At 57.5% G+C, this 119,828-nt stretch overlaps 5 protein-coding genes across 14 annotated transcripts; 4 read left to right on the top strand and 1 right to left on the bottom strand.

Annotated features, from left to right (window-relative positions):
* The first annotated feature begins 37,838 nt into the window (after nucleotides 1-37,838).
* Nucleotides 37,839-66,122, top strand: SEMA6B (semaphorin 6B). The gene is given in 19 exon segments (XM_027587065.2): nucleotides 37,839-37,930; nucleotides 54,134-54,283; nucleotides 54,415-54,538; nucleotides 56,188-56,248; nucleotides 56,381-56,443; nucleotides 56,844-56,945; nucleotides 57,343-57,433; nucleotides 57,759-57,878; nucleotides 58,341-58,429; nucleotides 60,394-60,611; nucleotides 61,449-61,580; nucleotides 61,887-62,036; nucleotides 62,399-62,581; nucleotides 62,668-62,814; nucleotides 63,539-63,616; nucleotides 63,716-63,774; nucleotides 64,191-64,849; nucleotides 64,851-64,911; nucleotides 64,914-66,122. Coding segments are annotated over 18 exon segments (2,688 nt in total). The 5' UTR covers nucleotides 37,839-37,930; nucleotides 54,134-54,162; the 3' UTR covers nucleotides 65,144-66,122.
* A 3,837-nt stretch (nucleotides 66,123-69,959) lies between these two features.
* On the top strand, nucleotides 69,960-73,240 carry LRG1 (leucine rich alpha-2-glycoprotein 1). The gene is made up of 2 exons (XM_027584838.2): nucleotides 69,960-70,094; nucleotides 71,050-73,240. The coding sequence occupies exons 1-2, from the start codon at nucleotides 70,042-70,044 to the stop codon at nucleotides 72,059-72,061; spliced, it is 1,065 nt and encodes a 354-aa protein (XP_027440639.1). The 5' UTR covers nucleotides 69,960-70,041; the 3' UTR covers nucleotides 72,062-73,240.
* A 536-nt stretch (nucleotides 73,241-73,776) lies between these two features.
* PLIN5 (perilipin 5) lies at nucleotides 73,777-83,906 on the top strand. Of its 5 annotated transcripts, none has more exons than XM_027584375.2 (9): nucleotides 73,786-73,859; nucleotides 74,391-74,504; nucleotides 74,881-74,956; nucleotides 75,402-75,597; nucleotides 76,458-76,540; nucleotides 76,910-77,090; nucleotides 78,061-78,260; nucleotides 79,539-79,658; nucleotides 79,867-83,906. In XM_027584375.2, exons 3-9 carry the CDS (start codon nucleotides 74,897-74,899, stop codon nucleotides 80,395-80,397), a joined length of 1,371 nt encoding a protein of 456 aa, XP_027440176.2. In that variant the 5' UTR covers nucleotides 73,786-73,859; nucleotides 74,391-74,504; nucleotides 74,881-74,896; the 3' UTR covers nucleotides 80,398-83,906. The 5 variants fall into 5 exon arrangements, with proteins under 5 accessions (XP_035579436.1, XP_027440177.2, XP_027440176.2 ...); XM_027584377.2 differs by having other exon boundaries at nucleotides 73,806-73,859; nucleotides 75,473-75,597; XM_035723543.1 differs by lacking the exon at nucleotides 74,391-74,504 and having other exon boundaries at nucleotides 73,777-73,859; nucleotides 75,473-75,597.
* A 133-nt stretch (nucleotides 83,907-84,039) lies between these two features.
* PLIN4 (perilipin 4) lies at nucleotides 84,040-95,433 on the top strand. Of its 6 annotated transcripts, XM_035723536.1 has the most exons (9): nucleotides 84,040-84,131; nucleotides 84,247-84,314; nucleotides 84,834-84,969; nucleotides 85,837-85,910; nucleotides 87,649-89,077; nucleotides 89,672-90,946; nucleotides 91,060-91,247; nucleotides 93,038-93,124; nucleotides 93,200-95,433. In XM_035723536.1, exons 2-9 carry the CDS (start codon nucleotides 84,264-84,266, stop codon nucleotides 93,530-93,532), a joined length of 3,573 nt encoding a protein of 1,190 aa, XP_035579429.1. In that variant the 5' UTR covers nucleotides 84,040-84,131; nucleotides 84,247-84,263; the 3' UTR covers nucleotides 93,533-95,433. The 6 variants fall into 6 exon arrangements, with proteins under 6 accessions (XP_035579429.1, XP_035579423.1, XP_035579422.1 ...); XM_035723530.1 differs by having other exon boundaries at nucleotides 85,855-85,910; nucleotides 87,649-90,946; XM_035723529.1 differs by having other exon boundaries at nucleotides 85,852-85,910; nucleotides 87,649-90,946.
* A 46-nt stretch (nucleotides 95,434-95,479) lies between these two features.
* HDGFL2 (HDGF like 2) lies at nucleotides 95,480-116,106 on the bottom strand. The gene is given in 17 exon segments (XM_027584371.2): nucleotides 95,480-95,719; nucleotides 96,123-96,255; nucleotides 96,946-97,159; nucleotides 97,409-97,510; nucleotides 97,860-97,930; nucleotides 98,126-98,199; nucleotides 99,083-99,180; nucleotides 100,399-100,539; nucleotides 100,541-100,709; nucleotides 100,817-100,892; nucleotides 100,992-101,172; nucleotides 101,818-101,889; nucleotides 102,003-102,119; nucleotides 105,937-106,128; nucleotides 112,957-113,095; nucleotides 113,200-113,276; nucleotides 115,940-116,106. Coding segments are annotated over 17 exon segments (2,031 nt in total). The 5' UTR covers nucleotides 116,012-116,106; the 3' UTR covers nucleotides 95,480-95,616.
* Nucleotides 116,107-119,828: the final 3,722 nt, after the last annotated feature.

Genomic DNA, 119,828 nt, shown 5'->3' with positions numbered 1-119,828 from the left:
CTAGGGCCAAGGGAGGCCAGAGCAGACCAGACAAGCATTTGTGGAGTTCCTGCTGTATGCGCACGGGATGCACACAGCCCCAGCACAGGGTTCTGCTCCCGAGGCAAAAATAAATGAAATGTCTCTTTATCCCATTTCGGAGAGGGAAACTGAGGCCCAAAGATGGGGCAGTGACTTGGCTGAGGACACACAGACATAGGTGGCAGGGCCAGGATTCAAACCAAGGAGTGCTGGTCCCGTATCCTCTTGCCCTCAGCCAGGTCCTATCCTCCCCTAGTCCAGGGCTGCTCATCCTCTGCACGATTGGCAACCAGGTGCTGCATTCCTGCTGTGGGGGGCAACCTGGGCCCTGGGGGGTGTTGAGCAGCATCCCTGGCCCCCACCCACTGGATGCCAGCAGCTCCCCCCCTCCAGGTCCCAACAATTAAAAATGTCTCTAATCATTGCCAAGTGTCCCCTAGGGGGCAGAATCACCCCGTTGAGACCCACTGCTAGAGATCCATCTCTTCATGGCTCCGTCCCAAATTGTGAGGACCCCTTCTTTGGGTCAGGGTAGCTAATGGAGCAAACTGTTTTTAGCATCTCATCAAACCACAGCAAACTCTTTCTGTGGGCACAGGGTGGGCGTGGGTAGAGTGATCCAGGTGGATTCAAACCCAGCTTTTTCCTGATCTCCATGCACGTGTTCACCTCTCGGAGCCTCAGTTGTCTGAATCTGTGACATGGGAATAGGAAGGTCCCCAAAGAGGACAAATAAAAAGAGCCCACAGGGATGCGAAGAAATTAGACCGCTTGTACATTGTCGGTGGGATCTTAAAAAGCTGCAGCCACTGTGGAAAAGTTTGGTGGGTCCTCAGAGAAATTACCCCGTGCCCCGGCAATCCCCCTCCTAGGTATAAACCCGAAGAGGTTGAAAGCAGGGACTTGGACAGATATTTGCACAATGTCCATATCACTGTTACCCGCAGCAGCCAAAAGTGGGGAAGAACCAGAATGTCCATCAACAGATGAACAGATAAACAAAACGTGGCCCATCCAGACACTGGAATATTATTCAGCCATAAAAGGAAGGAAGTTTTGATTCATGCCACCTGGGTGAACCTTGAAAACATAAGCTTAAGATGCCAGTCATAAGAGGACAAGTATTGTCTGATTCCACTTTCTTGAGGGGAATCCATAGAGAAGAAAGTGAAAGAGAGGTGACCAGGGGCCCGGGGAGAGGAGAATGGTTAGTTAGTGCTTAATGCAGACAGAGTTGTATTGATGATGGAGAATTTCTGGAGATGGATGGTGAGGGTGGTTGCAACAATGTTAATGTGCTTAATGCCCCCTGAATTGTACACTTAAAAATGGTTATGATGGTAAATAAACATTGTTATATATTTACCATAATTTTAGAAAATGGATAATGTAATATACCAAAATCACTGAATTGTATGTTTTAAATGGGTGAATTTGTGGTGTATGAATTATACATGTTTTTTATAAAGCTGGGTTTATTTTATTTTATTTTTAATTTTCTTTTTTTTTTAAAGTAGGCTCCATGCCCAGCACAGAACCCAATGCGGGCAAACTCACGACCCTGAGATCGAGACCTGAGCTGAGACCAAGAGTCTGACGCTTAACCGACTGAGCCACCCACGTGCCCCTTGAAATTTTTAAAAAAGATTTTATTTTTTTAAAATGTTTTATTTATTTATTCATGAGAGTCAGAGAGAGAGAGAGAGAGAGAGAGGCAGAGGGAGAAACAGGCTCCCCACTGAGCAGGGAGCGGATGTGGGGCTCGATCCCAGGACCCTGGGATCATGACCTGAGCTGGAGGCAGATGCTTAACCATCTGAGCCACTCAGGCGCCCCTAAAAAAGATTTTATTTTTAAGTAATCTCTACACTCAAAGTGCGACTCAAACTCACAACCCCGAGATCAAGAGTTGCACACCCTACCCACTGAGCCAGCCAGGCACCCCTAGAGCTATTTTTTTTCAAGTGCCCAGCAGCACACCTGGTTATAACATTATTAGAGCTGGTTTTTATTGATCAGTTTTTTAAAAAAGATTTTTTTTATTCATTTGAGAGAGAGAGAGGAAGAGAGACAGAGAAGATGAGCAGGGGGAGGGGCAGAGGGAGGGACAGAGGGAGAGGGGAAGCAGACTGACTCCCCATTAAGCAGGGAGCCCCACTTGGGGCTCCACCTCAGGACCCCAAGATCATGACCTGAACCGAAGTCAGACGGCTTAACTGACTGAGCCACCCAGATGCCCCCATTGAGCACTTCTTATGTGCCAGTCACCACTGGCACTTTACCTAGATTAACTCACCAAAACCTCAAAGCAACCCTGCTATACAAGAGTCCCATTTCACAGATGATGAAATTGAGGCTCAGAGGAAGCAAGTGACCTGTCCCAGGTCGTGGCAGAAGTGGGATCAGAACCTGGGGCAGTCTCAATTGTCTGTAATGTGTACAGCTCCTCTGGGTGGCCCCAACATCCCTGAGGTCTCCCCAGCCGGGCAGGGGGCTGAACAGTAAAGAATAGACCAGGGGCTCTATCTGGGGTCAGGGACTCAACTCGGAATTGGGGCTCAGCCCGGGATAAAGGGCTACATCCAGGGCTGGGGGCTCAGCCGGTGTCGGAGCTCGGCCTGGAGCTCGCGGCTTCAGCGGGAGTGGGGGCTCAGCGGGGATGAGGGCTCCGTCCCGAGCCGGGTCTTGGTTGCGCGGATTCCGGCCGTGCCCGGCAGGGGGCGTGTTCTGCGCGCAGCCCGGGCCGCCGCGCCTTTTCTTTCCCGGGAATGGGTGGCCGGGGCGCCCCGCGAGACATCTGCATGCAAGGGCAGGGTACCCAGGTCCAAGTCACCCTAGACGCATCCCAGCATCACCTGCACCCCGAGATCAGGCCTCACACCCCGCTGGGCTGTGTGACCCAGAACAAGCGACCCACTTCTCTGCGCGTCTGTCTCGCGTCTGCGCAATGGGACCACGGTGGTGGGGTTCGGGGGTTGGAGTGAGGGGAGCCTGTGCTCCTAGAGCCTCCGGGAGGCCCTCCTCGCCCCCCCTGGCGGCTACCCACCAACTCCGGGCGCCTTGGGAGACCAGACACGGGCGGGGGGGGCAGAACGCCCCTCCCACGCTCCAAGCCCAGGCTAGCTCCCACGTGCCGCGATCCATCCGTGCCCCCAGCCCGTCGGCCTAGCGCCTCGCCCGGCCCGACCCCTCCCACGGGGGTGCGCAGGCCCAGGAGGGCACGGGGGGAGGGGGCGAACCTTGCGGGTGCCCACACCGCGGCCCAGGCCTGGAGGTCTCAGGGACCCTTCCCGACGGCACTGAGCGTGGGGGGCAGCCTTCATCCCAGGTCACGGGCTCAGCCTAGGGTCAGGGTCACGGGGCCCGCGAACCCGGCGGCAGAAGGAAGGTGGGGCGGGAAGGTGCTACGGCGATTTCAGTCCCCGGCCCGCGCCGCCCCCGCGGCAGCCGCGGAGCGGCGGAGCGCCTGGGCCGCCGCCGAGGCCCGATTTACAAGTGGCAGCCGCGCAGCCGCCGCGGGTGGGCGGCGCGCGGGTGCGGAGACCAACGCGAGTGCAGGCAGGTGCGCGCGGTCCCGAACGGGGTGGCCTGAGCCGCTGCTGCCTCTGCGGGTCGTGCGCCTCTGTCATTCCTGGCGGGAGGAAACTTCAGCCCTCGGAGCCTCGGGGGCTTCATCTGGAAGATGGGTGCAGGGGCAGCATCAGATTCAGAGTTTTGTAAAACTCGGAGGACACAGCGTGGCTGCTCAGCAGAGCCCCGGCGCACGTGCGTAGCCTGACCGCCTCCGCCAGAGGCCAGGCAGCAGCGACTCGACGCGGCTGTGATGGGGAACACACAGGCGGCTGTGGGAGCCCACACTTGTCACCTGACCCCGGTGGGGATCCGGGGAGGCTTCCAGGGGGAGGTGACAACTGAGCTGAGAAAGAGCAGGAGCTCGTCATGGGAAGAGGAGGGAAGGAGGGCCCTTTTTATTCTTGGCTTGCCGACTGTGGGCAAATCATAGGGCCTCTCTGAGCCTCTGTTTCCTCGTCTGTGAGTCACAGCCATGATATCCATCTTTTGGGGCAGTTGCAGAGATTGGCAGAGAGGATGCAGGGAAGTGCTTAACCCATTGTGTGTGCCCAGCATGAGGACAGCTATTATTGTTTGGGGGAGGTGTTTAGCTCAGGCCCAGAGCTCCCAGGCTAGGAGAGGGAGGCATAAGGACGTTGTGGAAAGGACGGATGTGTGGATGGAGGGAAGGCACTCTAGAAAGGGAGGTCTCCTGAGCAAGGGGACCAAGGTTGGGAAGCTCTGGGGGCCTACAGGGAACTGTGTGTCCTGATCAGACCACAGGGGCCCTCAGGACTATCAAAGGCTGGGAATAAAATTCTGGACTTCATCCTGAGGGCAGTGGGGAGCCACGGAGGGCGTTAGAGCCCGAGAGAGATTAGGGTATTGGGAATTCCTCCAGGAGCCAGCATGAGGTAGACAACAGTGGGCAAGACTGGAGCTGGTAGGCCAGGGAGGAGGAGTGTAGGGAAAGAGGGGGTACCCTGTGATGCCCTGCCCCAATTTTACCCCATAGGGTGGAGTAGGAGGTGTTGGGTGTTCTGAGAAGGGTGGACAGCAGGCAGAGCCAGGGTGTGGGGGACCTGCTGAGTAGCCTCTCCCTGGGAGAGATAGTGGGGATGGAGGCAGTTGTGGGGGCTCATTGGGAAGATATGGAAACCAGCTATTTGTGGAGATGGCCAGAGTTGAGGACAAGTTAAAGGCAAAGAAGGGTCAAGGTCAGAGTTGGGGACACAGTTGATGTTGAGCCAGATTTGGCTGTGACTCCCCCCCCCCCGGGCCCTGGGGATCCCACAGCCCTGTCTCTCCAGGCAGGTCCCCTCAGGCCATCTTCTTCCCTACAGGGCTGTGTCACCCCCCCCCCCCCCCCACAAAGGAGCTGCCCTCCCCCAGGGCCCAGACTGACCCAGCTTGGGGAGAGGCTAAGAAACTCCCAAGGTCCCAGCCCCTTGCTCAGATCAGTGCCTGCTCCAAAATCTTCAGCAGCTCTAACAGGCTCCCCCAGATCCACCCAGGGTGCCCTGTGCCTGACCTCCCCTCCCCGCCCCCGACAAAGTCTTCTCCTAGGTTCTCAAGGAAGCACTGCCACACCTTTATCACCTCCAGCCTCTCTGCTGGCAGAACCCACCTCGCACTCCTCAACTGAGTGGCAAGACAGCTCCGTGAAGGAGCGGGTTCTGCTCCTGAGTCACACACACCCAGCACCATTTCAGGCTCTCGCCGAGGGACTCCGTCTGTCTGTTAGTCTGTTCCTTCTCTCCATCAACTGGGGCTATTGACGTCCCTCCCACGCTGAATTGTGCAGAAGTGGGGGATTGGCTGGGTCAACCCAGGCAGACTGTTACCATACCCTATAGAAAGTCACCAGGTGTCCACGGGAACCCCGGCGGAGAAGTCGGGGCTCTGGCCTCTCCCACCCCGTGCACCCCCCAGTGCCTTCATGCATTCCACATAGGTTTCCTGAGCACATGCTTGGTCCCACCAGGGAGCAAAACGGACAAAATTCACCACTTTCAGGGAGCTGACTCTCCAGGGGGGCACGAAAGAGGACCGATGCAATCATTTACAAATTATAATGATGCAGTGACGGCTCAGGCCAATGCAGGGTCCCGTGCTGGACCCTGAAATGGAAAAAGGGGTGTTAGTGGGCAAACGGGAGAAATCCCAATGAGGTCTGGAGTTTTAGTTCAAGATCGTGCCTGGGGTTGGTTTCTTAATTTGGGCAGACGTACTGTGGTTGTGTAAGGTTCTAACATTAGGGGAAGCTGGGTGAAGAGCAGAGAGCTCTTTATGCTGCCTTTGCGACTTTTCTGTAAATCTAAAATTATGCCAAAAGAGAGAAAAAAAAGATGAAGAACGAGGAACTGTGAGAGCTTTTGGCAGGGAGAGCTGACGTGGGTGGGGATGAAGAGATAGGTGTTGAGGGAAGGTAACACTAAAGCTGAGATTCATCAGATATGTGAGCTTCGGCGAGGGGAGGTGAAGCAGGAGGAGAGTTCCGGGGTGGGGGGATGGGGAATGTGCAAAGGTCCTGTGGTGAGGCAGACCATGGTGTGTGCAAGGATCCAGTGGAAGGAAAGATGATGTGGCCAGAGCCCTTGGCATGGCAGGTGGGGGGTCTGCAGCCTCCTCATGCCTGGCATTCCTCTGGGGCCGAGAGACAGTGGCCTGGATGAAGGGGGCCAGAGAGGTGGGGGTGGGAGGCACCAGAGTGGGATAGAAAACTCGCTCTTGATGCTCAGGGAAAGGATGCTCTTCTCTCCCCATTGCTGTCCCTGGCAGTTTCCCTTTATCTAACCTTTTCAATGCCAGGTGCTCCTGAACGTCTCTGCTACGGTGCATGTACGAGGCTGGAGGGGCCTCTGTCTGTGTGAGCTGATCGGGTGGCTGGCGTGCGTGTACCCATCCATGTGTGCACTGTGCTTCCAAGCTGGCTCCCACGCATGGCTGTTGGGGGTGGGAGGGGGGGCTCAGCCCTTTGCCACGTGGGCATCCCCATGGGCTGCTTGAGTGTCCTTCCAACATGGTGGCTGGCCTTCCCCAGAATGGGCAATGAGCGGGAGAGAGCGCGAGAGAGCAAGGAGGAAGCCATGGGCCTGGACGTTTCCATCTCAGAAGTCACACGCTGTCACTTCTGCCATATTCTGTTTGTTAAAAGTGAGTCACTCCGTCCAGCCCACATGCCAGAGGAGGGGAATTAGACTTCACTTTTTGAAAGGAGGAGTGTCGCAGGATTTGTGGGCATATTTTAAAACCACCGCCACCTCCCAGATGAACTATTTGCAGCCAAAGCCTTGCCTGGAGGTCTGCTTCACACCGGGAGGAGAGCGGAGAGCTAGCCAGGAAGGGAAGGCGGCCAGGATGTGGTGTGTCGCGGGCAGGGCAGCTGCCGCCTAAGGCACCTGAGGCTCAGGCTTGCTGAGGACCTCGGGAAACAGTGTAGACTACGCCCCTGCATTGCTCCAGCCCAAGAGCAAGGGAGCTGGGGTGTTCCTCCAACTTTTGAGCAGATTGGCTGAGGGCTGCTCCCAGGAACGTGGGCTCCAGGCAGAGAGGATGCGCCCATGCAGAGCAGTGTAAGTGTTTGTGAAAGCCACGGAGATAGGGGCCCCCCGAGAACACCTGCTACCATACGTGACTCAGTGTGAGCCAAGGGGAGCCAGCCCTGCGACTTGATTTGGAATTACAGGAAAGGAGTCCGGAGGTGGGAAACACCAGCTCGGATCTGCCAAGGGCCAGTCCAACAGGCGGGTCCTCTCGACCCAGAAGGCAATGGGGGGACAGCAGCAGAGCTGAGTCATAGATGGAGAGTGAGTTCCGAGGCTCTTTGAGCAGGCTGTGCCCGAAGTCCCCAGACTTTCCAGCTTCTGGTACCTGTGGATCCCAAGGACATCTCCTCCAAGGCCCTTCACAGCAGGTATGCAGGGGTTATGTGTGAGGGCAGGGGCTATGAGTCAGGAAGGAAGTCCCATAGCTTCAACAGACCTCCAGAATAAAAACCTAAAAACAGCTCCCCATCCCTTTGAGGGCCCAGCTTTGTGCTGGGAGATCAGGGACCCAGTACAGCCTCATCCTCCAGAGCCGGGCCTCAAGTCTTGGGGGAACAGAGCTCTACACAGATGCTCCCAGCAAAGGGAGGTCCCAGGGCTCAGGGAGCAGAAGGGAGAAGGAGTTTACCTGTGAGGGTCCCAGGAAGCTACATGGAGGAGGGACATTGGGTTTTGATGGTTGAATAGGAGTTTGCCAGGAGAAAGTAGTTTGGCAACAAGAAGGAGAGTGTTTCAGAAACAGAGAATACCACAGGCAAAGGCTCAGAGGTATGAAAACAGCAATTAGCTCATAATGACTGGGTTGGTTGGAGCTGCTGGGCAAGCGAGAGATGGAATATGAGTCAGAGGATCCACAGGGACTATGAAAATCAGTCCCAATCCCAACCCAAAAGGCAGCCACAAAGGAGTTCCAGTGGATGGAGAGCCCTACTATGAATCCATAATCACTTATTCAGTCAGTAAGACTTCGCTAGTTGGGTTCAAATCCCTGCTCTGCTAGTTGCCTGTTGTGTTCCTCTAGACAAATGACTTGCACTCTCTGAGCCGCAACTTTGTCGTCTGGAAAATGAGCACCCACTGTGTGCTCGGCGCTGTGCTGGCGGGGGGTGCAGCTGAGGACAGTCCCTGTCCTCGGCCCGCTCACAGCCTAGAAATTGGGACGGCTGCTGTGAGCCAGGCTCTTCCGGAGGGCTTTCTTGTGTAATTTCCCAATGACCCCGGACAATTGCATTGGGCGCTCTCTCCTCCAGGGAGTGGTGCGTTCCAGAACCCCGTCACCCAGAGCTCCTCTCACATCTTCCCGCTCCCCTCCAGACCTTTGTCCAGGCTGAGCCTGCCGCCAGCGCCTCTTCCTTACCTCTTTGCCTTCCCTTCCCTTCCCTTCCCTTCCTGGAGAACCATTCACTCCCCAGGAGTCATCTGAGAAGGCAGTTGCTCCCTGATCCACCGCCCCCTCCCCAAGCTGAATCAGGGCCTCCTCTGGGGTTCTCAGAGCCCTGGGCGCCCTTCACCAAATCCATGATCAGCCTGTATTATAGCAACACCATGACACGTCCATCTCCCCCACTGGCCTGGGAGGCCCCAGGATTGGTTCTGCCTTGCTCACTGCTGCGTCCCTGGTGCTTACTAAATACTTGCTAAGCACCTTAAGGAGACTTGTTTCTCCACTTTGTGGCCGAGAAAATGGAGCCCAGAACAGACTTCTCCAGGGTCACAAAGCAAGCGAGAGTCTGAGCCAGAATTCAGACCCACGCCTGCCTGACTTCCTCTCCAGCTTAGCACTTGCCTTCACCCTTGGGGCACTCCTGCTGTCCTCTCTATCTTTCCCTCTCATAGCTTGGTCTGGCCAGCCTCTCTGGGGTCCCCACTATTTCCCTGAGATCCTCCCCCCAACAGCTGCCTGCAAAACCCCAAAGGGTCAAGGCAATCTGGGAGGGCTTCCTGCAGGAGGGAGCTCCTGGGCAGTGAGGTGTGCTGGATCATGCCTGACAGCCTGGGATATGTGACGTTCCCAATGTTTGCTCATCCTCACCTCTCCTGGAGGCACAGGGCACAGGTGGGAAATCTATGTCTATCGCCGTCCTCACACCACCCGTCTAAGTGACTTCATCGGGCCCTGAGCTGGGGGTGCAGCTGACCTCATCCTCCCGCCTTGGGAAGGGTGTGTGAGCAGAGCCCTGACACCATAAAATAATAACTCAGCAGCCCCACGCCCAGCCAGAATCTGGGGCAACAAGCTCCTTCTGCACATTATCTGAGTCCCGGCCATGGCCCCTGGAGGAAGGCGTTGTTAAGGTCCTTCTTTTATTAGATAAGAAAACTGAGCCCACAGAGAGGGAATTCCCTTGCCTGGGGACGCACAGCTAGCTAGTGAGAGACAGAGCTGGACTGGTCTCCCTTCAGTCACTGCCCTCCCCGGCAGTGCGCTCTCCCGGCGGCCACCAGAGGACGCCATGAGCACCTAAGTCAGGTCCCGCCCACCTCTGCCCAAGGCCCTCCAGAGCTCCCACCTCCCTAGGGGTAAAAGCCTAAGTCCTTCCCCATAGTCCCCAGGGCCCTGCACGACATGCTGCATCCCCTCCTTGTCCTTCCCTCTTCCTTCTCTCCCCCTCGCTCACTCTGTTCCAGCCACACGGGTCTCCTCACTGTTCCTCCATCATGGCCAGCAGGTTCTGCCCCAGGGCCTTTGCATGAGCTGTGCCGTTTGCCTGGGATGCTCTTTCCTGGAAATCATCATAGAGCATCGTCTCATTAGCTGAGGGTGAGGAGGCTGGGGGAGACTCCTGTTCACAGGTTAGGAAGGGGGTGAACAGGAGGGAATATTTTCTGCCCCCCACCTCTCCTCCACTCCTGGAGAAAGAGCTTCAGTCCACCAGCGGTGGGTGGTATTGGAAGTCCTTCCCTTTCCTGGGCGTCTGTTTTCCCATCTGTAAAATGGACAGGTCCCGTTTCCCAAACCTGTGCCAATGGTTTCTTCCATCTCACATTTTCCTATATCCATGATGGTTTAATTAATATTTTCCCTGAAACCCACTCACATTTGGAATATCAATACCTGTATTGGTATCTAAAAGTCTTTTCTTTTTTCTGAATCACAGAGGTGAAAAAAAATCAGCCTCCGCGTCATAGATGGGAGGTGACTGAAAATACGATTTACTCCGAATCTCACTGGTTATGGCAGGCTGTAGAAACACCGGTCCCAGGGCACGCGGCGGGGCTAGCGGGTGGAAGACGCCCCCCCCCCCAGACACAAATGAGACTTGAGAAAGATGGCAATGACATTTTTTAAAAAGATTTTATTTATTTATTTGACAGAGACAGAGACAGTGAGAGAGGGAGCACAAGCAGGGGGAGTGGGAGAGGGAGAAGCAGGCTTCCCGTGGAGCAGGGAGCCCGATGCGGGGCTCGATCCCAGGACCCTGGGACCATGACCTGAGCCGAAGGCAGTCGCTTAACGACTGAGCCACCCAGGCGCCCTGGAAATGACATTTAAGTGGAGTCTTTGCCGATGGACTTTGAGGTTATTTCATACCCTGCCGAGCACCCCACGGAGTCATGCTTTGTGTGGTGAGGGGCATGCGGCACTTTGGGCAAGGCTGGCGGCAAGATTCTAGGGCAGGGAGCCGAGACGTCACCCTCTCAGGCTGACCCTCCCTGCCAACCAACACCAGATACTCTGCCTCCCTGCTCGTGTTTCCTGTCTGTCTCTCTCACTAGGATTTGGGCTCCGCGAAGGCCAGAATGATGGTCTGCCTTGTTCCCTGCTGTGTCTCCAGCACCCCGAACAGCTTGGCATACAGGAGGTGCTCAATACATGTTTACATGTTTGCAGCACGAACGAATGTATCCACATCGCATCTTCTTGTAGTTGGCAGAATAATGATTCCCTCCCCCCCCAGCCCCAACTGATGTCCCCATCCTAATCCCCAGAACTTGTTCACATGTCACCTTGTGGTGGCAAAAAGGACTCTGCAGATGAGACTGAATTAAGAGTCCTGAGATGGGGAGGTGATCCTGGGTTAACTGGGGGGGCTTGCTGCCATCACCAGGCTGGGAACAAGAGGGAGGTGGGAGCGCCAGGGTCTGAGAAGCGACAACGGAAGCAAAGGACCCCACTGACACAGTTTGAGGAAGACTTGACCAGCCCTTGCTGGCTTTGAAGGTGGCGAAGAAGGTCATGGGCCAAGGAGTGCAGGAAGCTTCTAGAAGCTGGAAAGAGCAATGAAAGGGGTTCTCGTCTGGAGCCTCCAGAAGGAATGCCATCCTGCTGATGCCTTGATGTTAGCTTAGGGGAGCACAGGACGGAACCCGCGGGAAAGAGAAGTCTCAGGACCCTAGAGAGCCACATCCAAGGCTGATGCCCACTCAGCAGTATCTGCTAGATGCCCACTACGTACCAGCACTGTTCTGGGTGCCAGGGATGCAGCAGGGCAGGAAACAGACAAAATTGCCTGCCCTCATGGAGCCAACATTCCAGTTGGAGAAGACACACGATAAACAGTCTAATGAAGTGCATAATACAATGGCAGGTGATAAGTTCCCTGACCAAACAGGAAACAGGTTACCAGAAGGACGGAGTGTTCATGGAAGGCATCTCTGAGAAGGCGACATTCGAGCAGGGGCCTGAAGGAAGTGAAGAGGGAGCCACGTGAAGATCTGCAGGAAGAGCAGTCCAGGCAGAGCGACAGGATGTGCAAAGGTCCTGAGGCGCTAACTCTGGTGAGCAGTTGTTTGGGGGATGGATGGAGATGGTGGAGGGTGGGTTGGGGATAGGGGCTTACTGAGTGCACACAGGCAATGTCCCAGAGAATCCATCCTTAGTCATCGTCCTTAGAGAAATACTTTGCCAAGCACATAGAGGGATGTGTAAGAGCTGTTCTCAGTAGCACCGTTTGGAATATTAAAACCGGGAGTTAACCTAAAAGTCCGTCAAGAGGAGAACTTAGAAATAAAAAGGCGCATTCATATGATGGAACAGGGTAGAGTAGTCAACAATGAATTAATTTAGATCTATACAAATAATAGCTTCTGACATTCACTGAGCACCTACTATGGGCCAGGGGCCATTTTCGATGTGATAACATAGAACATCTCTTAGAAAGCCACTCAAAAACGTAGGGAGTATTAATGTCTGTGTTTTCTGCATGCGGCAGCTTGAAAACAGGTCCATGAATTCTTCACAGTTTCTTTGAGAGACAGAACCTGATTCCCCTCTCCTTGAGGGCGGGCTGGGGCTTGGTGGCTTGCTTTAATTCACAGAATAAGTCAGAAGTGACAGCGTGTGCCTCCGAAGGCTAGGGTGTGAAGGCACTGGGGCTCTCTTGCTCTTGGACCCTTCAACGGGGGGAGGGGAAGCCAGCCACCAGGTGGTGAGAAGACCCCTCCCACCCACAGCCATGTGGGCGGACCACTCTGGAAGCAGCTCCCCCCGCCCCCGAGGCTGCAAGGGATTTGCTGTTTTATTTTGTTTTTGTTTTTTTTTTAAGATTTTATGTTTAAGTCATCTCAACACCCACCGTGGGGCTCGAACTCACAACCTAGAGATCAAGAGTCACACGCTCTACCAGCAGAACCAGCCAGGCACCTCCAGGTTTATCTTTTTAAACTGTTGAGTTTTGGAGTATTTTGTTATTCAACAATAGATAACCCCTATATTAGATGAGGGAAATGAGGCACAGAGAGGTTAAGTCATTTTCCCAAGGTCACAGAGCTGCATGTGGTAGAGTTTCAGTTGGAACCCAGCCAGTCAAAAGTAAAATGTTGAGCCTGGGTGGTGCAGTCAGTTAAGCGTCTGACTCTTGATTTTTGGCTCAGGTCCTGATCGCAGGGTTGAGAGATGGAGCCCTACAATGGGCTCCATGCTCAGCGTGGAGTCCGCTTTGAGACCCTCTGCCCCTCCCCCCGCTCATGCGCTCTTTCTAAATAAATAAATAAATTCTTTAAAAAAATTTTTTTGAGGAGAAAAAAATGAAGTTGCAGAATTTTATACACCATATGAGTACATTAATGCATATTTTTAATGCACAAAATAAGCCTATTCACTGTTCACGGCTGTACGTGTGAGAATGGGCACACATGAGCATATGGGGCTGTGTGAAGGGAAGTGGGTCTCAAAGGAGACCTCCTCCTTAGTTCCAATGCTTCCCTAGTTTCTTACAAGATGAAAAGGACCTGCAGCAAATAGGACAAGTGTTAACCCTTCATTGTCAGTCCTGTCTATAAAATGCACAGGTGTTTGCTAAATTCATCTTTGCACCTTTTTTACTTTTTTCAAAAATTAAAAATAAATGATTATAATGAAGAGAGAAAGTCTTGGAGGATTTAAATAGGTGGGGCAGAAGTGGGAGGGTGTTTGAGGCGGAGGCCCGGCTTCGGCAAAGACCTTGGTGGCAGCAGTGAGCACAGCCCTGTGGGGCGTGAAGAAGCCTGGAAACTTCTACCCTGTGGTGGCACATTTGATCATGTACCCAGCCCCCCTCCAGATGCAGTAATTCAGAATCTCCCACGTTGTAGGGGGTGGGCAGGGTGGAAGGTGGTGGTAGGAGTTGAAAGCTCCCCAGCTGATTCTAATATGCACACAGGGCTGGGAATCATCGGATACACGGTCTAGTGCAGTAGCCTCTTAAAACATGTTTGCTGAGTGGTAAATGAATTATTTGGGGAGGGCGACCGAGAAGTTGAAAGGGATGGACAGGCAAAGTCCAATTCCCGTAATTGTACTTAATGACTTGATGTCATGCGCCTAAGAGAATTCCAGGAGATGGCAAATGTATAAAGAGAATGTACAATGATGGTATAGAAAGTGAGTGGGCAGCTTTCTGGGCTGAGGTGGTCAGGGAGGGCTTCCCAGAGAAGGTGACACTAGAGCTGAGACCGAAGTGTGAGCCAGCCCTAGCAATGTCTGGGGAGGTTGTGCCGGGCAGAGGGGACAGCAAAAGCAAACTCCCACAGAGGTGACAAACATACAAACAGGTGGTTCCAGAGCAGGGCGACCAGGGCTGTGACTGGGGACCCCAGAGAAGGAGGGGGTCAGGGTCAGGCCTCAGGGAGGATGGATCCAGCTGTGAATTTTCCTGGTGCTCCTCAGCCAGAAAGCACCCCTCACCCAGGATCCTGAGAGATGCAGCACCTGAATGGAGGCGTTTACTTTGTTCCAAGGGGAGCGAGAGTGAACATGATCACCCTACATCCATCCGATTTTAAATTTAGCCCAGCGCACATGGAACTCTGTTCGGGAAAAACAAGAAGTTATAAAAATACAATTCCATTCTCTTTCACGGGCAGTAGAGGGAGCGGGGCCGGGCGATCTGGGGGTAATTGGAGGGTGAGGCCGATGTTAAATTTGGAGTGCAATCACAGAGTCAGGGCTGCTGGGAGAGGGGGCTTCTGGGGTCCCAGACCCGGGCTCCCACCTGCTCCAGTCCTGCTCGCACCCTGACAGCTCAGTCCCCACACGGCCCTGACCAGAGTGGCCAATCCAAAATCCAGACTCATCCCATCCCATGCTGCCCCAGACCACCTGTGGCTCCCACCACCCTGTGACCCAAGCCCAAACTCCCCCTCTCTGAGCCCCAGACAACCGCCTCCCAGCCTGCCCCACCTGTAAACGTCTGCCTTTCCCCCTGTGCCTCTCTCCCACCCCTTCTAGAAACAGACCCCAAGGAAGAAATCCTGCCTGTTGTCTTGGTCGTCTCTGGCTGCAGAAGAAATGACCCCACACTGAGAGGCTTTAAGCAACACACCTTCCTACTCATGGTTTCTGTGGGTCCACAACCGAGGTGTGGCTTAGCTGAGTGTCCTGCTTCAGGGTCTCACAAGACCACGTTCCAGGAGCAACTGGGTTGCAGTCTCATCGGAAGGCGTGACCAGGGCAGGCTCGGCTTCAAGTCTGCCTGGTGCATGTTGGCAGCATTCATTTCTTTCTTTTCTTTCTTTCTTTCTTTCTTTCTTTCTTTCTTTCTTTCTTTCTTTCTTTCTTTCTTTCTTTCTTTCTTTCTTCTTTTTTTTAAGATTTTATTTATTTATTTGACAGAGAGAGACACAGTGAGAGAGGGAACACAAGCAGGGGGAGTGGGAGAGGGAGAAGCAGGCTTCCCACCGAGCAGGGAGCCGGATGCGGGGCTCGATCCCAGGACCCCGGGATCATGACCTGAGCCGAAGGCAGCCGCCCAACGACTGAGCCACCCAGGCACCCCATCCACTTGACCTTGTTAACCTTCCCTCTCCCCCACTGGAATATCAATTCCGTGAGGGCAGAGGCTTTTGTCCGTTTTGTTCACGCTGGTGTTTTCATCACCTAGCACACAGTAGGGGCTCAATAATGATGATGTAACAAATGAATTCACACACACATACACACACACACACACACACACACACACTTTGATTAATGTCAGCCCCTCCCAGCAGAATCCTGAACGCCTAACCCCACCCCACCCCAGATCTCGGGACATCAGTGGTCTTGACACCGTCTATCAGCTTCATCCTTGTTGCTAGGCAACCCAATGCTCTTGACTTCCCCAGCCCCCACAACCCACACTCCCTTCTGGGGTAGAACAGACCAGCTCGTTCCACCTGCCTCCAGCCAGCTCAGGCACCCCCAACCGCACTCCCTGGAAATATCCCCATCTACAGTCGTCCCCACGACTCCATTTTTCACATGTCCCAGCCACTTTCCCTACGCTGGCTTGTTTGTCACCCAGTGAGGTGGCACTCTTGCTGACCTCATACCCATGAGGAAGCTGAACTGGCGGGGGGCACACAGCAAGCAGGGGCACTGGGACTAGCACCTGAGGCTGCAGGGCGTTTCAGGCCAGTTGCTGTGTGACCTTGGGGAGGCTCCCTTCCCTCTCTGGTCCGTCCACCCCGACTCCCCCAGAAAAGGAGAAGGTGAGGCCACAGGAGACATTTCAGTTCCGCCTCCCAGCTCTAAGTTGAGTACCTGGGGAGGTGGGGAGCAGATGGAGGGCCCCGGAAACAGAAGGGGGGCCCCACCTCAATAGAGAAGGGGAATGTGGAGCTCAGAGATGGGCAGTGCTGGGGGAGTGTGCCCAGCACATCTGAGATCCCTGTTAACAAAGACCAAAATAGAATGTCAGGGGAGAGAGGAGAGAGGAGAGGCAAAGAGAGAAAAGGGGGTGCTGATGGAGGAAGGCCAAACAATCCCCACCCCACGACCCGTGATAGAAGGGTACGGGGGCCCACAATGGTGTGGGGGAGGGCAGAGGGGGGAAGGAGGGGGCAGGGAGGAAGAAGAGGAGGGAGGGTGGTGGGAGGCAGTGAATGAAGCAGGTGCTGTCTCATGGGAGGGACAGAGACAGAGGGGAGAGAGATGCAGACACAGAGAGACACACACAGGTTCAGAGATATGCACAGATAAGGGGTGCTGGAGAGAGATGCGCAGAGATCCGGGAGAGCCCTGGTCTGCCTTAGAGACTCAGTGACATGCACATTATATGTGTTTGATTTGCTGTTCTGTGTTCTTTCAGCAGTTTTTTTGGGGGGGGGGGCGTGCCTGGGCAGGTGCTTGAGCCCAGGAGGTTCCCCCATAAAACACTCTCTGACCCTGGAGGCCAGGCTGGGGCAGAAGGAAGCTGGAGCTGCTTGGGGAGGGCTGTCTAGAGGGAAATGGGTGAGGAGTCTCTGGTTTGGGTGGGAGGGTTAAGACTGCACCAGAAGAGGGACTCGGAGCAGAGGCACTAAAGTATGGATAGGTGACTAATCACTAGGAAGACAAGATTGGGAGAAGGGCATTCCAGACAGAGGGAACAGCCAGTGCAAAGGTCCTGGGGAAGCACCAGGCCTGGCATGTTGGAGGAACAGCAAGGAGGCCCATGTGGCTGGAGGAGAGTGAATGAGGGGAGAAGGAAGAGGGGAGGACAGGGAAGGGGCAAGGGCAGGTTCTGCAGGGACATAGGGGCCACGGGGGAGGGGGGGACGTGGGCTTTTACCTCCAGGAAAGTGGGAGCTCTGGAGGGCTGTGGTTAGTGGAGGAGTGGGTCTGACTTAGATTTTAAATCGATCATTCTGAGTTCTTTCACATAAGAAGAAAAACACACATCTCAGGCAAAAATGACAAAACATTAACTATATTCATTAACTGAGGTGGTCTTTATGTGACATCATTCTCTGGACTTGGTTAAAAAAAATTCTCCAAATATAAATCAAGTAATAAATGAGCAATGACACATTGAACCTGATTGGTCTCCAACTCCAGCTCCGGCTGGACCCACTGACTTTGGGACATCCAGGCCTCCCACTGGCCTGTACATCCGACACTTTCCTGGGCCTGGGGGACCCCACTGCTATGCCCTCACCTTGAGCCTCTCTGGCGGGGAGACTGGCTTCTTCCCTGAACTCGAGTACGAATGCCTCAGCTCTGAAGGCCTAATTGTGCATGAAATCCAATCGAATTATCAGGCCCCGATGAGCAATTCCTGAGATTATTTAGCTCAGTGAAGTAAATAATGACATTAGCATTCTCCTTCAGCTCCTGAAGACCCTCATTTCAGTCCTACACGCTAGTTGCCATCACAGTCTCTTGACTGGGTGGTGGGAACAAATAAGACGGTGGGAGGCTCAAAATCCAGATGTCAGCACAGGAGGGACTCGTAATGCTTTCCCACAGATGGAGAAACTGAGACCCAAAGCAGGACCTACCTGAATTCACACAGAGAGTTAGGGCCCCTGGAATCCGTCTCCACTTCTTCTGCCATCCCTGCAGGTAGTGATGACCCACGTAGGTACCCCACTCTCCTCTCCATCCCTGGGGGTGCCCTGGTGGAACTCAAGTGTGCCACGCAGAATCGAGGTAGGCGTGTGTGTGTGTGTGTGTGTGTGTGTGTGTGGTGTGCACAAATCTTAAGACCTTGTCTTGTTTGGTAGATACAAAGAGATATTGATCAACTTTTGCTATGATAAGCTAAGTATGCAGGTTGAAAGGTATAAGGGTGACTGTCCAGAGGACAGGAAGAGCATGAATAAGGACTGGAGGGAATACAAAAGGAAATAAAGAAAATCCAGCGAATTCAACAGAAGGTTGGAGAGGAGATAAAAAGGAAGCAACAGAAAAAATCACATTGAACAGAAAACACAGGAGAAGAAGGTGATGAAAATATACCCAAATATGTCCGTGAATGCAATAAACGTAAGTGGACTAAACTCACCACTTGAAAGACACAGACTCTCAGATTGGACACACAGAAACAACAACAAACAAAATCCATCTCATGTTTTTTTGAAGACACATACCTAAAACAGAATGCTACATCACTGACAAGTAAACTGTAGAGAAAAAGAAAAAGATGGATGGGAATCGATAGAATAATAGGGACTTAAAGACAAATCAACCAATTGTGTGTGTGGATCTTATTTGGATCCTGCTTTAAACTTAGGGGAAAAAACTGTCACATTTCTTACATAATTGGAAATTTTTAAACTGATGGGATATTTGATGATTTTATGGAAGTATTGTTAAATTGTTAGCCAAGTGTCCTTATCTTTTAGAGATAAAAACTGATCTGTGTATGGAGAAATTACATGGTATCTAGAATTTTCTCTTGTTTTTTTAAAGATTTTGTTTATTTATTTGACGGAGAGAGACACAGCGAGAGAGGGAACACAAGCAGGGGGAGTGGGAGAGGGAGAAGCAGGCTTCCCGCTGAGCAGAGAGCCCGATGCGGGGCTCAGTCCCAGGACCCTGGGATCACGACCCGAGCTGAAGGCAGACGCTTAATGACTGAGCCACCCAGCCACCCCTGGTATCTAGAATTTTCATCAAAACAATACCAAAAGAGGTGAAACAGCATCAGTCATGAATTGATAAAAGTTGACATTAATTATGGGTAGCTGGGGATTCTTATACTATTTTCTCTACTTTTACATATGTTTGAAATTTTCCATAATAAATTGTTAAAAAAACAATAAAAAGAATGATGCAGATAAGCTTAAAAGTCAAAGGATAGAAAAAAGATTTACCGGTCAAATACAAACCTCCCCAAAAGACCTGAGAATAATAAGTCAGAATCACCCTGCCTGGACCCTTACCGACATGTCTGCCATATTCCCTTCTTCAGTTCTTATAAAGACTCTTTTCTCTGGTTTTCACCCCAGGCCCTTTGTACACGCTGTACCCCTGGCTGGACCATGTTCTCTCTGCTCCCTACTCTTACTCAGCTTTCAGGTCCCAACTTCAGTGGCCCCTGCTCTGGGCAGCCTTCCCTGATCCCCAGACTGGGCCAGGTGTCTTGCCTGCATCCCCCAAATACCTGGGGGTCGCCCATCATGACCCCCATCATCCTAAGTTGATAATCCCTGGTGTTGAGTCCATCACTCCTATGGGACCGGGAGCCCCACGGAGACACGGCCCCCAGGCAGTCTTGGCCACTGCAGTGAACCCAGAATCCCCAGCACAGGGCCTGGCACATAGTAGGTACTCAGTTCCTGTTTTCTGGGAGAATGAACCTGTACCCCTCGACAATCCCTCCCTATCTTTAGACCTTGGATCCCCCCTCCACTGTAAAATGGGATGAAACCCTCCCTCACAGGCTCCAGGTGAGGTATTGGAGAGAAGCAGGGAAAATGTCCAGGTGGTTGCAAGCAGTAAGGGTATCATAAATGTGGCCTCCCCCTCTCAGCTCAGGCCTGGGTGGGACAGACATCTCCCATTTCAGGAGCTATGCTGTCCTGGTCTCTGGGATCTGGCTCTGGCTGAGTTGGGGGATGGGACCCTGATCCCCAGAGGGGCTCGTTCCTCCTACAGAGGCACCATGTCCACCAGCACCCCCCTCCCTATGCCACCAGATCCCCCATTAGGCCTGCTTTTACCCAGGGTTACACAGAGAAGAACCAGAGGTCAAACTCTCCCCACGCCTCGATCTCTTTGCCTTGGGCCCTTGCAACAATGAAGAATCGGACATTTTCTCCTTTTTCAGAGAAGATGTGGAAAGACCAAGGCCCTGTACACAGTGGGCGCTCCGTAATTGCTTGCCAAATGAATGGACACTTACTGAGTACAAACTGTGTGCCAAACAGTATTCTAGGCATAGAGGACCCTGCGAGATCCAAGATGGGCAGAGTTCCTGCCCTCCTGGGGTTGACATTTCACAGGAGGACACAGACAAAAATCAAACACACGTTCGTTGTCCCCTACCCGAAACCTCTACACGAGATCTTATCTGGAAGTAGGCTCCTTGCAGATGTAATTCAGTGTAATCCGTTGAAGAAGATCTCGAGACACGGAGTCATCCTGGACTTAGGGCGTGTCCCATGTCCCAGGAGTGGTGTCTTTGTCCGAGAGAAGGAAGGAAGATTCAGACACACGAAGGTTCAGCCTCGGGACGACAGGGGCGGACACTGGGGTGGCACAGCAACAAGCCAAGGACCCCCAAGTTTCGCCTCAAAGTTACGGCTTCAAACGACGCACAGTGAGTGTTTTCAAGTTCTGTGGCCGGAAGTCTGGCAGAGGTCTCTCCAGGCGAGGACCCAGGTATGGGCAGGGCTGATCTCCCTGGAGGCTCTAGGGAGGTACCCCGTGTGAGCCTTTTCCAGATTCTGAAGGCCAGCGTTCCTGGGCTGGTGCCCTCCCCCCGCTTCCTCTGCCTTCACAGCCGGCGACGGCCAATGGGCCTTTCTCGCACTCCTTCCATGCTGTTCCTTGGCTTCCCTTTCATAAGAACCCCTGTGATTACACGGGGCTCACACGGATAATCCAAGATAATCTCTTCATTTTGACGTCGACTGATTTGCAGCCTTAATTCCATCTGCAGCCTAGGCTCCTACTGCCACGGCAGGTGAGATATTCACAGGTCGCCGGGACTGGCACATGGACATCTCTGGGGGAGCATTATCTTGTCGTCCGCGGCTTGTTATGCAACTTTAGACAACCAGGACACATGGAATAATTCCTAACCATGCCACAATATTCTTTCTCCCTTCCCCCTTCAGGACTCACTTCTGTGCATCCCTCAGATCTCAGCTTATGGATCACCTCCTTCGGGAAGGCTGCCCTGATGTCTGATGTCCCCTCTGGTCCCTGCTGCTGCCCGTGCGTTCCTATTACAACCCCGTATGGGTTGCCTGGTGTCATGTCTGTCACTCCCACTGGATCCTGAGGCCCCCTGGAGGGCATGGCGGTGTGTCTTACCCCTGCTGTGCCCTTGCCCCAGCCCAGACCCTGCTGCCCCAGCCCAGACCCTGCTGCCCCGGCCCAGCCTGGCTCAGCCCAGGGGCTGCAGCCTGCAGCAGCTATTCCGGGCTCCTCATTAAAGGAAGCCTTTTACTTAGGCAGCGCTGCCAATTCTAATTGATTGCCTGCATCCCCGGGGGGGAACTCGAGTTCTCCGAGGTCGGCAGCTGGGCGGGGGTCCAGGCCACGGCAGGTGGGAGGGGGCCCCCTGCTCTAGGTGAGAAAAAAAGGCCTGAGGGCTGGACCTTGGGCCTACCTGCTCTTCCCTCTCCAGCCCCCAGCCCTGGGGCACCCACTGACCTGCAGACTCAGGGCCTTCGTCCCCAGCCTGTGTGAACCGCCGGTACGTTTGATCTTCATAAGCTTGCTTATACCAAGAGCACACAGAGATGCACATGGACACGTGAACACATGCAGACAGACCCACAACCCACAACATCCAGACAGAGAGGTAGTATAGCATGGGAATGAGGTGCCTCGGTGCCCCCACGAAGGCTTAGAAGTAAGTTAATATTTACGAAACACGGGGCACCTGGCTGGCTCCGTCGGAAGAACACGCGACTCTCGATCTCAGGGTGATGAGTTGGAGCCCCACATTGGGTGTAGAGATGACTTAAAAATAAAATCTTAAAAAAATATATATATTTACAAAATGCTTAACACAGAGCCTGGCGCATACTCAGTGTTCTATAATGCTTATTGTTTATGCATTTGGCAAATCCTGATTGAGCACCCACTGCACGCCAGGCCCAGCGGTTACCGCAGTGAACACGATGTGCACAAAGGTCTGTCCTAGCCAAGCTGACCCCTGGATTGGGGGTGGGGAGGGCAGAGTAAAGCGTAATAAAGAAGTCAATGTTGGAGCGTGCTGGGACCGCCCATGCACACATGACCTAGAGAGGTAGGCTCTCTGAGGGTCTGATTATTTCCATCTCCCAGATGGGGTAAATGAAGCTCTGAGACAAGAAAATAATGGGCTTGTTCAGGGCATGTAGCCCCAGGACCTTTGCCAGTCACCCTTCCCTCTCCCCTCCTTTTGTTCTGAGCTCAGGGTACCTCCCTCATTCCCTTGTAAGTCTCTGATTCCTTAAAACTCTCTTGGTCACAGTTGCAAGTGTATTTGGGAGATTCTTTCATTAATATCTGGCGCAGCCTCCAGAGAGTTCCCAGGGCCCCAGACAGGCCTGGCATATAGTAGGCACTCAACAAATGTGCATTGGCAGAAAGTACCAGCATTCAGACCCAACTCTGGGATGTAGCCCCTCCCAGACATAACCTGCAAACTGGCCACTGGGGGGAAGTCAGGCTGGGGGGCCTCCCAACTCCCCCCTTGATTTCATCTGGGGCCATCCCCGCTTGACCAGCTTCTAGAAGCTGGTTCCAGCTTTCATCCTCCCTGGAGAGCCTCATTACCGCTCCACTCCACCTGAGAGGCAAGAATCTACATCCTCCTGAGCTTTGCCACCAATGTATGAAAATAGAAACGATGCCTCCACATGGACACCCTTGGGTCTAGACCCTGGGCTCCGAGCCCCTGGCACCTGCTGTCACTTTTAGCCCTTCCTTTGTGGGCTGAAGGGAATGACAGACTTTGGAGCCGTTTGGGATTTGCCCAAAGCATCGGGAACTGGTAATAACCATCATTAGGATAATGATTTTAATTATTATCTAATAAAAGTATATTTAGCAGCATCCGTTTGGTGAACGTTTACACTGTTCAAGACCCTTTGCGTCTTTTTAAAACCCTTTCGTTGATCCCACATTTCTCTCCAGTGACCACTCCATTTTTCTGCTCTTTATCGCAAAATTCTGAGAGTTGTCTGCCTCCACTCACTGTTCCCACTTTCCCTTATCTGTTCCCCAGCGCCCCCCGAATCTGCTCCAATGGGGCTCTCGTGACCGCCACACCAGGAAGATGCACTCTGGGAAGGTGGCCCCTGGCAGGAGCACCCACTTTGGTGGCCGCCGGGGCAGGTGGAGGGGGCAGCGGGGTCCCTTCTCGGAGAAGGGAGAAGCTGCCGTCGCCTCACTGGCCTGGAGCCCACAACCCCCCAGCACCCAGGTGAGTCGTGGCCCAGGGTGGGGGGAATAGGGGTTTTGCTCCCCACTCTCTAGGGATTATTCAGACAAGTTCAGAGTTGGGGGGTCTTCCCACTTCAGGGGCTCTGGGTGACCTACATGGTCCAGGTGGAGGACGGGGGTGAGGGGGGTGCCTCAGCAGGCAGCCAGACCAGTCCCAGACACACCTATCCCAACCCCTGACACCAAGCCGGTGGGGGGGGACCCTGGGAAGCCCTGGGAATATGACACCCCCATACACACAGCCCCTCTGAGCCTCTTAAAGACCCAAACTAAGAGGGAAATAAAAGTAAAAGTAACATAAAGAATAAAAGTCACAGCTACCACCGGTATGTGTCCTACCTCCTTCAACGTCTCAGGAAGTACGTCCTGTTATAATCCCCATTTTATGGATGAGGAAACCAAGGCCCGGGGATGTGGCCCGGCCCAGTTGCGGGGCTGGTAAGCCTCAGCCTGAGTTTGAACCAGCCTGTGCTAAGCGTCTGATTTCCGGCGCGGGAGCCGTGGGATCCACAGAACAATCCAGCCGGTGGGTCCTGCTACCTGCCCATTGGACAGATGAGCAAAGAGGCTCAGGAGAGTAGTGGGGCCGCGCCGTGGGGAAATGCAGAGCTGGGGCTCCAGCCCTAGGCCCTGCCCCAGAACCTGATCTCCAAATGCTCCCGGCCGGTTTCCCCAGGGATGGTGTGGGCTTCGCTGCAGAATCCAACCGTGAGGTTGTGGGGACGCATGGAACCGGGTGTGCCCAGCACCCGCTGTGGGGTCTGAAGGGGAAGGAAGGATGATGGTAAAGGGGTTGGGGGGACAGCGCAGGGAGGTTTCTCGTGGCTCCCGCCCACTAACCTCTCTCCAACCCGGGGCAGCGAGATCTGCCTGTTGCCTAGACCCCTCCCCAGCTGTGGCCCCTCCCGGGGAGCAGCGCCGCCTCTGTGTCCCCCCTCGAAGGGCCAGCATCGCTCGGGGTTTGCCAGCGTTGCCCAGAGACCGGTGGGCAGCGGGGGGGCTCCAGCCCCCTGCACGCAGACCCCTGCCCGCCCAGCCCCCGCACCCGGAGCCAGGACAATGGGCAGAGCAGAGGAGAACCGGGGCGGGCGGGGCCGGGGGGCCTTGGGGGCCTGGGAACGGGGCGGCTCAGGGTTGGTGTGCAGGGAGGGGGTCTTGCGATCAGACGGGGGCTCGCGGCGGGGAAGACTTGGAGAAGGGGGCCCCGAGAGGGGCGGGGCCTCGGAGAGAACTGGGAGTTGGCCTAGCCCCCTGTCCCACGATGGCTCCAGAAAGCGAGGCCGCCCCCTCCCCCTGGCCGCGAGGCTCGTGCCGGGAACAGGTGTGGGGGGTTCTGAAGGCAGGAGTAAGGGACACAATCCCTTTCGGAAGTAAAGCGACATGGGCCCTCACCGCTATAAATACGGACACAGCTGACTGGGGAGGTGGGGGAGGGAGATCGGAGGGAACCTGGAGGACCTGAGAAGAGAGGGGGGGTAGGGTGCGGGACTGGGGACGACCCTGAGCCCTGGGGACGAGGTCAGGTTTCTGGATGGACACGCAACCCGGTGACACGATACACCTGACCCCGGAGTCCAGGGGCCCCAGGGTAAGACAGAATCTAGCCAGGCGGGCGCTCCATTTCTCAACCTTCCTGAGCCCCGCCCCTCGCTAAGCCCTCCCGGCTCCCAGAGCCCCCTCCCCTCCCTGAACCCCTCCCACTCTGAGCCTCCTCCCTCTTCTGAGCCTCTCCCCTCCCCGAGCCCCCTCCCCTCCCTGAACTTCCTCCCTCTTCTGAAACCCCCTTCTAGGGCCCCTCCCCTCCCTGAGCCCCCACTGCTCCCAGAGTTCCTCCCTTCCCTGAACCCACCCCCTCTGAGCCCCGTCCCATCCCTGAACCCCTCTCCCTCTTCTGAGATACCCCTTTCTGAGCCCCCTCCCCTCCCTGAGACCCTCCCCTCCGGGAACCCTCTCCCCCTTCAGAGCCCCATCTCCCTTCTGAGGCCCTTCCTACCTCTCAGCTCCTTCAGAGAGGGTGACCTGGGACAGCCCTTCCTGGACAGTTCGGGTGGGACCTCCCTGACCCTTCCTCATCTGCAGTAGCATCTACGCATTTTGTGACTGAAACAGCCAGAGCTCTTGAGGTTACCCCCCTTAGGGGACACCCCATGCCCCCCCATTACCCAGCAAACACCTACAGAGACCCCCTGTCTGGAGCACCCAGTCCAGGGCTATATCAGACACTGGCAGAAGGACTTCATCCATGCATGGCCCCTTCAAATCTCAGTGTAAACCTCTGGCACCTCATTTCCCATCAAGGGACTGATTTTGAAATGCGGGTCGGGTAGAAATTCTGACTTCATTCATTCATCTATTCATCTTATTATTCAACAAGTACCTATTGTGCGCAAGTCTGTGCTGGGGGCAAGGGATACAGCCCCAACCTGAGGGGGCTCACAGTCTAGTGGGGGAGATGGTTGGTGTGTTGTGGGGGGGGTCAAAAAGCTGTGATGGAGGGATTCAGGAGCTGGTGGATTGGGGAAGGTTTCTCACAGGAGGTGTCATCCGAACAGGGCTAAAGGCTAATTGGGAGGGGTCAAGGGAGGCAATGAGGACAGCAGGTGCAAAGGCCCTGAGGCAGGAGCAAGAGCTCCTGGGCTTGCAGTCCCAGCTTTGCCATTCTTTTTGCTGTGTGACCTAGACAGGCGACCATGGCTTTCCGAGCTTCGGTTTCCCAGTGCTTAAGGAGAGGGCTCAGCAGGGCACGTGGTACACAGCAGGTACTCCATAAATATTTGCCAAATGTTTATGAGAGAACTTGAGGTCTGGAGGATTGTGGAGAGAAGGCTCATGGCCCCTTGTCTGGGAGTGGCTTTGCTGGGGCAGCTTGTGACCTCTCTTTCTGGCCAAGGTGCCCCCTTCCCCTGGGCCCCTCCTCCCTGGCCCACCAGTCCTCACCAGCTGTCCCTCCATGTGTGTGTGGCCTGTCAAGAGCAGGGGCCTGTTCCGGGACATCTGATGCCTCGCTTCCCAGGGATTTCAGAGGAGTAGATGCACGGAAGTTCAGCTGCTGCATGGGCTTAACCCTGGAGCCTGGGCGCCGGGTCCTCAGAGGCCCGACGCCATCCCTCTTGACCCTGTGGGGAGCCCTGGCACTGCTCCCGACCTCAGCTGGAAAGACCCCACTTCAACTCCCAGCTCTGGCATTGCCTGGTTATGTGGCCTTGGGAAGTTAGTCCACCTCTCTGGTCCCTGCCACCATCAACAGTAATAACCACCTCCTCCATGCTTACTGTGTGCCTGGAGCCCCGTTTACAGCCTTTCTACGAATGAGCTCTGTCTTATGGCAAGATTCCGAGTTCTCAAGTACTGCTGACCCCATTTCACAGGTGTGAAAACAGAGCACGAGGTGAAATCATCATCTAGGAGTACCAACAATAGCACATATTTCGAGCTCACCGTGAGGCTTCTTGAGATGGATTAGCTGATTTTAATTCTCCCCCAAAACAAATGCGGTCATGGGAACCCTTAATAGAAGTCCCTTGTGGCAGATGTGGAGACCGAGGTCCAGAGACGCCAAGCCATTTGCCCGAAGTCACCAAGCTGTAAAGCTGGGACCCACTTCTCCTGGGCCTGGGGAGGGACACTTCACACCCTAGGGCCACCCCATGAATAGGGTTGTGATCACTGCTGCCGTCATGCTACCTGTTAAGATACGGAGATGAAGCGAGAACAGCAGGTGCTTTCCATGTCCCGCGGGGATGTTGTCTAAAATGGCCATCACAGATTATTTTCACTGCACTGTCCACTACGATATCACTAGCCACAGATGACTATGACGATTAAAATTTAAGCCAACTACAGTGAAATTACAAATCCAGGATCTTGCTCACATTAGCCACGAGGTAAGCGCTGGCGAGGCCCTGTGGCTGGTGGCTGCCCGGTGGGAAAGTGTGGATTTCGAACTCATCCCTCATCACGGAAAGTTCTGTGGGGCAGCTTTGCTTGATGCAAATGCACCTCTGCTTGACTTTGCTTTTTATTACCTGATTAGAGCCCAGGCCCTGGGAAGTTACAGTGAACTTGCAGAATGCAGAAGAGAACCCCCGGTTAGGATTTCATGGCATGTAGGACACTAACTAGCTCATATCTAAGCTAATCTTATCCTGATGATCTTTAAAAGGAAAAATCCTGATAAATATGCAGTTCCTTAAATGCTCTTAAAACCAGCTTGACCATTTAACTGGTTTCCCCGACAACGAGTTAATCAACCATTGACCTGTGTTTACTCTACGTTGGCATGAGTCACGATTTCAACTTTCTGAGAACGGTACACTGACGCCTCTCTTGCAAATAGGGAAACCGAGGCTGGCTGCTCCCTGCCTTCCTCCTCCCAAGCCCAGGGGCCCAGTCACTGCACATGCAGGCTTTCCACACCCAGGCACCCCCCCCCCACTCCCCGCCCAGCTCCAAGAAGCAGCTCCAAGAACCTGTCTTCCTTCCGCAGCAGTGAGGAACCAGGTCAGCCAACCGCTGGGACATCAAAGGGAATCTATAAATACAGCTGCAGGAGGAAAAATAGACACTTTTCTAGCCCCTCCTGAGCTTACCTGTCTCCCACTCCAGGATCTTTCCTGGCCGGGCTCCCACTCCAGTAGCTGGGCCAAAGCCCCCAACCCCAGGGACCCTACTGGAAAGCAGTGAAGAGAAGCAGCTAATGGTGCTTTGGTTTTTCCTAATCGGCTCAACCTCCCTCCCCTGCCAGGCAGCTGAGAAAGGAGGAGCGACACTGGACCCATCCCTGGAAGGTGCAGGTGAGATTCTCAGCCCAGAACTGAGGATGATGAGGTTGTCAGAATCTTCAGATCCTAGAACCCTGGAACCTTCTTTCTTTCTCTTAGGGCACATGTGGGACTTCTATGCTGTGCGGAGCCCTGGGAAGTTGGCAGGGCCAAGGCAGGCAGTTCAGATTTGACCAGGGCAGTCCGGAGGGCTTTCTGGTGGAGGTGATATGAGCTGAGCCCAAAGGAGGTTGGGAGAGATGGGGGGGGTGAGGAGCCAGGTTGGGGAAGGGACTCCAGGGAAGGGGTTGGGGGTCTCCTGGATTATTTCTTCTTTTGGTCTTTGCATCCAAAATACCTCTCAGATCCACCTATTTCTGTCCATTTCCATGGCCCCTTGCCCCTGGTCCAGGCCCCTGGGTTGCTCCCCTAGACTAGTAGTCATCTCCTCCCTGGACCCCCAGGGGCCATGCCTACCCTGAGTACATGTCCAGAAGGCAGCCAGAGGGACCTTTTTAAAAGTTAAATCAGGGGCGCCTGGGTGGCTCCGTCGTTAAGCGTCTGCCTTCGGCTCAGGTCGTGATCCCAGGGTCCTGGGATCGAACCTCACATGGGGCTCCCTGCTCAGCGGAAAGCCTGCTTCTTCCTCTCCCACTCCCCCTGCGTTCCTTCTCTCTCATTGGCTCTCTCTGTCAAATAAATAAATAAAATAAAATAAAAAGTTAAATCAAATCATCTCACTTGCTCACTATAAATTTTCTCATGGCTCTCTAGTGCCCTTGAAATAAAATCCAAACTTTTCCCCATGCCTGTCCACCCCATTTTCTCCCCACCCTCCCCTCCTCCCTCTCTCTCCTTCGCTCACCTGCTCCAGACACATGGATCTCCTCACTGTTCCTCCAGGCACAGTCTTACCCCAGGGCCTTTGCACATGCTGTTCATCTGCCCTTTCCCTGTTTTCCCCCCAATTGGATTTTACTGCTCCTTTCCATCTCAGCTCAAATGTTACCTCCTCCAAGAAGCCTTTCCTGATGCCCCCAGACAGCTACTGCTCCTCATTCTTTCCCCCCCCCGCCGGCCCTTACAATAATCTGAAATTATTTTAGGGTCATTCATGTGTTTTCTTATTTTGTGTCCATGGATGCCCCGAGAAGGCAGAGACCCTGGCTAGACCTCACTTCCATGGGCCTCAATTCCTCCATTTGTAAAACGGGGGTGGACTTAGGACAAGCTGTTCCCATGGGGAAACTGCCTACCTTGTTTGTCATTAAAGTTAGTATTTCTGGGATGCCTGGGTGGCTCAGTCAGTTAAGCATCTGCCTTTGGCTCAGGTCATGATCCCAGGGCCCTGGGATCGAGTCCCACATCGGGTTCCTTGCTCAGCGAGAAGTCTGCTTCTCCCTCTACCCCTCCCCCTGCTCCTGCTCTCTCTCGCCATCTCTCGCTCTCTCTCAAATAAATAAATAAATAAAATCTTAAAAAAAAATAAAGTTCATATTTCCCTTGCCCGTTTCTCTAGACTCCAGCAATCATTATGCTAATTGTGCAGGTTTTATGTAAATGACATGCACATTTATTCCCTGCCCCCCTCCCTGAAATCCCCACTGGCCTAGGGGAACTGGAAGCTGGGGAGCGGGCAGTGCCAGTGATGTGGGAGCGTGTGGTGGGGGTCTCCTGCCCCCCACCGCACGCTTGCATCACAGGAGTCATCTTCTTACCTCCACCTCCATCGCGGCCTGTTGGAATCTTCTGGAAGGGGAAAACTGAGGCCAGACAAGGGGAGCCACTGGCCCCAGGGCAATTCCAGGGTAGGGCTGGGATGAGAACCGGCCCATTGCTCTGTGGGACTCTGGAGGCAAAGAGGCTTCCCTGACGCTTGCCTGGACCTTGCCCACTACCTCATTGAGTGCCTACTTTGTGCCGGGTTCTGTGCTGGGAGGTGCTGAGACCAAGCCCAAGGGCCTTGACAAAGACAGCCGCCAGGTGCCCTGGGGCTCCCCGTCTGGGGTGGGTAGGATTCAAGCTGCGACATTTATGTTGGGAAAGAAGGAGAAGTTAGCAGAATGAGTCTGGGAGGAAGGGAGGCAGCAGGCAGGAGGAGGGAACTGCATGGGCAAAGGCCCTGAGGCAGGGGAAAAGTGGTCCCTGAGGGACAGAGTGCCCTGCACGACCTGCCCCCACTCCCTCCCTGCCCTTCCCTACTCCCTCTTTCCCCCTCACTGGCTCGAGCTCCTGCTGCTCCAGCCACTTGCCTCCTCCAACAGGTCAGGCATGGTCCTGCCCCAGGGCCTTTGCACTGACTATCCGCCCCCCACGTGGAACGCTCTTCCTCTATATACCTACACAAGTTTTCCCCTCACCTCCTTCGAGTCTCTGCTCGGATGTCACCTCCTCCATGAGGCTTTCCCTGACCACCTGTTTAAAATCCTTCCCACCCCACCCAGTGAGCACTCCACGTCTTCTTTCCTTGCTTAATTTTTCTCTTTAGCATCATCTGGCCCAGAACAGATTTCACTTGTTTATACAGCTTCACATCTGTCAACCCCATTGGAACATCAGCTGCACAAGGCCAGAGACTCGTCTGTTCTGTTCCTTGCTGCGCTCCCAATGACTAGAACAAGCTGGGCATCCAGTAGGTGCTCAATAAATACTTGTTAAATAAATGAATCCTGTCCTGCCCTGAGCCCCATGCTCTGCCAGGACAGGGCTTGGCTCTGTCTCGGTCCTCACTGTATCCCCAGCACCGCCCAGGAGAGCTCAGTACAGAGTAGGTGATCGGTAAAGTTAGATGAAGAAATAGATCCACGAGGGGCAAGCCCCATGGGCTCAGCTCTGCTTCTCAAAGACTGTGGAGGTCCTGTGGCCAGAGCAGAGGTGGCCCCGGGTGGGGTGGAAAGGTACGAGAAATACGGGCAAGGAGTGTGAGCTCAGCACCCACCCACGACACCTCCACACTTTGATGTCAGTGTCACCTGAGTTGAGAGCCCTGGTGGCAATGACTGAATTGCCACCAGCTGAGGTCATTCACACACATCCTCCAGTGTCACCGTCTGGTTTTTTTTTTTCTCCATAACAGTTTTGATTTTCCTTTTATTTTTATTGTGGTAAACTGTACATGATGTAATATTTATTGTTTTAACCATTTGTAAGGGTTCCATTCCATGGCATTAAGCACTAAGCACATTAATGTTGTCGCGCAGCCACCCCCACCATCTGTCTATTCCCAGAACTTCCCATGTCCCCAAACTGAGACTCTGTCCCCATGAAGCACAGACTTCCCATCCCCTGCCTCAGCGTTGGCTCCCACCCTCTCCTGTCTGTCTCTGTGGACGGGACTCCTCTGCGGACCTCCTGGGAGTGGGGTCCTACGGGATGTGTCCAGCTGTGTCCGGCTTATTTCATTCAGCATAACATCCTCCAGGTTCATCCATGTTGTAATGTGGGTCAGAATTTCCTGCAGAGAGCACACCCGTTTCACCACTGGCTTGCTTGCTTTGGGTGAAGGGCAGCTCACCACTCTATTACTGATTCGAAAATGGATTAACACGATGATTTTAGAGGAAAGAAAACAGGATTAGAAGAGTTGCCCTGTCCCCCAAAATGGTCAGAGGTCTCTGGGAGAAAGAAACACTGGCCAGGCACACAAGGATCTTCCCAAGCACAGGAAGAAGCAAGTGCAAAGGCCCTGAGGAAGGAGCTCTGTGTGTTCACTAGGCTGGGATGTAAAGGCCAGGGGAGGGCAGATTTTGAACAGGGATAATGTAACACTCCCCGCCCCCCACAAGTAACCATGTACTTCAGCCCTCTCTGTGCCTGTTTCCTATCCATATCCAAGGACAGACCCCAGGGAGCTCAAAGCTTCCTGGATCCCTCCTTCTGCACTTCCCACTTCTGGGAACCAAGGTGTCCCTTGCCTCATTTGCACATGAGGCCTTCGGGGAGGGGGTTCTGGGACAACCCGCGCTAGCCCAGGACACACCTGGGCCTTTGGGGGGAGGATTTCAGTGGTTCTGAGCTGAGGAAGTGCTTATAATTGCTCCAATTTCCTTGCACATCAGGCAGTGAATCCTGCTGCTTCTATCTAATGTTTCCTGGGCCCATGTAGGGCGCTTTTAGCTCCTGCCAGACCCAGTCAGCCCAGCCCCTGGTGCAACGGGCTGGAGAGGGGATGTCAGGCTGGGCAGCCCTCAGCCACTCCCCACTGACTGCCTGGCTGAAGGCCTACTGTGCGCGGGGGCCTTGCATACAACCTCTGTGGGGGAGGATTTGGACGAACTCTGAGACCAGGTGCCCTGGGTTCAAATCCCCATCCTGGCTGAAAACGTGCAAAGAGCCTACAGTGTACACCGTAAATGCTTAATAAATGCTCCTTGCGTTATTATTTCACTGGGCACCCCTCCCCAGCCTGAAGGGGTGACCTCCTATTGCCCTATTTTGCTACTGAGGGAACCGCACGACCCTGGGTTCCCTACTGAACCTTGGCTCCCCCCTCCATGTGACAAGGACAGACTCCAGAGAGCTCGTAGGTGCCCCCATTCGCTCATTCATCTGTTCAACACGCTTGCTGAGTGCCTACTGTGTGCCAGGCCCTGTCCTAGCCCCCAGGGGCCCAGTGGAGACCAAGGCAGACTCCTGCCCTTCCTTGGCACAGCTAACTGGCAGGGAATGGGGGTGGGGTCGGAAGAGAATAAAATAAGTGATAAAAAGAAATGCCAACAGTAAAAAGTACAGCAAAAGCAAACACAACAGAGAAAAGGGTGGTGGTTTTTTAATTATTACTTTTTATGGTTCCCCCTTCAGTGGGATTTCCATTTTATTTTATTGATTCATTTTCTAAGTAATGTCTACACCTAACATGGGGCTCGAAGTCACAATCTACAGATCAAGAGTCGCATGCTCTACCAGCTGAGCCAGCCAGGTCCCCCCAGAGTGGTGACTATTTAGATGGGGACATATTGGGGTGAACATTTAAGTTGAGACCTGAGTAGGTGAGGGACGAGGCGAGGGACAGAGCCATTCATATATCTAGGGGAAGAATATCTCCCTCCACCAGGCAGTAGGCACAGCCTGTGCAAAGGTCCTGAGGCAGGAAGGGCTTTTGGAGGAATAGGGAGGAGGGAGGAGGTTGGTGTGGGCGAAGGGCAGAAGGAGGTGGGGTCTGGGAGGGCACTTTTGGATGCAGGGAGCACGGACCAGGGTCATGGTCCAGGCTCCTGTATACACACCAAGACTGAACTACCATATGCGCCTTCCCCATGGCTGCCCTCTGCCCTCCAGCCCTCTATTCGTGCCCACATCTCTGAGATTTCTGGATAACAAGCATTTATGGAGTACCTACTGGGTGCCAGGCACTGTTCTAGGCAATGGGGATTCAGCAGGAAACAAAACAGTGCTGTGTGGGGAACAATGTACAATACTTGGCTGTGACAAATAAAATGAAGAAAACCAAAGCAGGGTAAGAGGACAGACAGGGATGACGCAGCTGTCACTGTGGAGGTGACATTTGCATGAGACCTGAAGGGTGGAGGGTAGGTCATGCTGGAATTCAGTGGGGACAACATTCCAGATGGAGAGAACAAGTGCAAAGGCCCAGAGGCAGGACAGGCTGGATATAAAACTACATATTCGAAGCACCCTCAAGCCCTTGACAGCTACACCCCCAACATTTCAGAGTGGAGCCACCTCCTCTTCCTCCAGGAAGACCCCCCCTGGGTCCTCAGTACTTCCAGATGAGAGTGGCACCCAATGGGGCTGAAGAAGCAAAGGAGGGAGGGTCTGTGCCGGGCTCAGAGGGGCCCAAACACAGGGCAGGGGGTGGCCATCAAGACCCCACCCGCTCAAGTGAATGACCCCAAGTCACTTGCCTTAAGAGCCTACCAAGCTAAGGGGTCCCTGAGCCCCTGGAAATTATTAAAAGCATGGGGTTCAAATTCCAGCTCCATTCCCTGGCTATGTGAGCCAGCAAGACATTTCTCTCCAGGCCTGTTTCCACACCTGAAAACGGTATAATAGTACCTGTGCTTTCGAATCCTGGAGCTGCATGCAGTAGTGGCGGGATAAACGGTTATAATTATTAATGCACGCCCGGCATGGGGCATTTTCTGGACCGCAGGCCCAGGGGTGCTGTGTAGTCTTTGGAAAGGGCCACACCCTCTCTGGGCACCAGGTCTCCCAAAACCTTCCAAGAGCTCCAGGAGGGTATTTGAACTTGGGGAAGGGTCCACAAGAGGAGCCCCACCCCAACCCGCCCTGCGAAGAGGCAGGGGTCAAAGGGCGAGGGGCAGGGTCATGCCCCCCAGGCGCGCGCCCATGCACACACACACACACACACACACACACACACACACACACACACCCCTACCCAACCACAATGGGGGCAGGGTCATGCCCCCCAGGCGCGCGCCCACACACACACACACACACACACACACACACACCCCTACCCAACCACAATGGGTTCTAGGCGGTTAGCTCTGCGGAGGGACCAGCTGGGCGGATTTAGCCGGCGCATCTGCCGCCTGAGCAGCTGCCGTTCTGGGGGGGCTGGAGGGGGATATGGGACTAGGGAAAAATCTGTCCGAGGAGAATCGCGTCTGCACTGTCCAGCTGCCGCCTCAGGCTGGAGGGACACCCCGAATCCGCCCGGACCCCGGGCCCCTCCCCTGCCGCGGCCACCCCCACGTGCCTCTGGGGGAGGGGGCGTCGGGGAGGCCCTGACGTCACACGCAGCCTCAGCCAATCGGAGCTGCCCTTTCCGAGCCCCCAGGGGATTCCCAGGCCCGAGCCGCTACTAGGGGCGCGACCCGGCAGCGACGACCCCCTAACCTGGGCTTAAAAGAGGGCCCGCACCTGGTTAGGTAAAACCAGGCTGGGGCCCGCCAGGGAGGGAACGGGACCCAGGCGACCTCTCTGAGACGCCGCCCGCCGGCCCGGCTCCCGCGCGGCCCAGAGAGGGGCAGAGAGCGGCCGGAGTCACACAGCAGGGCGCCGAGGCAGGGAGCGTTCAGAGGGTGCGCGCAGGCAGCCGGGCGGGGTTTCCCTACCCCGCAGGCGCCAGGCACCAGGCCAGGCGCAGCCTCAGCCCATCCCGCGGCCCCCAAGGCCGCCAGGGCCCCTCCGGATCTCCCCAGGCCCCCTCGGACCCGGGGCCGCAGCCCGGCCGCGCTGGGAAGAAGGTGTCGGCGGACGCGGGCGCCGGCAAAACCCGCACTGGATTCCGCCAGCGTCGGAGCAGGACGGGAGCGCAGAGCGGCTCAACCCGGTTGCTCTGGAGGGGAAACTGAGGCCTAGAGGGGCAAGCTTTGCTCAGACTAATACAATTAGGAGGGTGTTGCTGGCGCTGGTGACCTCGGGCGAGGCTCTTCCCCTCCCTGGGCCTCCCTAGCTCCCCCCGAGGGCAAACTGTGAACTTCCTGCCACCCCCTCCAGGTCAGGGCTCAGACAGTCAGGAGCCCAGGGCTGGGGGGAAGGGAGCAGCCCGACCTGACCTTGCCCTGGTCCAGGGCATGAAAGACCCATTCATGTCCTCCCAAGCCTGGGTGGCAGCTGAGCCGGCCTGCGGGGGTGGGGCCTCCCTCAGGGCCTTTGTCCCAAGCAGGCCCCTCTGCCTAGTATAACCTTCCCACCCCACCGCCCCGCACGCCATGTGCTTTGCCAGATCTATCTATGGTCCTTCTCTGGCCCCCAAATCACCTCTCCGTGGCCCTCACTCAGTCCCCGTCCCCCAGCAATCTCAGCCTGTACCTGGACCTTCCATTCTGCAGCCCTGGTTCTTCTATGACCCTGCTAGTGTGAAGGTAGTGAGTCAGTTCGTCTTTTTGACTGCTCAGACCAGGACCTGGCATCCAGTGGGTGTCCAATAAATGTTGAAGGAATAGATGGCGAAGGACTCCAGTCTGGCCAAGGCCATGGGCAAGGGAGGGCATGCCGGGGGGTGGGGGGTGGGCACAGCATGAGTACTGGTGTGGAGGTGGGAAGAGGGCTCAGAGCCTGGGCACCAAGCTGAGGGGCTGGACTTAGCGCCCCCCCCCCCCGCCCCGGGTCAGGCAGGCCTCCATCTTCCCAGGTGGGCAGGACACAGGGGTAGGGGCTGGTAGAGAGCAGGTGCCGGCTGATTTGCCTGGGACGGTGGCTCAGCCGGAAAGCCGGTCAGGGCAAAACCATTAGCAGGAAGGCCTGGCTGCCTGCGGAGGTTTGTGGTCTCGGCCGGCCCCTGGCTGATGCCTGGGGCCTGGAAGAACTGGATTGTCTCCACGGAAGCCAGGGAGGCTGAAGGTTGCCCAGGATCCAGTGTGTCCTGAGGAGTAGGGTTCAAAGTCTGAGCCCCACTTCATGCTCTGCGCATGGCCAGTGGGAAGCCACATGCCCTGTCTGAGCCCGCCAGACTGCTGGGAGCCATGGATGGGACAAAGTGGGTAAGGCCTACCTAAAAGGTGCTCAGGAAGTCAGCAGTAAGAGGGCTCATGCTTTCTTCCCATCCATCGGTGACCTCAGGCAAGCTCCTCGACCTCTCTGCGCCTCAGCGTCCCATCGAGGGCAGCCTTGGGGGGCTTCCATGAGGAATGAATGAGATGATTTATTGAGAAGACACCCAGCATGCAGTGTGTGTGCAAGAAGCATCACTAGATAAATACATAATAGTAAAACCTTTGTTGAGCACCTACTGTGTACTGGAGATGCTGGAGGGACCAGGACAGCCCACAACCCAGTAGGGAAGACATCTGCATACATGTCGCACTCATGTTGGGAGGTGCTTTGGACCCAGAATACTGCTGAGGCTCTGAGAGGTTCTTTTGCTCTCCTAAGGTCACAGAGGGTCAGGGGGCTTACAGGGAGGTCTCCCAAACCTGAAGACCGGTTTGTCTTGGAGTGCCAAAGGAAGGGGCCAGGAGGGCTCCCCACTGGCTCGGAGAGGCCCGCAGCCCTCTGGAAGCCCCCCTCTGGACCAGGCCCTATGGGCGCTGGACAAAGGACAGCACGAGCGTCGGGGTGATCTCTGCAGCCGGCTTGCCTAGGTTCAAATCTGACAGTTTCTAACTGAGTGACCTTGGACAAGACGCCTTCCTGTGCCTCAGTTTCCTCACGTGTCCATCGAGTGTTGTTAAACATAATGCTTGTGGATTGAATAAGTGACCTCATATATGAAAGGGGCCATGTAGACCAAGGGGTTCATGACGCCGCATCATCTCCATCATCCCCTTGGGTCCGCTTGGGGATGGATCCTGGGGATGCGAGCCTGGCCAGCGTGGATGAGACCAGGAAGTCGGGGCGGGGCCCAGTTAGGCCCCCCACGTAGACAAAAGCAGGGTGCCTCCTCTTGGGTCCCTCCTCCACCCCCACCTCCGCCTCCAGCGCCTCCTGCCGCCCACCCGGCTCCTCCCCCCGTTCCGCGCCGCCGTAGCTCCGGGCCGGGTTTTGCGTGACTCTGGCCCGGCTTTAAGCGGGGGGTGCCCGAGGGGGGGCGGAGGTGGCGGAGCCGCGAGTCGCAGCGGCGGCCGCGGCGGGCGGAGGAGATGCGGCCGCGGCGCGCCCCGGGTCCGGCCGCCGCGCAGCGCCCCCCCCGGAGCCGACGCCAGCGCGCCGGGGGCCGGGGCTGAGCCCCCTCCCCCAGCGAGGCGCCGCGGGCCGGGGGCGGGGAGAGCGCGCGCCCCCAGCCCCCTCCCCGCGCGGGATGCCCGGCTGAGGCGGCCGGGCCGGGACAGGTGCGCGCACGACCCCCCCCCCGCCCGCGCCCTCCCGCCCTCGCGCTCCCTCCCGCGCACTCGCGGCGCGGCGGCTCCGAGGTAAGCGCCCCGGGGCGTCTGCGAGAGGGGGCTGGGGGCGGCGCAGTCCCGGGGTGTCTGTCGGCACGCAGCTGGGGGGCTGAATCGTCGGCTGGGGCGGCCGGGTCAGGCGCTAGGATGGGGGCCGGAGGGCCCCGCCGCCGGGAGGGGGATGGATTTGGCCGGCGAGGGGGTTTGTGGAGCGCTATCGCGGGAGGATCTGTCAGCGACGCAACTGGGGAGGGGGCTGGATTTTAGGGGGGCCACTGTATGGAACGGTGTAGTGGGGGTCCAGTAGCATCGCTTTGAAGGGGCTGGATTTGGGCCTGGGGCGCTGAATGAAGCACCATAATGGGGGAGTCTAATGGCACCGCAGCCGGGGGGGCCTGGATTGTTGCCTGGGGGCCTGTATGTGGAGCTATAATGGGGGTTCTGTCGGCACCGCAGCGGGTGGAGACTTTGTCCGGGGGGGCCGTGGGAGGCACAATAACGGGGCTCGCGGCTGCGCCGCTGGGGAGCTGGATTTGGGCCCAGGTGGGGGGTTCGGGGTCGGCAGGGGCCTGCTGGCCGGGGGTGGGGGGGTGGTGCTGGGGGGCGGAGCCCTGAGAGCTAAGTCGAGGCGGACCCGGGACCGGTGCGGTGGTCCTGGCCCGGTGAGGCCCCTCCACCCCACTCGGCGGTCCAGCCGCCGCACCTTGGGCGCCCCTGAGCCCTCTCCTGCCGCACGCCCGGCCCAGAAAGAGTCCAGGGCCCGGGCCGCGGGGGAGGGGACGCGGTGGGGGGAGAGAGCCAGCCTGTCCGGATCCCCCCGTTGCAGTGGGGGCCTGGGGGGTTCGGGGCCCCCCAAGAGCTGACAAAGGGACAAAGAAAGCGTCTCTCTCCGAGCGCGCCGGGAGAGGTGGGGGGCGCCGAGTGTGGCCCCCCTCCTGCGGACGCTGATTGGTCCCCGGGGCGGGGGTCACGTGCCCCCCCTCTCCGCCTTGCTCTCCGCCTGCGGGCGCCCTCCGAGTTTAGGGCACCTCCCAGAGGGGGCGCTGCTGTAGGAACCACCCCCCACCCCTGCCCCGGCAGATGCTGGAGCTGGGAGTATTTGCAAGAGTCCTGGGGCTGGAGGCGATTCACAGACCCTCAGCCCCTATTTGGCCCTCCCTGGCCGAGGTCTTCGGCATCCTACCCTCCCTGCCCCTTCGCCCCCCACCCTCACCCCCACCCCGGAGGTTGTCATCTTTGACCCGCATACTGGAGGGGAACTGAGGCTTGGAGTTAGAAGAAGGGACCTTCAAGCTTTGGGGATCTGGGTTTGGGCTTAAGGAGGAAAGCGGGAGGGTGGCTAATGGCTGGGCCGACAGTAGAGACGCCACCCCCACCCCATTTACAAAATTGCATTTCTTCATGTTTCTCTGGGTTCCCTCAGCTCTCAAGGAGTCCTCTGGCTGGAGCATCCCCTCCTCCATGGGCTCCCCCCACCCAGCCTCTTTCCCAAATGCTAGTAGACGCTATTGGTTTCCTTTAGGGGTGAATTTTGGGGATGTATCTGGGCAATCGGTCTAAACTCTATTTAGAATGAGTACAGCATGTGGGGAGATGGCTGGGGCTCACCAGTGGGTCCAGGGCCCACCTGGGAGGGGGTCCTAAGCTCCCTGGGAAGTTGGCTGGGAGGTCACTGTGGCCCATAGGAGATCCCTTGATTACTGGGTAGGTGGTGGCCTGGCAAAAGCTTCATTCAAGTGGCATGTGAACTGGCCTGTTCCCAAGAGTAGATGGGGAAACTGAGGCCCAAGAAACTGGCAGAGTGGGCAAAGGGGGAAGCCAGACCTCTCCTCTGCTGGGGTTGCTAGACAGGGTTAAGGGGGAAAGGAGGTGCCACATCAGCTGAAACCCAGGAGCCCTCCCAAAGGTTACCCTGGACCCACCACCACCCTGTCCACTCTGGGCTGTGTGGAAATTTCGACCTGGAGCTTCCAGTGCCCCAGCCCTCTCCAAAAGAAAAAATTCGGTGTAGAGGAAAAAGCTGGGGCTAAGAGGGCCACAGCTGTGTGACCTCAGACAGGTGTCTAGCCCTCTCTGGGTTGCCATCTCCTCAGGAGGAGATCTTTGGGTTTAGGGCCTGAGTGGAGGGAGATTGGGCAAAGAGAGGTCCCGTAAGAATGCCCTGGATTTGTACCTCTCCACTCTCCCTCCAGTTCCTGCCTACCTTCTGCTGGGGTTGAGCACCCACGGCTCCTCCGGGTCCTGTCGCCTCCTCTGCTTTGAGGTGAGACAGTGTCTCTGAGCGGAGGTCTTGCTTACCCAGCAGGGGCGCCTCCGCCTCTAGGTTTTGTGTCCACCTTTGTCCACTGGGCAAGGAAGGTGCTGGAGACGGGCCATGGGAGGGTTTGTCATCTGCAGTGGCTGCCCAGAGCTTGAGACAGGAGTTGCTGAGGTTACATGGGGCTGGACCTGGAAGATAGAAATCAAACTGTCCTTGGAAAGGTGACCCTGACGTCAGCCCACAGGACAGGTGAGCTGGGTCCCTGGAGGCTGAAGGACATGCCGGTCGCCCCCGTCTCCTGGGAAGGTGGTATCCCTGGCTGACCCCGGGGTGGGGCCCGTCCTGCATGCCTGGCCCTTTGTCAGAAGACGCTGGGGTGCCCAGGGAGGCCTCAGCCAGGGTCAGGACAAATGGAATCAGGGAGGACTGCCTGGAAGAGGGGGTGCTGGCATTGGACTGGAGGGATGGGAAGGATGATCCCAGGAGAAGAGGAGGACAGGGATTCGAAGTAGAGGGAGTGAGCAGCAAGAATAGCCACGGCAGCGTGTGTTGGGGGAGCCCTGAGTGGCTGGACTATTTTAGAGGTGGGAGATAAAGAGCAGTTAGGCCTGAGAGTTGGATAGGGTCCAAGAATGCCAAGTTGAGCTTGGGCTTTATCCCAAGGGCAGTTAGGAGCCACAGAAGGTTTTAAAGCAGGGGAGGGAATGGGCAACGTTTTGGACCTTGAGCAGCTGAAAGGAAGGGTAGCTAAGAGGAGAAGAGCTCCTGGAAACCCAATGAGCTGCTTGGAGTGGTAGTGAGTTGCCTGTCCCGGGAGGCAGGCAAGGGAGGTTGATAGCCATCTTTCCAGAATCCTGGAAAAATAATTCTGATATTGGTCAAGGCCCAGGTGATCCTCCAAATTTCTTTTAAATTTCCGGGTACTGTGGGGCTTTTTGAACTATAATATTTAAGATACTGTGATTCTGAAACTCTAAGCCATTTAAGGGGCTGGGGATAGTCTGATTCTAGCAAGACCCAGGAGTGATGAGGGCTGACTGTGAATGTGGCCCTATTGAGCAGAAGTAGGGAAATTGAGGCTCCAGGCAGCCCCATTGAGCAGAAGTAGGGAAATTGAGGCTCCAGGCAGCCCCATTGAGCAGAAGTAGGGAAATTGAGGCTCCAAGCAGCCCCGGAGTCAGGCCCCAGCCATCTGCCCCACATCCTGTGGTTGAATTACCCAGGAGCAGCTGCAGACTGGCCCCCCTCCCCACCCTAGACACAGCGCAGGTTTGGCTCGCCAGAGCCAGGGTTCAATGTGTGTCCTGATCGGTCTGGCCCTGAGCCATGTACTCTCTCATTATCACGGTTGTCTGTCACCTGGCCTTTGGGGATGTCCACATAAAGTGATAGGCATTAGAATATGCCACAGAGGTGACTTAAGAGGCCGGAGACCCCTCTTCCATTCCTCTGGGCAGGGATCCGGTGCCCCACCAGCCCCCCTTCATGACCCTTCACTGGTGGCCACCCCAGGGCCTGCTGGGAGGAGGCCCAGGCTAGTGAGGACTACATTTCCCAGGATGCATGTTGGCCCTGGCTGGGCCTGCTTTCCAAGGGCGGACCTGGGGGAGAACTTCCCAACTGCAGGAGCCCAGAAGAGGATTATGGGTTCTAAGAGGGGCCCTGGGTGAGATCTGGTCCAGGGCAGCTGGGGAGATCAGTCACTCAACAAAAGCTCCTATTGGCCCCTGTGTGCCCTGCCCCATGCTGGGTGACACTGGGATCCCAGAGAAAAAGGCTTTAGCTCCGGTGTTTAGTTGGCCCCCAAGGGGCTTCCAGGCTGGAGAAGGGGAAACAGGCGGACCCTGGCCCTCTCTGCTACATGGAGTCAGAGTCCAGGTGCAAGGAGCAAATGGGGCTGGGGAAACTTGGTCTCTGCCCAGTGGATCAGGGAAGATGAACAAAGGAGGGGCATTGAAGCTGGGGGAATGATGGATGTGTAGGAGTTCACAGTGGGGTTGGCTACATATTTTGACAGTTTTAGAACTTTTCCCGGAGGCCAAGGGGTCAGAGCCCCTGGGCAGTTGAGACAGCCTCACTGAATTATTGCCCTTAGAGATTGCCCACTTGGATCAGACTTACGTGCGTTTGAGTCCATGTCTTTGCTCATTCACTCACACACTCATGCCCCCTCTTTGAGACTCAGTTTACCCATTTGTAAAGCATAGATGCTATTTTCTCTCCCTTAGGATTGAACATTTAAAGAAGAGGACACGTGCTAGGCAACATGCTAGGCATAGTCCTGTTGTTTTTCTTACTCCAGAAAAAGGAGTAACTTTGAGAAGCTGAAACTTTGTGGCCTCTGGCCCTGATCTCATTTGGAGCTGTGTGGTCCTTGCTCTCACTTCATGAGGTGACAGATGTTTAATAGGTGTCTATCTCCTAGGTGCTAGGTTCTGGGTACCCAGCAATGACCAAGGCAGACTGGGCCCTGCCTTTGTTGACCTCACATCCAGGTGGGGACATGGATACCAACTAGGGAAATAAAGTAAACCAAGTATAATAAGTTTTCCTGAAGACAATAATACTGGATCGTGTAGCTGAGGAGGGCGGGGCTGTTTTAGCTGATGGTGTCAAAGAGCGTGTCTCTGAGGAGGTGGCATCTGAGCTGAGACCTGGAAAATGGGATGGAGCCAGTCATGTGGAGATCTGGAGGAAGAGCATTCCAGGAAGAGGGTAGAGGCAGTGCAAAGGCCCTGGGGCAGGACCTTGCCAGGTGCCTTGTGTACATTGGAGCCCTACGTGGCTGGAGCAGAGTGAGTGAGGGGTAGAGAGGGAAGGAGGGGCAGGTCTTGCAGGGCCTTGGGGGCCTCAGAGGAAGACTTGGGCTTTTACCCAAGTGAGGCTTGAACCCCAGAGGGCAGTGGGCCAGGGTGGCAGCACCTGACCCAGGGCTTACAGCCCTCTAATGGCTGCTGGAGGGAGGACAGTCTGCGGGCAGCAAGGGCCAGAGCTGGGAGACTAGGGCCGAGGCCTCCGTGCTGGTCCAGGTGAGCAATGATGGGGTCCAGCCTAGCTGAGGCAGGAGAGGGGGAAAGAAGTTGGTGGATGGGGTAGATCTGGGACTTGCTTACAGAAGGATGTGGAGAGAAACAGGGCCCCTTTCTCTAAGGCGTAGGGAGTACTGTGGTTAAGAGTGTAGTGTCTAGACCATATGGCCTGGGTTGGAGTCCAGCTTGGCCATTTCCTAGCTGTGCAAACTTGGGCCTGTCACTCACCCACTCTGGGCCTGTTTCTTCAACCACAAAATGATAAGAAGAACCGTTCCCACCTACCCCACTACTACTTTCTATGAGGCCCACAAGCACAGAGCTTGGAAAACAATGGATGCCCCTGAGTGTTTGCTGCCATTCCCCTTTGAAGATCTGAGCCCCAGTCTCTGGGAGAAATGAGGCACAGATCATGGTGGCAAATTCCCTGAGGTCACCCGGAAAACAGGGGCCTCTGGCCCTCACTATTTTTTCTCCACTGATGCACAGTTCTCACGCCCCATCCCCCAGAGCCCACGTCACTCTGCCAGCATCTCTGCCATTCCTGAGCCCTGACTCACCAGAACTTGTGGTCCACTCTGACCCCAGGGCCGTCCCCCAGGACCTATCTCCCGCCTTTGTCTTCTTTAAGTTCATTTGCCAGGTCTTCTGTTCCCAGCAACACTTAGCACAGCCCTGCCTGCTTCCCGCCCAGCATCTCTTAGTGGTGTCCCCTTGCAGACCTGCCCTTCTGGTCTCCTCCCACTTGGGGATCCCTGTGGCCTCCCACACACGGCCTCTGGGGGAGGGGCAGAGTGACTGGAGGAATCTGGAGGGATCAACCTGGGGGAGAGGAGGGCTCCCAGAATCCCAAGAAAGGAGGACCGGTCTCGCCATCTTTTTGGACCCCAAGGGCAAGAATCAGATCTCTTTGTCCTCCCTAAAGTGGAGCCCCCTAGAGCCAAACCTTACTCCCCTCTGTTCCCCAAAACTGGGCCCCAAGAGCAGGGCCCAGCTCCCCTGCATTTCCTTCAACTTGGGGCTGAAGACGGGGTCTGTCTGCCCCCAGGCCTATCCAGAATTCCCCCCTTGGGAATCTGTGGGTGTCCGCCCCCCCCAGCCCCAGTCCCACTCTGGATTCCCCAGGAGCCCCCAGCCCCTTCGGGCGGCCCCCTCCAGGGCCCTCTAATTACCCACTGGGTATAAATGACACTTTAATTTTCTCAGAATGGTCGCTGCATCGTGGAGAAAGCAGCCCCCCTTCCCCGTTCCTAATTACAAGTTGCTGCTTCCGACTTGCCTCCTGGCAGCCCAATTTCCAAACAGTGATTAAAATTAATTACCCAGGAGCCCCCCTCCCTCCCCATCTGGGCCTGGGGCCCCGGGGGCCGGTCTGTGGCCCCCCTGCTTGAGGTCCTGTCTCTCCCACCTGTTCCCCACCCCGGCTCCATGAGTGGCCTGGGGACAGGAGAGCCTCTCTCTGGGTCTCCGCTTGCTTATCCGCAAATGTGCATTTTGGGCTGTGCAGCCTCGTAGACAGATGGCGCCTCGTGGGCACTTGGCAAGAGGCAGCACAACCCAGCAGCCTGGGTTCGGACTCCAGCCGCACGCTTCCGTGCTGTGTGACGTTGGCCAGGTGGCTCCACGTCTCTGGGCCTGTTTTTCCGTCCACGAAACAGAGATGATGGTGCTGGTCTCTGCCTCACTGGGTTGGGGTGGGCAGGAAATGAGTTCATACATGTGAATCGTTGCGCCCAGCACGGGGCTTCATGAAATCTTCGCTTAAATCCCTGCTCTGCTGGGCCGCTGTGGGCTGCACGCGGAAGGTGGCTCAGGAACTCTTGAGCACCCGTTGTCTTCAAAAGAGACGCTCAGCACGAACTGAGTGTTTGCCATCAGCCCAGCTCTGTGCCAGGCCCTTGACATGCATGACCCTGGTCACGGGTGACCCTCCTGGAGTGCTGGTGCACAGTAGGTGCTCAGGACGTCCGGAATAAACACATCCTCGCAGCTCTTTTGCAAGTAGGGGCTGTTCGCGGGACGCTCATCAGGCTGGTATGTGTGGAGCGCCTACTGTGTGCCGCGGAGCCGGCGTTGCGGGCCCCGATTTGCAGAAGAGGAAGCGGGAGGAGGCACTGCTGCCCCCCAGGCCAGCCAGGGACGAGTTAACCGGCATCCAGCAGCCTTTGGAGGACGAGGGGGCCTCTCTCTCCCCAGCCCCTCCATGGCCAGGCCCCAGGGACTCCCTCTGGCAGCGCTGCCAAGTTCCTAGACAGCCCCGAAGTCCGACTGGGCTGCCACAGGGGGCGACTTGAGGCAGCTGGAGGAGGCAGCTGTAAGCAGAGCTGGTAACTAGACCTGGAAGGCGCAGGGGCCCGGCTGCCGGGCTGGGTTACTCGATCCCCCCGGGGACACCGGGCCCCGGAGCTGGAATCCTGGGGCCATCAGGCTGACAGCAGCTCCTTCTATGGAACTGGAAACGGGCATCCCGCCCCCATCCCGGCCGTGGCACATGGAGAAACAGGGGCTCCGAGCCTGGCCCAGCGTCACAGAGTCCCCTGCTGTGGCCCAGAGGGACCCAGTGAGGGTGAGCTGCCGGCCCGAGGCCACCCAGCGAGGCCACTTCATGTCAAGTAAACACCTGCGTACCGGGCCCTGGTGTGGTGCCTGAAGTTATAGCGCAGAAAATTGAGGCGCAGTGTCCGGTCTGGAGAAGGGGGAGAATCCCAGGGGCCCTCTCTCGAGATAGGGCAGCCTCCCTCCACCCGCCGGGACCTTCCCAGTGCTCCTGGAACAGTTCCAGCCCCCAGGCCTTTGCCCTTGTGGAGCACCCTTCCCCACATCTTCGCTGCTGTTCCCTCCTCAATCCCGAGGCCGCAGACGGAATGTCACTCCCCCCAGGGGTCCCCTAACCCCGCACCTGAGCAGCCCCTTTGCCACCCCCTGCCATTCTTACCGTCATTTGGTAACATGCGTACCCCCCCATCTCCCCCGTGGGATGGGGGCCCCACAAGGGCAGGGCTTTGCCACTGTCTTGGTCACTGCCGTGTCCCCGTGCCTGGAACAGTGCCTAGCACACAGCGGGCACACAGTAATTGCTCATCTAAGGAGTGAATGGACAGCTCCTGGTGTAAGGTACAGGGAGCCAGAGCTGGACACAGAAGCTCCCAGGTTGGTGAGGTTGGGTGGAGGTGAGAGAGGAACGGTGGCTGGGGGAGCCCAGGGACACTGAAGCTCAGCCAGGGCAATCAAGGAAAGCTTCCTGGAGAAGGGGACATCCACATGTAGCTGATATAGATGGTGAGCAGGAGTTGGCTGGGGGGCTTCGAGGGGCAAAAGCAAGGTGACTATGTCTGGGTGATTGAGGGGGTTCCTGGGGAGAAGCTGGGCCTTGAGAAGGCTGAAGACGTCCCCCTGGCAGAGGGGACAGCCTGAGCAAAGACCTGAATGTGGGACTGGTGAATTCTGGGCATGCCTGGCAGGAGATGAGGGCAAGTGAAGGTTAAGGTCATTCCCAGGGTGGGAGGGATCCTTAAATGTCAGCACACAGAAATCGGCTCATTCTTCTGTGGGGTACTAGGGAGCCATTGCAGGCCTTTGAGCATGGTGTGGGCTGAGCTTGCCAAGAGTTGCTTGGGGGAAGAGGGATCAGAGAGGACGGTGGCATTGCCCTTCAAGCCCAAATTCTCAAAAGCCCCAGCGGGAAATGCTCAGGCTCCAGGAGGGACCAAATCTCCAGCCCCCAGGCTTTTAGCTTCTGGGAGCCTCTGGAAGCAAGAGGGATTTAAGATAGATCGAAAGTAGAACTTCCCTGCTAAAGCTGAGTGAATGGGGGAATCCTTCCTAGCTCTGGGCTTATTTCTGGAGCTGAGATGTCAGCAGCAGCGACCACTGGCCACGTGTGGCTGTTGAATCACGTGTGGCTGGCCCGAATCGAGATATGCTCTAAACGTAAAACACGTACCAGATTCCAAAGATTAAATGCGAAAAATGGCAAGTCGAAATGTCTCGTTGATCATTTTTACATTGATTACTGGTGGAAATAACAGTATTTTGGATCTATTGGGTTAAATAAAACACATTATTAAAATGAATTTCCCCTTTTGAATGTGGCTGCCTGGAAATTGAAAAGGACACGTGTGGGCGCAGTTTTCTGTTGGATGGCGCTGGTCTACATTATGTCCTCCCATCCGCAACATTGTAGGTTTGGACTTGTAGTCACCTGCTGCTTAGAGGCGGGGCAACCAAGGCCCACACAGCGGAGGTGGGGGGAACCATCGGAGGGCAGAGCCGGGATTTGAACCTGGGCCGCGTGATGCTGGAGACCAAGCTGCTAACCTGGAGCTCTTCAGCCAACAGTGTTGTCCACCCAGCCCGCATTCTGGGCCTCAGTTTCCTCAATCCACCAACAAGGTTAGACCCAGGGGTTGGCCAGCCTGGTGCCCACAGGGGATTGAGGTCCTCGGAAACTGTTTGATGGCCAGGGGGTGGCAGGCAGCAGCTTCATGGGGGGGATGGGTATATAAACTCCAACACATGGGCGTGTGCACACACGTGCAGACGGCCCGCCATGGCTGGGGCACACACGTGTGCTGTGGTTGCATCTATGGATATGTGTGAACACACAGAGGCTGTTACGTGCTGTGGACATCGGGGCCTGTGGACATGCGTGGGGGGACCCACACTCCTGTGGACATGGGCCAAGTGGAACCAGGGAGGAGGGCAGATCTGGAGTCCACGCCTGATGTGGACACTTAGTTCATTCACTTACAACAAGACATTATCGAGCACCAGTGGTGTGCCAGATGCTGTGGGGACACATCATTGACCAAGTCACACCCCAGACTGCCGTCACAGGGCTCCCCGTCCAGGGGGGCAGACAGGCTCTGAACAGGCTGATGTGTGGATGATTATTTTATTTGGGGGTACCCATGCACGAAGATTGTTGCGCATGCTGATCCCTGTGAGATCTTACTACGCGCAGGCTCCGGTTGGTGGGTCTGGGGTGGGGCTTGGGGCTCTGCATTTCTTTTTCTTTTTCTTTTTAAGATTTTATATATTCATTTGAGAGAGCACAAGCAGGGGGAGAGGCAGAGGGAGAGGGAGAAGCGGACCCCCTGCTGAGCTGGGAGCCTGCCTTGGGGCTCGACGTGGGGCTGGATCCCAGGACCTGGAGACCGTGACCTGAGCCAAGGCAGACAGACCCTCAACCACCGGAGCCACGCAGGTGCCCCACGGGGGCTCTGCATTTCTAAGGGCTCCAAGTGAGGCTGATGCTGCCGGTCTGAGGACCATATTCGGAGGAGAAAGGGTCTAAATTGGACACTTTGAGAGTGTGATACCGGGTAGGGAGGGGCATAGCGGTGCATGGAAAGGGTAGAGGCTCCTGGAGTATAGGGGGGTAGCGCTGGGAGGGCTGTCTCTGAAGATGTGGTATTGCAGCAGAGACCTGAAGTAAGGACAGATGTGGTTATCCTTCCCTGGGGCCCTGGGGCAGGACTGCACCTGCCTTGTTGGGGGGCGCCCGTGTGGCTGGAGCAGAGTGGGCGAGGGGGAGATGGGGAGGAAGTGAGGGCGGGGAGGGGGCTGGGGACAAGTGGTGCAGGGTCTTGAGGGCAGCAGGGAAGAGGCTTTCCCCCAGGGAGGTGGGAGCCCTGGAGGGCTGTGGGCAGAGAACGGACGACCTGACTCGATGGCTCACAGGCGCCCTCTGGTGGCCGCTGCGGGGAGGAGGGACGGTGGAGGGGATGAGGGCTGCAGCCTGGGACCAGGGTGGAGGGGACTGCGCGGGTCTGGGCGAGAGACAATGGGGGCTGACCAGGAACGGACTGGAAAGGAGTGAGAATTCTGGATAAACTTGAATGCAGAGCCCACATGACTTGCTGGCATTGGGCGTGAGGGTGAGGGAATGAGGCTGGGGGGGGCCGGGTGTTGGGGGGAGCTGGGGGGAGCTGGGGGAGGACTCCCAGGCGCGGCCTGAGCCGCCAGCTGAGGCCGGGGTGCCAGAGCAAGCTCCAGCTGGGGGCGGGGAGCACCAGCTGCCAGTCAGGAGGTCAGCTTGATCCATCCGTTCAGCACCGTTCCGGTGAAAACCCCAACAGGCTTTATGTTTTATCTGTCGTTTGGAACTTACCAGCTGATCCTAAAATTTATACTGAAGTCCCATGGCCAAGGGTAGCCCAGACACCTTGGCCTGAAGAAGTGCCAGGTGGGAGAAGTTTTCCAGAAGGAAACTGGAGCCTATGTCAAAGTTACAGTAACTGAGGTGCAGGGAAGACGGTCCGGTCCAGGGGCCACCTGAGGACCTGAGAGGTAAAGTACGGTGGCTTTAAGGGATTTCTACCTCTGCCTCAGTCTTCTCATCTGTACAGTGGGACCGTGTGCCAAGAGTTGGAGTGATGGTCGGGGTTCCAGCAGAGAGTCCCTGCCACAGCGTGAGGCCTCCTGGAGGGGGGCTGGTGCTCTGTGGCCTTATGACGGTTCCTCCTGTGTGTCCCCAGGGCTGCAGGCAGGAGGCAAACCCCTTCCACGGGCAGGCAAACACGTGGGTGAAAGGATGCCCCCCCACGCCGTGGGGTGCACAGGCTGGCCACGCAGCGCCCCCCATCTGGCCCTGGTGGTGGCTCCAGGTGGCCAGGTGCTCGGGCAGGGGGTGGGGCTTCATCCGGACGGGCGGGTGCCAGGTGGCTGCTGACAGAGGCGCTGCGAGTTTCACAGAGAGAAGCAGACGGTCTTGGGGGGGGAGGTGCTGAGGCTTCCAGTAACCCCAGGGCAGGGGCTAAACTGAGGCCAGGTGCAGTGAGTGGGCCCCATCGTGGCCTGGACTCCCCCCAAAAAGCATGTGGGGTTCAGTTCTGCATTAGAGTCAAAATAACTAATGTTGACTGAGCGGTATCAGCCTCAGCTCCATTTCGTCCATGACGTTGCCGCCCTGCGCCTCAGTTTCCCCATCTGTATAAGGGGCATGTTAACAACACCCACCTCTTGGGTGTGCTGTGTGGATTTTTACAACGCCTGGCACATAGTAAGTGCTTGGTGTTTGCCACCTTTATTATTTATTGAGCTTCCACTGTATGCATGGCCCTGTGCTGGGTGCTGGGGACACAGTGGTGGCCAAGACCCTGTCCTGCCCTCCCAGGAGGCTCACAGTCCAGTGGGGAAGACAGACAGGCAGGCAGTTAGAAGGTAGGGGGATCAGGGCACTAATGGGGGACACACTGGCACGTGGGAGCCTGGAGGAAGCCCATCTAGGCTGATCTGGGAAGGCTTCCTGGAGGAGGTGTCTGAGAAGAACAAGTTCACCAGGTTACTGGAAGCAGGAGGAAGGTGTGCCAGGCAGAGGGAACAGCATGTGCAGATGATGTCCAGAGGTGGAGATGGAATGGAGGGGAGGAGTTGGGACTTCATTTTGAGGACACTAGGGAGCCATAGAAGGGTTCAGAGCAGAAGTTCTCAGCTGGGGCTGGTTTTGCCCCCCAAGGAACACTGGATAAATGTCTGGGGAAATCTGTGGTTGTCACACTGGGGTTTCTCCTGGCATCAAGTTGGGGGGGGCAGGGATGCTGCTCAACACACCCACAGTCCCCAGGACAGCCCCCCAGAGAGAAGAGTCACCCTGAATGTCAACAGTGCCAAGGGGCAGAGACTCTGGTTTAGAGCAGGGGAAAAACAGGTGAGATTTGAGTTCTAGAAAGATTCCTTTGCTACCTTGAGGAGGATACTGAAGGGGCAGGATTGGAGGCCAGGAGACCAGGCAGGAGGAGGTGGGGGCTGGGCTACAGAGCACTTGGGGGACAGGGAGGGGACAGGGAAGTCAACACCCCATTCTTTGGCTAGGGGATGCCGGGGCTGTTCTTAAGTCGAGGAACTGGTAGGAGAAACAGGTTCGGGCAAAGAAAGCCCAGCGTGGGTCCCAGGGGCCCTTGGATGGATCTGTGGGGCTGGCGGCAGATGGACAGAGGGGGCAGATGAACCCCTTCCCAGCCTCCAGTTGCTGCATCACAAGGTTAGGAAAACCAGGAGAAAAAGTTAGCCATGAGGTCCCATCCTGACCTGGGGCCTCAGTCTGCCTGTCCATGCACTTGGGTATTAAGTTACTGCTATAGCCTGTCTGGGTTGAGGGTTGAGGGAATGGGCTGGGTGGTTATTGATCTTGTTACGGTCATTAGGATGCTCAATACCTAGGAGCAAAATCCTGGAGCCAGAGAGCCCTGGGTTAGACCCAACTGCCACATCCTCTCTGGTGGGACCATAGCCCCCAAATCAGACCCTCAGTGTTCACATCTGCAGGATGGGCTAACTGTTACATCACTCCCGCTAGAGCCAGTGGGGGGCTCTATGAAGTAATTCCCGGAAACCAGCCAGCCCCAACTTCTGGTACTTACTATGGCAACAGCAACAACAGGAATCATAATAATTAGCATTTACTGAGCACCTGTGCTATGCCAGGTGCTGCACTAATACCCGCCACAGGCCTATGAGATCAGTCCTGTTCTCATGCCCGTTTTACAGATGAGGAAACCGAGGCCCAGAGGCAGAACCTGTCCAGGATGACACAGCATGTAAATGGCCGAGCTGGGATTTGAACCCTTGCAGCCTGACTCTGGAGCCCTGCATGGCCAGTGAATGGAAGCTTTGTTTGGAAGGTTCTTACGTTAAATATTGTTCTGATAAAACATGGGCCAGAATGCACAGGGCATCACCTCACACCCATTCTGGGATGGCAAACCCAGGAAATAACACATGTTAGCAAGGATGTGGAGAAATGGGAACGCTCACGGGCTGCTGGTGGGAATGTGAGGCGGGGGGCAGCGCTATGGCAAACGGTCTGGCGGTTCCCCGAAGAGGTTAAACATAGAATTACCATGTGATCCTAGGTCTAGACCAAAAGAATTAAAAGCAGGGTCTCAAAGAGTTGTTTGCAACCCCAAGTTCATAGCAGCCTTATTCACAACAGCCAAGAGGTGGAGACAACCTCAGTGTCCGGCAGGTGAATGAATAAACACGGTGTGGTCCATCCATGCTTGGGAACACGCTCCAGCCTTAGAAAGGAAGGGACCCTGACACCTGCCACGACGCGGAGGGACCCCGAGGACACTGCGCTCAGTGAGAGGAGCCAGACCCAGAAGGGCACATCCCGCAGGAGGACCCCACTCCCAGGAGGTCCCCAGAGGAGTCCCGTCCACAGAGACAGAGAGGAGAGGGTGGGAGCCAGGGCTGGGGCAGGGGGTGGGGAGTCCATGCTTCGTGGGGACAGAGTCGCCATGTAGGGAGATGGAAAGTTCTGGAGATGGAGGGTGGGGGTGGCTGCACAACAGGGTGAGTGTGCTTCGTGCCGCTGAACTGTGCACTTAAAAATGGTTAAGATAGTAAATTTATGGTATATATATTTAACACAATATAAAAAGAAAAATGTTTATTAAAAAAAAAAAAAAAAACGGACAGAGCCCCTCAGAGGCCGGGATGACCCAGGCAGGTGTTGTGGGGGAGGAGGCTGGAGTGGGGGAGGGCAGTGGCCTGAGGGTGGAGTAGGCAGCCGCAGGCTGGAGGCCACACTGGGGGCCTTGACTGCTATGCAGTGGCTGGGACCTAGATAGGAGTCACTGGGAGCCATGGGAGGCTGCAGACCAAGGGAGGAGCCAGGGAAGGAAGCTCTTAAGGAAGCAGAGGCATGTCCCCTGAACACGTGGAATCCGGGCATCTGCTGAGTCACAAATACTGGAAGTCCAGGGTCATGGAGAGGAAGCTCTGCTGGTCCACGCAAGGCCTTCCTGTTTTTTGGCCCTGAGTCCTCAGAAGGCAGGCACTCCAGGGCCAAAGGTCCCGACCACCTTCACCTCCAGGGCTTCAGAATCTTGGAGCTCTGAGGCCAGGACAGGGCGTGGTGATGTCCCTGCTGCTCAGATGGGGAAACTGAGGCACAGGGCTTGCCTGTGGCTTCCCGGAAGGACGAGGCTGCAGGCTTCTTACTCGGGACCTCCAGACTGCACCCCTGCTGGTAGGGATGTGGAGGGCTGGGTTCCAGAGGGTGAGTTCTGCTCACACTTCCACCAACCGATCATCACCGGGAGGGAGTCTCCATGCTGCACAACCCGGCAGGTTCTCCAAATTACCTTGAACAGGAGCGGGAAGCAAGCTCCTTTGAGGGGTAGTGAGGTGCCTGTCACAGAGGTATTCCAGCAGAGGCCAGAAAGCCTGGACTTGGGAAGGAAGTCAGACTCACGGGGGCCCCTCTGAGGTCCCCGGCCAGCTGGAACATTCTACGATTCTAAAGTATGGCAACTCCCAGATTGTGGTTTATAAAATTCTGAGAGACTGAAAATTTTTTTTAAGACTTTCATTTTAAGATTGTGGTTTATTTTTTTAAAGATTTGATATATTTATTAATTTATTTGAGAGCGAGCGAGCAAGCGGTTGGGGGGGGGGAGGGAGAGGGACAAGCAGACTCCGCGCTGGGCCGGGAGGCCCACGAGGGGCTCAATCTCAGGACCCTGATATCACGACCTGAGCGGGAATCAAGAGTCAGTCGCTGAACTGACTGAACCACCCAGGCGCCCCAGGATTGTTGTGTTTTAATTGTAAGATTTCTTGAATATATGTTTTGAGATTGAATTATTTAAGTACGTGTTGTTAAGTGTTGTGTCTATCATTATCGTGATTATTTGTTTTTTTAATTATTTAATATGATTTCATTTCAAAGTCATTTAAATATTGTCATTATTAGTTTTTGGTTCAAAACCATTTCCGGAGCTCTCACTACGTTGTGGTTAGAAAGTCTTTCTGATAATTAAATAAGTGCTGGCGTTACTATTATTGCCGAGGTTTGTGTTATGTTTTATCATTACCCCATGGGGAGTGGTTTTTGGGTACTTGAAGGTCCAGGCCACTGCGGCTCGCGTGCGCCATCTCTCGGCGGAGGTCGGAACTGCAGGCCGCACAGCTCACCGCCAGGCCCCTCGCCCGCAGGTCTCACTTCTCGTCGCCCCGACCTCGCCATGCGGACCCCGCGAGCGCCCCCTCCTCGCCCGGCCCCACTGCTCCTACTGCTGCTGCTGGGGGGAGCCAACGGCCTCTTCCCCGAGGAGCCGCCGCCACTTAGCGTGGCCCCCAGGGACTGTGAGTGGGGGTCCCGGGGGGAGCAGGGGTCCGGAGGGAGGGTCTTGCTTCCCAACTGGGTCGGCTGCCCACTTCCTTCAGGGCTCACCAGACCAGGTTCACCCCAGCCCTGGATCACACCCCTCCCCCAGACCTGAACCACTACCCCGTGTTCGTGGGCAGCGGGCCAGGACGCCTGACCCCCACAGACGGTGCTGACGACCTTAACATCCAGCGAGTCCTGCGGGTCAACAGGACCCTGTTCATCGGGGACAGGTATGAGGGATTGTCGGGCAGAGTGCAGGGTGAGGTGTGGGGAGCTGGTGGTGGCATTTTGGGGACGTTTGCACGATGGACCACATTGTTTGGCTGGAGTACAAATTGGCATCTTTGGGGTGGGACTATATAAAGGGTGCTGACTGAACTCCACTTGTGGTTACAGTCTGGAGTCTGCTATGGTGTGTTTGTAGGTGGGGACAGTTCTTTGGTCAGAATTCCCTGGGTTTCTATAGAAGGTGCTGATGTGGGGCTCTAGGGCTTCTCGGAAAACGGACATTTGAGTTGAGACCTGAGTGATGAGGAACCAGCCATGGGGACATCTCGGGGGAGAGGGAGAAAATCTAGGCAGAGAGCACAATCTATGCAAAGGTCCTGGGGCAGGATCCGGCCTGGTGTGTTGGAAGAACATTGAGGAGGCCCGATTGGCTGGAGCAGAATGGGTGACTGGGAGACGGGGAGGAAGGGAAGGCAGGGAGGGGACCGGGCAGGTCGTGTGGGGTCTTGGGGACCACAGGGAGGACATGGGCTTTTACCCCAGTGAAGGGGGAGCCCTGGAAGGCTGTGGGCAGAGGAGGGGGTCCTGACTCAGGTGCTCATAGGTGCCCTCTGATTGCTGTGGGAAGGACGGACCGAGGGCTGGAGCCAGGGGAACCAAGGCGAAGGCAACTGCCCTGGTTCAGGGTGGACTAGGGTGGTGGCCGTGGAGTGCATGAGAAGTGGGTAAATTCTTGGTAGACATTAAAGGCAGAGCTGACAGTATTGGCTGATATGTGGGAGGTGAGGAGAAGTGGCAAGTTGAGGGTGCCTCCCAAGTTGTGGCCTTTGCCCCTGGAAGGACAGAGTGGCCTCAGCCAAGATGAATGACAAGGCAGGAGCAGGTGTGGGGACAGTCGGGTGCAGTGTGGTCGAGCTGAGTATGAGATGCCCGGGAGCCCCCCACAAAGAGACCTCCGGGATCCGCTGGACCCCCGAGTCTGGAGCTCAGGGGAGGGCCCGGCTGGAGACAGGACTGTGGGTGTCATCCTGCCATAGACAGGGGGGGAGAGTAGACAAGGCTGCCCGGGAAGGGAGCGGCTGGGGAGGGAAGAGGCCCAAGGACCCAGCCTGGGCATCGGGGGAGTGGTGAGAGACTGAGGGGCTGGAGAGGTGGGAGGGGAGCCCGGTCCCCGAGGAGTTCCCAGGAGAAGGAGGGGGGCCGGGCCAGTGAGACACTGCACGAGGGGGAGGAGGACAGGGAAGTCAAGCTTCACCTTGACCAAGGCAGTTTCTGCGGTGGGGGCGGGGGGGAAGAGCCTGGGGAGACTGAGAGGTGGTGGGAGGGGCACCTGATGGCACCTGATGAAGGGCACTGGATAGTTCATCATGTTGGGAGTAGGCCCCCAAGGCCGTGGGGCGTGTAAGCTTGAAGTGGCATGTCAAGGCGTATGGGGTGTGCTAGAACCTGTGGGTCACTTTAGGACCGGAGGAAGCGTGTGATGGCACTCACGAGCACGCGGGGGCATGTTCAGTGTTGCAGTTTCTAGTGGCTGAGGCACTGGCACACCCCTGCACGTTATGTGTGGGACACACTTCTGCCGCCAGGAGAATGGAAAGTGGAGGCGGGGGGTTGGAGGCTCCCATCCTCACTAGCTGCACCTCTCCCCTAGGGACAACCTGTACCGGGTGGAGCTGGAGCCCCCCACGACCACGGAGCTGCAGTACCAGCGGGTGAGGAGGGGGCCCAGGTGGGAGGGGTGGGGGCAGCACTTGAGGCTCCTGCCAGGGGGCCCTGACACGGGCTGGGGAGCAAGAATTGGGCGGCAGGGATCCCGCTCCCCTTACCGCTGACTCTGCTCTCAGAAACTGACCTGGCCCTCCAACCCCAGTGACATCAACGTGTGTCGGATGAAGGGCAAGCAGGAGGTGAGTGGGACCTGGGCACGCCTCCAGCCACGCCCCAACCCGGCCCAGTTCGGGGCAAATGTTCCTCTGTCTCCATCCGCGGCTAGAACCCTCCTTTTGCCATGGCTGCGCCCCGAGAGCCTGGCCACGGCCCCAAGTGGTCCTTAGGCATGGCCACGCCCCCAGCCTTGGTCTTGCCGGAACTCCATCCCTTCAGTGGCCGCCGATGCAAAGTATTTCTGCGCCTTGGCGGGTTCCTCAGTCACTTGGAAGATCCAGTCCCGTTTCAGCCCCTGATGTGGTCCCTGTCCTGGCCACGCCCACACCTCCGGCCCCGCCCCGCAGCCCCTCCAGCCCTCGATACTAGGCACACACCCGTGACCACGCCCACCATGACTTCTGTCTTCCCGCCCCACCCCAGGGCGAGTGTCGAAATTTTGTAAAGGTGCTGCTTCTTCGGGACGAATCCACGCTCTTCGTGTGCGGTTCCAATGCCTTCAACCCCGTGTGTGCCAACTACAGCGTGAGTCTCCGCCCTTCCAGGCCCTGAAGCCCCAGGTCCAACCTCCTGGTCTTGGCTCACCTGCCCTCTGCTGGCCGGGCACTTTCCCCAGATCACGTCACCTCCTACGGGAAGCCTTCCTGGATATGCCCTCCTCGGCCCCTCACCAGGAGCTCCAGAGGAGGCTTCCAAAGGAGATCCGGGAAGCCATAGCTCACTTAAGCTACAAGCCAGTTATAGGATTAACTAGAATTGACTCTTAGACCGGCTCGCAGAACAGTACACTAAGCTCTAGAGAGTTTAAGTGGCTGACCAAACCACACAGCATCCAAGGTGGAGGCAGGATTCCTCGGGGGGGGGGGGGTGGCTGCCAGGTGTGGCCAGGAACGCTGTCACTCAGGCCCCATCCCCCCTGCAGATGGACACACTGCAGCCCCTCGGGGACAACATTAGCGGCATGGCCCGTTGCCCGTACGACCCCAAACATGCCAACGTTGCTCTCTTCTCTGGTGAGTGCCCCCAGCTCTGACCATCTGCTGGGGCCCCAACCCTGACCCGTGTGGCATTTTCCACTCTTGGAGGCGGGTTATTATGAAGGTGGCTGTGAAACAGAGAATCTCAGGCACGGTCGGCACTCAGCCAAGGTCAGGGCTCAGCTGGAGGAGCTGGAGATCAGCCTGGGCTCAGGCTTAGGTGGGGTCAGGGCTCGGTCTAGGGACAGGAGCTTCCTTGGGCTCTGGGCTCAGTCTTGGAAGATCAGGTTTTGACCCACCCCGCCCCTGGCCTCTGTGATGTAACTTCTCACCCGTTTCCCCTCAAATCACGCCCATCCAGAAGGAATGCTCTTCACCGCCACAGTTACCGACTTCCTAGCCATCGATGCTGTCATCTACCGCAGCCTGGGGGACCGGCCCACTCTGCGAACCGTGAAACATGACTCCAAGTGGTTCAAAGGTGGGGCAGGCATTCATCAAATCCCCCCACCAGAATAAGAGTCCCAGAGGAGACAGAGAGGGACTCCCATCTCATCTTTGGAACCTACTGACCTCTTTGAAGACAAAGCTAGAGGAAAGACTTCAGTTGGATCTAAAGTAGAACTTGCTGGAAATGGGTGGTTTGGAAACCTGAAATGGAACAAGGGGGATATAGCGGGAACTTAGCTCTTCAACACATGAGGGAAGAAGGTGACAAAAATAGTAGTAGATGTTGCTGTTTGTGGAGGGTAGACACAGTGATTTTAGGATTCGGACACCCAACACCCCCCCAAAAATCTTTGAGTCTATTTTATTTTGCCTGGGTAATTGGCCAATGTCCCCCCTTCACTGTAAAAGCATTCACCTGAGTTGATGTGTTCACAGCCCCGGAAACTCCATTTCTCATGTTAGGGGCTGAGTTCTGACCCCTCCTCTCCTACAGAGCCCTACTTTGTCCATGCGGTGGAGTGGGGCAGCCACATCTACTTCTTCTTCCGGGAGATCGCGATGGAGTTTAACTACCTGGAGAAGGTAAGGTCCTCTCTCTCCTACCCCTGAGAGGCACTGGTGGTGGGGCATGGAGCTGAGAGGCTCTGATCGTGGGAAGTGGGGAGTAGAGGTGGATCCATGAATCTCCACCTGGGGCAAGAGGTTCCGTCCTCCACCTCTGATCCTCAAGACCCTCCACTCCAGCCAGGACCAGGCCTCTGAGGCTGGAAGACATTTATGGAGCGGCCTTGGTGCCCACAACCCTGGGTGAGGTTCATGGGTTTGAAGGCAGGTAACACCTCTGGGTTCCAGTCCTGGTGTTGTTGCTATTCACCTGTCCACCCGCCCATCTCTCAACCATTTATCCATCCTTCATCCGCTGTCCATCCATCTGCCTACTCACCCTCCTACTCAGCCACCTTCTCACTCACCCATCTATGTGTTCTTCAGCCCACCCATAATTCCATCAACTCATGTATCTATCTATCCATTTACCTATCTGCCAACCCATCCACTCAACCATCATCCATCTATCCATCCATCTGCTCATCTACCTTACCTCCCACTCATTTCCTTACTTACCCATTTATCCAGCTACCTGTGCATTCATTCATATACTTAACAATCTACTTATCTATCCTCTTCATTAGTTCATTCATCTCTTCATCTATCTGTCCACCCTTTGGTATATCCAATTGTCTACCCCCCCATAACTTATTTATCCATGCCAGTCAATGTTCTGTCTATCCATACATCTGCTCATCCATTTACCCATGGATCCGCTCATCCACCTACCCATGCATCCGCCCATCCATCTACCCATGCATCCGCCCATCCATCTACCCATGCATCCGCCCATCCATCTACGCATGCATCCGCCCATCCATCTACCCATGCATCCGCCCATCTACGCATGCATCCGCCCATCCATCTACGCATGCATCCGCCCATCCATCTACGCATGCATCCGCCCATCCATCTACCCATGCATCCGCCCATCCATCTACCCATGCATCCGCCCATCCATCTACCCATGCATCCGCCCATCCATCTACCCATGCATCCGCTCATCCATCTACGCATGCATCCGCCCATCCATCGACTCATGCATCCGCCCATCCATCTACCCATGCATCCGCCCATCCATCTACCCATGCATCCGCTCATCCATCTACGCGTGCATCCGCCCATCCATCTACGCGTGCATCCGCCCATCCATCTACGCATGCATCCGCCCATCCATCGACTCATGCATCAACTCATCCTTCGACTCATGGATCTACTCATCCATTGATATGTCCTTATGTTCTTCTTCATCTGCCCATCCATCTATTCCTCCTCCACGCAACCACCCATTTATCCACTTACCCATCCATCCATGCACCCACCCATCCATGCACCCACCCACCCATTTATCTCCCATCTGTCCATTCATCCATACGCACATCCTTCTTCCCATCCATCCATTCATCCATCCATCATCTCCTTCATTATTCTTCTAACTATCCATCATTATCTCCTTCAAATTTGTTCATCTATCCATCCGTCTATCCACTCATCCTGCCACCCCTCCACCTACTCATCTATCCTGTTCCTCACTCCACCAGGCAGCTGGACAGTGAGAATTCTTCCCCATTTACTACTAGTGTGACATTGGGCCAGTCACTTCTCTTTCTCTGGTCCTCAGTTTCCCCATCTGTACAATGGGGATATCGGTCCCCTCCGTTGTAGAGTTTGGGAGGAGTGTAGGAGATGGTGAGGACTACGTGCCTGGTACATAGTGAGCAATCCGTAAGCACGTGAGATTTGGCCTGGGATAGCCACCCCTGACATCCCCATGTGTCTGCTGCGGAATGGGGTGCAGAGGAGTATGGTGACTAACTGGGGTCGCACAGTGAGCCAGTGACAGACTCCTCCCTCCTGGCCTGGGTGATGGCCAGTGCAGCCTGTGGGCAGCCTTCCCGGACTCAGGGCTCAGGCCCCCATTTTATCTGCTGTTGCACCAGGTGGTGGTGGCCCGCGTGGCCCGGGTGTGCAAGAATGACCTGGGGGGTTCCCCTCGGGTGCTGGAGAAGCAGTGGACATCCTTCCTGAAGGCGCGGCTCAACTGCTCTGTGCCTGGGGACTCCCACTTCTACTTCAACGTGCTGCAGGCCGTCACGGGCGTGGTCAGCCTGGGGGGCCGGCCCGTGGTCCTGGCTGTTTTCTCCACCCCCAGCAACAGGTCAGAGGGCCCCGAGGGGAGCAAACTGGGGCACTGGGGGCAGAGGAGCAGGGAGCTCCCACATTCATCATATATTCCCTGGGTCCTGGGCTGGGTCAGATTGGACTCCCGAGTGGCATGAGCCCCAGACTGGGGTGGGACAAACACAGCTACTGACCCTCCATGGCCCTTTGGTCAGAAGGGGCCAGATGGGGGGTGTCCTCATCTTCTGCCTTTAGAAGAGGGGGTCAAAGAGGGCTTCCTGGAGGAGGGGACATTGGAATGAGCCACCAGTGGGTGTGAGATGGCAGAAGAGGGAAGAGCATTCCAAGTTGAAGGAATAGCATGTGCAAAGGCCCTGAGGCTGTAGTGAGTTCCCTATGTTTAAATAATAAGGAGGAGGCCCCCGTGGCTGGAGAGGAGGAGGCAAGGGGGAGAGTCGAGGATATGAGGGCAGAGAGGTGATGAGCCACTGGGAGGAGCCTGGACTGTATCCTGAGAGCTCTAGGGAGCCATGGCAGAGTGAGGAGCAGAAGAGAGACAAGGTCAGATGTGCATTTTTGGAAAGCCCCCTAGGGAATGGGTTGAAAGGGGGCAAGAGTGACATCTGGGAGACTGGACGTCCAGGCAAGTGACGATGGGTGGCCACGGAGGGACACAGGTGGCCATGGAGGAGCCAGCCTGTGGTCCAGTCTGAGCCCTGCTGAGGAAGCAGAGTGACTGGAGCGGATGGGTGGCATCTCTGGCCCAGGGGACGGAACATCTAACAGCTTCACCGGGACAAAGGCTCTCCAGCACGCTTGTCCAAGGCAGTGCCCTCCACCAGGCTCACCGCTGCCTCTCCCCTAACTCCCCCAGCATCCCCGGCTCGGCTGTCTGCGCCTTTGACATGACTCAGGTGGCCGCTGTGTTTGAAGGCCGCTTCCGTGAGCAGAAGTCCCCTGAGTCCATCTGGACACCCGTGCCGGAGGATCAGGTGCCACGGCCCCGGTGAGAGCCCCCTTGATCCCAAACCAGGTACCCAGGTGGGGTGTCCTGACCCTAGGACGAAGGGCTGGGACTTCTGGGTGGATTTTTTTTTTTAATTTTTTATTGTTATGTTAATCGCCATACATTACATCATTAGTTTTTAATGTAGTTTCCAGGTGGATTTTGTGGGGCTGAGTTCAGCTGTACCCATTACACAGATGCAGAAGACTGAGGCCCTTTGGGCAGGGCAGCAGGTCCCCTGGCAAATGAGAGCCCCTCTGTAGGGATGTGCGAGGCCACCCTGACCACCACTTCCTCCCCACCTAGACCCGGGTGCTGTGCAGCTCCTGGCATGCAGTACAACGCCTCCAGCGCCTTCCCCGATGAGATCCTCAACTTTGTCAAAACCCACCCCCTGATGGACGAAGCGGTGCCCTCTCTGGGCCACGCACCCTGGATCGTGCGGACTCTAATGCGGTCAGTCCCCATGCATGGCTGGGGTCCGGTGGGGCAGTGGGTGGTGACGAGAGCCCAGGCCAGGGTGGTGGGTGGGGAGGAAGAAGGGGGCCACCTGTGGGCATGAGGGCAAGGGGGAGAGCAGTCCTGCTGCAGCCAGGCCCTCCAGACAGCTGAGTATGCAGCGACCTAGGGCCGCGTGGTGGGGACGGGGTGGTGGCGGGGAGAGAGGTGAAGGGGGAGACAGGCCCAGCCTGGGGCCCACCTTGGAGGTCTGTCTCTCTGTGATGTGCACCCGCCTGGCATGGGTGGTGTCTCTACACATGCCCAGGGCACCGCAGGGGCTATGGGACCAGTCTAACCCCTGCCCACCCTGGCGCCAGGCACCAGCTGACGCGAGTGGCTGTGGACGTGGGCGCTGGCCCCTGGGGCAACCACACTGTTGTCTTCCTGGGCTCCGAGGTGGGCACCGTCCTCAAGTTCCTCATCTGGCCCAACGCCAGCACCTCGGGCACCACTGGGCCCAGTGTCTTCCTGGAGGAGTTTGAAACCTACCGACCAGACAGGTGGAGTGGGCAGAGGTCGGGAGGTGGGACCGGTGGGCGGGGAGATGGGGCTCGCCCTCGAGTCTTGCCAATCTGCTCACCTGCAGGTGTGGACGGTCGGGCAGTGGCGAGGCAGGGCGGCGGCTCTTGAGCCTGGAGCTGGACACAGCCTCAGGTGGCCTGCTGGCAGCCTTCCCCCGCTGTGTGGTCCGCGTGCCCGTGGCCCGCTGCCAGCAGTACTCAGGGTGCATGAAGTGAGTGCCCCCTGGTGCAGGCTGCGGAGGTGAGGGGGAGGCAAGGGGAAATGAGCATGGGAAGCCGGGAGAGCCGAGTTCAAGTCCAGGGCCCAACAGCGCCCTGACTCATTGAGCGATGAGTCAATGAGCCAGGCAGAGGACACAGCTCGTGCAAAGGCCCTGGGGCAGGAGTGGGCCTTTTATGTTGGAAGAACAGCAAGGAGGCCCGATTGGCTGGAGCAGAGTGAGCGAGCAGGAGAGAAGGAAGAGGGGAGGACAGCAAGGGGAGTGGGGCAGTTGTGCAGGGGCAGGGTCCTGTGGGCCAGGGGGAGGCTTGGGCTTTCAGGGGTGGGAGCCCTGGAGGGCTGTGGGCAGAGGGCTGTATGAGATCTGACTGACATCTTTAAGAGCGGCAGGAGCAAAAGCTGGGGACCAGGGAGACAGCTGTCTCTCTGCCTTTAAAATGGGTGGCAAGATCAGATGTAAAGTTCTGGTACGCCCCTAGGCTCAGCGTGAGCCCTCAACACGGAGAAATCCTTCCCTGAGCCCGCCATCATGGCAATAATGACGCCTGGGCTCCCACTTGGGCAAAAGTGAACTGTCCTGCGCCTTATCTAGAAAGTGGGGGAATAAGTAGCCCCTAGCGCAAAGATTTGTCACAAGGACTCCTGGAACTGGCAGTCAGAAGTACCTTGTAGGGGACTGTGGTTGATGGACCCGCTGGGTCACCTGTCTGCTCTAGGAACTGTATCGGCAGTCAGGACCCCTACTGCGGGTGGGCCCCTGATGGTTCCTGCATCTTCCTCAGCCCCGGCGCCAGGTACTGGGGGAGAGGGCCTAGGGGAGGGTGTCTCACCCACCTGACGACCAGGCAGGCTGTGGGAGAGGTTTCTGCTGACTGCCTTTCTTACCCCGGTAGAGGCACCTTTGAGCAGGACGTGTCCGGGGCCAGCACCTCAGGCTTAGGGGACTGTACAGGTAAGCGGAGTGCGGGCGGGCGGGCAGGGGGGCTGGGGACCACCAAGGTTCTCCTAGTGCCCTTTGTTGCCCAGGCCCAGATGGGGGGGCTGGGGGAGGGGGGTGGCCTGGGTCAGGGCATTGGAGGGGCAGGGGTCCCACTTCCAGGAGGGGTGGCAGGGGAGGGACAGAGAGAGGCCAAGAGACAGGCCACGAAGCCGACAGACAGACTTGGGAGAGGACACACAGACCCCAGCAGACAGACAGACGCCGAGAGACAGGCAGACAGAGGCTCTGAAAGGGGCACAGAGACACCACGGAGCAGACAGGCCGACTTTGGAGAGGACCGCTGGACAGCCAGAGGGGCCGAGGCGGCGGGAGGCGGGGACCGGGCCGTCCCCCGCGGCCTCTCTCACGCGGCCCGCGCTCCCGGCCAGGACTCCTGCGGGCCAGCCTGGCAGAGGAGCGCGCCGGGCTGGTGTCGGTGAACCTGCTGGTGACGTCGTCGGTGGCGGCCTTCGTGGTGGGCGCCGTGGTGTCCGGCTTCAGCGTGGGCTGGTACGTGGGCCTCCGCGAGCGGCGCGAGCTGGCGCGCCGCAAGGACAAGGAGGCCATCCTGGCCCACGGCGGCGGCGAGGCCGTGCTGAGCGTGAGCCGGCTGGGCGAGCGCCGGGCGGCCGGTCCCGGGGGCCGCGGCGGCGGCGGCGGCGGCGGCGGCGGCGGCGTGGTGGGCGGCGGCGGCGCCGGGGGCCCCCCCGAGGCCCTGCTGGCCCCCCTGATGCAGAACGGCTGGGCCAAGGCCACGCTGCTGCAGGGCGGCCCCCACGACCTGGACTCGGGGCTGCTGCCCACGCCCGAGCAGACGCCGCTGCCGCAGAAGCGCCTGCCCGCGCCGCACCCCCACGGCCTGGGCGCGCGCGCCTGGGAGCACGGCCACCCGCTGCTCTCGGCCTCCGCCTCCTCCTCCCTGCTGCTGCTGGCGCCGGCCCGCGCCCCCGAGCCGCCGCCCGCGCCCCCCGCCCCGGGCGAGCCGGCCCCCGACGCGCGCCTCTACGCCCGGCCCGGCCGCGCCTCGCACGGCGACTTCCCGCTCACCCCCGCACGCCAGCCCCGACCGCCGGCGCGTCGTGTCGGCGCCCACGGGCCCCTTGGACCCAGCCCCGCCGGCGACGGCTTCCCGCGGCCCTGGAGCCCGCCGCCCACGGGCAGCCTGCGGAGGCCCGGCCCGCACGGCCCGCCGGCCGCCGCCCTGCGCCGCACGCACACGTTCAACAGCGGCGAGGGCCGGCCGGGTGACCGCCACCGCGGCCGCCACGTGCGGCCCGGCACGGACTTGGCCCACCTCCTCTCCTACGGGGGCACGGACAGGACTGCGCCCCCCGTGCCCTAGGCCGGGGCCCGACGCCTCGGCGGTGCCAGCCACGGGAACCAGGAGCGAGAGAGCCGGCCCAGCTCCAGTGGGTGCTCAAGACCCCCTCCCCACCCGCGGTGGGGGGGGAGCCCCCCCCCCCGGCCACACGGAAGCACAACGAGCTCGGCGCCCCCCCCCGCCCCGCCCCGCCCGGGGCCGCGGGACACTGAGGCGGTTTGGGGGTGGGGGGGCGGGAGGAATGTGCTATGGATTTGAGGTTGACCTTCTGCGCGTGGATTTGGGTATGTTTTCCAATTGGCGTTTCTTTTGCAGATTTCTATCCAATTGCACAACTCCGTTCTCGGGGTGTCAGCCGCGGGGCTTGGAGGCGGCGGGACAGGGGAGGGGCCGCATCCGCAGACCCAACCTCCCCGCCCCCCCCTTTCCAGGCCCCTCCTCAACCCAGGCTCCTGGCGTGTGTGGGTGTGTGTGTGTGTGTGCATGCCGTGTTCGTGTGTGCAAGGGGCCAGGAAGGGGAGGGAGGTGTGTGTGTGTGTGCCCACGAGGGCTGCTGCCGGCGTGTGTGTGTCGCGGCAGGCCACGCGTGCAGTGTACCTGTCTGTGTGCAAGGCGGTGGCCCCAGCGGCCTGGGCGTTGGCTGAGCCGGCGCCGGGGCTTCCAGAAGGCCCGGGGGCCTCCAAGGTGCCGGCTAGGAGTTTGAGGGGGAGACGAGAAGGGGTTTCGGGCAGGGGGGCCGGGAGGGCCTGCCCAGAAGTCATATTGGCAGCAGCTGTCTAAAGGGCTTGGTGGTCTGGGGGGCGGGGAAGGCGGGCGGGCCCCACTGTAAATACGGCCCCAGGGTGGTCCGAGGGTCCCATGCCACCCGTCCCCTTGTGACCTCTCCCTTGACCTCCAGCTGACCATGCATGCCAGCTGAGTGGCCAGCTGAGTCCTGGACCCTCTCTGGAGTTTGCCTCCCCCAACCCCCTCCCCATCAATAAAACTGTTTACAACCACCGGCCCCCAAGGCTCTGGGTCTGCTCTGTCTCCTACCGGTGGGACTTGGACCACACTTGCCCGGGGCAGTTGGGAGTACTCCCCGCCCGCCCCCTGTGAGACTCATGGCGACAAGCAGAATTTGGGGGTACTAGGTGTGGAAATGGCGGGCGTCTTCATCTGGATGGGGCCAGTTTTCTGATTCATCCTTGAGCAAATATTTATTGTGCACCTGCTACATGCCAGGCAGTGTCGGGGACGAATCCCTGTCCTGATGGAGTTCACAGCCTAGTGGGGGAGACCGGCCCGCCACCCACAAATTAGGAGGGGCTTTGAAGTAGTGATACGCGCCGTCAAGAAAAGGCCAGATAATGTGCTAGGTCAGGGCTGACTGTGTAGGGTGGGGGAGGGGGTGGTCGAGGAGGGCCTGTAGGGGAGGTGACACTTGAGCTGAGAGGTGACCTGTGAGAAAGCAGCTGTGGGGAGGTGCGCAGGCAGAAGGAACAGCCACTGCAAGGCCCTCGGTGGGGACCGGCTTGGAGAAGGGGAAAGGTGGCCACAGCGGCGCCCAGCAACACGAGGAGGGCCGGGCAGGAGCAGGTGCAGGTGAGGAGGGGGAGGAGGACAGGGGCTTCAGGCAGGAACAGCCTCACAGGTGCGGACTGTAAAAGTTTTTGTTGTGGTAAGATCCACACAAATCCACATAAATTCGAACGCACCATTGGAACCGTTTTTTTTTTTTTTTTTAAGATTTTATTTATTTATTTGAGAGAGAGAGAGAGAGAGCACATGAGAGGGGGGAGGGTCAGAGGAGAAGCAGACTCCCCGCCGAGCAGGGAGCCCGATGCGGGACTCGATCCCGGGACTCCAGGATCGTGACCTGAGCCGAAGGCAGTCGCTCAACCGACTGAGCCACCCAGGCGCCCTGGAACCGTTTTTAAGCGCACAGGTCAATGGCATGAAGCACGCTCACGCTGTCGGGCGCCCACCCCCACCATCCATCCCCAGAAATTTGCATCTTTCCAAAGTAAAACTCTGTCCACATTAAACATTAACTCCCCATCCTACCCCCCTCCCAGCGTTATGGATTTTATTTTAAGTGGGACAGGGAACTTTCCGAGGATTTTAAGCAGAGGGCGGGATCTGATTTCACTTTAAGAGATCTCTTTAGCATTATGCCTCCTTCGCCGTTCACACTCCCTCCTTCCCGCCCATGTCCATGGGGCACCTGCTGTGTGCTGGGCTCTAGGGACTGAGCAGTGGACAAAACAGATCCAGCGCCCCCTTGTCCCGGGGGAGATTGTTAGTATAGTAAACAAAGAAACACAAAGCACTGTGCTGAACCTGTGTGTGTCCGTGCGCAGCATTGTGTAAGTTTCAGGTGCGCAACTCAGTGATTTGATGGGTGCAGATACGGCACTAGGATTACCACAACAAATCCATTACCTCCTGTAGTTCTCTGTGTAAGCGATGAGAACATTTAAGAGCTACTCTCTTAGCAGTTTTCAAGTATATAACATTACCGTGTATGGTAAGGGTAACTATAGTCACCATGTTGTACACTACACCTCCTGGATGTACTCATCTTAGAACTGCACATTTGTACCCTTAGACCAACATCTCCCCATTTCCTGCACCCCCTAGCCCCTGGCAGCCACCATCCTGCTCTGGGTTTTGGGTTTTTAAAATCCCATATATAAGTGAGAGTATACAGTGTCTTTCTCTGCCTGACTTACTTCACTTAGGTAATACCCTCAAGATTCAATAACATTGTTGCAAATGGCAGCATTTTCTTCTTTTTTTACCTTTGAATAATATTCCAGGGTGTGTGTATATCACATTCTTTCTTTCTAAGATTTTATTTATTTGAGAGAGAGAAAGAGTGAGAGAGTGAGCGAGCAAGAGAGAGAGCATGGGCAGGGTGAGGGGCAGAGGGAGAAGCAGGCTCCGTACTGAGCAGGGAGCCTGATGCGGGGCTTGATCTTGGGACTACAGTATCATGACCTGAGCCAAAGGCAGATGAAGGCAGATGCTTAACCTACTGAGCCACCCAGGCGCCCCTTTCTTTCTTTTTCTTTCTTCCTTCCTTCCTTCCTTCCTTCCTTCCTTCCTTTCTTTTCTTTCTTTCTTTCTTTCTTTCTTTCTTTCTTTCTTTCTTTCTTTCTTTCTTTCTTTCTTTCTTTCTTTCTTTCTTTCTTTCTTTCTTTCTTTCTTTCTTTCTTTCTTTCTCTTTCTTTCTTTCTTTCTTTCTTTCTTTCTTTCTTTCTTTCTTTCTTTCTTTCTTTCTTTCTTTCTTTCTTTCTTTCTATTGCATCTTTATCTATCCATCTGTCAATAACACTTAGGATGTTTCCATGTCTTGGCTATTGTGAATAATACTGCAAGGAACAAAGGAATACATGTGTCTTTTCTAGTTACTGTTTTGTTTTCTTTGGATAAATACCCAGAAGGGGGATTGCTGGATCATATATTCCCTATTTTTAATTTCTTGAGGGACCTCCATACTGTTTTCCACAGCGGCTGCACCAATTTACTTTCACACCAACAGTGAAGAAGGGTTCCTTTCTCTCCACATCCTCACCAACTTTGTTATTTCTTATCTTTTTGATTCTAGTTATTCTGACAAGTGTGAGGTAATATCTCATTGGGGTTTTGATTTGCATTTTCCTGATGATGAGTGATGTTGAGCACCTTTCATGTACCTCTTGGCCATCTAGATGTCTTCTTCGGAAAACTGTCTCTTCAGGTCCTTTGACTGTTTTGTAGGTGTCTGTTTTGTGTGTCTAACTCTATGGATCTGTTATTCTGTCAACATGTCCTGCTTTGTCTGTGTCTCTGTGTGGTTCCATGTATTTTCACCTGTCTCTGTGTTGTATCTACCTGTGTATTCACGAGGATATCCATCTGTCTTTCTTTATGCCTGTCATGGTCAGCCTGCATGTGTGTCTCTGAACCTATGTGTCCACAAGACAGTACTCATATTCATTCTCAAAGCTTGATAGAGACAAAACTCTTCAGAGATTGGGCCGGGGAGAAGAGGCCATGGCCAGGCGTGATGGAAGTCCTGGGTGCAGGTAAAGATAACACATCACACCTGAATTTTTAGAATGCAACAAAAATGAAAGCTCTGAGTAGCCAAACCTGTGAGATGCAGCCAAAGCAGTTCCTAAAGGGAAATTTGTAGCCTCCAAATGCATTTATTAGGGAATGAGAAAGATCCAAAACAAACAGCACATTAGCTTCAGATGAAGAAACAAAGAGCAGAAGGGGCCCTTGGAGACTGAGTTCAACTTCATGAATATGGAAACTGAGGCCAAGAAAAGTTAAGCCACTTGCCCAAGATCATAAAATAAAGCCATTCCTAGCAGAGCTGGGAGCCAGGGCCAAGTTTTGTTCCTCCCAGGCCATTGTTCAAAGACCATGGAGACTTTTGGCATCGCTTACTTTTGAAATCTAGGTTCTAGAAATTATTTCGTCTTTTAAAAAAGGCCAACAATACATCATGAATTCAAGACAAGTGCTTTTTGTTATCTTCATTGAGCTTCCTGGTTGCTCAAATTTATTGCAAAGAGTATCTCTTGGCTTAAAGAGCTGTCCCTATCCCCCAGGAATGGTGCCTTGCAAACCAGACCCTTGATCCCCGGATTGGGGGAAGCGGGGATTCGGCCCCAGAGATTCTTGGGTGCCCACCCCTCAAAAGCAGGAATCAGGGGAATAAAAAACTGGGTAGAAGCAGGCGGAGAAGGGGGCAGGCAACCCCCCTCCTGCCCTCCCCCTGCCAGGAAGCAATTTTGCAATTCTGACCACTCCCTTTCCCCTGCCTGGCTCAGGTCCAGCCATTAACGGGAACAGGATGTGGGTGAGGACTTCCCTAGGGTGGGTGGCCCTGACCCCAGTCCAGGCAGGTTATAAGGCTACATCACCAGGCCAAGGGAACACAGATGGAAAAGAGAGAGACCATCATGTCCTCTTGGAGCCCAGAGCGAAACCAGAGGTAAGTCCCCACCCCACCCATGGTAGGCAGAACTGGATACTAGACATTTCTGTTTGATGCATTGAAGTCAAAGGGCTAGATGTAGATCTGCAGGCTGGAATAGACCGACAGGCTGTAACTACAGACAGACATGCTCTCATACACACACTCACTATAGAAGTCCCAGGTGCTCCCCGACCCAGGCAGAGAGTTGGAGTCTCACCAACACCTCCCGACCAACACCCCATCAGAGGCCTGCTGGAGGGACCAGGAGGAGCAGAAGCCCCAGCCCTCCAAGGAGTATGGTGCCAAATGTATACCACCCCATCCCAAGGCCAAATGCCTGTCCGAGATCTGCACAAAGCAGGATGCAGTTTCCACGTTCAGAGTTCCTTTTGGAGCCCTGGATTGCACCCGAGCACTTTGGAGCGAGATGGAGCTGCGGCTCCATCAGAGAAAGAAATGTAACCTTGTTTGGACGGAAAGAGGAGGAGGCCAGAGGGGAAACCTTGGGGAAGTCAGAGAGAGCTTCATGGGAAAGGGAGCATTGGGGCTGGGGCTTTGCAGGATAAGTAGGAGTTCACTGGCCCTGCCTTCAAAATGTGTAGCCAGGGAGATAAGAAATGACCCAGAAAACAAGCTAGAACAGAAGAAACCAGAAAGAAATTAGCAAATTTGACTGTAAATAATTAACAGTCCATTGGGGCTGGGCTGGCCATGAAGAAGGGTCGCATTTATGGATCAGACTGAGAAACTCAGTTTTCAGAGAGTTAGACTGCTCTGTAACAGCAGCTACTTCGGGGAGCTGTGGGAAGGTGAGGGTGGAAGCCAGGAGAGGAGCCGGGGATGACTGCACGAGTCCGGGGGAGCCATGAGCTGGCATGGTCAAGGGTGCTGGAAACGGAGACAGGAAATAGTTGGCAGAGTCTGGGGACGCTTTCACCAAGCGAGGTGTGTTTTCTGTCATTGCCTGCAGCCCAGGAGGCCTGAGCTCCCATCTTTGTAGAACACTGTTCGTGCTACTGCTATCTGTGGCCTCAGCCCAGGATGTCACACCAAACCGTGACACCTGCTTGGTGTTCCAGTCGAGCAACGGCAGCTCCGTCTCCTGCCACCCACCTGCCAAACTCCCTCACCGCTTCCCAGCCGACACCGTCTACCTGGTGGTGGAGTTCTTCAACCTCACCCAGCTGCGGGCCGACACCCTCCAGGGCGCCTCTAACCTCCAGGAGCTGCACCTCTCCACCAACCAGCTGGAGAGCCTCTCGCCCAAGTTCCTGCTGCCGGTGCCTCTGCTGAAGGTGCTCGACCTAACCCGCAATGCCCTGACCCAGCTGCCCCCAGGCCTCTTCCGGGTCTCGGCCGCTCTCCACACCCTGGTGCTGAAGGAGAACCGGCTGGAAATTCTGGAGCCCTCGTGGCTGCAGGGGCTCAAAGCCCTGGGGCATCTGGACCTATCCGGGAACCACCTCCAGACACTGCCCCCTGGGCTGTTGGCCAACTTCACCTCCCTGCGCATCCTTGACCTCAGCAATAACCAGTTGAAGACTTTGCCCTCTGATCTTCTGAGGGGCCCCCTGCAGTTGGAAAGGCTGCATCTGGAGGGCAACAGATTGCGGGTGCTTGGAGAGGGGCTCTTGGCACCCCAGCCAGACCTGCGCTACCTTTTCCTGAACGACAACAGGCTGGCCACCGTGGCAGCTGGTGCCTTCCGAGGGCTGCAGCAGCTGGACATGCTCGATCTTTCCAACAATTTGCTCACCAGCGTGCCCAAGGGGCTCTGGACATCCTTGGGGCAGCCCACCCGGGACATGAAGGATGGCTTTGACATCTCTGGGAACCCCTGGATCTGTGATCAGAACCTGGATGACCTCTATGGGTGGCTCGTGGCCAACAAAGACAAGATGTTCTCCCAGAATGCCACACGCTGCGCTGGGCCCGAAGCCTCAAAGGGCCAGACGCTCCTGGAAGTAGCCGAGTCCCACTGAGGCCTGGGGCTAGGGTGGGGAGACAGGCCCGGCAGCACACAGCACGGTACTTAGCAAATAATTCACCTACGGCTTTCCAGAGCTGCCAGGATCCGCTTGGCCCAGGCTTCCCAAAATTCACGTTGGGCTCTCCAGCCTCCTTGTACCCTCTTCCAAGAATGCCTTTCCCTGGGGGCACTTGGCTGGCTCAGTCAGTAGTGCACGCAACTCTTAATCTCAGGGTCGTGAGTTCAAGCCCCACATTAGGCACGGAGCCTACTTAAAAAAAAAGAGAATGTCTTCCCCTGTTTTCCAGATCTCTTGGTCTCCAAGCTCCCTCAGCCTGCTCGGCCTCCCGCTGGCCCAGCCCTGGCTACACTAGGGTTGTCTCTATCTGGTTCTGCCTCCCCCACTTCGGGGGGCTCTCCGAATGCAGGGCCTGGGGCTGGGTTCCCTCATAGCCAGCATCATTCAGTTTGCGGTCGGACCCGAAGGGTTAATAAATAACTGTGGAATGGAATTGGAATACTAGAATAATTCACTGTGTTCTGAGCATCTCCCAGGTTGACTTCCTAGGCCTTCCCAGAGGAAGGAGAAGGAAAGAAGAGGCCTTGACCCAGGGCCTGGGGTGCAGGACATGAGCTTCCAAACGGATCGCAGTTGGGATCTGACGGCCTGCAGCTCCTCCTCCCCCTCCCCCTATCCAAGACTTCACTGGAAATAAAACACTGACCGTTGCCCGGAGTGTCATTTTACCGGTGGATTCCTGCCAGAGCTTGTGTCCTGGGGAAGGTTTAAATTAAACTGGATTGCTTCAGGTCTCCAAATAATTTGTCATGCTGGCCCGTGACAACCCAGGGGGATAGACACCCAGGGCAGGCCTGGGCAGGCTGGGTGGAGCTGAAGGCTTAGGAGCCTGTGTTCTTCCAACTCAGAACCTTGGGCCACCTGCTGACACAGTGCTGGGCATGCTGGGAGCCAGAGTCAGATTTGGGGGGACCGCTGGGTGTTTGGGGGAAGGCCCCCTGGAAGAATGGTCATGCCCACGGTGGTGGTCATTCCAGGCATGACGGTGAAAGCCAGGGAGGGGCCTGGAGTCTGGCAGAGCGGGGTTTGAATCGGATCCCTCAATTTGCTCATCTGTAAAATGGGAATGAGCCGGCCTGAATCCTGGCTGAGTTAAACTGCAGATTTTTTTTTTAAAGATTTTATTTATTCATTTGCGAGAGAGACAGAGAGAGAACAAGCAGGGGGAGAGGGAGAGGGAGAGGGAGAAGCAGACTCCCTGCTGAGCAAGGAGCCCGATGCGGGACTCGATCCCAGGACCCTGGGATCATGACCTGAGCCGAAGGCAGACAGACGCTTAACCATCTGAGCCACCCAGGCGCCCTAAACTGCAGATTTTTTTAAAATAACAAGAAAGACCTTGAGGACTTGCCCAAGGTCACTCCTCGCCGAGGCGGTGGGGGCTGTGATCGTCCTCCACTGTTTCTGCGGCAACAGCTGGGTGACAAGTGGCCAAAACTGGCCAACGTAAGTAGCTCAATCCTGGGGCATCCAGCGTCCTCGAGTTTCTATGACAACCGCGGAGCCCCCCCCCCCCCCCCACCGAGCCCCAGGGAAGCGCGCCGGGTGGGGAGGATAGGCTGGGGCCCCGCCCCCGGGACACTCCTCCGCACGGCCCCTCCCCATTGGTCAGTTCCCGAAGGCCCCGCCCCCCGAGCCCCTATAAGGCGGGCGGGGCCAGCGGTGGGCGGAGACTGAAGCCCGAGTCTGGGGTCCGCAGCGGCACTTGGGGGCCGTGGCTGCGCGCGCTCAGGTGAGTGCCACGCGGAGAGCGTCCAGGAGAGCCCCGCAGATTTGGGGGCTCCAGGTCAGGTGGGCGGGAGAGGATCCAGCGGCGTGAGAGGGGAGGGGGATGACGGGCCCAAGCAGGTGGCCGAGACCCTTGGCCCAGTTGGCTGAAGCTCAGGACCCAGTTGGGCGGGGACCGGGCTCTGAGGGCACAGGGTGGGGATAGGGGAAGAACCGCGAGCGGGAGTCTCAGGTAGAACTCTCCAGTCTGAGTCTGCTTAGATGAGTGGCCTTGGAAACACCCATGGACCTGCTGGCCGCCTCAGTTTCCCTGTCAGTCTGTGGGTTTATTGGGATTCCGCGGCTACCACCCCCACCCCTGCAGCGGGCTGCGTGTGCAGTTCTGTCGGGGAAGGGTGAGTTGGGGGGTCGGCAGGGGCAGCAGGGACCTCCTGTCCTTTGCAGAAGAGGAAACAGCTCAGAGAGGTGAAGGCACTTGCCCAAAGTCACACAGCAGGTAATGGCAGGATTTGAACCCAGGTCTTTCTCTCTCCAGAGCCCATGCTTTGAATCACTACAATGTCCCCACCTTGCCAGAGCTCTCTAGTGTGCACCTACTGTGTGCAGAGCTCTGTGCATGCATTGTCCATGTCCCTCGTGACACTGTGAGGTAGGTATTATCATTACCTTATTTTTCTTAAGATTTACTTATTTATTTGAGAGAGAGAGAGAGCGCACGTGTGCAAGTGGGGGAGGGGCAGAGGGAGAGGGAGAAAAATCTCAAGCAGACCCCCTCCTGAGCGCAGAGCGCAACACAGGCCTCACGCCCCTAAGATCATGACCTGAGCTGAAACCAGGAGTCAGATTCTCAACCGACTGAACCACCCAGGTGCCCCTATCATTACCCTATTTTGAGGAAACTGAGGCCCCAAGAGAGAACAATACTTGCCCAAGTCACAAAGCCCAGCGGGACAGAACCCAAGGCCTGGGCAGGCCCCAGGAAGGCTGGTGTGTAGAGGCCCCTCTCACTCTGTCCTGCCCCTCAGGGTGTTTGCAGCAGGCATGTCAGAAGATGAAGCTGCTCAGCCCCCCAGAACCAGCTTGTGGGAACAGAATCAGCAGGTGAGGGTCCACCCCTCCCATGGAGCAGGGGCACAGGCAAGGGTGGGGGGATATCCCTTCTGGGACAGTTTCAGACCGGGTACCCCTCTCTTTCCTATCCTCGCTGGACCATGGGTGGCTCATCTTCCCCATTTCCCAGAGGAGCACAGTGATGCCCGGGGCGGGGAGCGTCTCTCGCCCGCCCCCAACCTCTGGGTCTCTGCCCGGAGACTCTGCATCAGACCTTGCTCCCAGCACTTCACGCCCGTTGCCTCCGTGAATCTCCCAGCCCTAGAAACCCATTTTACAGATGGGGAGGCTGAAGCCCCAAGTTACGTGTGCAGTCCCCCCAACCCTCTCGCCCACCCCGTCATCCTGGCCCAGAGAGGGCAAGTGGATTGAGGTGTGGCTGAGCTCCCCACCCCCCACCCCCCAGAGGCCACTCTGATGCGGCCTCTTCCCGCAGAGCGTGGTGCAGCGCGTGGTGGCCCTGCCGCTGGTCAGGACCACGTGCACCGCTGTCCTCGATGCTTACAGTGCGGCTAAGGACAGGCACCCGCTGCTGGGCTCCGCCTGCCGCCTGGCTGAGCACTGCGTGTGTGGCCTGACCACCCGTGCCCTGGACCACGCCCAGCCGCTGCTCAGCCACCTGCAGCCCCAGCGTGAGTCCCCCCACACCCGGCCGACGACCCTGGGTCCTGTGGTTTGCCCTGCTGGCCCGCCCTCCGTGCTCTGGATGACATGCATGTGCCTCCGCATGACGTGCTCTGGAGTGGACCCGCTGAGCTGGGACCTCCTCAGTCTTACTTACCGTGTGTGCCGTTTGTCCGTCCACCCGTCTGTCCCCCATCCACCCGTCTCACCCTCCCCCAGTCCTGCCCGCGCCATCTCCTGTCTTCTGCCTGCCCGGCCCCCGCTCTCCATTCTACCTGCACCCCCTGTGGGTTGTCCCTCTGCGGCCGGACCTCCTGGACCTCCGCCGTTAGCTGTTACCGGGGCCCCCCTCTTTCCGTCCCCGTTCTGTGCATCCTCCCGTGTTGAGTGGCCTGACAGACCTCGGGGTCCTCGGGGTCCTCCGCCTCTCCACCTCCCTCCCCGTCTGCCTCTCTGTCGTTGCCCCTACATGTCCCAGGCCCCAAATGTCCCCGCATTCCTGGGGCCAGCTGAGGGGTCCAACCTGGCACAGGGATGGGGCTGGGGCGGAAAGACCCTTGGCTTCACGTCTGACTGAGGAAAGGGGTCACCTGAGGTTCCCAGCGCAGGGTCTCCCCACCTCCTCCTCAGCCAGTTTGGGTGACCTTGAGCCTGCTCGCTGGGGTGTCCGAGCCGGGCATGAGCGAGGAGTCGCCTTGGCTCTGGAGGCAGCCCGGTGGCGGGCTGAGGCAGGGAGGGCAGTGGAGGTGGGGTCCAGCCTGGTGCCCCACCCACACCCTCAGGGTCCCCAGCCCCTCGCAGGGTGGCCCAGGCCTCCCTCTACCTCTCCCGACCTCCCTTGCCTTCACTCCCTGTCTCTCCCCTCCAGTGGCCACAGTGAACAATCTCGCCTGCAGGGGCCTGGACAGGCTGGAGGAGAAGCTGCCTTTTCTCCAGCAACCTTCGGACACGGTACCCTGGGGACCCAGGGAGGGGTGGAGGTGGGAGGGAGCGGCACAACCTTCCGCGTGACCAGCCCGGACACCTGGGCTAGCCAGACTGGGGAGGGGGGAAGGGGGGGCTGAGTCAGGTTTCGGTCCAACTCAGAAAACACCAGCCGAATTAAAATAATCAGCGCCCGAGTTTATCGAGCGCTTAAGACGCGCCGGTTGGGGCCCATCATCCCCTCAACAGCCCTGTGGGGGAGAACGTTTCTTTTCCTCCATTTTATAGAGGGGAAATTGAGGCCCAGAGCCAGTAGGGGACCCCTTGGCACCCAGCCCCCAGGAGCCGGGGTGAGAGAAGGGAGCCAAAAATCTAGAAGGGGCCCCCTCCCACCAGGTGGTGACCTCGGCCAAGGATACGGTGGCCAGTGGTGTGACGGGCGTGGTGGGCCTGGCCGGGCAGAGCCACCGCTGGAGTGTGGACCTAAAGCGCTCCATGAGCCACGCTGTGGACGTCGTGCTGGGCAAGTCAGAGGAGCTGGTGGACCACTTCCTGCCCATGACCGAGGATGAGCTCGGTGAGGCTGGCACCCTCCCGCCCTGCCCTGCCCCTGAGTCCTTCTGCCCAGTCTGCACCCCCGGAGGTGACGGATCAGAGCAGTCCGGGACTTGGGCAGGGCCGCACAGCAGTTCACTAGGAAACACCGAGCTGGAGCCCAGGCCTGACGTCCCCGTCCACGTCCACGGCCCCCCGACCCACATCCTACTAGAAATCAGACCATACAGACCCTAAGAGTCTACGGGGCTTGGAGACTTGAGGGCGCCGGCCTCAAACTGGCCTAGGCAGCGCCTTTAGAATGTCTTACTTCATCGCATGCATTTAACCGTCACACTGTGCCCTCCAAATCCCGATTTGTGGCCTGTCCTCAAACACTAAACACTCGGGCTGAAGGGCATCTGCCCTCTCCCGGGGCGCCTGGCCGGCTCAGTCGGTGGAGCGTGTGACTCTTGATCTCGGGGCTGTGAGTTCGAGTCCCACGTTGGGAGGTAGAGAGGCCTTAAAAAATAAAATTCTTTAAAAAAACAAAACAAAAACAAAACACACCATTCTCCAACTTTCTACATCTTGTCTCTGACCCCGGAGGCCATCTGACTTCTTAACCCCTGCTTTAGGGCACTAGAAGAACTTGTCGAGGCACTGCCTCCTCCACAGAAAGGCTGCAAGGCATTTATGAAACACCTACTGTGTGCCGAGCACTTGTAGGATATTCTTCACAGACCGTTTGGTAGAGGGGTTAACTCCAGCCTGGGTTGGAATCCCGGGGCTGCCTCTTGCACACCATGGGACTTCATCCCCTTTGCCTCAGTGTTCCTCATCTGTAAATGGGGCTAATAGCAGTGCCTACGTCATAGGGTTTGGGGAAGGTTAAGTGAGTTGATATTGGTAAAGGAAAGCTGGGAGCCCGTGGGCTTGTCAACCCAGAAGGAGGGTGAGCAGATGTGGCAGGGGTGGCCACACTGACCCCCTCGCCCGTCCCATCCTCCCAGCGGCCCTGGCAGCCGAGGCTGAGGGCCCGGAAGTGGGCTCCGTGGAAGAGCAGAGGAGACATCAGGGCTACTTTGTGCGTCTGGGCTCCCTGTCAGCGCGGCTCCGCCACCTGGCGTATGAACACTCCCTGGGGAAACTGAGGCAGAAGAAACACCACGCCCAGGACACACTGGCCAAGCTGCAGGAGACGCTGGAGCTGGTGAGAACCTTCTGTCCACTCCCGCGCTGTGATGCAGGCCGGTAGGCACGGCCTGAGTGCCAACCGAGCACCTTGTCCCAAGCTGGTCCGAAGGGGGAGGCACAGCCGAGCTCAGCTGCCTGCAGCCATGCGTGTTCAGGGCTGGGGCCGAGTGGGGACACAGGGCTGGGCCAGCTCAGGGGGGTCAAGGCTCAGCGTGGGGAGATGGGAGGGGGCTTCGTCCCATGAAGGGAGGGGAGTAGGAGCTAGAATTTATAGGTAGTTAGGGTAGCTCAGGAGAGAAAGTGCCCCTTCCCTTGCTTTCCTGCCACCAACCCCAATCCTCCCTGTAGGGAGTAGGTTCTTGCCTCGTCCCTCACCGTCCATCCCTCCCTGCTCCACAGGAACACAGCAGCTCCCATTTAACTGAGCTTGGTGAGTTCAGACGCCCTTAACCTGCTCCTCCTCCATCTCAACCTCCATCCTTCCAGGGGCTCCGGTCAAAACCCAGGAGCAGCCCTCGACTCCCCTCTTCTCCTCCACTCCCACATCTCGCACATCAGCCGGTACCCCAGTTCTGCCCACAGCTCCCGCTTCTCTTCCCCCCACCCAGGTCCAGCCCCCATAACTGCACCTGGTCCATCCGGGACCCCACTCTGTCCTCCCCAGAGCAGCCACCAGAGGGCGCATATGAGCCCCTGAGTCTGTTGATGTCCCTGAGCACAATGTCCTCAAGGTCCATCCACGTGGTAACAGGTGCCAGAATAGCCCTTCCCTTTTAAGGCTGAATCATATTCCAGGGTACAGATGGACCACAGTTTGTTTCCATTTATCTTCTAATGCCTACCCTGTCCTGGGCACCGAAGGCACAGTGGCTCCCTTCAGGACACTCACAGTCCAGTAGGGGGATCAGGGTCAGGATGGAGAACATGCCAGGGGCTGTAGAATCTGCCCAGCCAGGAGGGGAGGAGGGAAGACTTCCTGGAGGAGGAGACATCTACATTGAAACTTAAACTGGAGTGAACGAGGCAGGGGCATGGGGTGAAGGGAAGTGTGTCCCTGGCAGAGACCAGCACGGCCAAAGTGAGTCTGAGCTTTAGGGGACCCACAGGTCGCAGGGTCTGGCCAAGAGCAGAGGAGAGAACGGGCAGGTGGGCCAGGCCGAATCAGCAGGCGGGGAAGGTTGCAGGAAGAAGATGTTCTCCAGATGCTTATCAAGACCAGATCTAGGCTAGGGTGCTGGCTCCCCCGAGCCTCCAAGTCCTCCAGCTCTGACCACCACTGTCCCCATCCCCTCAGATCAACCTCATGCAGGGCGGGGCGACACCCACGGCCCCGACCCGCCCTGGGAAGGTGCATGAGCTTTGGGAGGACTGGAGCCAGCACTCCCCAGAGAATGGCCGCCGGCGCCGCAGCCAGGTAGGGTGACGGGGAGAGGGTGAGCAGGGGGCGTGTGTGTGTGGGGGGGTGTTCTGGATCTGCCCAGGGTCGCCAGGGGCCGGGCTCCAGCTGTCTTAATCCAAGGGCTGAGCTCAGCTGTTTGGAGTGTGCATGGAGAAACTGAGGCAGGGCGCTGGTCCCGGGGGGCGCCCATCTGGGACGCTGAGGCCCCCCCGCTCCCCCACAGGCAGAGCTGGAGACGCTGGTGCTGTCCCGCACTCTGATGCGGGAGCTGCAGAGCACAGTGGACGCGCTGGAGACCAGCGTGCGGGGCCTGCCCCCGGGCGCCCAGGAGAAGGTGGCCGAGGTGCGGCGCAGTGTGGACGCCCTGCAGTCCGCCTTCGCCGACGCCCGCTGCTTCGGGGATGTGCCGGCCGCCGCCCTGGCCGAGGGCCAGGGCAGTGTGGCCCGGGCCCACGCCTGCGTGGACGAGCTGCTGGAGCTGGTGGTGCAGGCCGTGCCGCTCCCCTGGCTGGTGGGGCCCTTCGCGCCCATCCTCGTGGAGCGGCCTGCGCCCCCGCCGGACCTGGAGGATCTGGTGGACGAGGTCGTGGGGGGCCCTGACCCCCGCTGGGCTCACCTGGACTGGCCGGCCCAGCAGAGAGCCTGGGAGGCCCAGCACGGGGACGGGCCAGCCCTCCCAGAGGACATTCGCAAGGAGGAACCCACACCCCCGAGCCGCCCCAAGCACACCCTGATGCCAGAGCTGGACTTCTGACCAGATAGGGCCGGGGGGCGGCAAGCAGGAGGCCGCCTATATCCCGAGGTCCCTGCTGCCCCCTAGTGGCCATGCGTCTGCACTAACAGCCCGTGCTGCGGCCTTGGCCCAGGGGCAGGGTTGGGGTGGGGGGCTGAATCCAGAATCTCAGACCCTCCCCAATCCTTCCCTTGGACATATGGGGGCTGGAACCCAGTCCAGGTCCCACTAGCCTCAAGCTGGGTTCATCTATCTGTGGCCCCCATCCCTGCACCCCAAGAAGCAGATCAAAACTCCCCCACAAATGCACACATTTTGCCCAATGGCTTCTACCTGGGGTTTTGAAAAGTGAGCACCCTCTTCCCCCGCACCTTGTACATCCCTGACTGAGGGGTCCCCGAAGATATCCAGCTGTATCAGCTGGACCTGCCAGACCCACTTGCTTTGCCCTTTGGGGTTTGTGATCCAACATAAAGGTGCTTTGTGTTGTCCAAAGGCCTGTGGCCTCTGTTCAGGCCGGGGTGGGTCTGAGTTGCAGGGTGCTGGGGGCCTCAGGTGTTTCTCTGCTTGGCAGAAGCCAAGATTGGAGATTCGAAAGCAGTGAGAATGCCTCTCCAACCGGCTTGACATCCGTCTGGGGTCCCACCACTAGCGCCAGGCCCACCGGGGTTAGGCATCCAGATGTAGCTTCCTGGAATAGAAGCTATTCACACTTTAGTATAAATGAATTTCTTGGAAACGGCAGAGAACAGGATCGGAGGGAGGAAGAAGTCAGTTGGGGCAGCCCCTCCTACGCCAACCTCCCTAGACCCGCAGGGGCTGATCTTGCTGTGATTTCTCCAGCTGCTCTGGTCAGGGTGGGGCAGACAGAGGTAGGGGAAGGGCCACGGGCCAGTCTCTTGGGGGCCTTCCCATCCTTTAACCGAATTCTTCGCTGCCCCTCAAACTCCCCTGTGGCTGGGTGGGGTGTTAGGAAACCACAGTGTAATGTGGTGAGGTCAGGGTGGCCCCTGGCTTCCCTAGGACCTGGCCCAAAGGCAGCTCTGGGAGGTTGAACTACCTCCCACTAGCCAGATTCACTCCCCTGCCCCTGCTCAGGAAAGTCCATGGCTCCCACTCACCCTCAGAGCAACTATCCAAACTCCTCACCCTGGCATTTGAGAACTTCTGGTTTCATCCCAGATGAAACCCCTCCACAGACATTGCTGCATTCCCACCGAACTGTGCATATTCCCTTACTACTGGGCCTTTGCCCAGGCTGTGCCTGGAATATTCTCCCAGCCCACCACCCATCTCTTGGACACATCCGACCCACTGTCAAGCCCCAGCCCCAATGCCACCTCCTCCAAGAGGCTTTCCCTAGAGCTCCAACCCTCCACAGCTCACCTTCTTGGGACTCCAAGCCCCTTCTACCTGGACTTAGAGCCACAGGCAACCTTGCCTTCTCTTCCCCCACAGGACTGGGGGCTCCTGGAGGGCCGGGTGGTGAGGATGGGCAGAGTGGCACATGGGAAGGGCATTTTGCAGAGGTAGGCTCGGGCAGAGACGTGGCAGTGGGGAAGTTGGTGTGGCAGGAACAGTGGCAAGGGAAAGCTAATGGACTGAGGGAAAATTTTGGAGTTGGAGCAGTAGATAAGGCCCTGGGGTTGAGCCTCAGCCTGGCCTACAACTGGGTGGGCAAGCTATGTGCCTCATTGGAGCCTGGTTTCTCCTCTGGGGGGTGGGTATGAACGTAATGAGGCGACTGCGCTCAGTCCTAGGACCTGCTTCACGCTCGGGAGCTGCCGTTCACTTATTCATGTGTTCGGTCGACAAACACATACTGTTGAGCACCTGCTATGTGCCAGACAGGCAGCAAACCAGATAAAAATCCTGCTGTTGGGGACCTTACGATGCAGCTGGAGAGACAGACAATGAACAAGAAAACTACGTAAATTATTTGTCTTAGTTTTAGTAGATGATGAGAAATATAAAAGGGATGGAGGATGGGGGCCGTGTGAGGGTAGGAGGAGGGGTGTGTATTTTTAAATAGGAGAAGGGGGTCGAAGAGGGCCTCTCGGAGGAGGTGACACGTAAGCGAAGACTGACGAGCATTCCGGGCAGGAGGCATGGGCTGTGTGTGCAAAGACCCTGGGGCAGCACCAGGTCTGGTGTGTTGCAGGAACAGTGTGTCTGGAGCAGAAGGAGTTGAAGGGAGAGAGGGAGGACAGGGAGGTGATAGGGGCCAGGGTCGTGAGGGGGACTAGGGTTTCCCCCAGGGAGGTGGGAGCCCTGGGGGGGCTGTGGGCAGAGGAGGGTGGGACCTGACTCGGGTGTTAATGATCACTTTGATTGTCTTTGCTGGGTTCCTCTCCCCTCACTGTGCTGTGGCAGCCTGTGGGAAGGGGAGGGGCACACCCAAGGTTTCCCTCCTCCCCTGCCACCTTTGGGAAGCATTGGCTGGGAGGACAGAGTTTGGGGGACATCCCCATTTTGTTCCCCAACTGTTTGGCAAACACAGTGATGGCTCCAAGGAGATGACCTAGGGGTCATCAGGCTGTGTCTGAACGCTCTCTCCTCCCAGCTCAGTGCCCAGAGCCACCAACGGGGTCCGCCTCCTACCCCCACCAGCATGTAACTGGGATCCCTGTCCCAGGACCGGGCAGGGGGGGACGCTTAGCTCGGGGAGGGTGTCATTCTTCTGCTGGCCTGTGCACCTACCCACAGACAGCCCACTCTGCACCTAGGCTCTGGGGCTGGGTTCCAATCCTGTCTCCGCCACTTTCTGGCTCTGTGGCCTCAGGCACAGGATGCCTCCTCCAGGCAGTCACCCTGGGTTGTCCCAAGCCCGCCAGGTCCGCATCTCACTCCTAGGATCCCCCGGCTCTTTTGGCACCCTGTATCCATCCACATTTTGGCCCTAATTTATCAAGGGACGTCCCTCTTGGTGAGTGACGCATCCCCTCCCTGCTCAGGAGAGACCCTGTTCCTTTCTTTCTGCCTGGACAATGCTAAGCTAATGTTTGTTGAGTACCTGCTGGGTACCAGGCACTGGGGTAAACGGGTCACATGCTTGACCACACTTTGCACTCAGAGCGGTCCTATGCGTTGGCCCATTTAGCCAAATGTTTATTAAAATGCTGAGTGTGCACCAGGTACAGATCTATTGCAGGAGACATAGCTGGGAACAAAACAGGTCTGAAGGAGGAGAGGGAGGGAGCTGTGTGCTGTGGGGAAGGGCCCTCCAGGTAGAAGGAACAGCATGTGCAAAGGTCCTGGGGCAGCACCACTCCTGGTGCGTTGGAGGAATGGTGAGGAGTACCGCGCGCTGGAGCAGAACGAGCGAGGGGGAGAGAGCTGGAGGAGGTGAGGACAAGGAGAAAACAGGACGTTGTGGGCCACGGTGAGGAGTCTGGAAGGGTAAACTGAGGCCCAAGGATGTTCACTGGCTGAGGTGTCCCAGCAGAGCGGCGAGGAGCAGGCCGGCAGTGCCTCGGGGGCATGGGATGGCCCGAGAATCCATCAGCCCGGTGGGGGCGGGGGCCGTGGGCAGAGGCCGCCTGGTGCTGATAGTAGGGGAAAGGTGCTGGGCCCAGGGCCCACGCTGGGCAGGGCGGGAGGCACGTGACTGCCCAGGGCCCTCCCCCAGCCCGCTGGCTGCCTGCCCCTGCCGCCGGGGCCGCGCCTGCCCGAGACCCTATAAGGCCTGGTAGCCGAGAGCAGAGCTGTCAGCGGGCTGTGCCTCCGTGGCTCCGAAGGGCCCTCACGCACTCCAGGTGAGCGATGCCAGGGTGAGGCTGGGGGTGTGGTCAGGGGGCTGCTTGGCTTACAGGTGTGGGGCAGGAGGCCTGGGGGCCCCCTATTCACACACCCTCTCCGCCCCCCTTCCAGCTGCTTAGAATTTTATCATGTCCACCCACGAAGAAGGAGGCCGGGATCCTCCCAAACCCAAGGGCAAGGTAAGGGGAGGTGTGTGAGGGGGAGATCCCTGCCAGGGCCTGGGAGCCCCCCAGAACCTTGGCAAGGTGACCTCCACAGTACTGGGGCCCGGAGGGGCTTCCCAGGTGAGGTGGGAAGCCTCTGAGAGCCATGGAACCCACTCTTCCCTCCTGTCCCAAGCTGGAGAATGGGTGGGGGGAGTGGGGGCCTCGAGCAACCCTCAGCTCCTTCCCCACTGTGTGATCTTGAACCAGCCATGGCCCCTCTCTGAGCCTCGGTTTCCCCATCTGTGAAATGGGGGCCGTGGAAGGCAGAGGTCTTTGGAGACCCGGAGGATGACCTTCTCCTCCATATGGGAGGCAGGCTGACTCTGCCCATTGCCCAGACAAGGAAACTGAGACTCAGAGAGGCTAAGACTCCTTCCTCGGGTCACCCAGGAACAAGGGGGAGGTGACACAGGAACCCAGGGCTGTCTGATGCTTTCCCCCACTCTGCCCCCAAGGCCCAGCCCTGCTAACGCTGCTCCTTGCCCCATGTAGACCCTGGGGAGCTTCTTGGGGTCCCTGCCTGGCTTCAGCTCTGCCCGGAACCTGATGGCCAGTGCCCACAGTTCAGCGAAAGAGGCCCGGCTGATCGCCGATCCCGCAGGAGCCTCTGCCCAGCCCCAGACTGAGGGTGAGTGGACAGCTCCACCGAGGCAGGGGCTCTGGAGGTGGGCCCCAGGAAGAAACCCTCCAGAGGGGGCTTTTGGCCACTTGGGGGCGGTTCATATGTGTCAGCGTCATCTCAATAGACACTACGGGGCTGGCATGCTCATTTTAGTGCCAGATGGGGAAACTGAGGCATCAGTACGGCAGGTGAGTGGCCCAAAGTAGCATAAGCAGCAACAGTGGGGTTGTGAACACAGCCTGTCTCCCTGCGATGTCCCCTACTTTCTCGACCCCTCCCCCGCCTCCCACCCCATTTCTGATGCACCACGGACCAGGGCCTGGTGTTCCCCATGTCTGAGCTCATTGACGATTTCCCTCCCGGTTCTCAAAAAGGGGCTTCGGCTTTCCGGGGCTCACACAGCCCGGGTGGGGAGGCTCTCCACCCTTTGGGCAGCCCTGGGGTGTGCAGAGGGGCCGATTCAGGTAGTATGGGGCTGGGGCAACTGCCTGGACCGGACCTTACTCTGGGCCCAGAGCCCGGGGCTGCTGACTTCTGCTCCACATACCTGGGCCCGAGGAGTAGCTGCCAGCCACAGCAGGGGCGGGGGGCGGGGCCCTGAGTCCTCCTGCCGTCCCCCTCGGGGGAGTGTCCAGGCAGGGACAACTCCAGGGAACTTCTGCTCCAGGAGCCCGAGACCCTGGAGGTCAGCGGAGCCTCTCGCAGGGCCCGGGACAGCGCCAGCCCTGTGGCTGTGCATGTCCCCTCCTGCCGTCCCTGGCAGGGTGGCTGGGACATTCCTGACCTTTCAGGCTGTGCCCACCAATTGCGCAATGGGCACCGGGGTGGCCAATGCCAGCCCACATCCCTCGCCCTTCCCGGTCGCCTGACCAGCTCCTGTCCCCTCAGCAGCCACCAACCTGGAGCAGACGGCCCACAGGGAGAAGCTACCACCGCCTTCAGATAAGGTGAGAGGTGCTGGCAGAGGCTGATGGTCCCCACCTCCTTCTGGGGCCCCTCCCGGGATGTTTCGGTTCCGGCCTTCCGAGGGGTTGTCATAGGCCAAGCAGAGGGCAGACGCCCGTGTGTGTCCTGCTGTTGGATTCCAGGTACTGGTTCCCCTCCGAGCTTCTGTGTGCACATCAGCACGGCAAGGCTCCACATGGTCAACAGAGAGCCCCCCCCCCCGACGCCCCCGCACCTCCCCGGCTCCGTCCAGCATCACGGGACGGAAAACACAGGCAACTCACCGTGTGTCGGGCTTTGGGCTAAGTGCTTTCTGCGTGCTGCTTCACAGTTAACGGGCCCCGGGAGGAAGGGAGCCATAGTACCCCACACGGCAGCTGAAGCACAGAGAAGGCGAGCCACCTGCCAAAGGTCACACAGCAAGGCATGGTAGTGTAGTACCTGAACCTTGGGCAGTTAGAGGCTGCCCCGATGATGGGGACTTCCCGCGCTAGCACATCCCCAAGGCCTGGCCAAGCGGAGAGACTGATTCCAGAGCCCTGTTAGGACTCCTCGGCCCTCAGCTCAGCCAGATGGGAAAGGCAGAGGGGGAAGGACACCAGAGGCCCTCCGGCCCAGATTAAAACAGACCCTGGCAGTCACACCCTGTCCCCTCCCCCCCTTCCTCTCCACTCCTTGCCTCTCTCAACCCACATCAATTGAGCACCTACTACCTGCAAAGTGCTTCAGGCACCTTGACTCCCTTCCTCCATAATCCTTGAAGGAGGCACTGCTTTAGCCACCATGCTCTAGACAAAGCTCAGAGAGGGGACATGGCTTGCCTGAGGTCACATAGTGAGGGGCTGGGGGGAGCAGAGAGCTGAGATTCAAACTCAGGTCCCCGCAGACAGGAGCCCAAATGCCCACTTGAAATGATGCTGGGCAGCAGGGAGGCACTGGTAAGAATAAAATTTCTGGGCTCCTCCCCCTCAGCAGTCTGGCTGTTTGGAGCCAGATGAGTCTTGGTTGTGGGACGTCCCGGGCACTGCAGGGAGGGTGCACTCGATGCCAGGAGCACCCTCTCCCCCGAGTCACGGCAAGCCCAGACATCCAAAGACGCCGCCCGAGGTCCCCTGGAGGGTAGAAGCACCCCAGTGCAGAAGCCCTGGCTTACAAACAGCACACTCGTGGCTGAAACTGCGTGCTGGCACTCTGAGACCATCACCACCCTGTGTTAGTTTAACTAACTAGAGAAACCGCCCTTTGGGAGGTCAAAAATGATGAAACTAATTGACGGGATCCCATGACTCAAACCCAATACTTGTCCCTGTCCTTTTGCAGGTATTACTCTTCTAAATGTTGATTCTCCTCTCTTACTTGAAGATGTTCCTTTTAATGAGGGAGTTGGTCTCCCCACTCACGGGGAAACCAGGCTCGAAAGCTGCCAAAAGTAAAAAGTAGGCAGGGTGAACACACTATGTCATTCAATGAGTGGCACTGAGCCCAAGTTCAGGGGACTTTGGCAAGGGCTCTGGAGCTGTAGGGACCTGCCATCAACAACGGGGACCATCTGCCACTGGGACAGGGCTGCTTGAGGCTGGATATCGGCCTGAGAGGAAAGTGTGCTGGGGTGGGAGGTGAGCGGCTGGCTTTCTGGGGGACAGTCCCCCTCCCTGAGGCACACGAAGGATCAGCTTGGCTGAAGTCTGGGGTGCAGTGTCTCCAGCTCTCCTCTTGACCACTTGTGTCCTTTCTTACCAGATGACCTCTGACGCAAAGAACCTGGTGTGCTCTAAGATGACCGAGACCAAGGGTGCCATCTCCTCTGGGATGGCCAACATGGTGGACACAGCTAAAGGTGTGGTGCAGGGAGGCCTGGGCGTGACCCGGTCTGCACTCACGGGCCCCAAGGAGACTGTGGCCACTGGGGTCACCAGCGCAGTGGGTGTGGCCAAGGGCACCATCCAGACTGGCCTGGACACCACCAAGACCGTCCTGATGGGCACCAAGGACACCGTGTGCAGCGGGGTGACCGGTGCCATGAATGTGGCCAAGGGAGCTGTCCAGACTGGCATGGACACCTCAAAGACTGTCCTCACGGGCACCAAGGATGCAGTGTCCACTGGGCTCACTGGGGCAATGAACATGGCCAAAGGCACCGTTCAGACTGGACTGGACACCACCAAGAATGTTGTCACAGGCACTAAAGATGCAGTGTCCACCGGGGTGACAGGGGCAGTGAACATGGCCATGGGAGCCGTGCAAACTGGGCTCAATACGACCCAAAACATTGCCACAGGCACCAAGGACACCGTGTGCAGTGGGGTGACCGGTGCCATGAATGTGGCCAAAGGAGCTGTCCAGACTGGCATGGACACCTCAAAGGCCATCCTGACTGGCACGAAAGACACTGTGTCCACAGGACTCACAGGTGCACTGGGTGTGGCCAAGGGCACTGTCCAGACCGGCCTGGACACCACCAAGACCGTCCTGACGGGCACCAAGGATGCAGTGTCCACTGGGGTGACAGGGGCAGCGAACATGGCCAAGGGCACCATCCAGACTGGCCTGGACACCACCAAGACCATCCTGACGGGCACCAAGGACACCGTGTGCAGTGGGATGACCGGTGCCATGAATGTGGCCAAGGGAGCCGTCCAGGGAGGTCTGGACACCTCAAAGACCGTCCTCACGGGCACCAAGGATGCAGTGTCCACTGGACTCACTGGGGCAGCGAACATGGCCAAGGGTACCATCCAGACTGGCCTGAACACCACCAAGACCGTCCTGACGGGCACCAAGGATGCAGTGTCCACTGGGGTGACAGGGGCAGCGAACATGGCCAAGGGCACCATCCAGACTGGCCTGGACACCACCAAGACCGTCCTGACGGGCACCAAGGATGCAGTGTCCACTGGGGTGACAGGGGCAGCGAACATGGCCAAGGGCACCATCCAGACTGGCCTGGACACCACCAAGACCATCCTGACGGGCACCAAGGACACCGTGTGCAGTGGGATGACCGGTGCCATGAATGTGGCCAAGGGAGCCGTCCAGGGAGGTCTGGACACCTCAAAGACCGTCCTCACGGGCACCAAGGATGCAGTGTCCACTGGACTCACTGGGGCAGCGAACATGGCCAAGGGTACCATCCAGACTGGCCTGGACACCACCAAGACCGTCCTGACGGGCACCAAGGACACCATGTGCAGTGGAATGAGCGGTGCCATGAATGTGGCCAAGGGAGCTGTCCAGGGAGGTCTGGACACCTCAAAGACCGTCCTCACGGGCACCAAGGACACTGTGTGCAGCGGGGTGACGGGTGCCATCAATGTGGCCAAAGGAGCTGTCCAAACTGGCATGGACACATCAAAGGCCATCCTGACTGGCACCAAAGACACTGTGTCCACAGGGCTCACAGGTGCACTGGGTGTGGCCAAGGGCACCGTCCAGACCGGTCTGAACACTACCAAGACTGTCCTGACGGGCACCAAGGATACAGTGTCCACTGGGGTGACAGGAGCAGCGAACATGGCCAAGGGTACTGTTCAGACTGGCCTGGACACCACCAAGACCGTCCTGATGGGCACCAAGGACACCGTGTGCAGCGGGGTGACCGGTGCCATGAATGTGGCCAAGGGAGCTGTCCAGACTGGCATGGACACCTCAAAGACCGTCCTCACGGGCACCAAGGATGCAGTGTCCACTGGGCTCACTGGGGCAATGAACATGGCCAAAGGCACCGTTCAGACTGGACTGGACACCACCAAGAATGTTGTCACAGGCACCAAGGATGCAGTGTCCACTGGGGTGACAGGGGCAGCGAACATGGCCAAGGGAGCCGTGCAAACTGGGCTCAATATGACCCAAAACATCGCCACAGGCACCAAGGACACCGTGTGCAGTGGGGTGACCGGTGCCATGAATGTGGCCAGAGGAGCTGTCCAGGGAGGTCTGGACACCTCAAAGACCATCCTCACGGGCACCAAGGACACCGTGTGCAGTGGGATGACCGGTGCCATGAATGTGGCCAAAGGAGCTGTCCAGACTGGCCTGGACACCTCAAAGACTGTCCTAACTGGCACCAAAGATACCCTATCTACTGGGCTCACAGGAGCACTGGGTATGGCCAAGGGCACCGTCCAGACTGGCACGGAAACCACCAAGACTGTTGTCATAGGCACTAAAGATGCAGTGTCCACTGGGGTGACAGGGGCAGCGAACATGGCCAAGGGAGCCGTGCAAACTGGGCTCAAGACGACCCAAAACATCGCCACAGGCACCAAGGACACTGTGTGCAGTGGGGTGACCGGTGCCATGAGTGTGGCCAAAGGAGCTGTCCAGGGAGGTCTGGACACCTCAAAGACCATCCTCATGGGCACCAAGGACGCAGTGTCCACTGGGCTCACTGGGGCAATGAACATGGCCAAAGGCACCGTTCAGACTGGACTGGACACCACCAAGAATGTTGTCTCAGGCACCAAAGATGCAGTGTCCACTGGGGTGACAGGGGCAGCGAACATGGCCAAGGGCACCATCCAGACTGGCCTGGACACCACCAAGACCATCCTCACGGGCACCAAGGACACCGTGTGCAGTGGGATGACCGGTGCCACGAATGTGGCCAAAGGAGCTGTCCAGATTGGCATGGACACCTCAAAGGCCGTCCTGACTGGCACCAAAGATGCAGTGTCCACTGGGCTCACCGGGGCAGGGAGTGTGGCCAAGGGGACAGTGCAGACCATCCAGAATTGGTTACCTGGTACCGAGGACAGTGTCTGGAGTGGACTCCCCAGTTACAGTGCCCCAGACAAAGGAGGGGAGCAAACTACCCTGAGACCCGAGGAGGCTCTGTCCTCTGGGGTATCCAGCGCCCCGGACACTCTCTGTACCGGCCTGGACCTTGCCAGGGAAGCCACTGCCGTGGCCACAGGCACCCATGGGGCCACCCGGGGCAGGGAGGATGCAGGACACGAAGGAGCCGTGAGCTTTGCAACGCTCCGGGACGAGCTGGGGGAGCTGGGGGATATCTTCCACCCCATGGACGCCGAGGAGCAAGGTGAGAACAGCATAGCCGGGCCCACCTCCCTGGGAGGGCTTGGCCTCTGTAAAACCCAAGCCCTGGATTTTCCAGGGGCCTCTCGGATTGAGGAATCCTGTCTTCCTTTCCAGCTCGGCTTGCTGCGTCCGAACCTGAGCCAAAGGTGCTCACGGCCGACCGCGGCAGCTATTTCGTGCGTCTGGGTGACCTGGCCCCTGGCTTCCGCCAGCGGGCTTTTGAGCATGCCCTGAGCCACCTGCAGCACAGCCAGTTCCAGGCCAGGGCTGCGCTGGCCCAGCTGGAGGACTCCTTGGAGCTGGTAAGACCCTTGCCCTCCCCCACGGCACCTTCCTCAGAACAGCTCCCCAGGCTCCCCCAGGCCTTCGGCACCGCTGAGAGCTGCCACTCACGCTGGGGGGCGGGCTGCACACAGTCCAGCAGCAGCCCATGGTGGCTGATGCAGATGGTGAGGGACCCCCGGCTCTGAGAACCTCCCGGTTCCCAAGCTGAGTTTTAGATGTTCAGATCCATCAGCCTCATTTACACACGCAGGGAGGAGCCCAGTGATGCGGCCTGAATCGGGATCCCCTGGGGTGTGCCCACGCAACTGTGTTTTCAATCAGTGCCCCGTGCTCTCTGGTGAGCCAGTTTGAAGAGCACTGGTCCAATCCAGTGGGGTCTCGATGGGGCTGATCAGGCCTCTGGGACGCTGGGCCATGTCCGGGGGCATCCGTAGCTGTCACGACTGTGGGAAAAGGTGCACCTGGCATTGAGAGGGGTGGGGCCAGGGATGGTGCTCAGCCCCGACCCAGCGCCCGGGACGGAGCACGGGCCTGACCCAACAGAGGTTTTGTTGGGGGGGGGGGGTCACTCTGGCTGCTGAAGGGAGAACAGGCTGGACCTAGGAGATCAGTAAGATTTCCACAAAAATCCTGGCAAGTGACAGACAATGGGGCCTCAGGGCTCGTGTCAGCGGCAGCGAGAGGCACCTGTGCTCAGGTTGTGCCTCCAGAGCAGGGCTGCCCCGGTCTGTGGGCGGGCTAGATGTGGGGCATGAGAGAGAGGGACCCTAAGGAACCTCGGAGACTTAAAATTTTTTTGAAGTATCGTATTTAAGTAACTTCTATACCCAACATGGGGCCTGAACTTAACAATCCTGAGATTGAGAGCCGCAAGCTCCACCGACTGAACGCTCAGCCAGGCACTCTGCCTGGGAGATTTTTAGCAGGGGGCCCCAGGGGAGGTACCGAGTGGGTTGAGAGTGAACAGTGAGAGCTTGGTTTTGGATGGGGGAAACTGGAGCTGACTAGCGGGCCCCAGATGGGAGTTGCCGTGGTGCGCGCTGGGAGGGGGACTGCAAGTTGGGAGTCCACACCTGGCCCACGTGCTGCCTCCCCCACGCCCCAGCTGCTGGGACAACGGAGATTGGTGGTGGGGATAGGGAGGCTCCTACGTGCTGGCGACCCAACAATCAAGGAAGGAAAACTGCCAAAAGAGCTTTACCTCCACCCAAGGGGGGAGATAAACAGGCAAGAAACAAACATCTGCAATAACTCGACAGTGATGTGCCTCTGAGAATAATGAAATCTGACAGGGAGGACTAGAGGCCACTGCACTGGGTGGCCGGGGAAGGCCTCACCTGGAGGACAACCTCGAGCCAAGACCGGATGGGCACCATGTGTAAGGCCAGAGGAAGCATGCTCCAGGCCGGGCAGGCAGCATGTGCAAAGGCCCTGAGGCAGCAGCATGCTGGAAGTGGTCAGAGGACAAAATGAGGCTTAGCGTGTCCAGAGCAGTGTGACAGTGTCAGCAGGAGATGAGGTCTGGGCAGGCCAGGGAGCAGACAGTGTAGGCCATGGTGAAGAGCTGGATCTTATCCAAAGGGCACTGGGGAGCTATGGGAGGGTTTTGAGCTGGGAAGTGTTTATTTGGTCTCTGACAAGCCCAAGAATATGGATTATTGCCCATCCTGACACAGATGGCTCTTCCACCACGCCACGAGGTCTAGACACGAGGCTCTAGGGCCAGGCCCAGGAATGTCCCCAGGGGAGAGTGTGTGAAAGGACCCTGCCGAGAAGCCGTACTTTCTCTGCTGGGCTCTCTTTCCAGATTGAAAGGGCCAAGCAGGCTCCAGAAAGCCAGCCATGGCTGGACCAGGGTCCGAGCAGCAGAGTGGAGGGAGCCGCTCCCCAAGAGGTATGTAACAAAGGGCCACGGCTCCCGCTCTTCTCCCCCAACTCCTGCTTACCTCACCCCTTCCCTCCCCCGCAGGTGCCAGGCTCCGGGGCTCTGTCCAGGGCCTGCGGCCTCATCCAGCAGCTCCACGTGGCCTTCAGCACCCTGGCCTCCGGCCTCCAGGGCCTCCCCTCTGAGCTCCAGCGGCAGGTCGGACAGGCGCGCCACAGCCTCTGTGAGCTCTACGGCCTCATCTCCTCAGCCAGCTCCGTGGAAGAGCTGCCGGCAGAGCGCCTGGCCCAGAGCCGCGGGGCCGTGGGCCAGGCATGGCAGAAGCTGGAGCAGATGCTGGAGAGTGTGCAGCATGGCCCACCGCTCTGCTGGCTGGTGGGGCCCTTTGCCCTGCACCCTGCTGGGCAGCAGCTGTAGGTCCCTCCTGCCCACGAAGCCCTCCGCGGAGCCTTCTCCCCAGCCCAAACCAGCTCCAAATCCCCGAAGGTCTGCACCCTGCAGGCTGGCACTGCCTGGCACCCGTGGGGGCACCCAGGACTTTTGAGTTCAGCCGCACCGCGCACCCAGCTCTGGCCCTGCCTACGCCGTCCGCCCTTTCTTCCCAAGCACCGCTGGGCCTTCTCCTGGCCTAGGGGCCCAGGGCTGCTAAGACCGCTGACAGAGGGCCTTCCCCTGAAGGTCTCAAGCAAGCACTTCAATTAGGAAAGAGCAGTGGAAACATGCCTAGGTCTAGAAAGTTCTCCAGTCAGCAGCCTCCACAAGGCGCCCTTTTATCTTTGGGGCACCCCAGTCTGGGTCCTTTAGCTACCGGCACAGCAGGGGCTCCTCCATCATCCTGGGCTCCCGGAGCACTGTCCTCACTCCAGAAGCATACACCCCAGCCCTCAGCAAACCGTATTCCATTGTACCAGAAGGTACCAGAATGCCACTGTCACCCGGCGCGGGCTCCTACCGCCTCTGCTGACACCCAGCGTGGCCAAAGGGCTCTGAGGGTGAAGCTGCAGCAGCCCACTGTGGCCTCGGCCCACCCCCAGAGCTGATGTTTTGTGGTCCCCAAGGTCCCTGGGCTGAGGAAGGAACGAGAGGTCTTTCCCGCGGGGGATGGGGCCCTAGGGGGTATATGACAAAATGTGCTCAACACAGTCCCACGCTCCCCCCAGGCTGGCGAACACGGGCTGGGACACACGCAGCGTCCCCTCCTTCCCGGCCACATTGTCCCTAAATGCCCAGGGCAGCCATGCGAGATGGGCGGCACGTGAGGAAGCTGAGGCTCCCCCTCACTGAGCCTCACCTGTCCTCCAGCTGGGGGGAGCCCCGCCAAGGAAGCTCCCGTATCCCACCCACAAGCCCCCCCAACTCCGGCTACCTCCCTCCCTTAAGGAGGGCTTGAGGTGCCCTCATACCAGCCCCCTCTCAGAAACAATGGAGTGCTCCAAGCTCAGGACACAAGGCCAGCCTTCCCCAAAGGGTCGTCACTAGTTCCTGGGAGCCGGCCGTGGTGAGACACGGGGGATGGGTCCGGAAGCCCTCTCAGGCCCGCCCCCCCTCAGCCTCCCCCACAGGTGGAGGCGCTGGGAGCACGGCCATTCACGCCAACTGGGCACAGTCACTGGAGCTTCAGTCCAGCCAGACCAAACGGGAGGACACCAGGCTCCGAAGTCCCACACCGCACCACAGCCCCGGCTAGGATGGAGGCACCTGACGAGGGGCAGGGCGGAGGGCACACGGTGGACCCCACTGTGGATGCAGGCGCCTGGCCGGGAGCCACACACATCTGTCCAAACCCACGTGCCGGCCCTGGGAGCCTGGGGTCACTTTACAGGTGAGGAACGAGAAGCCCAGAGTGGGAGTGCCACTTGTCCGAGGTCACAGAGCAAGGCCTGCCCCCAGTGCTCACATCCTCTGAACATCAAGGACAACGGCTAGCCCACAGCACCCCCCAAAGCCTGAATGGCTTGGATGCCCCAAGCTGCTGCTTCTGGGGACCCTGGGTCTTACCTGCAGCCTGGCCAGGAGCAGGAACGGGAGCAAGGCCCTGCAATACTGTCTGGGCTCTAGCATGCTGCACGCAAGAGGACCAGACCACAGACAGCCTCTACCTGAGCCTGCGCTCCTTCTAAAAAGGCCTCCCACCTCCCCTCTCCTTCACCGTCAGCTCTGCAGGCCCAGGCCGGGCAAGGGCCGTGTCAGAACCGAGTTCACATTCGCTGTGAACGGTGACCTTGTGGCTTAAACCCTCTGTCCCTGGACGGGCCCTGGACAGCTACACCAGCAATCCTAGAAAACCGAGCCAATAAAAGTGACTTTCATTAAAAAAACCCTTTATAGTCATTTCATGTCGGCTGGAAATCACAGAAGTTAGGCAGAAAAACAACCCAGGGGACAGATACAAAGGGACAGCACAGCGCTTCCCCAACAGGTCTCTGCGCCGCAGGTGGCGGGCGGGGGCCGGGGCAGGCCTGGGGCGCCTACGTGTGCCGGGTGGGCCTGGCCGCCGGGGCTCAGCTGTTCTCCTCGTCCAGGGACTCCGAGTCCGTCCGCGCCCTCGCGTGCTCCTGCCGCTCCTTCCCGGGCGCATCCAGCTCGGGGCCCTCCCGCGCGCTGCTGGTGGGAGCACAGGCGGGCGGGGGTGAGCCCTCCGGCTTCCCACCGCCGACAGAGACCCAGCGCCCTGGGGAGTGCAGCCCACGTCCGGGGCCCCCTACGCTGCCCCAGCCGGACCCCCGCCAGGCGCGGGCAGGCGCGGGCTCCTCAGCATCAAGCAGCCCACTGTGCCCGCTCCCGGGGCGCTAAGAGGAAGCCATCCTCCCAGAGGCGGGGCCCAGAGCAGCTCAGAGCCACGGAGCTCCCTCGACGGGGCCCCCGGGGGTCAGCGGCAAAGGTGGGGGTGGGAGGCCGGCGCGTAGGACAACTCCCCGTGGCCCTCACGAGAACGAGCAGCGCACGCAGTGGAGGCCTCGTCAGGAGGCGGCCCCCGCCCGGGGCTGCCGCCCGTGGGGGTACTCACTCGGTGTGTAATGGCTCTTCGGAGGAGCCGCAGCCCGGCCCCTCCTCACAATCCTGTCCTTCCTCCTGCTCCTTGTCCTCTGTGCCCTCCCCCTTCTGGGACGTGGCCTCGCCATTCACCGGGGCGGAGAGATCTGGCGGGAGAGAGGCTCATGGGGCCCCGTAACCCTGCCCACTGGTTTGGGGCCAGGGGCCCTAAAGGAAGCCCCGCCTGCCTCGAGGGCCCTGATCCTGTGCGCCCACACCCCCCACCCCTACACCTGCTGGACGGCGAAACACACAAAAGCCTAAAGAGGGAGGAGCCAGTAAATGAGCGGCCACCGGCAACGGCGGAAAAGCCTGCCGGGCACAGAAATAAGGTGACGCCCCCTGCAGGCTGTCCCTGGGCCTGCTGAGGCCTCAGCTGAGCCATCCTGCCCCAGTCTGAAGGAACACTTCTCAGCAGCTCCATGGGCACCACGTGACCCCAGCAAGAAGGACCGCCCTCCCTTTAGGCAAGGACCAGTGCCACTGTTCCTGTGGGAGACACCCGTGGGGCACTGGTGCTTCAGTGGCAGAATTCTCGCTGCCTGTGGGAGACAGCCTCCTTCTCCAACCCGAGGCCTGCCCCAGCAATGCTCCCACACAGGGCCCGCACGCACAAACGCACGGCCTCCCGTGCTGCCTCCAAGGGTCTACTAGCAGCTCAGGTGTGTGCGTGCACCAGGCCCCGGCGACCTTGGGAACACAGCCAGGCAAGCAGCGTGCCAGCAGGAACATGCCACTCTAGCCGTGGGGGGGGGTGGGGGGTGGGGGGGGTGGAGCGCCGAGCGGTGCCTGCTCACCAGCGCTCGCCTCGACCTCCGCCCTCTCCGTGGGAGCCTCTTCTCCGGCCAGCGCCTCCGCGGCCTTCTCCACCTCGGCCCTCTCCTTCTCCACCCCAGCTCTGGTCGCCTTCTGGATGGCCTCGATCTTTGGTCCCAGGACCCGAGACTTGAGCCGGGTATAGACCTCCGCGGCCTTCTCCATCACCTCCTTGTTGGCCTTGTAACGGCGGATCTGGCCCGCAAGAGGCCTGGCTCAGGAGATGCAGCTGGTCTCACCCCCCGCCATAGGCCCGCCCCCAGCGCCACCACCCCTGGCAGCACCTTCCCACGAGCACAGCGCAGTGGACCCCGGCACTCTGGCCTGCCAGTGCGCCCGCGTCCTCCTGGACTGAGGGCCGCTGCGGCCGGGAACCCAGGCTCCCTGGGCAGATCCCTGCCTCGCCTGCCACCAGCCCCTTCCACTGCTGGGTTCCCACCGTACCTTCTTCAACGTGGCCACCACATCTGTGTTCTTCTGGAGGATCTGTGAGGTCACCTGTAGGGTCCCCAGCTCCTCTAGTGCGTTCAGACACCTCTTCACGTCCTGCAGGGTTAGGAGGGGAGTGAGGAGGGGCAGCACCTTAGCTGAGGGAGCCCTCGGGGCCCCACGGGACTCCCTGGGTGGAAGGTGGAGTGCCAGGGAACCCCAGGAACAGTGGTCGGGACGCAGCGCTTGGGAGGGCTGCTTGGCACCACCCGCTGGGGACACCAAGCAATGTACCTGAGGAAGCCAACCTGGGCCCTCTGGGGGGGACACCCAGGAGAACAAAGACCCTGGATTTGCCCTAGTTTCCTGAGGCTTCTAAGGGAGCTCCGGACACGAGGGACAGGGGGACTGCTTGGCTCGGAGGAAGTGGCTGCAACGTGGCCTCGGTGCCCTGCGAGGGCCTCACCGGATTGTCAACTTTCAGGGCGAACTTGATCTCGCTGTGCAGCTTCTGCAGTTTCTCCTCCACGGAAGGTTCTGGGGCCAGGAGAGAATGGAACACCTGGGCCTGAGCAGGGCTGCGGGGGCCGCCAGGCCTGGCCCCCCACACCTGACCGACTCCCACGACCCTTCATCAGAGAGAGCCGGGGGCCTGCCCTAGCACCGCTGCTGTGACAGGAGCCAGCTCCTTGTTGGCTCAGGCTCCTCCCTGTCAGCGACCCGGCCCCTCACCTTTCTTCTTCTCCACCTTCCGGTCGGGCGGGAAGCCTTCTGACCGCTTCCGGGTTCGCTCCACCTTCGCAGGCCTGTGGAGTCGCACCCCTTAGTCCCGCCCTGGACTCCCGTCCAGCAGCCCCAACCCGGCCACTGCCAGCCTCTGAGTGTGTGGTGGGGGACCCGCAGCCACTGGGAGGGAGACCCCCGGGGGGCCCTGGAAGCGGGAGGGGTGGGGGGGTCAGGCCCGTGGTGACCTGGTCTAGGCAGTCACCTGAAGTGACCAGGGAGGGCAGCCCTTCCTCTGGTTTTTGCTGGTAAACAGTATCAAGCCTCCGAATTGGCATCATTATGAACATACGACTGAGAGCTAGTGGCTACTTAACAGAAACCCGAGTGAACGAATTACGGAAAGGTGCCCCAATTTGACACCCGTCAATGACGGAAGGCCTGTTTCCACAGCTTGGACTCGACATTCTACTTGGCAGAAGCTGCCGAAGTTCCACGGGCAGGTTCCCTCACTGATGCCAGAATCTCACTTGGCCAGTGGGCAGGGAGAGGAGCTGTGTCCCCTGCCTTGGTGGGCCTCGGACTCAGAGTCTCAGAACTACTGGTGTGGGGGACGGTCCCTCTCCTCGGCACTGTTGACATTGGGCGGGTCACTCTCTGGGGGGAGGGGGGCGCCTGGCCCCCCTCGATGCCAGGAGCACCCCCAGCGTGAGGACCACAGACACGGCGCGCTGACCCTGGGGGCAGAATCACAGTCCCGGAGCAATGGTTCCTACGTAAGCTGATGGGGCCCCAAGAACGGGACTCTTGGATTGGCTCTCTCTCCAAGACTGAATTCGGAAATCGGGTCGCTCCCGTAAAGGGTGATGGGTGATGGGTCCCCAGGAGGCTGAGAACCGCAGGGACCAGCACGGGGCAGGTGGGCCCCCAGGTAGCTGTGGGAGCAGAGGCAGGACGGGTGCTGACCTGGCTCGGGGCCTCTCCTCAGGGCGCCCTCTCTTCTCCTTCTGGCTGGGTCTCCTTGCGGGCTCTGTGCTTTGTGACTGTCTTGCTGCCTTCTTTGCCTACAGTGGCCAGAGAAAAGGGAGTGCTGGGAACGGGGGGCAGTGGGGGCAGTGGGAGCTCTCCTCCTCAGAGGTACGGCCTGACACTTCCCGCCACCACCTGTGCACTGTCGGGACCTGGCGCAACGGGCAGGATGCGAGGGGAAGGAGGACTCCTGCGTCCGGCCCATCCCCGGGCAGCAGCCTCTCAGGCCCTAAAGGAACACTCCATCAATGGGTGGGGCAGCCCCGTCGCACACATTTCTCCTGTGGCAGGGGTCTTGGTCCCCGTTTTGTGTTCAAAGGAAGAGAGACAGGGCAAAGAACAGAGTGTCGTCCTGCTTCCTCCCGTCAAGCAGACCCCACCCAGAAGGTGACAGGCCTGGAAAGTCAGGCTCAGATTCGGGCAGGCCGTGAGTGCCAGGAGAGCGGGGAGCGGACGGGCCTGCGGGACCGCACGGCACCTGATGGTCACTGCCAGTCGTCAGAGGCCTCCTAACTGCTCGCCATCACCCAGACTCCCTCCCTCCCTCCCACAGCAGCCACAGGGCACCTGTGAGCACGCGAGTCAGGTCCGACTCCTCTGCCCATAGCCCTCTAGGGCTCCCACTCACTGCGGTAAAAACTCAGGTCCTCCCCTTGATTCCCGAGGCCCCGCACAATCTGCCCCAGCCCCTCCTTACCCTCCCCTCCTCCCTCTCTCCTCCTCACCCACTCTGTTCCAGCCACACAGGCCTCCTGGCTATTCCTCCAACACACCAGACCCAGTGCTGCCCTGGGACCTTGGCTTGGACCGTGCCTTCTGCCTAGAGTGCTATTCCCCCCGCGCTGTCTTCCCAGATCACCTCTCGCTTCATTCCCGTCCTTACTTAATGGCACCGTCTCAACTAAAGCCTCTGGGGTTCACCCTAAAACAGAAAACCTCACCCGACAGCTGCGGCCCCCCGACCCTTTCTCGTCCTTAGCAATGAACACTCTGGAACGTATCTCAGGTCGTCCCGTCTCCCTCGCTTCAACGTCAGCTCCTTCGCGGTAGGGTCTCTGGGTCTCATTCGCGACTCTACCGCGACACCCCGGCCCCGGAGCCCTAGCGCGGCACGGGGCACGCGGCACGCAGGTGCTGCAGGTCACGAACTGACTTGCGGGAAGGCGCCCGCCCCGCGGGGCAGCCCCTCAGTCACCATCCCCCCCCCCGCGCCCCCCCCGCCCCCCCCCGCCCCCGGGGAGCCCGGGACGCACCTCTCTCTGCAGCTCAGCCTCGGGCCCCGAGTCGGAGGACGACTGCGGCCCCCGCCCCCGGCCCTTGCGGCCTCGCTTCCGGACGGGCTCGTCCTCGTCGCCGAGCTCAGCCCCGCTGCTGCCGCCGCTGCCCCCCCGCCGGGGCCTCCCCGCGCTCGCGCTCGCGCCTCCGCTCCTTCTCCTCCTTCTCCTGCTCGCGCAGCCGCCGCAGCTCCTCCTCCTGCTCCCGGCGCCGCCTGGCCTCCAGCTCGCGCCGCCGCTCCTCGTCGCGGCGCTTCCACTCGCTGATGCGGTCCACCTCGTCGCTGTCGCTGCGGGGCGCAGGCCGGTCGGAAGGCTGCAGCGGGCCGGGCGCCGCCCCCCCCGCCCCCCCCGGGGGGGGGGGCGCCCCGTCACCGGCCTGTCGCCGCGCACCCACCTGTCACTGCTCGAGCTGGTCGGGGGCCGCTCGGGCTTCGGCTTCCGCCCGCGGGGCTTTGGTGGCAGCTTCTCCGCTGCAGGAAAGGAGGGGGCGGCCTGGTCTATGTGGGTGCCCCCCCCACCCCCAAACCCCCGGCAGCCAGAGGTGGGGGGGCACACCACGGGGACCCTACCTGGCTTCCTGCCCCGAGGAGGCTTCTTTACAGACACGTCCGAGTCGGAGGAGGACGAGGAGGAGGAGGAGGAGGAGGAGGAGGAGGAGCGGGGCGGCGCCGACGGGCTCACAGCCACCGGCTCGCCCTTGGCCCCGTCGGATTCTGCCTTGGAGTCGGAGTCGGAGGCCGAGGGCGCCTTCTGAGAGAGGCCGGGCCGTGGAGGCGAGAGGAACACAGAGCACGGACAGGCCTCAGTGCCCCTTGCGGCCCCCGACTCCCAGACAGTCCCTCCGACCAGAAACCCCTCACGCTGGCTGGGAACCACAGGCAGGCCCCCCACCCCCCCCCACCCCGAGGTGCCTGCAGCACCCTGATCGTCCGGCTCAGTCGTGGCCTGTGACGTCCCCAGGGCCTCCTCTCCTCCTTGGCAGAGTGCAGGGGCACGAGGAGGGCCACTGGTTTCTCCAGCGGTTAGAGCTCTTTCGAATACACACTATGGCCTGGGGCACCTCACTCCCTTCCAAGGCCAGCGCTCTAGCGCCCCATCGCCCAAACTGGCCTCTGCGCTTCTCTCAGGAGCGGCGGGGGCATGGCGGGTCCGGCCCCAGGGAAGTGCTCTGCACACACCGAGCTCAGGAACCAGGGGCTGAAGCCATCAGCGGAAGCAGAGGTAGAAAGTGGAAGGTGGAAGGTGGTGGTCCCAAGGGCTCCCTGTGGCCTATGACCTACCCTCCTCCAAAAAGGACCGACTCGAACCACGGACGGTGCCCGGTGACCATGGAGAGGCTCTCTCGGGGTCTCCCACAGTCAGGCAGGTAGGAACAAAACAACAAAACACCTCTACCTTTTTCTTCCGTCCCGCAAGGGGGCCCCGCCGAGGCGCCCGGACCACAGCTTTCTTCTCAGGGGTGAAGTCCTGGGCAGAGAGAAGGGGGCTGAGCAAGGGCCCCCCAGCTGACCACTGCTCGGCTCCCATGCGGGCATCCACCTGCCTGCCCGCCCACCCACGGGAGCCAACCACCTGCTCACCTGGTCACTGGTCTTCTCTGACTCAGATGAGCTTTCTGAGTTCTCGTCCTCTGATGGGGACACACTGGCTTGATCCAGGTCACTGGAGGCCTTTCGAGTTCGTTTTGAGACCGACATCTAGTAGGGGAGCAGCCCAAACAGATCAACAATCGGAAAGCCTGTGTGGGAGCAGAGCTGTCTCCCGCCTGGCCGCTCACACCCCGGAGAAGAGCTGAGGTTCTGGAACATTTGGGAGGCAGCAGGGACCCTTCTGAGGATGTGATTAAAAACCACGGATCTTGAACTGTGAGGACAATGTGCTCAGTGAGAAGAGCCAGACCCAGGACACATCCTGCAGGACCCCACTCCCAGGAGGTCCCCAGAGGAGTCCCGTCCACAGAGACAGAGAGGAGAGGGGGGCGGCTGGGGCAGGGGGTGGGGAGTCTGTGCTTCATGGGGACAGAGTCTCCGCGTGGGGAGATGGAAAGTTCTGGAGACGGAGGGTGGGGGTGGCTACAGGATGGTGTGAGTGTGCTTCATGCCGCGGAGCTGTGCAGTTAAAACGGCAAATTTTATATTATGTGTACTTTAGCGCAATAAAAAAAAAAAATGAAGGAAAAAACCAAACCAAGCATCCTTTCCCCAGAAAAAGACATATGCATGCGCTCTGAAACTAGACAGAGGTGGGGGCTGCACAAACGCTGGGAATGGATCACACGCCACTGAGCAGTGCGTTCTGGAATGGCTACTTTTTTTTTTTTTTAAAGATTTTATTTATTTGACAGAGACACAGTGAGAGAGGGAACACAAGCAGGGGGAGGGGGAGAGGGAGAAGCAGGCTTCCCACGGAGCAGGGAGCCCGATGCAGGAAGCCCGATGCGGAGCTTGATCCCAGGACCCTGGGATCATGACCTGAGCTGGAGGCAGACGCTTGAAGACTGAGCCACCCAGGTGCCCCTGGAATGGCTACTTTTTAACGTAAATTTCACCTCAATAAAAAAACAAAAATATACATATGCACACATGCACGCATACAGCCTGAATTCAGTTTCAGAGGTTCACACGTTCCCTGACGTCCACCCAAAGAGGCCAACAGAAGAATTTTTATGAAGAAAGAACCGAGCTTTAGAAACAGATCTCAACCAGGGATAACCTGGGTCTTCCTAGCCGGCAACTGCTGAGGTACAGCACATTTTCCCTCTGTTTTGTCACACCTGAGAAATGCGTCGGTTCTCATAACAACAGTCACCTGAGCATCTCCCTGGCTCCAGGCCCTGTCCCCCTAAAATTCCTGTGGTGAAGCCCTGACCCTCAGGACCTCAGAAGGGAACAGGGTTTGGAGACAGGGACCTTTAAGGATGTAATTAAGTTAAAATGATGTCACGGAAGCGGCCCTAATCCAGTATGACCTGTGTCCTCCTAAGAGGAGGTCAGGACACAGACACACACGGAGTAAAAACCACGTGAGGATGGGAGGGGGCGTCTGCACACCGAGGAGAGGCCTCAGAAGGAACCAGCCCTGCCGACACCTTGATCTCAGACTTCCAGCCTCCAGGAATGATCTCGAATCAGAGGTGGTCTATGGTCTAGGGGCGCCGCATGCTCTCCCTTTGCAGCCTGAGAGCACAGGACTCTCAACCGGGGTGCTCAGGGCATCTAGAGTTATGACAGTAACTCTCGAGGCAGTTCCAGGGTAAGCGTTTTGAGCTGGGACGTGGCCCGATTCCCCAGACAAAAAGGCAGGAATCACAGGGACTAAGATGACCCAGGACCTGCCCTCCCAATGTCTACACGCCAGGGTGCAAGGGAAGGCGGTGGGGAGGGGCCCCGAGCAGTGAGATCGTGGAACCCCAGAGAGAACAGACCCCGGGGGGGGGCGGGGGCGGGCAGTGCTGAGCTACCAGGGCTCAGGGCTGGGGTCAGGGTCTGTCGTGTGGTCCTCATGAAGGAAGTCTGCCACAGAGCCGTTCAGAGGACAGACGGGAAGAGCAGAACATGGATCCACAGAAACACACCAACAAGTTAATGTCAACTGAAGAGAGAACATAGAAATCCGGCCGGGCCGGAAAACCACAGCCCCTCACGGATCAGGGAAAGGAGAGCTGCAATGTGCTGGTGCCACGAGGCTCCCAGGGAAAAGGTCTCTTAAATTCTCCCTGCGTGGCTAAAAGGTACTGTAATAAGAACTTAGATCTGTTTAAGGCAAAGCTGGCAAAACAAAACAAAACAAAACAAATCTAAGTACTGACTTACAAATAGAGGTTTACCTCTAAAGGGTGGCATGGTGGGAGAGGCTATTTTCTACACATTTCTGTTTAACCTCCCCAGCAACTGTAAACAGAAATAATGGGGAACTTCATAAAATGATGCCACTATATTGGAAAAACCTAAATGCCCAACAATTTTAATAATACATTGGTTAGAAATCATCCATGTTATAGACTACTTCTCAACCGCTAAAGACTACTACTTAATACGGGACATAATTACAAAGAAATGCTCAGCGTTTCACACAGAGTATGTGCGTGATTGCCAATTCTGGAATTCTGGGCTTCATGCAGCCGCCCTGTGTGTGAGGCACACGCAGGACTGCGGAGAAACACGTCAGGCTGCGTCCAGTCCTTGGCACGGAAGCCCTCCCACGTAATGTGGGCATTTTCTACTAGCTGCTCCACGCTTTTTACACCTTACAACTTACAACGAGTGCGGCTGATCCTTATGAATGGAACCGAAAGCAAGTGTTATTTTTATAAATAATAAAAGGAAAGCCTTACTCTGTCAAAGAAGTTGATGATAAACCCTAGTCCTTTCATTTTGCACCCAAATGTTTAAAAGCAGTCAAAAGGCAGACAAGGCACAAAAGAGACTATCTCCAGGAGAACTGAACACTCTCGTCCCCACAGAAATCTGCACACACCCATGCTCAGCAGTATGTTCTCCAGCAGCCAAAGTGGACACAACCCAGATGTCCATCAACTGATAAACGGATACACACAATGCACCCACCACACACGGGAACGTCATTCGGCCATCAGGTGGTGAACGGACAAACACGTGAAAATGGCCACCAGCAGCAGCCAGACACCCACACGCGCTGCCCCGGGGATGGACCCTGAGCCCACAGTGCTCAGGGAGGGAACCAGACACAGAAGGCCACACGGGGTGTGATCCCACGTGTGTGACACGTCTAGAACAGGCTCATCCACGAACGGGAAGGGGGCACGTGGGGGCTGGGAGCTGGGGACTGGGGAGGGATGGCGGATGACTGCTGATGGGGACAGGGTTTCTTCTGGAGTCATGGAATGTTCTGGAACTAGCCAGTGGTGGTGACTGCACAGTTCCGTGAGTGTACTAACAACCAGTGAATTGTGTATTTTGGAAGGGTGAGTTTTGTGGTATGTGAATGGTATCTCGATTTTTCAAAAAGTGTATTAAAAAAAAACCATGTTAATCATGCAGAAAAATTATCTGCATATTCAGGCTAAGGGCATAATTTCAGCTAGGAGGCTCCTGGGAGGGAAAAGCCAAGAGCAAGCACATGCATTCGAGTTCTGCCAGTATCTGTTCAGTCCGGCTGGTGTTGAGTAAAAGGTCGGGTTAATACAGGAAAGCATTTCAACTTCACACTAGAGAGCCACGCTAAGCGCACAGCCTTCCCCGAGGTGATAATCTACACAGTGGAAACAGTACTATCTACTGAGCAATATCATAAAGGTTAATGAGATGACTCATGTAAAAGAGTAACAAATAAAAATAATAAAATACATCAGAATGAAACTGCGTATTAAAAAACAAGAAAGGCAGGACAGGGGGACAGAGGCAGCCGGAGGCGTAGGCCTCGTGAGGGAGGAGGAAGGCCCAAGGCATAGCTGGGGAGGCTGGGCTGCCTGTCCCCAACCCGCCCCCCCCCCCCCCCCCCGCCGCCCCGGGCCAGGAGCTCCTGCCCCACCCCTACCTTCAGGGCTGCAGCCTTCCGCTTCAGGCCACTGTTGTCACTGCTTTTGTCTGAGTCTGAGTCACTCTCCATCCTGTCGCTGGCCGCTGTGGCGGTCACGGCTGTGACGGCCATGACCCCCCGGACCTCGTCGTCCTCGCTCTCACCCGCCGGGTCGGCTTCAGGGGCCTCACTGTCAGAGGAACTCACCGGCTGAGGTGGGGGGGGGCACAGACCATGAGTCACCATCAGGCTGGGGTGGATTTCCCAATCAGGACGGTGACCCAGGGGGCAGAACCCACGGCGGGGTCTCAAATGTCAGGGTCTGGCCTCCTCACTTTCCAAACTGGGGACCCGCGGCCCAGAAAGCCCCGAGAACGGAGGCTGGAGGGCGAGACGACACACGCAGGGGGTGCTAGGATTACAGATCAAATCTTGGGCCAGTGATTTAGCCTCTCAGTGCCTCAGTTTCCCAAACCGAGCAATGCGGATGGCACCATTTTGGCCTCACAGGGCTGTGGGCAGGATGAGGCAGAAGCGGGATGTGACATACTGAGGATAGTGCCCAGCCTGGCCAGAGGCCCACCAGAGTTGGCTTTTCTATCATTAATACTCTCATCGTTATGAACACAGGCCCTCCAGGCTTGCCCTGCGAGGCACTGTGATTTCTGTGTCACCCAGCGTGCCCGCTCAGGCAAAGAGAGCCACAGAGCCAGCAGGTGCTTACACAGCAACCCCTTCCGAGCTCGCCCTGTGCTGGGCTCGGGACACACTCAGTGGGCGCGTGGGCAGGGGCCTGCGTCGGGCACAGGGCGGGGTAGGCAGCGAGCCTGTGCAGGCGAGCACAGCAGGCCCCTGCCCCCGGGGGGTTTACAGTCCAGGGGAAGAGGTAGACGGGAGCCGCTGCAGCATGTTCATGTCACACTGTGGGGACAGGGAGAGAGGACAGCACTGGCACATGGGTGCCAAGGGATCGGGGAGGGGCAGGAGTATTCCGAAGTGCGTTTTGGGGCGGAACCTTGGAGGGCGTGACATTTTAGTTGAGAAGTTGTCCCAAGCATGCAAAAGGGCAGGGGCCAGACGTGAGCCAGATGGCATCCCTGCCCTCGGGGAGCCCACATGCTAACGGGGGACAAGGACCTGCACAGCTACAACGTGCCACGGGGTGCCCACGACAGGCCTGGGGGTGCCCAGCACAGCTGAGCCCGAGCGTAAAACCCGATCGTGTTATTTTGTGGGACTTCTTTACTGAATAACTGGTTTCTCTCTTTTTTTTATGAGAGAGATTGAAACTTTTTAAAGCTACATTCTTTTTTTTTTTTTTTTTAATTTTATTTATTTATTCATGAGAGACAGAGAGAGAGAGAGAGGCAGAGGGAGAAGCAGGCCCCCAAGGAGCAGGGAGCCCGATGCGGGACTCGATCCCAGGACCCTGGGATCATGACCTGAGCCGAAGGCAGACGCTTAACCATCTGAGCCACTCAGGTGCCCTTAAAGCTACATTCTCTGCAAACAAGGCGAACGGCCACCTACTGATAAACACAACATGGCCCGGCTACAGGATGGAAACTACTGGGCCATAAAAAGAACAAGGCTCTGACGTGGCTTACGGCGTGGATGAACCTCCAAACCACGCTCAGTGAAAGAAACCAGGGCTGAGGGGCCAAACAGGACTCCGTTTATGTGAACTATCTAGAATGTGCAAATTCACAGAAATAGAAAGTTCGTCAGTTCTCAGAGGTGGGGCACCTGGCCAGCTCGGTCGGTGGAACGCCCCATTCTTGATCTCAGGGCTGTGAATTCAAGTCTCACGTTGGGTGTGGAGCCTACTTTAAAAAAAAAAAAGAGTTTGGGGCGCCTGGGTGGCTCAGTCGTGAAGCGTCTGCCTTCGGCTCAGGTCATGATCCCAGGTCCTGGGATCGAGCCCCGCATCAGGCTCCCTGCTCCGCGGGAAGCCTGCTTCTCCCTCTCCCACTCCCCCCTGCTGTGTTCCCTCTCTCGCTGTCTCTCTCTGTCAAATAAATAAATAAAACCTTAAAAAAAAAAATTATTAAAAAAAAGAGTTCTCCAGGGCTATGGGAAGGGGAGAGCTGGGGATGACAAGTAATGGGGAGGGGGCTTCCTTGTGGGGTGATGGAATGTGCGGAGTTAGATAACAGAGATGATCATGTGACCCTATGAAGGTATCAAAAGCCACTGAGGTATATGCTTAAAATGGTTAAAATAGTGAATTTCCTGAATCCAAAAAAAAAAAGAAAAAAGTCACATTCCCTTGGTGTCATCACGGCTGGGGCATCAGTGGGTCGGGGTGCTGCATGCACACCGGCCAAGAAAAAAGCGGGGGGACAAGAAGGAAACGCACATGTGAGGACCCTCCAGGGCCACGCCGACAGGACGCACGAGGTGAGACCAGGACCGAGGAGCAAGGAGAAGCGGAAGCGTGGGCCGCCAGGGGCTCAGGAGGAAGGGAACCCGCCAGCGCTGGACAGCAGACGGGCAAGGTCTTGGCAGCACATCAACACGGAAACGCATTAGAAGAGCGGAAATGTGGGTGCCAGAGCGGGGGCAGCCAGAGGGAAAGGGCGGGAGGGGACCCGGCCCGTCCATGACCTCCTGCAGGAAGCCCCCAGTCCTTCCCAGGTCATGAGCCCATCCGGCCTTCACGTGGCCGGGTTAACAGGTGAGAAAAATAAAGGCCAGGTGTTGGCAAGACCTTGCACTCAGCACCGAGGACCTTTTATCTCCCCTGTGGCACAGTGACAGGGCCCAATCTGTATAATGGTTGACAAGATTGAAGGATGTGACACTAAGTAGGTCAGGCCCCGAACCTCAAACGATAGGAGAGAATAATGTCGCTTTCTCGGTGGACTTCCATCACACCTTGCACCAGGGCGCGGACTCTCTTCACGGCAGCCCTGGTGGGGAGCAGGGAGACATGACCCCTGTTCTCCATGGCAGGGGAGGCACAGCAGCTTAGAGGCTAAGTGACTAGGCCCACGGCTCTCCTATAGAAGGGTCAGCTTCAGTAAGGGCTGGCACTGGTTCAGAGCGAGCCCCTGCCCCAAGTTCACCATCTCTCCCTGGGTGTACCGGGTATGAACGGTGACCCTCATTTTGCAACTGAGGAAAAGGTGGCGTGACAGCTCAGGATCACAGCGACTATGTGACAGGGGCGGGATACCAGTCAGGTCTGCCTTGGTCTCTAGGCCCAGGCCACTGGACGCAGCTGCTGCTGATTAAAACCCCTCCTTGCTTCTGCCAAGCTCCCGACTAACTGGGGTCCAACTCACGACTCTCAGGTGTGGCCAGGTGGCTGGGGCAAACGGGCCTGTCCCAAAATTAGGAAAACAGACTCTCTGGGAAGGTAAGTGACTGGCCCTACCTTGTGCCCGTAGATAAACCCGGGAACTCTGGATCTCCTGGGGTCAGCCCACAGGATCTAACTGCCTGCCGGCAAAGGTTTGGGGAAATCTGGTCCACACAGAAAAGGATGGGGCTCAGAGAGGAACCAGGAGACAAAGGCTAAGAGCCAGCCGACCTCCAACCATCCCGAGCCTGATGTCCTGGTGACGGAGGCAAGCATTCATGTCTCTCAGCGCCTTAATGGATCAGGAGGGTGACTGAGGCGGAGTGGGAAGGTCACGTCCAGCCTGGCCTCATTCGAAACTGGTACCTTGTCACCTGCTCAGCACTGTGCCTGTGCTAGGTGCCTGATGTGCGCTTGCTCACGGGGCTCCCCCCAGCAACCCTGGGAGACGAAGACACTACCATGACCCTCTGTCTTAAATGAGGAGACTGAGGCTCAGAGAGGCAATGTGGAGCCCCAAGGCTCAGAGTAAGCAAGTGCTAGAGCCGGGACTCGAACCCAGGTCCCTGTGCTCACATCACAGGGCTCTTAACCCCAGCCCAAGGTGCAAAGATTATTCTTGGGGCCCTCCTCCAGCCTGGGACATGGGAGGCCCGGGCTTTAGCCCTAGCTCATGCTCACCAGCTTGAGAACCGTGGAGAGGTCCCTGTCCCTTTTCCTCTATTGAGGGACAAGCATGTATTTCTAGGATCCTTCTAAGCCAATGGTTCTCAACCAGAAATGACTTTTGTTCTCTTGGTGGCATTTGGCAATTTCTGGGGACATCTGAGGCTGCTGAAACTGGGGCGCTCCTGACATCCAGTAGGTGGGAGCCAGGGATGCTGTTAAATACCCCACAGTGCCCAGGAGCACCCCCCACCCCCACCCACCCTGGGCCTAGAACGATCCAGCCACAATTGCTGAAAAACCCTGGTCTAGGTCTAAGAGGCCTCAGATTCTAGCTGGGTCCCTCTGGGCCTCAGTTTGCTTATCTGGAAAATGAAAAAGATGCTACCTGCCCAGGCTACTCTCAGGATTACTGTGTGGACCAGAGGACAATGAAGTTGGAACCACACTCAGATACCACCTTCCACCTCCCACCTTGGCAAGGAGATGCAGGAACAGGGCCTGCTGTCCCCTCTTAGTGGAAGAACCAGCTGAGTTAAGGCTGTCGGGAAGAATGAGTATGTTCTCTGCATGCAAACCAACAGTCAAAATATATTATGGGGAGGGCGCCTGGGTGGCTCAGTTGGTTGGGCAACTGCCTTCGGCTCAGGTCATGGTCCCGGGGTCCTGGGATCGAGTCCCGTGTCGGGCTCCCCCTGCTCTGCGGGGAGCCTGCTTCTCCCTCTGCCTCTGCCTGCCATTCCCCCCGCTTGTGCACTCTCTCTCTCTCTCTGTCAAACAAATAAAATCTTAAAAAAATATATATATACATTGGGGCACCTGGACGGCTCAGTCAGTGGAGCGTGTGACTCCTGACCTCAGGATCCTGAGATCCATGATGGATGTAGAGATTATTAAAAATAAATAAGTACGGGGCACCTGGGTGGCTCAGTCGTTAAGCGTCTGCCTTCGGCTCGGGTCATGGTCCCAGGGTCCTGGGATCAAACCCCACATCGGGCTCCCTGCTCTGCTGGAAGCCTGCTTCTCCCTCTCCCACTCCCCCTGCTTGTGTTCCTGCTCTCGCTGTCTCTCTCTGTCAAATAAATAAATAAAATCTTTTAAAAAATAAATCATAAATAAAAATAAATAAGTAAACTTAAAAAAAGATATATTTTGTAGAACAATAAGCAAAATTAAGAATTCTATTCTTCAGAAGGGAAAGCTGTGTAGGATTTCATAGGAATACAGAACCTCAGAGGACATACAAGAAATGAGTAGCTATGGTTATCTTGACAGGACACTGCAGCAGAGTGACCGGGAGGCAGGGCAGACTGCCCACTATCCCTACGCGCCTCCGTATCTTATCCAATTGTGTACCGCGAGTCTGCGTTCCCATTCAAGATGGAAAAAGAAATGAAAAACTTGAAGGCTACACAAAGAAACCGCTCCGGTACCCACACAGGGCTGCTTCCGAAAGCGTGCCTGTGGCCTGGCTCCATCAGAAACATCCAGGCTGACATGCGGTAAGAAACACCTCAGGGGTCCCAGGCCTGAGCTCCTGAAACCCAAACTTCCATGCGTGGGGCCCACAAATCTGCATCTTAAACGGACCTTCAGTGTGGAGCCATAGGCTCGTTAGAGAACCAAAGAGCAAGACAAGCTCTCAGACTTAACAGCTACTTCTCAACCTGGGGAGTCTGTGTAGGGCCAGTTTAATGTCAAGGTTGTACCATTTTTGAGTTTATTTCCTCGAGGGCAGGCATCTACATAGCACTTAGCAAGCCGTGGGCGTGCAATAAATTTTAGATGGTGTGATGATTCACCAGCAGTAATAAGCTTAGGACGTAACCAACAGCACTTGAGCTGGGACCAGGGAAGGATCACACAGAACCCAACTGTCTTGAAGACCTTCCGACCCATTCACCCACGAAGCCAGGAGACACGGTGGGCAGCAGAGGGGGAATCTCCTTCTCCTAGACCCACCTGAGGAGGTAAAAGCAGACCACCACCAACATCCGCTAAATGTGAGCCTGGCCCCGTGAGAAAGGGGTGCCAAACCCTCAGGGCTCAAGAGACAGCGCCGGTGAGCAAACCTGAGCTCTCAGGAGGCCAGAAGTGGGTCTGCTCCATCTTGGACTACTGGTCCCTCAATACAGCAGCGCCTACCAGATCAGTGGTGGCTGAGCTCACACACACCAGACCCTCTCCGCCTCCTGCGACCCTCCCCACAAACCAGGCCGCAGGCCCTCTTCTTCTCCAGCAAGGACACTCTGCCCCCTGTAGTTTGCTTGGCCTCCCAGCCAACCTCACGCCCACCCCTCCTGAAGCCAGACTACTCTGCGTCCCTGCACCTCCTGCAGAAATAAAAAAAATGGTGGCTGAAAGCAGAGCAGAGAACCCCAGCCCAGCCTCCCCTCATATCTGCATCTCTTCCCAAAATGCCCAGAGCAAGGTAGCTCTCTGCCACCTTCCAAGGCTTTCCATGAATTTCACTTCGACTCTTCTGAATTCCTTCTTTCCCTGAACATTTCCTGACACTGATTTGCCACTGAGATGTCATCTCTGTGGTTCTTGGCACTTTTTTCCACCTAAGCAAGAACTCTCACATTGATTAACCACAGCCTTTTCTCAGGCCTAAAATCTGGCAGTAATGGGGGAAGGGAGGTGTGTTACTGACAAAGTTTTTTTTCTGAAAACACAAAAGACTTTTTAAGAGCTGTAATAACGCTATTATAAACCCAAGCTAACTGCAGAGCACTGGGTTTCACCAGGGGTGGTCCTCCAGCCCTCCACAACCCCAGGGGTACTCGTCAATGTCTGCAGACGTGTATGGTTGTCATGACTTCGGGGACGGGGGTCGGGTGGGGCACTGCTGGCATGGAGTGGGTGACGCCAGGGATGCTACTCACCCCACCGTGCCCAGGATGGCCCAGGACACCCCGACAGAGAACAGGCAGCAGTGCCAAGGGGGGAATGAGCCCTTGCTCCTTTCCTATGAGACAAGCTAAGACCACCTGTGGCGCCCAATTCGCGCATGAATTGAGCTCTGCAGACACCACACCAGTCATTCTCCATCCCCAGGTACTCACCAGAGGAGCACTGTAGCTGGCGTGGGGATTGTTCTGGATCTCCCACAGTCCCTCATTGAAGCCTTTCCTCTTGTTGGGTTTCCCGTACTTATCTTTACATTTGTCGTAAGGAAACAGGTCCTTGGGTCCCAGGAAGGCTCTGGAGAAAGGAACCATGGGGGCCAGTCCCAGGTGAGTCGGGCCACCCAGGAGGCCCCAGGAGGCACCAGTTGGGAAAATCAAGCCCCACCTGCAGACACTTACGTTTCGTGTGTACCAAAGAAGAAAATGGGGTACTTGTTGGGCGGGGGCTTCACGGCACCGTCAGCGATGTCATCGATCTGCAGTGACAGGCAGGTCAGAGGGTGGCTGGGGGACACCTTCACCCACTGACCCAGGAAATCACTGAGAAACCAGCTAATGAGGTAAGCACGCTGGGAGGAAAGGAGTCTTTGACTGAGGGAGACACATCACCTTCCAGTGAGGCATCTGCATTCTTCTAGGAAACCCCCCTCTGTGAGTACCTGTCCCCTCCCCCCCGCCCCGAGTGTTCTCTCTGCCTCCAGGGTAGGTGCTTCACCTGAGCAAAGCTCCAGGAGATGGGGTCAAGCTCAGTTTCTCTACACTCCCAGGACCCTCCCACGGGACCCCTCCCGCAAAGAGGCGATCGGTGGTCGGTGGTCGGTCTCCCAGAGGCTGCAGCTGGCAGCTCCAAAGATGCAGAGGGTGGGGGGTGGGCTGCAGGAGACAGGCCCTGAGCATCCAGGAAGTCCCACCCTCTCCCTACAGGCCCATGGGCCCCGGCAGCTGTCAGTCACCTCCCCACAGGAGGCTAGCAGCCCCTTCACTTCCAATCAGGTGCTTGGAAATGTTCCGGGCTTAGAGAGCTGGCAGGAGGGGGGACAGAGGAGAGAGAGAAGCTGGTACTCTGGAAAGTAGGGAAGTGCCCGTAAAGTTTCATGGCTCTAGAGTACCCCCAAGAAAATAAGCCCGAGCAAATCAGGTTATAAAGTGAGTTTTCTGGTCCCCATTAATCCCTTCGCATTCTCTACTATGCCTGGGGGTTACTGGAACCTTCCCTGCCACCCCTCACCCAGCTACCTTCCCCAGTTCTCTGGGCTACTTTTCAAAGTCCTTGGTCCCTGGGCATCTGGCATCCATCCCAAGCATCCCACTCATGCACAGAAGCTTCCCCAAACTTCACCTCCCTGAGAACTAGCCTGCCACGCCTTCCAGGCCTGGCTTCTGCTCTGACCTCACCGAGGACCCGCCTCTGAGCCTGAGGCTCAGATATCCTAGCGGCAGCACCAGCTCCAACTGTGCTCAGGACCGCCTAGCCAGTGTCCCTTCCTGGCCTCCTGTGGCAGGCTCTCTGCACCCAGACCCCCAGCTCTGCGTGATGCCCTTCTACTTACTCCCACCCTGAGGGAGTCCAAAAAGCAGGGCGCAAGGCTGAAATCTCCAGCCATCTCACACTACTGCCTGGGCAACTCCTGTGCTGCTTCAGTTCCAGCCTCATCCTTCCCATGCCCCCTGCTGCTGCCTGGGCCTCTCACCCCCCACCCCCCAAATTCCTTCAATCCTGTCATGCATATTCCACCAGCCTAGGTTCTGGGGCAACTTTATCCCTAAGACGTGGGGATGACAACATCCAGGTCCCTCCTCCACACTGGCCTGCCCTGGATAGTGCCTGGAACTGCACTCTCTGAGACTTCCAGACTCAGGACGCCCTGCACCCGTCAGACCCTCTGGGTCCCCTGGATCTCCACTTCTACACGGGATCCCCAAAGTCCCCGTGGCTCAACCCCTCCCCTCAGATGCTCTCCCTCTTGGGCTTGAGCCTGAAAAGGTATCTGATTCAAGTATCAGGGAGGACCACTCCAAGATCCCCCTCGGCCCCACACCCCAGCCAGCCCCCTCCGCCAGAGGAGGGGGGGGGGGCTCCTCACAGGGCACCAGCCCCCCAGGCTCCCTTAAGCAAGTCTCATTCCAAGCTCTGGTCCCTGACACCCCACATTATCAGATGAGTCCTCTCAGCTCCAGTGATCCTGTGAACACAACCCCCGCGCCCCATTTCCAGCCCTAGCCTCCCTCAGCCCCCCTCTGCCTTAACCCTCACCGCTTCTCCCTTACTGCATCCCTCATCTCTAGCCCGCCCGCACACATGGCCTGGGGCCGCACAATGAGATCTTCAGTCGGGGCACCCCCTTCCCATCCCTGTGATCCCTCTCCTTAAACCCGGGTTCCTCAGCTCTCCTCACACCACCAACTCCTTCAAACTTGAACCCTGCCCCCTCAGGCCCCAAGTCCCTCAAACCCCACCTCCCTTGGCTCTGGGCCTCCCGGCGGCCCCCACACCCCCGGCGCGGCTTCCCCCAGGCCCCGGGACCCCCAGACCCCCGGGGCGGCCTCCCTCAAGCCCCGGGACCCCCAGGCCTCCGGGGCAGGACCCCCAGAACCACGCGCGGGCTCCCTCAGGCCCGGGGACCCACGGACTCCGGTGCAGCGTCCCTCAGGCGCCGGGACCCCCAGATCCCCGCGCGGGCTCCCTTACGCCCGGGGGCCCTCAGACCCGGCGCGGGGTCCCTCAGGCGCCGGGACCCCCAGGCCCCCGGCGCGGGCTCCCTCAGGCCCCGGGACCCCCAAACCCCCGGCGCGGGGTCGTTCAGGCCCCAGGACCCCCAGGCCCCCGGCGTGAGCTCCCTCAGGCCCGGGGACCCCCCCAAGCCCCCGTTGCGCGGGTCGCTCAGGCCCGGAGCCCCCAGACCCCCGCGCGCGGATCCCTCAGGCCCGGGGACCCCCAGACCCGTCGTGCGGGTCCCTGAGTCTCGGGGACCCCCCCGACCCCCGGCGCACGGGTCCCTCAAGCCCAGGGACCCCCCAGACCCATGTTGGGCGGGTCCCTGGAGCTCGGGGACCCCCCGACCTCCGGCGCGCGGGTCCCTCAGGCCCGGGCCCCTACTGCCCCACCCCCCCGCCTGGCCCATCTCCCGCGCGGCCTCACCCGGGCCGGCCAGTGCGGGTAGCCCTTCATCTTGGCGAACACCAAGTCCCCGGGCTTGAAGGCATGCGGCATGCTGGCGGCAGGAGGCCCAGGCCGCAGGTAGCGGCGGCAGCGGCAGCGGCGGCGGCGGCAGCGGCAGCGGCTGCGGCGGCGGCAGCGGGAGGCGAAGCCGGGGGCGGGAGCAGGGCGCCGAGGGGGCGGGGGCGAGCGCCTGGGCAGAGAGCCGGCGCGTGCTTATTGGACTGCGCGCCGCCGGAAGTCCCGCCCTCCGGCCTTCACGGGCGGGAGACGCCGTCGCTCAGGACCACGTGCGGGGATAGAGGCGCACGGGGACCAATGAGAATAAGAGTTGGAGCTGAGCAAGTTAACGGGATTGGGTAACGGGTAGAGCCAAGGGGCGTGACCCAGAGGCCTAATGGGAGCGGGGCGGAGGTTATGGGAGGTGAAAGGGGAAAGGTGGGAGGAGGGAAACGGAGACTTTCAGGGAGTGGTGAGGCGGGCCGCCAGGCTCCTTCGGGGCGGGGCCTAGGGCAGAGGGGAGGGCCATGAGCCTCCACAGAAGGAGGGCTTTAAGTAGGAGGCAGGCCATTGGCTGCCACCGAAAGAAGGCCTAATCCACGTAGGGGGCGGGGCACCGAAGGCGTCGCGCTCCCCGGAGCCGGGGCTGAACAGAGAGCCGCAGGCCATTGGCTACCACTCCAGAAGGGCTCAAGGTATGGAGCAGGCATTGGCTACAACGGGGGGCGGGGTTTAAGCACCTCTTCGCCATTGGATAATGTGATAGAGGTTCAACTCAAAATAGGGACGCGCCGTTGCCGGCCCGAGGGGTGGGGCTCGGGGAAGGGGCGGGGCGTGGGACGTTTTGGGGATAAACAGCCACCGAGTGCCCCGAGGACTCACGTCTTCACTCACGGAAAGGTTTTGAGCACCGGGTGCGGGAGCTGCAAGATACCCGATATGGCTGTTCATTCAAGAAAAATGTGTTTCGCACCCCGTGGCCGAATTCCTTAACCTCTGTGCCTTAGTCTACCCACCTCTAAAATGGGATTCGTAACGGTACCAATCTTAGGGGGGCGTCAAAGTTCAGTGACTTCATCACCCCTAAAGCACTGTAAACTGTGCCTGTCCATCAGAAATAGTGGGAACAGTAGATGCTGTTACCTGCTCTGTTAATTTCGTTCTAAGGAGGACCTTTGGTAGGAACTCGAAGTAAAGGAGCCAGAGTGCTTAAGAAAATGCTGAGTAGTGAGGGAGGGACCAGGAAGGGCTTTCTGGAGGATGTAGTTTAACTAGAGACTCGCAGGGTTAATAGAGATTGGCCAATAGAGTGAAGTGGATACAGAGGGCACTCAGGGCGGAGGGGATGGCCAAAGGCAAACGTCTAAGCTAGAGAGGATGGAGCAAGTGAGTGGGTCAGACAGGTAAGGCTAGGGGGGTCCATTGAGGACCTATCCTAGTGCCTTGTGAACATGTGTGAGAAGTTTGGCTTTTACTTTAGCTTCCTGGGAAAACACTGTAGAGATCTGATCACAGGGTACAAAGGTAATACTTTAGTCTCAAGATACATCCTTATGCACGTGAAATATCTCTCAAAAAGACTTGTGTTTAAAAGGTAAACATAGGGGCGCCTGGGAGGCTCAGACGGTTAAGCGTCTGCCTTCAGCTCCGGTCATGATCCTGGGGTCCTGGGATCGAGCCCCTCCTGAGCAGGGAGCCCACTTCTCCCTCCACCTCTGCTGCTCCCCCTCCTTGTGGTCACTTACTTTCTATCAAATAAATAAATAAGATCTTGAAAAACAAAAAAGTTAAACATAGACTTAGCCACATGACCCACCGACTCCATCCCTAGGTATCTACCCAAGGGAAATGAAAACACATTCCCCACAAATACCTGTACACTAATAGTCATCACAGCATGATTCACAACAACCAAAAAGTGGAAAGACCCAAGTGTCCATCAACAGGTGAATGGATAAAACCAATGTGCTATATCCTTACAAGGAACACTCTTCAGCAATGAAAAGAAAAGCAGCACCGACACACACTACAACCTGGATGAGCCTCAAAAACACTATACTCAGTGAAATAAGCCAGACAAAAGGTCACATATTGGGAGGAGGGTGGGGGGATGGGTTAGCCTGGTGCTGGGTATTGAGGAGGGCACATTCTGCATGGAGCACTGGGTGTTATGAACAAACAATGAATCATGGAACACTACACCAAAACAAATTATGTAATATATGGTGATTAACATAACAATAAAAAATTAAAAAAAAAAAGGTCACATATTCTCCAACATCATATGCCATTTGATGGAATGCCCAAAAAAGGCAAATCTTTCAAGACAGAAAGTAGTTGCCTTGAGCTAGGGGTAGGAATCCAGAGTTAAAAATTGATAATTTCATACAAAGGGGTATGAGGTTTCTTTTTGGGATGATGGAAATGTTCTAGATTGTGGTGATGGTCTTACTACTTGGCAAATATACAATGAAATTCATTGAATTGTATCCTTTTTTTTAAAAGATTTTATTTATTTGACAGAGAGAAACACAGTGAGAGAGGGAACACAAGCAGGGGGAGTGGGCGAGGGAGAAGCAGTTCTCCCGCAGAGTGGGGAGCCCGATGCGGGACTCGATCCCAGGACCCCGGGACCATGACCTGAGCCGAAGGCAGTTGCTTAACGTCTGAGCCACCCAGGCGCCCCAAATTGTATCCTTAACACAGGTGAAATTTAGGGTATGTAAATTATATATCAACAAAGCTGTGTCTAAAAGTGATTTCTCGGGCGGAGAAGGACTAGAAGGTAGAATTGTCAGATAAAATTCAGAGTGCCCAGTTAAATCAGAATGGCAGATACACAACAAATACATTTCCAGTATAAGTATGTTCTGTTTGTCTCATGCAATATTTGTGACATGCCTATACTAGAAAATTATTTGTTACACATCCAACAACATGCATGAACCTTGAAGACATTATGCTCAATGAAATAAGCCGGACACAGCAGGACACATCCCGCAGGACCCCACTCCCAGGAGGTCCCCAGAGGAGTCCCATCCACACAGACAGAGAGGAGAGGGTGGGAGCCAGGGCTGGGGCAGGGGGTGGAGAGTCCGTGCTTCATGGGGAGAGAGTCTCAGTTTGGGGAGATGGAAAGTTCTGGAGACAGAGGGTGGGGTGGTTGCAGAACAGTGTGAGTGTGCCTCATGCCGCTGAGCTGTGCACTTAAAAATGGTTGAAAGGGTAAATTTTATGTTATGTATATTTTACGACAGTAAAAATTAATAATAAATATCATCAAATAGAAATACCTGATTCATAGTTCCTTAAAATGGTTAAAATTGTAACTCAATGTTATATAGATACCATTAAAATATTTGTTTATCAAAAATTCAGATCTAAGGGGTGTCCTATATCTTATATTTGCTAAATCACACAGGAGACAAGTGTGGAAGTGGAACAAGGAATGAGGAAAACGGTGAGGAGGGGCCTGAATTAGGTAGGTAGAGAGACATAGGCCCAGAGGGGGGCGTGCCTTGCCTGAGGTCAGACATGGAGTCCAGGGGCTCAGATTTCATGTCTGCAGGTCCCCCTTTCCAAAGCCCTCCTGATTCTGTGCATACATTGCCCCTGGACCTTGAACCAGGGCAGAAAACCAGACTCCCTGCCCAGACCTCATTGAGCTACATTGAGCAGCTAGGAAACGATGAAGCTTTGATGAAAGCTGAGGCCAGCATGCTCCCAGAAGGTGGGGAGGGACCCGCAAAGTGGCAGGCCGAGGCAGGAGAGGATCCATGTCTTCCTGCCAGACGAGAGGCCAGTGAAGACAGTGGTTGAGCAGTTAATCATCACCTGAGGAGGTTACTTCCTGTTCCCTAAAGTTACTTCC

The sequence above is a fragment of the Zalophus californianus genome, chromosome 1, assembly GCF_009762305.2.
Source record: "Zalophus californianus isolate mZalCal1 chromosome 1, mZalCal1.pri.v2, whole genome shotgun sequence".
NCBI lineage: Eukaryota > Metazoa > Chordata > Mammalia > Carnivora > Otariidae > Zalophus > Zalophus californianus.
Note: the sequence above shows the minus strand (reverse complement) of the source record. Positions and strands in the feature narration are given on the sequence as shown.

What these genes read in the sequence shown, in the direction of transcription:
- LRG1 (XM_027584838.2), top strand. Translation starts at nt 70,042, where the DNA reads ATGGAAAAGAGAGAGACCATCATGTCCTCTTGGAGCCCAGAGCGAAAC. An exon ending in AGCCCAGAGCGAAACCAGAG is followed by an intron (nt 70,095 to 71,049) that starts GTAAGTCCCCAC and finishes CATTGCCTGCAG; the next exon opens with CCCAGGAGGCCTGAGCTCCC.
- PLIN5 (XM_027584376.2), top strand. Translation starts at nt 74,897, where the DNA reads ATGTCAGAAGATGAAGCTGCTCAGCCCCCCAGAACCAGCTTGTGGGAA. An exon ending in TGTGGGAACAGAATCAGCAG is followed by an intron (nt 74,957 to 75,401) that starts GTGAGGGTCCAC and finishes CTCTTCCCGCAG; the next exon opens with AGCGTGGTGCAGCGCGTGGT. An exon ending in CATGACCGAGGATGAGCTCG is followed by an intron (nt 77,091 to 78,060) that starts GTGAGGCTGGCA and finishes CCATCCTCCCAG; the next exon opens with CGGCCCTGGCAGCCGAGGCT.
- PLIN4 (XM_035723527.1), top strand. Translation starts at nt 84,264, where the DNA reads ATGTCCACCCACGAAGAAGGAGGCCGGGATCCTCCCAAACCCAAGGGC. An exon ending in TGCCCAGCCCCAGACTGAGG is followed by an intron (nt 84,970 to 85,836) that starts GTGAGTGGACAG and finishes TCGCCTGACCAG; the next exon opens with CTCCTGTCCCCTCAGCAGCC. An exon ending in AGGGAGCCGCTCCCCAAGAG is followed by an intron (nt 93,125 to 93,199) that starts GTATGTAACAAA and finishes CCTCCCCCGCAG; the next exon opens with GTGCCAGGCTCCGGGGCTCT.